We start from the raw sequence: 111,979 nt of genomic DNA, 5'->3' as shown, positions 1-111,979 counted from the left end.
TCATCAGAGCAATTGTTTGCGCTGAAAAACTTTTTAATGCCTCCTCAGCATCAATGGCGACAACCACACTCTATCTACCAAGAAACCACTTTTAATTTCTTTATTATTCCTTTTTCTGCAAAGAACATGCATCATAAAGTGCTTTTCTCGTGACCGAATAACCGTTATATTTATCGGTAGGTAATAACTCAAGATATGGTGGGTTAATAGAGAGAAAATGGCTCTCCGAATGACGTCCAATCCAGTTTTTTATGCAGCTCTTTTTTTCTCTGGTGAACCAAATTGCTAAGGACAAAGTGGATTCAAATTGGCTTTTAAGAAAAGAACAGAGAAAATAAGGGGACTTGAATTGCAATAAACACGGGGAGGTCAGATGTTCTTGTTCGTCACGAAACAAGTGGAGTGGAAAAGGGAAGTTTTACAAGGGCAAATTTGTTTTGTTTTGTTTCATTTCACTTTTGGTTGGAAATTGAGAAAACGGGAATATGGATACCTGGTATTGAAACAAATGTGAAAGTTTGTTATTATTAGACCACAATAAAGAAAATTAAAAGTTTGGAAGAAGTAGAAACAGAAAAAAACAACCGAAAAAAAGAATCATTTGCACCCAAGAGAAAGCAATCCGAGAAAATAGGTTCATCAGTCATCAAATACCACAAAAAGAGAAGGAAAGAGGAAGAGTTGTTGGAATTGTGATAGGAAAGGAAATGGAACTTTAATTCCCAAAGTTCTTTGCAAGAGTTCAGTAATTGCCATTCGATTCAATCTTCTTCTCTGCAGCCACTTTTTTCATAGCTTTCTGCTCATCGGCCTCCTCTGTCTCTTCTTGGATTGTTTCCAACCGCGGCGTTCCACGACGATACTGGAAAAATGACAATTTTGGAGTGTGGAGGAGTGTGAAGGTATAGGTGAAAATGATTTAGAGGCATAAAGTCGTATTAATCATTTGTGAAATATATAATTCTGAAATATAACTTTTCTCACTTAGTTAAAAGGTTGCTGTAGTTTTAATGTAACGTTAGTTTTTGAAAGAAAATTCTTTTTGTATCTAATATAGCATCTTTTGTTTATAGTTTTAATCCAAAAATATCATTTTGCGTCCGCTAACAAAAATTACCCTACTTCGCAAATATTATGTGACAAAAACAAACCACAAAAAGTAAGAAAAATTCAGAAACACGTGGATCTGCTAGTTCATAACTCTTTGTTCGTTTGCCTTGGTAAACAACATTCATTCAAATAATTTTTTGTTCGTCTGATTTTAATCTATCTGCTCGACATTGATACATCAACCAGGAAATTGGATGATGTAATCTTAATTTGATGACTTACCAAGCACTTGACACGGTCACGTGTAGATCCTTTTTTCACCATTGTGTAATAGACTCCGTTAATGTAATATCCGTATTTCTTGAAAACCGGGTAGTTGAACGTGTGAACTGAAAATAATGAATGATTGTCGTTTCTCACATGTTGGCAAAGGAATGCTCTTCGACTTGTGGTTTCTTTCCGAAAATCAATTAAATCTATCTATTCTTCAATTTCGGATGGCTCTCAACTTTCAGCGGTGTTTCTCGTGTGTGTTTTCACGGTTTCAATTGAGATTGTCCTCATCAAGAAGAAATTGTTTCATCCTCTCACAGAAATCGTAAACATTCGTCATCCTTTACTTTTCCTTTTTTTCGAAAGAGAAAGGTATATGACATACTAAAAACGAATATGAAATTTAACGAATAAAAAAGTAACATTTGAAATATGCAAGCATGAAATCTCAAGAGCTGGCAGTACTTCAAGAACACCAAATTTACGACTTCATTTCATGTTTCGTTTTTTTCTCCGCTTTTTCTCCAAGAAATTCAACCACGCGAAAAACAAAAAAGCAAGAGGGGAACAAAAAAGAAAAGAAGGTGATCTTACAATTTTGTGAAGTTGCCATCAAAGCTGGGTCACCGCAATTTGGCTGATTGACAAAGATACTGCTGGAGAAGACTGGGTCGCAGAACGAAATGTAACTTGCACTATTGAACTCAGCAGAGCTCAGCTCTCCAAATTCGGAATCTTCTGGATCATTTTGAGAGCTTGATTCTGAAGTCTCGAGAATGACTGGAAGACGAGTTGGAGATGATTGAGATGACGATGATGATGATGAGGAGGATGAAGATGAAGATGTGGATGCTGTTGTATTGAAGTCGTGCATTCTGAAAGAAAAAAATGTAAAAAGATAAAACAAAAAAGATGAAGATAGAAAACGAAAGAATTTTCAAGTAAAAGTGACAGGTGAATTTAAAGCTAAATTTTATTAAGCAAACGTCTAAGATAAAACATTATGGAGTTTAATTCAGTAACACAGAGTGTTCGTTTACAGAATCAATTGTAGTTCTAAAAAAACTTGGTGAAACTCAAAATATAGATTATCAGGTTCTCGGCATAATGTCGTAAAACTAATAACCGAAAACCCACATCTTGATAAAATTCTCGCTCCGTCTCGCTGCTTCTGACTAGTCACATGGAAAACATTTCGAAGGCAAAATTCAAAAGTTTGAAATAGAAAAAGCAAACATAAATCACGTCGTCCTCTCTTCTCCCGTTCACACTTTTCTTATTAGACAAAACACAAATGTTCGGGGTTTCGGAAACATTATATGCCGTTAATGTAACTTTTGATGAAATCATTCGCAGCGTGCATAACAGAAATATAACGGAACAAGAGAGAAGAAGCAGAGATTGATTTTGAAGGACATTTGACAAGTATTGAATGCTGCCAAACGAACAAAGTATTCAAAAATATCGGCTACCTACTCGCATTCGCGAATAAGGAGGAAAGAAAACTAATTGCCTTCCGGCTAGCATCCTTTCAAATATCCTGTATTTGGTGATGTGGTTTTTGGCTTTTTCGAAATGAGAGAAAAATAAAACGAATATGTCATGTTCCCGATGTAGCCCTCATTGACACAAAGAAACAAACAAATAAATTTGCATTTTTTGAAGCAGAAACAGAAGCAGAAGCCTTCTCTAATTATTAAATTTCAAAGCCTAAAAAATGAAATGAAGAAGAAGAAACCGAAATCATATCCAGTGAGAGACGAGTTAGACATAGAGGGTTTTGAAAACTGAAACCAAACCTCAAGCGGCGAAGAGACATGGAAAAATGCAATTTTCGTTAAGTTCGCAAGCACTTTTTAAGCTCAAAAGGATTTCCTGTGAATGTTTAGCCGATTTGCGAATTTGTTGGGAACGAGAAAGCTTTATAGATAAATAGATGGATTTGAAAAGAGGAACAAAGCATGTAGAGAGGACAAAATGACTGCATAATGAATGCAAGTGATAAAGAATGGAAATGAATTGTGCGATTGGCTACAAATGAGACGGTCAATGAGTTTTTGTGTTTTGGCAAATTCAAAAATTTTGTTTGAATTTTGAAATAAACCTATCGAGTTTATCTTTGTTAGCCCCAATGCGTTTCTTAATATTTCTGAGAACGTGGTAATTTTATGAGCAAAAGTACATATCTCTTTTTATACGCACTCTCATGGAAAAAACTGAAATGTATTTCCCTTCGGTGAAAAATTCGTTTCCTTTTCTCGAGCTTAGATTTTTTATCAAGAAGCGTGAGCACTTGAAAGCAAAAGCGAAACGGTCCCAATGGACCAAAACAAAAAACTATTGATAAATGACCAATGCGTACGTTTCTGCAAACCGAACAAAAAGTGGGAAAATCAACCGAGCAGAGCTTTACAACTGATAAGATAGAAAATGGAGGGAACGGGGTTGAACACACAAAAACGTATGCATCAGAACGGCAATGTGTAAAGAAGAGTTTGAAGACAATAAAGGTTGCACTGTCTCCATGTGTGGTCATGTGTGGGTGACAATGTTTCGTGAAAAACAAACTTTTGTTTAAAAAAAAAGGTTCAGAAGAAAAACACTTTTTTGTGTGGAATACGTCAATGCTAGAAGGTGATGTAAGCAGAGAGTCAAAAAATCTTCTCGTTATCTAAACGTTATCTAACTAAATCAGAACTGGAATTTCAGTAGAATTCCACAACGCTGTTTTTCAGTTTTATCAAAGGTTTCATAATTGCTTCCGTCTCACATACATTCCAGGAAATTAGAATTTCCTTTCACATTTGGTAACCTGTTATTTTTAGTTGAAGTGAAAATGTTTTCCATCATTTCAAAAAAAAAACTTTTAAATCTCAGAAACCAAATAAAAATAATAATTATTATTTTGTTTTTGTTTTTGAAAATCAAGGTAAATCAAGTGCTCGTTGAACAAACGTACACTTATTGCTCACATTTTTCATTTGATGATTTACTTAGAGTTTGCCAGTTCAGGTTGTAGAAAAAGATATCCGAGAATTAGTCCTATGCAGAGAATAAGATTATTGCTCGAAAATTTTTTGCTGAAAGGTTTATCTATCAGATTCTGTGATATTTATAACAATATATTGAAACATGTGGAACTTTGGATGCATGCAACCCACATCAGCCTCCCAACTATTCCCTCTGGTTTTTGAAATTCAAAGCTGAATCGGGACCAATCAGTATAATGATTCTCAATTAATCATTTTTAGAATTTCAGAAAATTTCTTTCTTTTTCCTCCTTCCGTCCTTCTGATTTTAGTTCTTATCAATCACAAACGTTATCAACGTTGGCCATAAAAGAGATAGGTGAATGACCTTCCGTGTGAGTTTTTTCTCAACGCATTCGTGTATTCCGACGTTCAAAAAAGTGGTGATTAACTCAACTGTCAATTGATAGGTGGCGATAACCCGGTTTTGCTGAGAACAGAACACTCCTACAGTCGAATGGGTGGTTTAAAAAAGATCGCGTATTTTTGCTACCCTTCTCTTGTCCTTTTAGTTTGGAGGGTGGACTACTACGTCTTGCAGATTTTGTAAGAATATTTTCTTGCGTTGTGAGAAGTAATAAAGTATTGAATTTTCTATAAAATGGAGATACTAAATATGGATCAACTGAAAGCAGTACTTGTAAGTTTTTCTCTCGATTCAAAAACTGAAACAGTTTTATACGGCTATAACTAAACTGTTGATCCAGTATTAGTTTTGATTTGTGCACAACCAATTTCTAATGAATGACCAGGAAACAAAATGTCTATTTTTACAGGACCGTCTAGCGAAAATTGAGATAGATGCGATCGGCATACTAGCAGTCTTTCGCGGTCCCGACGTAATTTCGACGCCGTGTTTCATATAAATCATTTATTATTTCAGAAAACAGATGACATCTTCTGTCATTATTCCACTATTCTACTCAACATCCAGATCAGAATCAGAGACTTCCGCACGCTTCTCAGCAAAAACAACGGTGAATGGGATTTTGCAGTATGTTCTCGTTCTATATAACTGGAAATTTTAATTCTGGGTGTTTCAGGAATACGAAGAATTTCTACGGTTTTCCGCATCTGCAATGGACCACTGCAATCAAGCTGCAATGCAAATGTATCACAATTCGTACCGGCAATAGAATATCTTTAGAAAAAAATCAGGCTTTCATATTTGCAGCTGACCTGATTTTACCGCTGAAAAGTCTGTTTTAATCTGCTAATTTTTGAGTACTCATTGTTCTAATTAAAAAGCGATGTCTCACATCTGCCAAACTGATCCATATTGTATCATCTTTTTCATGATTGTTACCCTTAGAGGTCTGTGAAAAAATAGTATATGAAATTAGGCTCCATTTCTTCTGAAAATATCGATTGGAATTGAACAATTTTCAAAAATCATTTCAGAATACGTTTTTTGCATGTTTTCGGCATTTTTTCCGAGGACATCAACTTCTTTCATGCATCATACTGAAATTTCAATTGTTTTACTGGTTTTTTTTCTTAAAAATTCTCATTTTTGACACCCTTGAAAGTATGAACCATGTAAAAGAGCAAACAATACGGATCAGATTGGCTGATGTGTAACATAGCCTGTTAGCGAATGGTCAAACCGCTCAGATATTGTTTCTTAAACTTTTTAAATGAAGTAATTTATTTTTTCGCCGAAAAGTGGGATTGATACGCTTGCGAAAAAAATTGTGTTGTCCGAGTGGAGTACACGACTGTTGTTTTCTTAGTCCAGCGTCCGTGTACTACTCTCGAAAGACACACATTGATTTTTCACTGAGTTAATTAATGAATTTGTGTAGGAGTAAAGCTCTTAATTTAAAAAATATAATGCTGAAAAATACTTTAGAATACAACTTTTTATGGATAATACAAAATCTTTCGCTCTTGTGTTCGCATAATGTTACACTGGGATCGGTCAACTTCCTGTGTTAAAAACTCCTGAATTATTACTCCATACATTTGATTGTCTTTTTTGTAGTCATTCTGAAATTTGCATGAACTTATAATAACAACAATTTTAGGGAACGAGTTCATTTACATTCGCGTTTGTATTATGCCGCTATTATAGAATTTAGTTTAAAATATGAGACTTTCTCGAGCAACATTGTCGAGTTGACACAAAATAGATGAAGGTGTGTAAAGCATCGAAGAGGTTGTGTTTAACCTCACCGCTACCGGGAAGCGTTCACATCTCCGTACGGAGTTCGAAAACGTGTACAGAGCGACAAAGTGTGTGTTGGTGTTGTACATCGGAAGGTGTGGGGGAAAATAATAAAAAAACAAGAATTGGGGGAAAGAAAAATCACAGAAAGACCCTCTATACTACGGAAATTGGACAGATAAAGAAAACGGTTGGCTGGGGGGAGATTGGATAGACTTAAATTACAAATAAGTTTTTTGGGTGAGTGTACTGAATTAAGAGGGGTTGGGCAGACAACAAAATTTCAGAGATACCAACGGGGGCGCAAAATTTAGAAGTATTTGTATTTCTTTGGAAGAGTTATAAGGTACATTAGACAACCAATATGAGGATATACTGGTTATTAGAATAAATAAAAATATTATTCAAATAAGCAAGATACGCTGATTAGTTTGGCCGGAGAACAAGAGATTGCCTGGATGGACGATCGAGAGAGCTGAGAGAGTCGTATGATTCTTCACTGGCTCCACTGTCGGATCTCTGAAATCTAATATCTTTATCAATGAATTTCCAGGCAACAAAACACATACCTTTGAATCGACATCATTATTAGTGCCAAAGATCTTGTTCTTCAGTTTTGCATTTTCTCTCGTCAAACGTTCAATCTCACGAGCTTGGCTCTCAATCATCTTATCTCTGTATTCAAGCCAGTAGTCGCTTGAGCTGAAAAAATCAATTTTTTCTTCTGATAAAGTTTCAATTTTTTACCGATCCCAGTCGTCCGGAACGTTTACAACGCTTGGACGAAGAAGAGCCGAAGTTCTCGAAGCGCGTGGATTCGTTCTTGGAAGACTCAAGCGATTCTGAACGTTGGCTGCCCCAGGAAGAGATTGAGTGCGTGGAGAGACTTGGCAATCCGGTGGCACGGAGTACACCTGCATCTAAAATGTTTCATTGACTTGAAAGTATTTGGAAATAGTTTCCATACCGTCTGGTAGTGATAGTTGTGCGCATCCGGGTCGTATGGTGGTGGGCTGGAACGTTTTTGGTAGACAATCTCCTTTGGTTCAGCTGGAATTGTGTATCCGGATGATGGTCCTGGACCGAACACTGGGTTGGCTATAGAGAGTGCACCCATGCGCTCCACTGGAGATGAGCTTGACGAATTGGAATAGCTGGATCTGGAAACAAGTTATGCTTTTTGTTAATTTTGACTGAAAATCTCACCTGGATGGATTGTTGCTCATATATCCACTGGAAGCTTGTTGACTGCTTGATGGAGATGCATCTGTACGTGGAAGCCTTTTTCGATTTCTTCCGCCGCGACCAAGGTCATCACGCAACTCAAAATCCGAGTCCGTGTCCTCACGAATCTCAGCACTGCTGGTTGTCTTGTCACTGGTACGACTTGACGACGTTCCAGTCTCATCACTCAAACGAGTACCGCCCGGACGAAGACTTGGAGTTTGGAATGCTGAGGAAAGGACGTAGTCATCAGAAGTCATCAGATGGGTAGCCGCGCGATTCATTGAACGACCCATGACAGTGGCCTGTCCAGTTGGTGGAGTACTGCGGTAGGCAGGCACATTCTCATGTCGAGGACTATAAAACTACCAATTATTTATTGAAAAAACATAGCATGCTTGTAAAAGAAATTAAAGTATGCAGAAAACCGGTGTGGGGTTAGTTATGGCAAAGGTGGGTGGAGAGAAGCGGAAAAAAGAAGTTAACTCACACCACACTCGGCTGTGGACTATTCTCATAATCAGAAGATGGCTGTTGAACCATTGGAGAGTGGAAAATAGCATCCGGACGTCTCTTGATTTCAGCCAACTCCGAGAGAATCGGTTTGATGTTGCACAGCGGGTGCTTGTTTCCATTTTTCTCCTGGAGAAGTGGAGTCCATGCTTCCTCAAGATAGCTGGTGATGAGGCTGAGCTCTTTTCCAGTGTCGACAACAGCATCGACGTACTTCACATTCACCGATTGAGTTCTGAAATAGAAGTCAGTTGTTTATTTTTATTCGATTTCAAAAGACATGATCATTTTCTATTTGCGTACTAAAAGTGTCGCATTCAGTAATATGATACGATACACCATTCGAAATTTCTATTTTTGAATCAAAAGTCGTTAACTCACTCAGTTGAGATCTCCAACAGGAATCCTTTCATTTGGTGCCACTGAGCGTCGACAAACTCATTCATGAACTCCATGTGTGGTTCCTTCCCTCCAAACTTGCTGAAGTTTGCAAGATTCTGGAGTGTCTTAGCGATGAGAGTCAAGTTGCGAGCATTTGTTGGTGACGGGTACTCGGAAACCAAATTGAAAAGACTTGGACTAAGAATCGCTGGACACAAGAATCGAAGGAAGATCGAAGACGAAATAAGAGTGTCAGCCAGAGCCACACGGTTTTGAGCAGCCAGGCGAAGGCGAAGAGCCGCGAAGACGTCACGAAGGTTTTTCGGCATCTGCTCAATACTGAAAAAAGATGACTCCTTTGCAAAAACGGAAAGTTGTTGAAACATACGTATCCATTATACTCGTCCATGCAGCATTAACGTATTTGCTGAGCAGAGCTCTGTTCTTTTCGAGTGCCGAATTGGAGACGTTTCCCAACTTTGTTGGATCGACTTCGCAAGAATCCTCACATTGCAAAACCGACTTAATAAAACCAGAGAGTGTGGAGTCGAGATAATCCTCGGCGACCAACTTCATGAACGATTCCATCGCCTTTGTGGCAAGAGTATTTCCACGGAACATCAAATGATCATTGTCAAGCTTTTCGACTTCTTTCATGATTAGATCACACAAGAACTCCTTCGCCAGATTTCGTTTGTACATAACTCGTACCAGGGAAGTCGCTAAGTCTTCCTGAAACTGTGATAATGCGTTAGCTATTTCCGTTCTCATTGGATGTAAATTTATTGCATACCTTATCTCTGACGTTGAGCACTGGTTCCAATTGCTCACACAATGGCATGTAGTTGTAACTCAGAATTTCGTAGAGATGGTCATAGGAACGGAGTGGAAGGATATCGACCGATTGCCAGCGAGCCTTGATTCTGAGTGATGGAATATCCTGATGGCTACTCTTTCCACCGAGTGCTGAAGCAATACGGCTTGTTCCAGAGTCATGATGTGTGTTGTTGACGGTGTACCTGAAAATGAGAAAGAAGATTAGTACGCTGTCATATTTCTCGGGTTGTTGTCCTTGACTTCAGAATATTAAATAAATCGGATTTTGATAATCCTATTTAATACTGACCTACAATACTCTCCAAACAACGTCGATACCCTGACATAGTTTTTCTTCAATTTGAAAGACCAGAGAAATGTTTTCAACATATTTCGAATTTTTCCGGTTTCATTTGAAAATTCTTCTGGTAAATTTTCATAGGAAGTATAAACGGAAGCCAGTGAATACGGTATCATAGCAGAATTATGATACGCGGGATCCCATGGGTGGTATTCACCTTTCATGAGTGTCTGAATGCATAGAAATGGTTGATTGCAAGAAGGAAAAGATAAGAAACGAGTGGAAGAGCGCGAAAAAGTTGTTCTGAGATTGAGTCATCAGGTGAAACGGCACGAGATGGATGGATAGGACTTATCTAATTGGAATTTGAAATGTATGTACGTAGATAACATCTGTTCAGTTCTACAAGTGGCCTTTAGATTTCAAGGAGTGGCATCAGTGATTGATAGAGGGGAGAAACTTTCTTATAAACCAGAAAATGACTATATTTGAAGCAAGAAAACATAAAAGAAGAATAATAGACTACGTAATGCATATCATCGGGAACACTTTTCATGAGTCCAAACTAATATTTGATTAAGATTTTGGAGCGAAACGAACGGGAAAGGTCTGGCTGTCAAAATGTGTATGTAAGGACGGGTGGGTGGCCGGATACTGTCGTTTCACACGTCTCACGTTTCTTGATTCTCAAATTGATACAAGAAACGACAAAGGAAAATTGGCTGCGTTTTTGGAGGGTTGGATCGTAACCAAAATTGGGCAAAATTGTGTTTCTTTCCGTACGTCCAAAGTTCAGTTTCAAGAGAGGTGAGAGACTAGGAAAAAATACAATTGTTTTGTTAGAAAAGATGGATTAAAACTACTTTTCTCCTCTTCTATACAAAACACTTTGCTTTTCGGATGGACACGGATGTTTAAGGAGATGTGTGAAAGCGTAAAAGCATGGAAAGGCAAATTTGTTGGTGGGGGGCGCGAATAAGTCAAAAAGTGAGATGAAATCCATGTTTATTCAACACTTCTACCCATTTATGCAAAAGTAATGGGATTCCAATCCGCCGCAAAAGTCTCGACTCCCACTTCTCTACTCAGTGTTCATGCGTCCCAAATAAAAATCCTGATGGGGAGATATAGGTTATGAAAACGATTCACGCTTATGCGGCATTCATGAATTATCGAACACTGCGGGGAGGGTTAACAGAAAGAGAATGGGGCGACTTTTGAACCCACCCGCATACAAGGAGGTTAATGTCAAGTTATACAACAACATATCTTTGTATGTGTGTATGTATAAAACTATATGATGTTGATGATGTGAGATGACTAACCAACTAACAAACGGAATAAACCAAATCGCGTTTCGTAGCGAGAAATTTCACTAGGGGTGGCTAAAAGTGTTAATAGTCCGTCTTGCAATACAATCAACCAGTTAATTGTTTAACGCCAAAAGGTAGGCAATTAAAACAAGTACTATCGTTTTCTTTTCCTTCATTTCATTCTGACTTGGAAAAAATTCCGAGGGACGACGTTGAGAGATGAGTATCGGAAGTGATTTGTTTCAATCCTTTGTCTGATTACTTACCATTTCTCCACTGGACTTCTGCCGGCGAGTTGGTCGATTCCGATTTTGACGTATCCGACCAATGGTTCCTTCTTCTTCTTGTCACTGTCACGGAAGAGGCTCACGCAAATTTCCGAAATTTGTGGCAGCATGCTGAAATTTTCAGAGTTTTTTAGTTTTTTTTCACAAGGTTTCTAGTTTCTAAAACTCTCTAAACTTACACAAACTCGAAGTTCTCTCCCCAGAACACGTTGTCAGTTCTGGCCTTTGTTGAACTCTTTCCATACAGTGTCTTGTCGAGTGTCATCTCACAATAATACCTGGAAACAGTGAATGAATTATTCTGAATCATTTCATTACAATCAAACTCACTTTCTCTTGGCTGGCAAGCCTTTGGCTTCCAGAATCCAGATGAGTAAGCTGTTTTCAGTGCGTCTCTGGTAGTCCCTGCGTGGATTCATGGTTAGTCGCAGGCTGAAAAAAGAGAATTAGGTTTGGAATTGGAATTTATCTTTATCATGCAGAACGTGTGTTCAGATTGATAAAGTAATCAACCCAAAAACGTGACAAGTATGTATAGAATATCAATCAAACGCCTTTCCCTATCAACTTTCTACAGAAATAGATAAAGATAACATAATAGAAATTGAGAAGCAAATTTCTCTAGTTGGAAAGATAGTTGCGAGAAAGAAAAAACAAAATGAAATTCTAAGGATTTTGTGAGTGTGACTATGGCGATAAGTGGCCTACTGAAGAGTAGAGTCAAGAGGACGGGTGTGCACCAGATACACAACACCACCAACAACATCACATATTCTGCCGAAGGGTCGGGTCCGTAATTAGGTAATTTTATTTGCAAGAGAGCGTACGTAGTGCGAGCGGGAACAGAAAAGCCATTCTCTTTCCGACAGGGTGGACTCTGTTTATGGTAAGAGACCATATAAAGAGGGTATAAAAAGCAGGTGTGCCTTTTTGGAAGACAAGGGAGAAAGGGAGCTCGAGAGAAAAGAAAAATGAGCTACCGCGCTTAGATGAAAGGGACGTGCTTGTGCACACGCACATTGGTAGTATTGTAATGAACAATAAGAAGTGAATGGGACGAGATTCAAAACGACTACTGTGTGAGAGGGACGAGTCTTGAACTACCACCAGTCGCCAGTGGTCGCGTCAACAAAAATAACCTATTCTCTTCTTTCGAATTCCAGAATTTATAACGTGTTTTTCGATAAAATCTTTCGAGTGAATCCGGTGACGCCTGACCTCTAAAAGTAGGTGTGATGTTACTTTTAAAGATTGTTACTTTAGCTAAACTTGGGAACAAAATTGTCTAAAAATACAAAACGAACGTCATCTGGTGGATCAATGACCACAGAAAATACTACTACTAAAGATGTTCTAGAATTAAGACCAGTTGGAAAGAGTGCAATGCATTGAGGAGTTGACAATGACAGATGCCTATTTTTTCCATCTGTATTTGGGAATGAAAGAATTGAGGGAGGAAACGAGTGAGGGAAGAAGGCCGAGAACGGATGAGGATGGGAAATTACTAGAGTAAACCAAGTGGTTGGAAGAAGAAGAAGGGAATTGATGAGTGCAGAATGCAGAGTAAAACCAAAAAAGAGAAGAAGGACTAACTATCAAAATGGGGAATCACGAATGTCGGGGGTGGAGGGGTTGGAGGTCATTTTGTTGCAAAAAGTTTCAAACAAAAACTGTCTAAAACAAATAATAGCAACTTTGTACTTTTCAGCCAGGTAGACAGAACAGGTGGTGGAGGCAAGAATTTCCTCCTGTGTATTTGTGAGGAGATGCAATTGTGAGTGTGGTGTGTGTGCACAGGTTGATTGTGCTCGCGGGGGAGCAATACACTATTTTGTTCGGTCGTTTCTCACACCGTAATAGTTTTCTCCTTCTTCTTCACCACTAACACCACAGTAGCCTGAGAAATGGACTTCCGATTTTCCCACAGTGTTACTTGTGGCATGGATCAGGCAATTCAAATTCCGGATTTCGTTCAAATCGCCTTCTCCTTGTAACTGGAGGTGAGGAGGAAGTACAAATGGCAGATCCTGACAAATGAGGTGTCCGGAGAAACAAAGGAAATAAAAATGGGGTAGACCCTACGTGAAAATGAGATGTTCATTTATCTCATTGGAATTGAGATTTGAGGCATCTGGTAACGATAAAAAAGTTCAGAACTATTTCATCTCCTTTTTTAGTGACCTGTACTGTACATCTGTTGGTACGGCCAAAATGATGCGAGACCATCTGTCACATATTCAGATACTAATGAATACCGACAACAGTTGGGTTATGATCGCCAAAAAAGAAGAAATGCAAGTGACACATATCACAAGAAGGTTGCGGGGCATACGAATACTTCTCGAGTTGGCATAGAAGAGAAGAATATGCAGCACCAAAAAAAGCTAACAAAAGAAAATGTGATATAGCGAACGAATATGGTGGTCGAAAACGAAGAAAAGTGGGAGAAGAAAAGAGTTTTGCTTTTTATTGTCGTTGAAACACAGTCTCTTTGGCCCCGTCTTTATATTTTCTCTACACCTCTTACATTTCTCACCTTCATCGCCGCTCAAAATAAACAAATATCACAGCGATTCCTTATACAGGGGGGCGACGAAGCGATATCTTTTTTCGTCACTTACTTTTGATTGTTCCTTCGTTCCAAACACCTCGAAAGAACCTACTGGAAGTGGTCTAATGGTACGGTTTTGGCTTGGAAACGATAATCATAGTAATTCCAAAGGAGAATCAAAAGGGAAATTGGAAATTCCAATTCCGTATTCTCGCAAGACGGTAATTTACCTATTATTCCTCTACTCTTGAGAAGTAACAAGGTCAAACATGGAACTAGGCTAAGGATACGGAGGCAAAACTTGAAAACATAGTTTCCTGCTAATTAAGTTTTGTTTTCCTCTCTGCACTTGCTGGATTCAGTTACGTTTGCTCACCGGAAGAGCATTGGTCTGTTAGGTAAGTTTGTCTCAGGGAACGAAATTTGAGATGATGGGAACTAGCTTCATCTGACTGCCGTTGGGGTGGTGCACCCCCGCTTGTCTCCAATGTTACCGCTCATCCATCACAAACATTTGCATTTGACATGGTATACATTTCGCAGATGCAAAAAAAACCAAAGAAAAGAAGAAGAACAAGTTGTTCTTGTTGTTATTACCCACATATCTATTCTATTCCGACAAATGAGAAATACTAGATTTTCTTCAATGTTCTGAATTTCAAATTTTGAGAGAATAAGAAAAAAGGGGTGGCGTAACCAAAGATTAAGTGGAACTTGCGGAAAAGATCCTTACATAGATGTCTCTTCTAATTTAGAATAATTGGTGCAAAATTAGAAATATTCTTGTTGGTCATGGTCGATGGTGAGCAAACAATTGTAGACAATCCGCGGTGATTGCAAAGTGGGTGGAGAGTTTGCGAGAAATAAGAGAATAACCATCTAAACATAAACATCCAACTATTTTTAGTTACAAAATTAGTTTATGTTTTTTTTCCGGTCAGAACAGGTATACATCAGGTGGCTTCAAGGTAACAACATGAGGTTCATCGGAAACTTAATCAGACTAATGGAAAACTATCGCATGACAAAAAAAGGTGGCATCTTATGATAATGCTTTCTTAATCCAGACGCTACCAAAATCAATACCGTTTTCTTGGCAATTCAAACTTGTTCATCTTGAAAGATGCAAGCCAATCCAAAATGCAAATTTTGCGATGCGCAGAAATTGAAAAACAAACAAGACAAAGATGAGCGAGAATTGTCAAGGATCGTTTTTCTGTGGGGCGCATCATCATCATCATCATCCCTCAATAAAAGAGGAAGAATAGCGGGGTTTGAGGAAGGAAACGAAAACTAAGGCATTGAGAAAAAGGGCCAAGGAAGAAGGGGGGAAAGGGTGAAGCGAGTAGAGCGGGTAGTAGGAGTAGCGCAATCAGATTAAATTTCGCGCGGCGCGTTTCTGTGTGTGGTCACGTCAGTGCACACGGGAAACAACCCCCGAAAACCATAAACTCATCAAGCTGGAATTGGGATTCGAGTTAGCATAGGGAAATTGAGATGGATCTAAATTTAAGCAGACTGGCCGGAAACTTAGAAAGAGGGTGGCGATAAAGAGAACACTTGTGGATCTGACAGATGGAAGAGGAGCGTTTTTGATAATTGTATGGAATTCAATGACGTCCGAACAATGTAATGGCCTTCTTTTCCTCGCGTTGGATTCATAATTGCAGATTCCATTCGCACGGTGAACAGTACACGACGGACACCTACTGGCTAATCGGTGAGGGGGTGGTGGATATAGGAATTATGATGTGTTACGTGGGCGCGGCCATGAGTAAAGATGAACTAAACTGATTTCACTGTTTTGGGGGAAGGTCAACTATGTAGGAAAAGCTTTTTGCTGTTTTCAATTTTACTATTCATGAGGAAAATCGCTAGAAGGAAAAATCGGAAATAGTAGGGTTCCTATGTCAAACACTTTTCAAGTCAAACCATGTGAAAACTGAATTGAGAAAAAAGAAAAAGGCAAAAGCGATGAGGTGTGAATGGGACGAACACATCAAGTGTTTGTTGTACATTTGACCCCTTCTTCCGCTCCCCGAGGGAGGTCTATTGCACCTGCGCATACGAAAATTAGAGTTGAAATTTGAATTTTGTGAGGGAAGTCAGAAAGAAAAAAGAAAGAGCGATACATTTAGGTGGACTAAACCGAGAAAAAAACGATTCCTCGTGTTTTACAAGATTCTTATCTAGAAAAGGTGTTGCGCATCTTGCTAATTCGTCTTTGGGATCTGGTCGGTTTTTATTTTAGGTTAGGAAATGAAATGGATACAATTGGGAGCTTGTGTTTTTTTTATATTATTGTTTTTATGATAACCCTTCCAATAACTCACTTTTCCTCTTCCTCCGTGGTGTTTCTCCTTGAGAAAAATTGACGGGTGCGTTGGCGGTACGAGGAGACGGTCGAGAGAAAGTTATTGAGGATAGCCATGGTGTGAGAAATGAGCTAATGAGGGTGGTCTACCGGTTAGGATATCATCAAAACAATATTCAAAAAAATTGGCGGCAAAACGGTTTGCCAACATAACAAAACAAATCGATGAGTCGATTGGTGGTGTAGAGAGATAACCTGTAGGGAGGGAAGATGCGCAGACACAACAAGACAGGTGAAGGTCCGTGCGCACCGGTCGCCCACAGGTGGCAGGTGAGACTGTACACAGAGAGGAGAGACGCAGAGAGGAGTAGGGTGAGAGGGCCTCCTCATTTTTGACATGGTCCGGAAGAAGAGATGAGGGTGTTGTTTACGAACAGTAGCGCGCGATATGAGGAGAATTAATTTGAGAACTCCATACATTTTGGAATGAAAATTTCGAAATCCTAGAAAAGAAAGAGACGTAGTTTTTGACTAAACCTATGGCGCGACACCATGGCGCCTCCAAAAGATTGATATTTTTCTTTTTGACTCGTATAGCAGACAGGTGTCCGGAATTAAGGTCAAAATAATTCAACCGCCAGGTGAGTTGCCGCATTTCACAATTATCATACTGAATTCGGAGAACACTGAATGCACGTCTTGAGGCTTCATTAATTTGCCATTAGGGAGCAATAATTTTCATGGAACAGATGTAAATTCATACAACTCAATCAGATATGATCACGCGAGTCGCATGACGTTTGTCACTTGTCACGAAAACAATGCTAATTATACATGCGCGCACTTTCCAACAAAAGAATGAATCGAGAAAAAGAAGAAGAAGGCTATATAATCTCATGCGGATCTCATTAATGGTCTCTTGAGAACGGCACACACCGTGGCCTATGAAAAAAAATAGTGGAAGAATGAAAAGGAGAACGAAGAGGCTATTAGTCAGTTGGGGGAATTGGTGAAACGGAGGAATAATAGAAATCTCCTTTTTTGCTTGATGACTTTCTGGGAATCTGAGTGTGAGAAGAACATTCACTTACTTTTCCATCCACTTTGCTCTTTCCAGTGGAGTTCTGCAAGCGTAGAAGGTGGAAGAGAATCGGAAGCAGTGTGGAATTTGGAAGATGGATGGGTGAACTGGATGCACGCGATGGTGGCCGTCTGAAATCAGCGGATTGGTGTTTGGAAGAGTAATAACAAGGATATTCTTTCTTCTAATTACAAAATCGAAAAAAAAGCCAGAAGAGATATATAACCTCTTGACCGTGCTTATATCCAATATTATTAATAATCAAGCGGTGCACTAATACGTCAAATGAGCACCCAACTGAAGGTATCGTATTACCAAATGTTGCATAGGTTTATACGTCACTAGAAAGGTAGAGGAAATGAGAGAAATTGAGCCAACAGCTAGGCAGAGCAACAAGTGTTCTCGATTTCTGTGGGGGTGGATGGATGAAGGTTTGGCAAAAAAGTTGAGGACAACAAATACTTTTTTTTTCTTGTCTTGCCGTTGTGATTCTCTTGGTAAAAAAACAGAAAATGTAGGTATATAACTGATTGTTTGTATTTAGTGTCGGTATAAAGGTAAGTATTGTAGGAACAGTGAAAACAGAAAGACGGCGTTTGTTTTTTGTTCACTTGGTGATGATTATTCAAAATAATAGTTTTTTTTATTTCTAGGGTTCTGCTGGTTTCAGATGATAGGAATGAAATAAGATGTGATCGATATTCAGATTCCCAAATTTTAAAATGAGATTCTAGAAATTTCAAGATAAGAATGGTATTAAATAGTTTACTACCCGAAGGTATCCGGACCTTCCCCCTACTTCTGAAACCATCGATAATCAAAATATTGACTCACTCAATTCAATCATATGCGTCGAATGTGCCGAACTGAGCAATGATTCGTGTGAACGGCAAGACCTAAGACTTCCTTCTCGAGCCGGTTGGCTTAAATGTCGTCGAGCCGGAGGTTGTGCATACAAACTGCTATCTCTGCTTGGCGTATTGGCATCCACTCTATGAAGAGAGCTGAAATAAGAAGTTATGGATTGAGTTGAAGGTCAATTAGAGAATTCGGGGGAGAGGTTCCGAAACCACTTCAGACATTTTATCTGTGTCAAGTGGCTGTTGCATGAGTTTTGTTTGACAACATTAGGTTTTTGGTGTTTTTGTGTTTTGTGTCTGGAAATGGACATGGAAACCTTGAGAACAATGAACCAACTTCTGATTATTTTTATCCCAACCTAACCCATTGAACTTACGATTCTTTCGGAATATTCACAGTATAAGAACTGGAGCGTATTGAGAACATATGTTTCATAGGGCGTGTTTTGAAACAGTCAATTACTATCACCAGTTCTTATCTGTGTTTTTTTTTCAATATTAAATCAGGAATGTGAATAGTAAGTCGACAAGTCAATAGTCATGGTGATCAGCTACCTATATGTATGACTTTGGAATAAGAGAACTGTTGAAGCGGAATTGAATATGTACACAAAATGGGGAAAAGCGAAAAGTGTACTTCTTCTTCTTCTTCTTCTTGTTTCTTATGAAACTGTAGCAATTGGGAGGAAAAGAATTTCGGGAGAAATTCGAAGAAAATGGTAGAGAAAATGAGGATGCTTTGCGACTTCTAAATCCGCTCCCGGCCCCTGTCCGCCCCAGGGGTTTAGCACAGTGGGTGGTGTTTTGAGGATAATACTGCCCAATTCAAGGAGGATTCTAACCCTTTCGTTCATTTTACAGGGTATTAGAGAAGTAGCCGGTGAGAGAAGAAAGAGAAATTCTCCCAGTTACAACTCTTGACATTTATGGGTCTAGTTGTCTACTGGACTACTTGAAAACTTACCGCTTTGATTTGTATACGATTCTTCCGCGTACGAGACGGGGATTGGCGTTGTGCTTCTCACGATTTGGTGATAGACACTGCATATCGGAGTAATCAGAAATAAATGCAGTGGTGATACGTGGTAAGCATCGTTCGGATCGTGTACTTGGTAACCGTTCTGAACCAAACATCGGTATTGACACCGCATCTAGACGTTTAGGCATACGAAACGAGCGATTGTACATGTTGCATTCAAATAGTAGAAAATATGTAGATTCTAATTTCTAGATTCATAGGAGAAGAACAGAAGAAAGTTTCGTTTCAAATTGTTGGCTGGAGAAAATGAAATTGGATTGGAATGATGATGAAGACGAATACGAGAGAAGATGCTGTTGCGGCGGGATTTTGATTGCTTCCTTCGATGGAAAGCGCTAGAAAGATTGAATATTCAAATCATTGACGCGCTTCGAAGTGACAAGATGAACGCCCACCGCCAGGTTATTGTTTCATATAAAGATGGATGTCGGAAAGCGAAATTATCATTTTATCGCAAGAGGCAGATTATTAGGAAAATGCAATTTGAGATTTAAAAGGCAATCCGTTTTATAGTTTCTGAGGATGTATGCTAACTTTCAGACAAATCAAAATGAATTTGATGTGACACAATGAAAGAGCATGTGTTTTTGAAATTTTAAAACATAGTTAGGTCCAGTTAAACAATTTAGTAAAAACCATCGGCAGGTCATCAGATTATTTTTTTCAAAAATTTCATTTCCAGATAAATTATCAAAAAAATTAACTAAAACCAAGCGACCGGAAATGCTGAATTGACATTATTCTAACAGAATCTTTGCCGTGTCAAATATACATTTGAAACATGACACCGGAACAAGAAAGTTTTGTTCAGATGACTCTGAGTTAATGAGTTATGTTTTTTTAGCTAGCATCATCTAATATATCTACAGATTTGGAATACTCAAAATCTCAAAACAATGATTATAAAATTTCTGTCAAAATAAAAAATGATGATGGCACAGGTGGTGTCAACTCGAAGTTCATCTGGATAAGAGGGCATCTGTGGAATGAGAAAAAAACGAGCACAATGTGGGTGCCCCGTGCTTTTTCGTGAGTTGCCGTGCTCCTCTCATCAACAGATGGGGGCAAAACTTCGAAGGAAAGGGGACCTGCCCGAGTCATTGTGTGCGGGCAAAATCAGAGAGAGTCCCCCGGAAAAAAATGAGTGGAACAAGAGAAGAAAGAGAGGTGTGCAGAAAAATGAAAAACTTGAGAGAGAAAAGAGGAAAACGGGGACAATTACATAAAAGTTGGTGGTGTAAAACACTAACTGGCACTAGACCCGTCGGAAATATTTTCTAATTAATATATGAGTACGAAATCAATCCATTTTTTAAAGAAAGGTTGATGAAAAGCAAATAATTGTCAAAGGTATTACTCATAAAGGTCTACTGATAAGACCTTCCAAAAAGTGGTGCAGACGAAAAAAGAACTTTTGTTTTTTGTTAGTTCGTAGCTGTTTGTTGAGCCCTTCGTTCTGATCGAAATAAATTTAAAATCTATTTTGTTCGCTTCGGAATGTCGCCCATGGGAATCGAGTAGTCTTGTTTATCAACGGCAACATGTCAGCTAAATGTGAAATCAAAAGAATACTGAAGTGACGGACATATGTGATGTGGGCCAGCGGCAAAAAAGTTTCTTTGACATGCTAGAGAAATTGGATTTTGGGTTATGAGAAATAGACTAATGTTTGATTCTGGGAGAAAGAAAGTTGAGCTGATGATGTGTCAAAGAAATTTGAAGGTGACTCATACTAATTTTTATCAACGAAAAATTAAAATGAAGTAACTGATGAGAAGAATATAATTTCGAAAAGTGTTCAAAGAACTAGATAACCAAGAAAACATATCAACCCATAAAATGCTGTCATCTGATCTCGACCGGGTTATGCAACCGCGTAAAAGTGAAAAGAGACGGGGTCAAACCAGTTGGATTTGCTGGTTAATACTTTTTCTGTTTCAACTTTTCCCTTTATCGTCTGACTGTTCAATATCGGTTTACCTATTCGGAACACGATTTCGAAAGGAAAAACTATTACATAACACGATGAACTGAGGTTACTTTTCTGATATTGTCTTACTGTATCATTAAGAATGTAAGTTTGTCACTCTTAAATCAAAATAACAGGAACAATATGTCAAAATAGTAGGTGATTTGATTTGACAGAAAGATTTGTCCACTTTGCACTTTGCCTCTTCTATGTTTTATCAACAGGCGCGTGTGTGTGGATTTGTGGATGAAGTGTGAATGACTCCACACGAATTTTGAGGGATGAAATGTGAGATGAAAAAAAGATTTTTGAAGGAAGTACTTTGAGAGAAGGACTATGAAAAATGTCTCCAATAATTGGACTTTACGATTACAATCGTTGTGAGGGAACAGCTGGGTGGGCGTACTTTAGGGTTAGTTATGATTGTTCTCAGGTTTCCATTTTTCTCTTCATCTTTCCGAAACACTTTATGACATGAATTTTAACATTTGGAATGCTAATATCTGCAATAAAAAAAAGAAGTACTCACTGTTGATTCGCTTCTGCTAATGATTTCTCCATTTTGCTCACACTTTTGGTTCGTTTCAATGGGTTTGTACGGAATGGACGGGCTAATATGCTCTGAAATATAAATATTGATAGTAACACGACCTGGTTATATCACTATGTAAAATTTTGAGAATACAAATTGATTTTAGCCCAAAGTTTCCTTTTACAAAGCAAATTTTCAAAGTATGTCAAATGCAAATAGATTTCAAAACTAACCGCAATACGTCCAGAAGCCGATGAATCCGATGGATTGTTAGCAGGTGGGACCATCGGGAACTGTAATTGCCACATGGAATTAACAATAACATAGACATCGTTCGGCGAGAATGCTGTTACATCGAACATTTTCATATTTTCTGACGAGCTGCACAGCTGTCAAGTGAGTTATCAGTTGTATTTTCCTTTTTTGGCACGTTAGTGATTGTATGAGTCACACACATACACTCCCACCATTCAAAAACGTGTGCGTTCTTTTACAAATAATAACTCTTTTTCTTTTTTTTCCGCCTTTGCTTCCCCTGTATGTATTTATGAATGTATGACTAATTTTTTGCATACTTTTGACACAATTATGAAAAGCGTAAATTAAAATAGTAGGATTGTTATCAGTAAAAACTGAAACGAAGTCTGTAAGTTATGCAAACGGAAAATGACAGAGACAGATTTAGCCGTTTCGGTTTTATAAATTAGTTACATAGTTTCGAAATAAAAGCTCAAAATAAAAATATATTGTTGAAGCGATAAATCTCATAACCTTCATATCATGAGCTTATCTGAAAGCTAACTCACGTTTTGTGATCTCTCAATTATTCGGAAAATTCTTAAGAAGTAATCGTTCTACAAAAACTTTACCGCATACTCTTCCAAAAAATCGAAAAGTCATTCGAACTAACCCCATATGCATTTGTTGGTGGCTGAAGTTGATGCAAGTTTTGTGAAGAGCCAGAAAGTCTAGTCGATAAGTTGTGACTAGACGATGACATCCGACCGTTCATCAAATTATTGTGCACTGATGCTGTCAGTGTTGTTCGATTACCACCAGTCGACGCCCCGGACCATCCCCTCCGATCCAAGGATTCTCCTCCGCCTCCAGATGTCGTTTCGTCATGGATAGCGTCTAAAAAATAAATAAATTTTTTCAATTTGATATCAGTGTTTCTCGATTAGTCAACAATACATTTTAGACCAACATGACCTTTCTTGCCCTAATAAAATGATCCACTCAATGTTTTCTGCTCGGTATGTTTCCTTTACCCAATGCACACAACCCCTCCGTTTTTGGTATTGTTCTTATTTGTTGTGATCATAGAAGTGCAAGTAAAACAATGGGAATTGTTGTGGAAAGGGAAGACGGAATGAATGGTGCGCGAGAAACGCTTGAATTAACGCGTCTAACCCTATCGCATTATTTGAAACCTGAAGCCATGATTGGCAATGAATCCAGAATTATGAAAGTGGTCTGAGGGAAGAATGAGAATAATGTGTGTAATTATATTCATAATCAGCGTGAAGGTTTATGATGATTGAGAAATCCAAAAAATTGTTGACTAGGCCACTAAGTGTCTAGACATGGCGGCTTCCCGAGAACTGTTTCTTAATGTTTTCACTTTGAGATTTAGATAGAAGATTTGCCATCAGACAGGATAAGCTTCTCCATCAATCAATCTGCCACTTTGTTGTTATACATCACACCATCTGCGTGACCGTATCTGTTTTGTTATCCTTATATATAAGAGACACGAACAAAAAATAGTGCAAGACAACGCAAAAATCTTGTTTTTCCCTCTCCTCGAAACAGATACATCAAATAAATTTTCCGACTCACTGAAGATTCATTTCAAAGTGTTAGTGTTAGTGTTGGCTTAAGTAAACAGGGATGGTACATGGATAGGGAAAATTGGTTTCGAGAGAGAAAAAATTACCACAGAAATCAATGTCATAGTCCACTGGTGGCACATATTCCTCAGGAATAATATTCAGAGAATAAGTGCTTTGAGAATACCAAGGCGAATTTCCATACCGTCGCATGTTTGGTATCTTGGGACGAGGAATGAAAGTAGGTAGTGATAATCAGTGGGAGGTCCGTTCGCAACACATTCGGCCTTGTAACACGTTACGCCACTTACTGATAATAATAGAGTGGTAGAAAGAATCACAGAAAGAGATGGAAAGAAAGGAAAAAGTGACAGAAAGATTATTAATGAACGAGGGAAAGAAGGGAGGGACTGATGGAAGAATTGGAGGATGGCACTGAAAAGATCTTTTTCCTTCTCTTTCTCTCTTTGGGTATTTCTATCTCTCTTTCTAAGCTTCAGCTTCTTCTTCTTGCCGTCGCGCAACCGAGTGACAATCGTGTACGATTTGATTGAAATCAAAGAGGGAGGAAGACGAGTGAGGGAAAAATGCGCCGTTGTTCTTGATGGTCACTCGTCACTCCGCCCATTCACTCTTCTGCGTACAGTTCCTCAATGAAGGGCTTACGCTCGTCTCTAGGTACCCTCCGCGTCTTTCGCGTTCTTTCCGCGAGGTACTAAGCCCCGCAATTGTTGTTTTGAGGTCTGCGTCACTATATGCATAAGTTTGATAGCATCAAATAATCGCGCATTTTTCTAACAATCTGCGTCTAATTTCACCACCACTTAATTTGCATGCTGAAGAATTTTCTCGGAAGATAGTTGTCCTTTGATGGCGGTACTTCAGGTTAAAGGTAGAGGTGATAATAATCGTTACGATAACAGTAATCCGCCCGCAGAGTGTGAAAATTCCGAGGGAAAAATGTTTAGTAAAGTAACACCCACTTCCTAGACTTCACTTTCTAACACTTCTCTAACACAGCAGTAACATTTTCTTAACATCAAAAACCGATGAATAGGAATGAAACGCTCACTTAACATAACTTTTCACTTTTTTCTTTCTCTGGCGATAGAATTCGGAAAGATCGGCCAAATTAAAAACGCTTGGGAATACAAACTAAACTCTTGGGTTTTGATTCTCATTCAATTAAAATCCAAGGACAAGAAACGAATAACGAAATCTAGCACAGGGACTTTTGGAAAAAAGTTTCAACCTATTCGTGATCAAAGTTCCAAATATTTTTGAAAATGAACAAACAATGCTTCCCGCTAGTCTATTGATTGATCTTTTGTCCGTGATTTTATGTTTTCGAGGTCATTTGTAATGTTTGAGCATCACAACAGAGCACAAAGATAAGGAGTCGTTCTACTTTTTCTCGATAAGTTGCCACCAAATTGAAGCGTTATGGAACATCAAGTCGTACTATGATATTATCAGATCTCGTTTTTGATCGTGTCGCCTGCTCATCACCCACCTCCACAAAACTCGTACCACTTATGTGACCACTTGAATCGGGACAGGCGCACCTACTACTCCATCATTCAAAGGGAACAAGACATGTCATCTTCACCGCCCTACCGTATCATTGCCGAAAAATGAGAGAAAAATTATTTCAAGAAAATGAATGAAAAAACGAAAGGGTACCGTAAATTCCATTCTTAATTTGTATGATAGTTACACGTTAAAGCTAACGAGGTGTGGACAAAGCACGATTCTGTAGTAATTGAGTAGAAAAGAACAGTTTTAAATTCTTTTGACACGTGGAATGCGAAAAAATATATAATGCGGTAATTGTCAAGTCCGGAGAACTGAAACATACAAACTGATAGCTCGTTCAAAGTGGAAAACTAATCAATTGAATAAAGTACGTTCAACTGATAAGGGTATTCTCGGATAAATTTGTTTTTTATACAGAACTTGTACAGAAGACTACAGTTACAAAGTTTGTTCAAAAAGAGTGATCTGTAATTATACGTGTTCTAGTTGTTATCCTTATTAAGAAAAAATCCGTATGGTTCATTGATCTCCAATAAAAACTTTCCGATAGAGTTGTGAGTTTTGACCAATTCCCGAATACAACAAAAAAGTAGTATCTCACTTTGTCTAAAGATATCGTCATTTTTATAATGATGGTCATTGCGTATTACCAGGCTCTTGAAAATTTTGTTAACAGTCATTTAAGTGAGCTCTATTCTTTTCTACGTTTCCCTTGTACTTTTCCCAATTTTTTTGGTGAGTTGGCTTTCCTTTATGAGCCATATAAGTCCGTATAAAGAACATTAAATACAAAAGCAAAACAAGAAAAAACCTAGAATGGTCATAAATTTCCGAGAGCTATACAAATTATTACTAAAACGTCATTTTCAAGTATTAAAAATTCGTAAAACTTATGATTTATGTTAGCAAAGTTGTATTCGAGAGCTCGAAAAAACTCGAGTGAGCCCTCGAAACTAAATGAAAATAAATGAGTAATTTGAAGGAAGGAGCACACAGAGGGACATGTACCAATTTCTTCCAGTTGAATATCTCAGAATAGAATTAGGAAAGAGGGTCATAAGGGACAGAGCAAACAACTTCTTTTGACTCGTTTATACTAAAACTGAAGCTTCAATGGCGAACTATCTCATCATATACCCCCCCCCCCCATCTTGCACCAATTCAATTCGGACACCCTATCTCATTCAGCTTCTCTTTTTCTCATTTCGCCAAGAACTGCCCGGAGTAAAGACGATTGATGGGGAAAAAAGACGGAATACTCTCGGTTTGTCTTCTTCAACTTCATTATCTCGTGAGCCATTTTTTCTCAATCTCCGGATTTTAGTGCCAACGATTTTTCTTCTTTTGGAAAAATTTATTAAGCAGTCGAGGTCAGCAGTCTTAGATTTTAAAATAGATAACGAATTCCAAACCAGAAAAACTGATGAAGTACTCTATATTTGTTACAGCTAGTGCTACAGTATTCGAGTTGGGATTTCACATCGTTTTCCTATTATTAATAGGCTACTGTGAAAGCCATGCTTACTTTTCCACCCTTTTTCAGTCCTTACAAACGGAAAGCATTTTAGCCATAACTAAGCAAACAAATATCCGTCAGTGACTTTTAGTAAGTTAATGATTTTCGCAGTGTCCTCCTGCAAAAGTCTGTATCCGGTCAGTTACAAAGTCTATTGATGACGTTCGTGACATCCGATGTCAAAACGGTGCTGTTGATGATGATGATAGGTTGAATGTGTCACTCGAACCAGTTTGCAGGCGCGGCCAATCGCATTGATAGCAAAGGAAAGTTCACACCGAGAGAAAAAGAAAAAAAACGGAAAAACATTGCAACATCTCCTTTATCATATCACATTGGTTATGCAAGCTGCTTGATTTTTCAGCCAGGTAAAACTAATCAATCGAAAGGATATAATATCAGAGGAAGAACAAAATTTGAAGAAAGTTCAAAATTAGGTTCACATCCAAAACAGTCGATAGAGTCAGGCAAGAGAAAAAGCAGTGAAATATGAAAAAAGAAATTTTTGAATGGGACTTTCAGAACTGGGATTTAGAGATTCAGGAATCAACAGGGCAAGTAGACGGGAACGGTGACAGAGACGGGGGGAAGATAGGAATAGTTAATACATGTTAGGAAAAAAAAGAGAAATGTTCCATTGATGATTGTTAGGGGTTAACATAATAGGTTAGATGATAAAAATTGGAGACAGCTTTTAGCTTATTAGTATTAAATCTCGGACTCACAACAGGTTCCGTGATCTTCGACTTGATCTTGTGCGGCAAGGAACGGCTGCAACTCTCCCTCCGACGCGTCCGCTCTATCCGTCTTGGAGGCTCCCGATGAAGCCATTGGAGCCAAAGCGACGCCAGCCTCCAAAATCTCATCCGGTTGTTGGTTGTTGCAGCAGCAGCAGTTCTTACGGAAGAAGAGACTGACCTTCTCCCATCCCGAGAAGTAGAGAATACAAAGATAGCTCCAGATTTCTCCGATAACTACCAATGGACAGTACAAATAGTTGATCCAAGCCATTTCGAAAACGCACGACAGATTGTTGAATTAAGTAAATTTGGAAATGGAGCTCCGAGCTCCTTTGATGGAATATGGGAGGATCGAAATGGGCGGGACCCAAAAATGGGTGGTGAAAGCGAGATGGCGAATACAATGAAGGGAAGAAGGCCAGTTGCAGAAACGTTAGGAAGAAACAGAGGAGAGAATGGAGAGAAAGAGTATGCGTGAGGCGGGAGCGTTTGACTGACTGCCAAAAATTCGGCACTTGGCTCCGCCCCCCTCACTTTGTAATCGGGGGAAGAGAAGACGTGAAGGTGGTGCAGCAGTTTTTTATTCCCGGGGCTACTCGAGTGAAAAGAAGAGGAAACAGAGAAAGGGATGAGTGGGAGCGATTGAGAGATATATTGAACAAAAGGTTATCAGCTGTCGAAAGAAGTAAGAGGGATGATGAATGATAATGATTTCGATGGCGAAGGAGGCTCTGGCATATCATTCCGATGTTCTCCGATTTCGCATGTTCTCTCCTTTTTTCCTTTCGATGTTCCCATGGACGATAGAAAAGAAAATACCTAAAACTTTTTGGAACATATCATCCATATATCATTGTGTTTGATGATTCTCGAATTACAATCTTTTTTGTTGTTTCTCTTTTTTACCATTGATATGAGAAAGATAAAATTAACATGATGATGATGATAATGATGATAAGCAGGATTCCTTTGAAACGTCAGAGCGAAGCACTGGGCTCCAGGCGCTAGGAGCCAGGCGCCTGGCACTAGATGCCATGTGCCAACCTCAACAATACTTCCGTTTGATCCATGAGGTGACATGGAAATAGGTTTCATTTAGATCTTCGGGTAGATAAGGCTAGATGTAGGTTTGTTGATATTATCCGAACGGTCTAGTTTCCCGATTATAAAGAAGCCAAATGAGATTGTCGCGTTTCATCTCTCAAATCCTTCTTTGAATCTTCATACTGATTTTCAACTGATTTTCCTGTCCGCCCCTTGTCGTTTTCCCCGAGGGAAAGTTTTGCGGGAAAGGTGTGAAATCGACACAACACACGTTTACACTCATGATGAGCGAGAATTGAAAAATGTATGTTCCGTTTGTATGATGATAAACGTTAGGTTCATCCCTTTCTCTTTTTTCTCTCAATTCCAATTTCTCTCCCACCCGGTATCAACCATCAACAGCAATCAGCACCCCAAATTTATGAGGGTTTATTCCCGATCTCTTCTACTTTTTTGCGTTTGGTCTCGTGGCAACTGATGCAAGATGCTGAAAGCAATGTAGGCGTATGCCGTGGTATGATTTCTTGGACGGTGAAGATGGTCAATACATCCATCATGTCCATTAATGATGTTCTTGAGAGATATATATATTGCATCTTTTCTGTTTCAAATCGTCGAACTTGATTTGGGTTTTGAACTGCAGAATACAAAATAATGGTGGAAGAAATAAAAATACATTAAAATGCCAAAAATTGCAACGAAGACTTTGACCGAGATTGGGGTTGGGTGACATATGAGATTTGAGAGTTTACAGATTTAAGTAAGGACTGAGGATGAAGATAATAATATGTATTTTCTTCTCCGGAACCCTAGCATCAGCAAGTTAGAAATCACCAATTTTTGTTTCACGTCCTGCGATTTTTCAAACTTGTTGCTGCTTTGTTGTTGTGTTTTCGAACAAAATAACACATTACAAAAAGTTGCTGGGGACCCTTTTCCACAAACATTTCGTGCAAAACTTGACTAAACCAACAGTTTTTTTCTTCGTAACTTCGTTTCCACTTTTAACCCATCCTTTAAGATAATGGAATGCATCGAATAAACGGACTGAAGCAGAAAAAAAAAGAAAGGAAATGAGATTGAAGAAGAAAGATGGTAATAAAAAGTCTCAGGAGTTTTTTTAGGAACAAATCCTTCTGAGTCTCCGGAAATTGAATATTTTTTCACAGTTTCTTCTTTTATTTTAAATGATAAATCATTGAAAAGAATGAGAAATGAGTGGGTAAAATGAATAGTATTTGGTAGATTGGATTTTTCTTACAGGAAAAAAGAGCTGTATGACAGAAAAGTAAATTATGGGTTGTGATATCATGTGGAGACATGAAAGTAGTACTAAAAAAATATAATAAGAAAAATGGAATTCATAACAAATATTGGGGTTTTGAAATCATTTCGTTATGTAGCTTTCTGGAGAAATTGATGAGTCTCAGAAAATAGTTTATATTGTTGAAAACCTTGAAAGAGAGTAACTACCTTATAATTTTCAAGCTTTTGACAAGTCCCTGAGAAAAAGCTACTTGAAAATAAGATGTCATAATTATCAGGACGATTTAGAAAAAAACTGTGCAGAACTGAATCCTAATACCGTTTCAAGTACGCAAATCAGTGATTCAAGTTGCCTCAAAACAAAAAAAAATAATTGGAAAAGTGAATCCTTTTCCTAAAAAATCTCAGACAAATTCAAAAAACTCACCTCGAACACTTCCATATTTTGACGGCCGTATGTCAAATGTTTCCATTGATCTACCCCAATGTTTTCTAAAACATGCTTTATTTTAGGATTGATCAAGCGGAATGCAAAGGTTTTCAAATTGACAGTGTGTATGAGAAGAATAAGAATATGTGGAACAGATTTAGAAATGAAACTGTGAAGACAATTGACAATAACTGTGAAACAATTGTGTGGTTTTACGAGGTCGGATAACTAGAAAACATTGGAATATCGGGTGGGCTGGGAACAACTAAAGAATCCAATTGGTTGGATCTTGGTGACGGTCGAAAGTGTGAGGAAACCAATGAAATCGGAGGATTTCATAGGAGAGAAGAACGAAAAAAAGTGAACCGAAAGAGGATCGGTGAAGGTTGATGGTATTGTTCTTTCTATTTCTTCTCGCCTCATTCTTCATTTCAATCTTATTCATTTTTCTTCAAAATATCAATGGCAAGACCCTCATAGCCTGACCGGTGATCTGTTGGCAGCCGTCAATGACAGCAATGATTGGCCGAAATTAAGAAAAAAGGTGAGAGAAATGAAGACTCGTTTCGTTTTCTCACAATGACCGTTTTCCGCTCATTTGCTCAATTGCGGCCAAATATTGTCTGCGTATCTGATGATCTACTAGTGTATCGGCCTGTTAACTGTGATCGGAGGGAGCTGATCATAGATAGCCGACTCAAAATAGGAAGCGATCTAAAAATACGAAGAAATGTCCAGATTTTCAGATTTTCCGATTCTATTATTGACTATCAAAAAATGAACAGGTGTTGAAAATTTAAAATTTAACGGTGATTCGATTAGATATGTTTCGACACTTTTTGAATTATGAACCTGCTTGAACATCTGTTAGTTTTCTATTAAAATTTTCTAAAATTTTGTTTTTGCCTATGGTACTATTATTATCTGTTTTACTGATTAATGAGAATAAAATAACATCCAAAACTAATTTTGATAGGTACAATCTCATCCAGCCGAATACTGACAAAATGGAAAATAAGGTAAACAGAAAATTGAGACGAACATTTATGCTGGGTGTGTTTTCTTAAATTTCCAGAGATGGGTGTGACTGTTTTTTCCACGGTTTTCTTATTCAGAATATTTTTTTCAGATTTCAAAAAGATAAAAAGACTTGAACTGGGTGAAAAATAAAATACAATTTCCTAGTTGACATTGACTCATTCATCGCCACCTGCCAATCTGAATCCTGCAGTTCAGTTCCTACCCCACCCATCTACTTATTTACACAAAACTTGGGTGTCTTCTTTGATTGACAAGTAAGGGATGATGAAGAACACAAGTAGGCAAAAGGGTAGAAAATCTCATTAGAATGAAAGAAGAACTGGTACCAAAACTGTTTGTTGGCAGAAGGGGCAAAAAATGTGAAACGAAGGAAAAGCTTAACGTTTTTTGCCAAGAAAAGGAAAATGAAACGAAAAATGTAGGTTATGGGGATGAAGGAAACAAGAGGAGAAGATAACACGGGACAAAAGTGAGGTAACAATAACGAAACCGTGTATAAAGACGGTATGGAGGGCAAAAAAGGGTTTGATTTATTATGGGTATTCTTCTCCTTTTCCTTTTTCTTTTATTCTGTTCTTGGTATTCCGCAAAAAAGGACACCTTGTGAAATTGGAAATTGATGTATTGAAGTATAGAAGGACAAATGTAAAGGTAATAATTAGGTGTGAAAGTCAAGATGGTGTTCACTTATTGAACATGTACAGTAAGATGTAATTGAAACGCGGAAACTAAATCTAGAGTGAACCCAAAGTGCAAGTCAAGGTTTCACCGTTAGTAAATGTGTAATTAAAAATTGCATTTCACACATTTCTCGAAACAGAAAATGAATCACTTGTTCCACCGAACCGGACTGTTCTGCATGTCAAGTGTTCAAGTACAAGTAACAAACAATTGTAGAAAGACAGCTGGCAGGAGGTCATAATTGTCTATTTTCTGTAGTAATGAGTCCTGGAGGATGCGTCGAGGCAGCTGCCAAAAACTATCGCTTTATCTGAGTGGATCAAGATTGAAACGCCTTTTGAAAAGGGCTTGACTGCGTTTGGTTTGGTTAACAAGTTTCCAAATAAACCCCCTCCCCTCTCTTTCTTTCTTATATTAGCCTTGACTTGTTGCGATCCGTACGTTATACCATTCTAGTTCAAATTATGCAAAACTTCTTTTTTTCCATTTCTTTCATTCCAAAATCTTTCTTCTAAAGCCATTCGTTTCACTTTCCTCCATAAAATGGCTTAAAAGCCTAGTAAAACCCAGACACCATATGCTCTATTATTCTTTTTTTCTTAGTTTTCTTAGTCAGTGACAAGTGTTGAAACACTAATGAATTGATGAGAAATTCAACATTTTTGGAACGGTTGCGTGCGATGTTCGAAAATGTCAAAGGGCAAAAAATTACAAATTGAGAAAAAACATGGTGGTCATTGACTTAAAAATGACTGAAATTTGATGGATGAGGGTTCCAAAATAAGTGAAAAGGTTAGTAGTATCATAAGATGTCATCGAGACTTTTTTGCTCAGAGGTGTCAAGTGGTTTCAAGAGACTAACTGGTTGAAATGAGAGCACATAGAAAATGAAGGAGGGGGAAGTTACGCGGAGTTCTGTTTTCTCTCACATGCTCTGTCTGCCACACACCTTTCTTCACTATTACAAACAAACTGATCCTACTGTTGAAAACGAAAAAAAAACAGGGAGAGAAAAGTGCAGAGAAAGCAAAAGAATTTGAACACCTGTTTGTTTCACTGCTTACGTTAACTTAACAGAACTGAACCTGCGGGTAAGCGGGTTAAGGAGACATTAAAAATTTGAGAAAGGTAAAACTATTAAGTGAGACGTACAACAGAATGAACCCCCATTTGGAGGGTCTTGTTATGTAGCACAGGAGTAGGAGACCATCTGTTCCATCTCAAGATGAAGGATCAAGGACGAGAAATGGAGAGGAAATAAAATAAAATTGAATGACATCGAAAGGCGCAAAATTTGAAAACCAAAAATTACGGTCTCGGTTTTTGGGTGTTTTCATTTTGAATTTTTATTTTGAAATTTTTGTTCAGGTAACTGGATGATTGAAACTAAAATGAAACGGAAATGAATAGACACAAAAGTTAGAATTAGCATTACGCTTCACTCAAAAATCACTGTTCCATGCCGTTCTTTTCTCCGATTTTTCGGGTTTCCATTTCTTGTTTCGGTTTCAGTCTCAGTGGTGTGTGACTAATTGTGAACTACAAAGAAAAAAGAAGAGAAGAAGTGAAAATTTGGTAAGCAAGTAGCAACGGAAAAAAGAGTGAAAGGCGAAAGGTTTCCTGAGAAAACGACGCCAAGACTGGTGACAAATGAATGATGGCAGATTGCATATGTTGGCAGAAGGAGATGGAATCGAGAAAAGGAGCTCGAGTTACAACTGTGCGCAAGATGTCGAGTTTTCTATTCAATTCTCTCGGGTTAATGACATTTCTTTCTTGTTGCCAGAGAAACATAAAAGCTTAGAATCGGAAAGAAAGGGAATGTAAAGAGATGAGCACTACTAAATCGGATTTTCGATTTCATAAGTCGGATGGAAGTATTTCTGGGTGGTTCAGTAAGCAACGACTTGATGACTTCACAGAAAAAAATATGGTTGGGCAATTGTGTCCGCCAAGTACTTCGATTCTATTCTATTCAAATATGAGAAAAATTCTGAATCATTCTCACGATAACCGGCACTAGCTCAAACACACAACAAGCACTTCCTCTCCACACCTCAATTTCGTCACTGATATGTTCGTCGTTTGTTCTTATTCTAAAGTAAATATTCAGAAAATGAAAGAAATATACAAAAGAAAATTACTCGAACCGTGACTTGCGATTGGGTTGAATGACATGGAATGAGGTGACTTTTCTTCTGCTGACCCAAGAAAAACGTCCACACTTTTAACTCCCCCATTTAAAAAAGATAAAAAGATCAGTCGTCTTTTTCTTGATTATCCGATAGTCGTTAAAAACTACGAAAAAAGGTACAAATAGTTGTTGCGTGGGGGGTCTTAATTACCCTTTGAAGTTTTGTCGGCAGCGGAACATTTGAAAAGAGGATAATAGAAATAATGGAATTAAGAAACTGGGTTGGGATAATTGATAAAATATGGGTTTTTCTAAATATAGACAATTGGAAGAAAATTTATTATTATTGCTATTATCTTTCTGAATGAATAAAGGATATACTACAATTCATTATTACCAGAATTCAGTTAGTTCATAACAAGTTAAATTGCAAATTTCACTAATTTGAAGTGAATAAGGAAGTGAAAGTAAACGAAGAAGAATTTTGAATGTTTCTACCATTTTTTCAACCAAGTTTGAGGTGTCAAGTTTCATACTTTTGGTTGTCTTGGAAATTAGTTAATCTAGTTAAAAATCATAACATTTTCAATACCGATTGTTTCTATGACTTTTAAAAACAATTTAAAGTTACGAACTAAAATCTTTACAAAAACCTAGAGAGGATAACTATACTACCGTAATGACACGTTTTCGGAGTTTCCAACTTTATCTAGTATAACCATGCAACTTAACAAAATACCAAGCACCATATTCTCCCTTTCTTCACTTTACCACGCTCCTACCCATTTATCTTCAGATTTTCTCTTCCACACTTTCAAATGTTCATAGCCGTGTTAGCTAATTAGATGTTCAGATGACCATCAACGCCTGTGTTGTACAAATGTTTCCATTTTTGTTTAATCTCATGTTTGCAAATACCTCTCCTCTTTTGGTCGCGACCCCACCTACGTTACAAAAAACACCCGATTTCTTTTAAAAAAAAGAACACAAAGTGTTTCTAATCCATCGGCGGCGCGGTATACATATTGCGGACTTTGCCTTCCTTTGAGCGTTGGCGGCGCCCCACTTCACATAATGTTCTAGCTTATCAGGCATTAGCAATATCGAAACAAAGCACTCTAAAAAACCAAATACATGGTAAACAACATGAATCAAAATATCCAACATCTAGCATACCGTGGATGACCAGTGATAAAGTCGACGGTACATGTTTCGTTGGTTTTCTCCTGATTGGCGGCAATCTCGGACTGAAATTGTGATCACTCAGATGATCACAACTTCTGCTCAGTCGTTTTCGAATACTCGCAGTTTCGTCTCGTTGATCGCGTTGGAAAGGACGTCGAGATTGGGCAAAATGCACGTGCCGTGGAGAATAGGAATGTTGGTGTGATTGTTGATACTCCTGAGGAATGGGTGACGGAGTATGCATGTTTTCACGAGATAAGTACCTGAATTTTACAAGCTTATTGACATACAGATGATATTAGTAGGAGGGAAAAATCAAGATTATACTACAGTTTTAATTAGAGAGGAATATTTGAATTTACGATTGATAATTTTTGATAGTAACTCAGTTTCCTTCGATTTTCCAGAGAAACTAACACAATACTTTACTACTTTGAAAACGAAACTATTAAAATTTTCTTATCAATAATTTCAGTTTCATAAAAGTTTACTATCGAAAGAACAAAAAATGAAGATAAAATACAAAAACTTCAACTCTTTTGTCTAGACGCCTAGTACGAATGAAAGGTATAAGCAGATTGTTGAAGTGCTGGTAATACTCTCTGCTGCTAATATGTTGACAAAGTTCTCGAAAAAATCTCTTGAACAGACTAGGGAACGAAACGATTGATAGAGGAGAAAAACATATTTCACAGATACAGAGAAAAAAGAAACCTAAAATTAGATACCCGTGAGAAATTTCAAAATTTGTACTTAGAAAAAGACAAAAAAGTTAACCAAACATGATTCCCATTTGAATTCTAATAGTTTGTGTTCTTTTCATTCAATCTATCTACATTTTGACTTTTCTTTCTGCCAGAAAAAAACACACAACAATACCCTCGATAGAAAAATACTGGTTCTAAACAAGATAAAAAACCAATTCGAAAATGAAATGGGCAGGTGAACCAAGAGAGTTTTCAAATGGCAATAAGTCAAACAGATTCCAGTATGAGATAAAAGGAAAAGTCTATTCCGGGTCAGTCGAGTGTGAAATGACGACTAATTTGAGTTAGTTGAACGCCTCCAGCACTTTCACTAACTATTTTTAGAATGAAGAATTAGGAAAAAAGTTTGGAACAAAAACAAAAAATTGACCTACCTCTCTAACAGGCTCATGTCTCCAGTGTCACAACGATGCAACTTGCGTGCATGCAGTCCACCGCCGGTCCTCAGTTGAAAAGAAGAGGAAAATGGTTGTTGGACAGTGGCCGGTAGGCGGGCGCTCATGTCGAGATCCTTGAACGACACTCGTTTCTCGGCTTTCGGTAATTGCTGCTCAGCCAGAGCCAAAGCTTGCGTGTTCACGTATAACGGTATTGATGACGTGGCACTTCCACTACTGTAAGTGTTGGAGGATCTAGACGTGGACGCTGTGCTATGAGCACAAGTAGTCGTACTGCTTCGTTTCTTGTTGGCTAGCAACAAGTGATGCAAAGCATTTGGATGGACACCTTGGCGGTTCATGGAGCCCGTCGATGAGTGCGACGATGCCGACACTCGACGTTCGATCGGGCTCCGCGGCTTCAGTGTGGACGACGTGTTTAGTTGGTGAGGCTGGTGGCAGAAGTTAAGAAAAGGACTGAGTGAATGATTCGGAGGAAATGGCTTTAGGTAAGATCGACGTGTGTCCGTGTCGTAGTCCTACAACACACTTTTTGCCCGATAACTTTTGGTTTCTCCCACTTTTCGTCGTCTTCTTCTTCTTTTTAGTCTCTTCTTCAGCCGCCTGCCTGCCAACCGTCGTCCCTTTTTCTCTATTGCTTATCGTTTTGCGAATGGCGTTAATAACCCGTCCTATCACAATTCGACCAGCTTCTCTTTTCTCCTCTTTAGCCCCGAACGTTCGCTTGCGCAATTGAATAGAACAAAACAGCGTTCTTCTAGGATTTGATGGATATGTATAAAATCAGATTTAGATTTACAATCGTTTGCAGATTGGTTGTTGAATTTGAACAATAGTTTTGTATATGAATTCCTGCAAAAAAAGTTGATCGGCTAGCCAAGAGAAGGACGACGATAGAAAAAACGTGAGTATTGAATTGTCAAAAAAGGGGATGAAAGAAGGGTCACAAAATAGATGGCAGACATTGAAATAGTTTACCAACAACAGGTTATATCAACTTGATGGCATTTTGTTTGAACTGGTCTTTAAGGTTATGCAATATTCTGATCCACTAACTAGTACATGTTTATTACTACCTGTTTTGTATACTATTTTTATTTAACTTGGGAAATATATTATGAGTCAGCCATGAAACATGAGTAAAAATGATTGTTCCAGGTACAACGAAATTCAAGAACTGTGGAAGGGATCCAGATATGGAAATGAAACACTCTTAAAGTATAGTGATAAATAACGTTGGCAAAATGGCAGCCTTCTTTAATACAACCTTCCATTGTTCGAAAAGTGAAGGTCTGGATTAAAACTTTTTATGGCCACTACGGACGAAATTGTAGATGAGTATAGATCTCCTTCTTTCTTCTAATAAAAAAAGTCTGGTCTCGTCCGCTCATAGCAGCAAAAAAAGTGAGAGACTTACAAAAGGAACAAAATCTCGGTGGGGGTCTCGGAGTCAAGGGTTGTGGGAGAGAGACATACAACACCTTGAGAACCTCATGTATGCTTAACAAGCAGGCCTACCGGAGAACAACACATTTGGGTAGACAAAAAAAGAGAACAAAATAGAGCAATAAGGCGTTGTCTGTACTCTTCCTTTTGTGGGATAATCCGTGAACCACGAGCTATTGGGTAGCGTTGAAATAAAAAACATGTGTGGTAGTGTAGGGGTACACATAAATTGAGACAAAAGAGACAAGTGAAACGGCGGCGGTAACTGCGAGACGTTTGCTCTTGAGATTAAAACCGTGCCGACGAAACCACTAATTTTATATTTAATTTTTTTTCAAAATCACTATCTTCGATTCGTAACTTTCACTTCCTCAACAACTCTTGCTCATCAAATCAACATCATTCTTTTCCTCTTTCCGTTTTGTTTGCGGATTCCGCTTATTCCGTCATTAGAGGACAGAAGAGGAAACTTGTTATAGAAGACTAATAAGCAAGTGTAATGAAAGATCAAAATATCAAATTTACTGAAAAGTGTTAAAACGAAAAAAATCAAGAAAAAGGTGAATGAGGTCACAGGTTAGCAAAAGTGACAAAATGACGAGTTGTAGCCTTTCGAAAAGAGCACGAGCATTGTTTACAGGGCGACACAACTAACAGTTGTACCGAAAGGTCATGTACTCAAAGAAATGCTTATGTGTGAAACTAACCAAAGAATTCAACGGGCACTCTGCGGACAGTTGAGAACTTGGTCAGACGGCTTGGTATTCTGGAGATGCTAAAGAATCTCTCTTTTGTAGAAATTCTTTCTTTCGGAAGACGTGTGTAAGATCTTGCAATTGTATGTGGTCCAGTAATTGGCGAGGCATATTGTTCAGGTAACAATCCTAAAATTTCAATAAATTTCTCTATTTTTTTTCCATTTTCTTCATAATTCAATACTATGTTTCTATTCTTGAATTCTCATGAAAAAAGAAACTCCGACACTTTTTGTAGCTATACATTTCATATTATGTTTGTCGTTAGGTACTCTCATGTTTCTATACAAACGGTGCGGTGTTATTTATTGCATGAAAAAAGTGTGTTAACTTACCCCAGTGTTTAGCAAATGCCGACCGATCACCATCCATACGAACTGTCCGGTTTCTTTGAAGCATGCGATTCTTAAATTATTTTAAATGAATATAAATCCAAAATTTTAGTTTAAACATTAAAAAAATAAAGGTTGTGAACTAATGAGAAATGAGAAATTAACATCATGGATCTGTAGTAGTGCCCCTATTTTCCTTGATGTTGTTGCGTAATCTTGAAATTGTCGCGTTTTCGAGAATTGGGTCATTTTTTTGAATTCTAAAAAAGTTGTCTAGAGTTTTGTACAAACGGGTCAAATTCGTCAGGACGACAATTTGGTTTTACATGGTAAGAAAACTACTTTTATATTCCAAAGTTTTCATTAAAACATTTCATCGATTTCCTTTTGTATTGATGCCCGTAGAAGCACAATAGAAATTGTACAGTCAATTCACTTCATTCAGTTTTTCAGAAGCAAGTTTATACTGAAAAAATCTATACAACATTTGTATAGTCTCGAACCCTATTTTCTCAGTCTACACATTAGAAGTAAGTCATTATGGAAATACGATTCATGAAATTGAAATACGAAAATTTTATAAACAAATATACAAAAAAAAACTTGGGCTCTAAAATTATAGTTCAGGCAGATTTTCTGTTTCTATCTACAATATTACTGCTGCATGAACATTCCCATCATTACAGCTTTATGCTACACACTTCCGTAATATTTTGATAAGCTGTTGACTACACAGAGAACGTACAAAAAATCATACGGCAAACTTACTGTGATGAATGGATATTCTTGCTTGTAACAACTCATTGTACTCTGTCTTGGATCGAAAACACAGTATCCAGCGTGCCATGGCAACTTCACTTCTTTATTCATCATCTTGGCTGGTTTACCCTCTGAAATTGAAAAAGAAGTTTATTTTTTCTGTTTATACATATGAATTGAAAAGAAAGAGATAGTGGAAAAAAGTGTGGATCATCAACTCATGATCTGTCTCGGAGGCGCACAAAAATGATCGTTTCAAGTGGAATTGGCAATTAGACGGAGGGGCAGTAGATACAATGAGGGACGAGAGTCATCGTTTCAAGGTTGGCACCATTTTCCCGAAAAGACCCACTTTTAGGGCAATTAGTGGATTTTTTGTGTTATGGAGAAAGTTGAGTGTTGTTTTCTTTTTTCAAGAAAAAGAAATAGAAATTGAAAGAAAACGAATCGAATGGTTGTATATAGTCGGAGGTCTACTAGACTTGACCGCCAAAAGATATCGAATTGACTCTTGGATATATTTATAATAATTATTAATGCGAAAGGTGCTAGATCAAACAACGGAGCGGTGAGATTTGTCGACAGGAGGAAATGGGAGAAGAAATATGCAAAACGAGAGTATTGTCTAAGGAATCTTATACAAAAAGCATTTCGAGGAAGATTATTGGAATCAAAACTAAACTTTAAATATAAGACTTGTCTTACTGGACAAAATGATCGAGGAAATTGAATGTTATGTGACTAAAACTGGGTGATGGAAAATTTAGCACTAGCTACGAATGAATTTGAAACAAGAAAACTTCGAGTCGTCCTCGTTTTGTTTATTCATACGGATTTAGAATTGCAAAACGAATATGTTTGTATTAAGAAATTTCTTGCTTATGCAGAAAGAGGGGTCGGCACAAGGTTTCGATTCCCTCCAACTTGTCAAAATTTTTGTTGGTTCTAAGAGTATAAGGTGGAGGTGTCAAAAGGCAAAAGTAAACAGAAATGAAGCTAAACGGGAGAAAGAATATATCGTTTTTCGTTTTCTTCCGTCAGATTTTATTCATCTTCCCTTTTCTTCTACTTCCGAGGACTTCTTTCGTTTTTTGTTCACATCTCCTGTCATTCCTCGTCTAATTTCTTTCCGCACTTCGTAAAATTTTAGGATGAGGTCATAAACAATAAGGGCCGCCGCTCGGCCCTCTCTGTTTTATGTTTTATGAGTCAAAACTAGAGCCGTCAGGTAAGAAGAAAAAGAGAAAATGAATCATGATGTAAAACTTTGACTCAAAAAAAGTGAAACTCATTGAAAAATTAGAGGATGTCACTGAAACACGTTTTTTGAGACTGTGAAGAAGTTGCAAATTAACAAATTAAGCAAAGTGTCGAATTGAGAAATTTATAGAGATCATCGGTAGAGATATAATTGATAGATAGGACGTTTCACTGTAAAAAATTCAATTGAATAGTGTCTTTCAAGAACATGACAATTTCCTAATAGTTACAGTCCAAACTTATACTCAGCATCATTCTTTTAGAGACAATTGATGACGTTGGTATGTTCTAATCTTAACTTTATCAATACAACGACTGTTGAATTTCTAAAAGACCAATACCGAAGAACGCAGCCAAAGTAAATGAGAAGAATTATGGTTAGCATGAAGTGAAAGTGTCACAGTAATATAGTATATACCAGAGGAATGGACTTGCCCGGTTGGCCACTACTACCGTCAGTATAATGATCATTTCAGTAGCGAAAAGAAGAAGGATGAGTGTATCTACACTAGCTTTTTGTACTATACGAGGTATGAGATAATAAAACAAGAACTATTTTAGAATACTATCATATAGTAGTTACAATATGAAGTTGATCAAATTCATGTATAGAATCAGAACTATTGCTGGGAAAATCAGGAAAGTCGAGAGATCACTGGAAGAAAGAAAAGGAAGTACACTTACCACAAACAATAAGCCAACCATGACAAATGGGTCGAAAGTCTTCTTCGACACTTTTTTTGGTGCATCTTGTTGGTGTTTTACTCTCTGATTCACTCTCCATTTCGTCTTCCGGTTTCTCCTCTATAACTTTCATTCTGAAAACGTTCTTTTTAGAAATGGGTTAACAGAAACACCATATGGAGTCTATGAAGCGAGAAAAGGAAAACTGAAATGGTTTTTTGCAGGATTGGACAAAAGAACTTTCCAGGAAAGAAGGAAAAGAGCTAATTATCGAAAAACAATAAAACAGTGAAGACGTTGAAAATTGCTTGAGAAAATATGAGAGAATTTTGCAAAATGATAAATCTAGAAGAACTTAAAATTGTTATTTTCATTTATTCAGATAGTAAGATTATTATTCAGAAATGTTCTAAAATAGTTCGACTGATTTGTTTTAAAAATATATGAACGAATGGGTTGTCACGTTTTTATACACCTAAAATTAATTGAATAATGATCAAGATTACAGTAAGATAATTGTTGAAGGTCACATAAAAAAGGATTACATTGGTCAAAACGGCATAGGAAAAACAAGATTATGTGGCTGAATCTCATTGTACTCGTCATTCGGAAACAAGGAATAAAAGAAATGGATACGGAAAAAAGCGAGATGGAATAAGAAATATCGCGCCTTTATTCCCTAATTGAGTTACCGCCCCACCATGACTGACGAAGAGGAACAATTAGCTTAGGCGGTGTTGGTGGTTCCCGAAATGGTTTTGTTTTTTCCTGTTGTTTTTTTCTTTTTCTCTCTTTTACCACGAAATGACCTCTTATTTTCCTTTCTCGGACGTTTTTTTTTGCATATGGACGGAATTTCCCGAGATCGTTATCTTTCAACCTACCAGACACGAGCGTAATGTTTTTACTGTAATATGGACACATAAATTCAGCATTTTTGAGTCATTCTACAGCTAAGAAATACGGAGGGTACCTAAACGATGAGAAATGAACAAAGGAGTCGGCAACTTCAAATATTATTATGAGGGTACCCTCTGATGAGTCGCCGTGTCTCATATTTAGGCAAAAGCGTTGGTCTCTTTCGCTTTCTCTTTTTCTGTACGGCATGAAAAGGCAACCAAACGTTTCAAGTACACAACACCTCTCGTTCATGGTATTTTGAGATTTGTTTACTTTACGGTTCCGAATTTCGAGCATAGACAGACAATAGAAATAAAAATGAGATGAGGGTGTTTTTTAATAGAAAAACGATTGAATTTGACACAGATGAAACTAAAGACGAATTAGTCAAAAATGGTTGGCGGATTAATATTATAAAATAAGATTGAAGAACATGTGCCGCGTTCAACCGCACCCAACATTTATTTGCGTTCAACCTATTTGATGACAGGTAGAGATAGAGCACTGTTCTCATGATATGTAAAGATGAATGTCAATGGTCAATAACATAGCAGGTGGTACTGTTCTGTTGATAATGTTTAGTTGTGGAAGGCATCCGGATGATGGATTCAAAAATAAGAACAAACGTTGGGATTGGCTTCGGGATGATACAATGATAATTGTAGCTCCAAGTCAGAAACCAAGCTATGACTAAGAAATTGATGAGGTAGGTGCCGTCAGGTAAACGGTGCACCGGTGTACACATTTAATCAAAAAAAGTTGTAACATGAAGTATGATTGTCTCTAGGAAGCCGACGGTCACCATATAGAAGGATCCCAAACATGCACTTGAATACAAAGGAAGAGAGTCCCGACTGAAAGTGATTTTTATCATGCTACTCGGGAGAAATACACAGCTTGAAATGGACAAAGCAAAAATTGAAATTAATACTCGTTTTGGATATGTTTACAGGATCCCTTTGATAAAATTGCAAAATATGTTCATTTTCTATTTGATATTTCGATAAAACGTGGTAGAAGTATCGGCAGGCTTAGAGGTTCTGAGGTGTTGGAATTATCTTGTCAATAACAGGAAAAATATTGGAAAGGAGAGGAATGTATCGATCGCGAAAAATGGTATGCACAGCCAAGCCCCTTGTAGTGATGATTTGTGAGATAATAAAATTGATGGTGTGGACGGTCAGAGTGAACTGGAGAACCTCGTTGTACCAGTCACAATGAGTTTTAAGATTTGAGAGTAAGGTGAGCCAAGAAACAAATAAAGAAGATGTAGTAGAAGATATATCAAAATTTAGGGAGACTTAATCAGAGTTGCACAGCGTTGTTTCAAAAAGAAAAATTGGTTGAATTTATATTTGGAAACTCTAAAAGATAACATGCTCTTGAAAATTAAAAACCAAAAGAATTGCAACAAAATTCTCTCATAAATCTCGTTCAGAAAGGAAGAAGACGTGGATATTCTTCGCGTGCCACAGGATGGCCCTTGGAAAAGAAGGAAAATGACAAATCTGCGGACGAACGCATATTACTTCCCCCTACCGATCCATCGTCACCTAAATTGTCACCTCAGCGTTGAATTATTAGTCAAATTTCGCGCCCCTCCAATTACTCGTTACCATGAAATGCGTTCATTTTCTACTGTATATGAAAGTAGTAGAATGATCATCTAAATAAACTACTTTACTGTGTTTACTGAAAAGGAAATGGGTGAAGACGTGGTGTTCTTCTTTTCTAAGATATCATTTGAGAATTGGGAGAAAACAGGAAACTGATAATAATAGACAAGTGATGAAAATGGCCGGTCTAGACAAAAAGATGAGCAGAGCAAAACGAGGGAAAATTGAAATCGAGCCTTTGCCACCTTGAATTGAAAAGCTCTTACTCAAACACGTTTCCCACCTTTTTCTCACCCTATCATCTTAATACAATCGAAAGAGCCTGTTCACACGCGCAAATTCGCGGCGATCACTTTGGATTTTTCATGATTTATTTCGCTTTTTGTCCATTCCGCAAACACATGCGAGGCGTAGGGCAAAAAGTGACCGCGCCATGACAAAGAGGCCGCCGCATATGTTAGACGGCTAGAGTCAGGTCGGAAGAAAACGAATGGGCGGCCGACATGTCTATTTCACAGGAAGATGGAGAGAATGTGGCCGAATGGTCTAGTGGTATGATTCTCGCTTTGGGTGCGAGAGGTCCCGGGTTCAATCCCCGGTTCGGCCCATTCTTTTTTGTTTTTTTTTTCTATTCATAACAGATAGTCACTTCAACTTGAAATCTGTTTTTCAATTTGAAATAAGGCTTGGCTATATAGCTCTGTTTAGAGACACAAACTTACTATCCAAAAAAGCGAGAATTTACAAAAAATATGTTCTCTACAATTTTCAAGTCGTAAAATTAAAACACAAAAATGCGGTGGTCACATTTTACATACATTAGAAGAAAAAAGTTTTGAAGACAAATATTTTTCTTTTTTTATTCCCACGGTTGCTCTTCAGGCTATTTTTCAGCATTTTTCCAAAATTTTCTCAGAGGTCGACTCAAACAGACACATACCTCAAAAACAAAAAATCTGTACCAAGTTTGAGTTTCCCCTGTTTTTGTATTCAAGAAACATGAAAATAAGAATAATTAATATTGTAAAATAATTTTATACATAAAATTGTAAGAGAAGACAACAGCAATATGCGACATTCCATATTCAAATCAAAAATGTTGCACGAATTCCAACAGTCGCTGTTTTGATAGTTTCAATAGTTTTGTTATTCGATATTTAAAAATTGAGTTATTCTTGGGTTACCATAAATCAAATTGTACAGTAATGGCGTCTTTCAATTTATTTTTTCCTCCTGTAGCAAGATTGATGTTGATGGCAGCTGTACCTACAAGTAAAATCTTTTCTGATAGAAGTGGATGAACAAGTATCTGACCGATGAGATACTATAATGATCATAGTTTTGAAAACTTTGACCGTTTCAGTTAGGAATCTCCAGATTTGAAAATGTGGCAACAATATCACTGATTTTTCCACCAAGAAAAATTTTAATGAATCTTTCAGATCAAAAGTAGAGCTATATTTGCGTAATGGACAATTTTTTGTAAGAATACTTTCTAGAGAGTTATGGTCATTTTGAGAAAACAGCTCAAAAATTGAACTATTTTGCACTGAAATGGGTCGATTTGTGGGAGAAATTGTTTTTTTCGAGATGTAACTTGCTAGGCCAGTACAAAAAAGGTGTTAACTACAAAATAAAATTCTAATTTTAATCTGTATGATTCATTAAAAACCAACTAGGTGTGACAATCGAAACTACCATGACACACTCTCAAAGTTGGACGATTTTAACTGAAAACGGCCAAGTTTTATATCTAATTGCTCAGTACTGTAAATTCGTATCTCCTTTCTGATTTCTTGAAGAAATTTCTTTCCTTCTCCGGCGTTTTTAATACATACGAGGTGCATCAGATAAACAAATTATACAGATTCCAGATAAACCTATAACGTTTCAGTACAAAACTTTAGTCTTTTTCTAAAAGAAATTTTGCAAAGCGTTTTATTTTATTATTCAGAGTAATATACTTTTTACTACAAGAACAGATACGCATTTGACATCGAATTGCCTCGACCACAACATTAGCAGAGGTCTAGGGCCCTTGACTCTTGATGGACGCTGTTCAGATAATTTTCTGAGCAACTTGGATGTAGTCTGTAAAGTATTTTGGCCCGGTAGCAAAGAATATTTTCCAAACCAGACTTGACATATTACCTCCAAACCAGGCGAGACGAAATATCCGAGTGCGAAGAAATCTAAGATCTGTTGATCGCCATTGTGGGTACGAGTTTGGTGTGTTAAACTCTTGTTGTTTCGTGAAGTCTCAAACCCCACTACCCATTTTTCTGCTATTTTTCATTCGTTCTCATTCCCTAAACAGTTTTTGATCATGCTTGCATTTCTGATTTTCAACTGCTCACGCTTTTAAATTCCCATCGAATGTTTGAATAATCAATATTTTTCGTACCCCTGGATGCAAGTTCCAAAACTGCACTCTTTTTTTCTCTGCACTCTCCGTTGAATATGAACGTGTACTCCCCGCGTCGTTGTATCGATTTCTAATCTTCTCTCGTTCGCTTGGGTTGTTCTCGAGCATTTTTCGTTGTTACATTTGCGTCGTACTACTCTCTACTTTGCATTTTTTCAGGTTATGAACTTATACTCAAACATTATTTACAAACCGGATACAATCAGGGTTCTTTTCCAATTGAAGTTCAAAGTCGATGATGCATTAAATTTATTGAGAGCGACAATGCCGACCATCTCTTTGGAAGAAGTTTCGTTTTGGTACGAGAGATTCAACAAAGGGAATTTCGATATTTCTCAAGATTTATAGTGAGTTTTTTCTTCAATTCAGCCTTCTTTCGGAAACTTTTTTGTTTGAAAAAACGACTTTCGAATAAGTGTTTCATAAAAATTTTCAGTGAAAAAAGGAGATGCCCTCATTGAACATGCTACCAGTAGTGTTAAAAAGGAAGATTACCGATCAAGTCAACATTGAAGACCAGTGAGAAAAAGTTCAAATGAAACACTACTAACTATTTGATTTCAGAGATGCTCTCGTTCGTGTTAACAAAGGGTTCCGGACGTATTTACGTGCCGATCGGAGAGTGTTCAATTTAGTTAGAATTTGTCTGGACGAGAACGAGGCTGTTTTATGTAAAGTTTACAAAGACACTAAAGAAGAGAAAATCATCATAACCACACGTGATGGAGGATGTATTGTTGATAAAAACGGAGAAACGACTACCTATGAGAACTCAATGATTGACCAAGTTCTGATCGAATTCCGAGAAACTATCAAAAAACGCGGCACAAAAATAGCCGACGTGACAGTGAAGTTCAACAGCGAAATGCAAGGTGGCGACAAAATGTTTTTCAAAGGAGTGTGTGACGTCTTCTCGGAACTGAAAGAACCTTTGCATGTGGAAAAGCTTGATTTACGTACCATTGAAACAAATAAAATGAATTCAATCCTGCGAAACATCAAAATTGGGGCTCTGAACAGTTTAACGTACGAAGCAATTGATGTTCACACGATTGACATGCGAGATCTTAACAATTTAGACGACCATGTGCCGTTTCTAAGAACGTTGGCGATTCTGTCACTCTCTTTCAAAAACGTTCCTCTCTCGAACTTTGCGCATATTTCTTGTATTTATCTCAAAGCTGTGATTTCTCAACAGGAACTCTCCGATTACAAAAATGTAAGTTGAAAAACGTGAGTTACTTTGGAATGATAATTTTGTTTTTATTTCAGAAATTGATCAACTCTTCTATTGGGCCCTATCATACTCTTGAGACAACTCTGACTACAGAAGAAATCAAAGAAGCTTTTCGTCCCTATGAAACAATCAGTCCTGGTATCAATCAGTTTGAGGGTAGCTTCCGTCATTCCCTTCTAGATAAAAAAATCAACTTCACCACAACTGATGGTTTAGTATTACTGCGTTTTTTCTGACTTTTTTTGTTTTGCATCCACTTTCGAATGAGTTATTATTTTTATGTGGTTTTAGTTTTAATTTGAATATCTCACTCGTTATGCTTTTCATTTGTAAGTTTTCAATGATTATTTCACAAAAAGACATCATGAATAATTGTTTACATGGTTTTCTTTTGTATGTTTAAGATTATTTATTGTTTGAACACAACTATTTTCTGATTTTCATTCTTTTGTTTTATTTCAGATTTCATACGATGCCTTTGAGAGACTATTTCTCAAACGACTAAGCAATGTTTCAATAGATGGAAACACTTTTATAAAAATAGCTTTATTTATGAAACTACGTTTTTCTGACTTCTCTGACACAAATAATTTTTTGTTTTTTTCAGTTACTAGTTGTATTTAATTCTTCACACTCGGACAACGAAGTTCTGTTACATAAGCTAAATTCCTTATTATGAGTTTGACTAAATGAATAAAAACATTTCACTATTGTACAAAACATGTGCATTTTTAGGGGAAATTCCGACAATAATACTCAACTATAACCATATCGTTCGTGGAGGTTAACAGCAACCACTTGGAGTTTACTCAAAACAAGCCAATCACTTATTTAATCAAAGTAAAAGCTCCAGGAGTTGACGATCCCGCCGTTTAATTGAAGCACAATCTTTCTCCGTGTTTTTATGTTTTTTCTTTATCTCGTCAGTTTTTTTAATGTGTAAAGTAAAATATGACTACGTTGTTAGCTGTAACATTCACAACGCCAAAAAAGTATATGTTTGTTATAACCCTAATTCATTTTCTGTTGTAATGCTAACATAACAAGAAAGATGGAAACGAAACAATTAAAACAGTTCATGTTTCCGTTTTCATAATTTTCTGCTTCCTTTCAAAGGCAAAGTGAGGCAGTGGGATTGAGCGAGCACGGATAAATGTTCTGGGAAAGTGAAACAGAAATTTGTTTTTCGGCAGTCTATAGACTAGTCTACACGCATTTGAAATAGGAGCGCATTGAACACATCTTGGTTGTGCGGTGGGATTTGATCCAACCGAGTTTGACTAAATTTATCCTGATGAAAACAAAACTTGAGTTTTCAGTTACCAATCACAAAACTAATGTGCTCTTATCACAAAACTTTGATTGAATCAAGAACGCAGAAACTTAGTTACAGTAAATAAGAGTTTACAATACACAGAGACATAATATATCACAATAAATCACAGAAAAAAAATCGTTTTCAAATTGAGTTGGTTTACATTTCGCATTTGTTCAGAAACATTTGCGATGGACAATTGCTGAACCAAATTCTTCATATTCGTTTCGCGAAATCCAAATCTCCGAGAACGTTGTCAAGGACGCAAGAATAGAGCCACCAATCCAGACAGAGTACTTGCGCTCCGGTGGTGCCAATGCTTTCACCGTTACCGATCTGAAAATTGATTTCGGTTAGAGACTTCTGTCACAATCAAATAAATTTTAACTTACGGAGGAGCAAGAGCGGTGATCTCGTTTTGAAATCTTTCCTTGAAAAATGGAAACATCGTAGTACCACCAGCGAATACAATGCTGTTCATGAGTTCTTTACGTAAGTCGATATCACAATTCATAATCGATGAGAAGAAAGTTTCGTGGATTCCAGGAGATTCCATTCCGAGAAGATCTGGCTGAAAAACAAGAAATTCGAAATTCGCGTAAACTGGCTGAATGATGTACCTGAAATAATGCTTCCGGGCAGCGAAATCTTTCGCTGCCAATGGTAATCATCTGGCCATCGGGTAGCTGGTACGTCTTATCCAATGCACTTGAATTAATGGCGGTGTCCATAGACTTATCCAAGTCAACGGCGACAAAGCAGAGTTTCTCCTTGATATCTCGAACAATTTCTTTCTCAGCCGAAGTGGTGAAAGAGTATCCTTTCTCGATGAGAATTTTCTGAAGGTGTTCCGTGAGATCTCGTCCAGCCAGATTAAGGCGCTGGATGGCGTGTGGCACAGCGTATCCGTCGTAGACTGGAACCGTATGGGTGACACCATCTCCCGAATCGAGAACCATTCCGGTCGAGCGTCCAGATGCGTAAAGAGAGAGCACTGCTTGAAGTCCAACGTACAGTGATGGGACGTTGAAGACTTCAAACATAGTTTCCGTCATCAACTCACGGTTACTCTTTGGATTGAGTGGAGCTTCAGTGATGACGACCGGGTGATTTTCAGGATTGACACGGAGCTCGTTATAAAATGTGTGATGCCAGATCTTCTCCATATCGCTCCAGTTAGTGACAACTCCATTTTCAATTGGGTATCTCACACTTAGAATTCCTCTCTTTTCTTGGGCTTCATGGCCGATGTACGAGTCTTTCTCGCCCATTCCGATCATCACATTTCTGGTTTTCGGATTGCCAACAATTGCCGGGAAAACAGCACATGGAGCGTCGTCATTGGCAAATCCAGCCTAAAATGCATAACTTTTATTTATGTTTGATCGAGTCACTACATCTATAACTCCAATTTCTTTCTACTGTTTTCTACTGCTTCAATGGGAAACTGACCTTACATACTCCGGATCCATTGTCGATCACCACAGGCACAGCTAAATCCATGATGTAGTGGAATTGCTGTTGTGAGAAGAGAGAGAGCAAGTCGAGAAACGGAAGGCTCGGTGAGATGTGAAGTGAGAAAGACTGACTAATGGCGAGATTCGAGCGATGTTTCTAGATGCAAATCAAGCTCCTCCCATTTTTCAGTCCAATAGAGCGAGCTTTCCGCAAAAATGTTGTGGATCGAACGACAATTTCGAAACAGTCGAGTTGAGTCATAGGAATATTCAAATTGTTTACCAGATTTTCGAGAATAACAATCAAAATGGCACGTTTTAGCAAGCAAGTGATCGATGATCATTGAGAATTTTTCCACAGAAGAGGAAAAAGTCCGATTTTAGATCTCACTGATGAAGAAGGGTTCACTACCCGTTTTAGCATACGAAACCTGTCAATTCGAATCAGTTGCTTGAATTTTGTGATTGTATCGTTTGCTTCAAGCTCTTCAAGCTTTTCCTCAAGTTTTTGGATAAAAGTGAACATCATCAAAAGCTGTGTTTCTCCACTTTGAATAATATCCGCGTGGCTGGCGATGACGGATTCTGAAACAACTCAAAAGTTTCATTTTTTCATTCAACTTTGTCAATCAATTTCAAAAACCTAAACTGATTTCCTCAGGTCTACAATAATTATACATAAGATTCACCATTTGTGATTATGTGATCCGGCTGTTAATTGTTTAATGTTATCGTGGCACGATTCCTTCAAAGCGAATAACTTCCTACAGACTTCAGTGCTATTTTGAATGGTTGAAATTCTTTTGATTCAAGTGGTTGACTGCGTTCAGATGATGAAAATATCTGAAACAAGAGTAATTTGGGTGAGGAGCATGATTGGCTAACTCACCCTTTTGAAAGCTCAATGAAAATTCGTTCAATGAAACAGTATCGCTTGCTGTTGCTCATTTAGGGCTACCATTCAGAATTTAGGTGCCTTTTCGACACTGGACGTTCGTTTCAAAGATTTCATCCTAGCTGACTGAGTCAAGCAGAGTTTTTTAAAACGATTTTCTTCTTTCTGTTGGCAGAGATGAATTACTTGAAGTCGAGCGCGATTGAGAGGACGAAATTAGAATCCGTCGGTGACAATCTCAATCCGGCAGTTTCGAATAACTCTGCATTGTCTAAAGCAGACTAAACCTTAATCTGAACATGTAGCTGAATGAGCGTTCTTACTTACAAAACAAAGCAAAATGTGTCCTGGAGTCAGCACAGGACACATATCGTACAGGTAAGTTTCAATCCTTTGAAAGATATTGGGAACTGTCTCGTCTTACTTCAGCGTTCTTATGTTAATTGTTCTGCTTTAATTCGTGTTGAATTCGTCAATACATACAACTTTCCATCCCGGATTGCACGATTTTCGATTAATTAGTTGTGAACATTTCTGAAAAACGGATTGTAAAATTAGATATATATCATCAATGAAACTAAAGAATTAAAAGAATTAACAGGTTTTAGGAGACACTCAAAAAGCGCAAAGGCTCTTTCTCTGCGTCTCTTGCTACCGCGCAGTCTTTTGGTTACAAGAAAGCGTCAGTAACTGTTTTTCGAATACTCCGTCTTATTAATTCATACGAATTGCTAACGACGTGTTTCTTAAAATTGTTTTGTTTGTCACAACAAGGCTAGAAAGTCCAAAATTGAGTTATTTCAACATCTAAATTTAATTTGGTTGTTTCTCTTATAATTCACAATAATTGAAAAATATGAAATAGTGAACAAAGTACACGCATGGAAAAAAACAAAATGGAATGGGCCGAACCGAACCCGGGACCTCTTGCACCCAAAGCGAGAATCATACCACTAGACTATTCGGCCGAACATTTGTTAGTTTTCTGCTTCCGATTATTTGCTTCATTATGTTAGTTCAGTTCATTCATTCGTTAGTGCCCATTTTCCTTTCCGAGGAAGAGAAAGCAGATCCCGTTTCCGTATATGTCTCACGCAGAGAAAAAGAGATAGAAGATTTCCGAGTAATTCCTTTTTCGTGTAGATATATCTTCACGCAAACTGGGAGTAAAACAAATTTTGCAATGGAGTTTCGTACAAGGCATTCAAAAATGTTGGTGTTTGGTGTCTAGTTTTGTAGTGAGGAATTTTCTTTCTTATATGTGGCTGCTGTAAAATTTCTGAATTTCGACTAGATATTGTGTTTGGCTCCATTTTTGCAAGCGAGTGATAATGTTGAAGCAAGTCTATTCACTTTTCACAAACAGCAAAAGGGGGTCATTCTAAAGAAAATCTAGTGAATTTGATCCACAATTGCATAGTTGATCGAGTTGAAGATTAAGCAATTTCTACTTTAAAAACTCTCGAACAGTTACGAACTGTTTTGAAGCCACTCGGAGGAAAATTCAAGGGAACTCTAAGAAATATCTAATCGAACTATACGGCAACCAAACTAGCCTGGAATTTCTGAAACATGATAGGATTCATGAATTTTAAGGGAAAACTATTCATCAGAAAATGAAAAAATATAATGAAATCTAATACGTAGTTTAAAAAACTACATCAGATAGAGATTGAAGGAAGGCAACATTTTTACTGTCTCACTGACAACAAGCGAGTCAGTGTTGTTTATTATTCAAGAAACATTTTTCAATTATTGAACGAAAGTGTATGATTCATTCATATACCAATGAATTATGTATTTTAAGATGACCCATATCAGGCAGATAAAAAGTTCAAAAAGAGGGAGTTTAAGGGATAAAAAGGAGCAAGCAAATAGGGAAGGTCTTGAAACAGTTGCATAGATCAAACGAGGAAAAAAAAACAAAAAAAGAAAAGGAATATTAAGAACTTGAGAGAACTGCAAATCAATAATATAGATCTCCATAAAGTTCGTATTGTTTTTATCACAGGCATGACGTAGCATTGTTTGGAACACTGAGTGGTGGAAAAGTCGATGAGACTGGTATTGTGAAATCCATGAAAATAAGTTGTCCCGAAAAACATTCAGTTAAATATCATAAAGTGGTGGGAAACAGAAATCGAAGTTAAGGCGTTATAACTACTCGGTGTTTACAAAATTAATACAATTTGTAAAATAAGAAAATAACTAATTAATTTTAAAAATAGTTCTTATCCATTTGACTGGTTATTAGTCGGATTGGTTCGGTGTTTTGGTTCAGTGGGAGTTTTAAACAGAAATGTGTCTTTTTTCAGTTAAATTTCATACGGTTGACAAACATCGGAAATCTGAAAAATCATATTTTTGAGTGTACTATGTGTTTAGCTAGTGCTTATATAAATTAGAATCCCCGGATCAAAACTTAAGGTGTAATACGGCTCACGAAACGAATTTTTAAACATTACAACTACTAGTAGCTTAGCAAACCAAGGATTTTTTCCGCGCTCATCACTATATTTGTCAAAGCAAGGTATTTAATATTTTGCAATTTGTCTCCTTTTTTCTAAACCGTATCCAATTATATTTTCCATTATTTCAAAAACTGAGTAAGAATAGTGATTTATAGCAGATATGCTAAAACTCCATATGTTCAATTCGAGATTCTGCCGTCGGTATGAAACTTTTTCTAGTTGTCGGCTCAACCCGTGTTTTTCCTTTTCAAAATTAATATTCCTTCGCTTAACCAATAAAAAAAAACAAAAGTTATTGTATCTTCATTTATTTCAGTATCGACGTTCTATCATTCTTTCATATTTGGATAAAGTTGAATGATATTGAGACCATTTAGACTATTAGCTGTGCGGACAAGACGAGAGATTTTCATACTTGATCGGAATCGTCAACTGGTTCGGGCGTGCTGACTGGGGCAATGGATCCGGTGAACGGTTCGATATCTTCTGGCAGCATGTTGACGGGATGTCTGAAACAGTCTGATAAGAAAAACTTACAATAATTGCAGTCTCTAAATTTACCTTAAGGTTTTCGGCTTGTGGTATCAAATGCTTGTGTCAATTACAAAAATGAATTAAAGGCTGCAATATAAAAGGATTGAGTTATGAATCAGCTGTGGGATGAAAACCAATGTAACTCGGAAAAAAGTGTACGTTATGAAGAAAACAGAGAAGGGATACGCTTTTAGTCTCTTGCCACCTAGATACATAGTTGCTAAGCAAACCCTATTCTTTATTATTCAAGAGAACCGATAAACAAGAAATATGCGAGAGAGAAGTAGGAGGCCAATTCTCAATAAAAGACTACTGTACATATAAAATCGAAAACAAAAATAAGGAGAAAAGATTTAGGACATTCAAAATATAACTCTCATCTACTGGTAGACTTAACGATTTTCGACTCTCTGGATGGTTTTTAGTTTGGATAAACATGGATTTTTGTCGCAAATAAAAAACATGAATGTATTTTAACTAATGCAGATGAGAACATCTCATGTACTGAAATGGCATCAAAAGTATCTTTAAAACTCTGAAAAAGAAAAGGACTGACACAAAAAATATCACGAAAGTTGTATTTATACGGATTCTGGTAGTGTCCTGCAGACTGCCAACCGGCCGGCAAGTGTTCTTCTTTGCCCGATAAATCCAGCCGACAAGCTTTATCTAACGAAAAGCTTGCTTGAAGTGAACTTTCCCCTCTATAGTGCATTTGTACCCTTCTTTTTTCTAAATCCGTTCTTAGATTCGTCGAGAAATTCTCTTTAATCTAAAGTTTCGACCTCAATTCTTGACGGCTGTGGCATTTTAGATAGCCATCAATCTTGAAAATGCGCCGAAAAACGTTTGCGGTATACTAAGAAGAAGAAAAGATAAAAATCGTTCCGTATTTTGACATAACCCGGGAAATTGTTGGTTATCTATTTTGAAAATCAGAAAAACGACCTCCCAATTCATTTGGATTGTTGAAAACTCTTTCGTGTTGGTTTTGAGTAAAAAATGCCTTCGGATGGTGTAAGTCGTTACTCTAATTATATTTCAATACTTAAACTATCATCATTCAGAGAGAATGTGTCTCGATTCATATTGGCCAAGCGGGTTCCCAAATTGGAAACGCTTGTTGGGAGCTCTACTGCATGGAGCATGGTCTCGATGAAGCAGGATTTTTGAAGGAAGAAGAGGAAAATAAGCAGCAATCTCTTCAAGCCTTTTTTTCGGAGTCTATGAATGGAAAACATGTTCCACGTGCTATCTATGTAGATTTGGAACCGACGGTTTTGGATGAGATTCGAAATGGTGTATACTGTAATTTGTTCCATCCGGACCAAATTATTAATGGAAAGGAAGATGCGGCAAATAACTATGCTCGTGGGCACTACACTATTGGAAAGGAGCTCATTGACGTCGTTTTGGATAGAATTCGTAAGCAGGTAAAGATGGGATAAACTGGGGACTTTGAAAAGAGGTTTAATGTTAACACGTAAGCTGCATAAGTTTTTTATAATCTAGAATAGCGTCATATCACATTTTTCAATGAATATTAGTAATAAACGCTCTTCAAAACAAAAGTTGTTGAATACATAAAAGTTGGAAACTAATTTTGGAATAAAGTAGGTAGATAATGGGGAAACTTTATTATGGATTGACAATGATTGCATGTAATTTAAAGACCGAAAACTGTGAAGGACTCCAAGGATTTCTTGTATTCCATTCTTTTGGTGGAGGAACTGGTTCTGGATTCAGCTCATTGCTTATGGAGAGACTCTCTGTGGAATTCGGAAAGAAAAGTAAACTGGAATTCAGGTTTGCCTCTATTTTCACTAGTCCACGAACATCGTAAAATCCCTGTTTATAGCGTGTACCCCGCACCACAAGTCTCTACGTCAGTCGTTGAGCCATACAACTCCATTTTAACCACTCACACTACATTAGAGCTGTCCGACTGCTCTTTTATGGTTGACAATGAAGCGATTTACGACCTCTGCCGTCAGAAACTACACGTGGAGGTATTTCGAAATGTAGATAAGTTTGACATTGAAGATTTATATCTCAGAGACCTTCATACTCCAACCTCAATCGTCTTATCGCGCAAGTGGTATCTTCTATTACCGCCTCGTTGAGATTTGATGGAGCTTTGAATGTTGATTTGAATGAATTCCAGGTAATTTTAAGACTAGGAACTACGACTTAAATAACAACTTTCCAGACTAATCTGGTCCCTTATCCGCGTATTCATTTCCCACTCGCTACTTATGCGCCAGTCATTTCTGCAGATAGGGTAACTCGTTCAAAACCAGATTCAAAACCACCAATATCGTTTTAGGCTCACCATGAGCCCCTATCAGTTCAAGACATAACCCATATGTGCTTCGAAAAAGCAAATCAAATGGTGAAATGTGACCCGAGCGCTGGAAAGTACATGGTATCCTCAGAAACTGAATACTAAATCACACGCTTGAAAATTGTAGGCTGTCTGCTTACTCTATCGCGGTGATGTTGTTCCAAAAGATGTAAACGCTGCTATATCGTCAGTCAAAGCTAAACGAGGAATAAACTTTGTTGATTGGTATGTTGTTGGTTACTGTACCATGTACCAAACGTGAAATTTTCCTTTCTAGGTGCCCAACTGGTTTCAAAGTCGGAATCAACTATCAAGCACCGGTGACAGTGGAAGAAGGAGATCTTGCAAAAGTAATACAATTGCAGATTTCGTATTCTGAAAATATTATCTGCAGGTCCATCGTGCCGTTTGCATGCTCTCAAATACCACAGCTATTGCCGAAGCGTGGGCTCGTCTCGACCACAAATTCGATCTAATGTACTCAAAGCGCGCTTTTGTTCACTGGTTTGTAGGAGAAGGTATGTGAGGAGATACGGTAGGAATGGAGAACTACTGAATATTGGAGATCAAACCTTCAATGTAGAAAAAAAAGAGAAATGGATAATTTTTAGGAATGGAGGAAGGAGAATTTGTGGAGGCTCGTGACGACTTGGCTGCTCTCGAGAAAGACTATGCGGAGGTTGGAATTCAAGAAAATCTTAAAGATTGATATTTGTTTTGTTACAGGTTAGCAGAGACACCGCAGACTTGGAGGAGGACAATGACGAATTTTGATAAAGTTCATTTACTTAATATCTACAGCTGTCTATTCTTATATAACAGAGTATATCATCAATCTACTATTAGATTTAATAAAAGCTGACTTATGAGTTCTTTAAAAGCATCATTATCCTTCACAGAGAAGCATTTCTGAAAATGGATTTGGTTGGGTTTGGCCAGATAAACTAGAAAGTCTTTATTTTTAAAAGGGAATGTGGAAAACTTCAGATTGGGTGAGAAAAAGCGATGAAAACGAACTAAAATAGGATTTCTGCCATTGCCGGGAACAGACAAAGAAAAGGTGAAATGAGGGTTCAAAATGGGGTATTTATGCAATGTAGACGTCCTTCAAGTGTCAACTAAAGTACGGCAGGGTTGTCTCAAAAGGTCATCTGCTCAATTCTTCTTTTCTTTTTCGATTCCCCGCTTCTCATCAACGGCATCTTGTCTTTTCCTCATCTTCCTCTTCTTATTTCGTTCACGTTCCTGATAGGCATCTAATCCGTCGGCTGTAACAAAGAAAGTGCATTTTCCCTTTTATCGTCATTTTTATCGTAGGAAGTGAAATTTAAATTCGAAATAGTCGAATTTGAAGGTCAACTTACAAGTGCTGTCATATTGAAATACCAAGTCCGAAGAGGCGGAAAGGTCGCCTAAAATCTCATTTTTCTTGATGGGAACACGTGAGTAACGTGATCTTGGCAATCGTTTTGTCAAACGTTTTTGACGAGATTCCATGTCAACATTCCAAACAATTCTGAAATTGACTATTTTGAACAGAAACAATAACATTCTCAAATACCTTGTTCCAATAGCTGTATGAACTTGAGTACCAGAAGTCAGAAGTTCAACAGTAAGTGGAACATCTTCAGAAGAACTTGAATTGGTTGTTCCTTGGGAAGCAGTAAAAAATTCATCTTCACTCTTCTCCTCGTCTTGGGAATCGGCGTTATCTTGACAGGGAGGTGGAATTTGATTGAAATTGAACGCAGATGTATGACCAGTGGCAATCAATGGCTCTGGTGTCATCACAGCATCATCTTCGTGAAGTTTAATGGAAGCCAGAAGTTTCTCTAAGTTGGTAGCCGGGCGAGAAGACATTGGTCGAGGAAACAGTTTCAGAGAAATAAAAGACAACTGATAAATATGCTGTGAAATGTGTTTTGTTTTATTTTTTTGTGAGAAGATTTTATATCTTCTATCTCCACTGAAACTACAATAACTGTGAGCAAAGAAGAGGATGGAGTTGGAAGAGCCTTCGTCAGTAGAGTACATTTGATAGATATCCCACAGAGACGGAAAGTGCATGAAGTTCAAAGTGATAATAAGATAAACTTCAGGAAGAATATCGACGTTTGAGTACGCATCCTTTTTCTGGACATGAGAAAAAGCCGAAATAGTAATTATTATTACATAACGTTTACCAAATCCCCCGTAGTTCAAAGTTCCGAATTACAACGAAATTCATGAAAAGTGTGGCCTCTTTCCAGTTGTTTCATTTCTGTGCTTCCACGTTGATAACTATTTTGTTTGTCGGCGGTGTCTAGTCTTGCATTATCAACCAAACAGTTTTTCATTTCATCCAATCACATATAATTTATACTGATAAACATTTGGTGAATTCCAAGAAACCAATATTTGGACTTTGTCCTTCCACTGTAACTTCAAACGGAAAAAAAACAAAGATGAAACACCTTTTGAAATAAATTTGTAATTTTCTTTTGTTTGTTTCAAAGAAACATAAATGAATATATTCTCTCAAATAAATGTTAAAGGTCCTAAATCCAACCTGCCTGCCTTACAAAGCGCCAAAGATGTTTGCTTACTATGGGCCATTCTTGTCGTGGTCCGCAAGAAGAGCGGAACGGTCTTCTCTTTCTCCTTCTACTAACAAATATTTACCTCCTAACCTCAACATCGTTCGTTTCTGCATTCGCCCTCCTACGTGGCCTCGTTTTTCTCCTTTCTCTCGCTTCACATAGTTATCAAAATGTGTCTCCTGTAAAGTTGTGTTATCGGTATACCAAATGATAAAAAGGTTTGCTTCTTGGAAAATATCATTTTAGTCTTGGCAGGTCAGTGGTGGCAGGTACGCAAGTTCCTCAACTGCCTTTCATCAGAAATTTGTATTCTTTATATAATTTTTTGAGATTTCACAAGACTTTTGTTGTTTTTCACAACTCTACTTCCCTTCTGTGCACATTTAGAAGCCTATTTAGGTAAAATACCCATAATTCTAGTTCAGATAGTTTTGCGACACAGAGAAACATAGGAAAGTGTAGAACACACCAACCGAAAAGTCGTTTGCCTCGCCGACCGTTCTCTTTTTACTTTTCGCTGGCCCATGTACTTGTTATATTTACTTTAGTGGCCATGGCTTGCATATCGATTGAGGTCAACCCGATGGCCGCACTATCACAACCGTGCACACATTGGCGTATACATACACTTTTCTGCCCACAGAAATGACTCATTCATCTGACCTTCCAACGGAAATCAAAGCTTCGACATCTCAGTTCTTCTTCTCCGTATACTTATACATCAATTCGAATCTTAACATTTCATTAAATGTGTTATTTTCTATTTTAAGTCTTCTTGAAAATTTCCATGTCTTTTTTATGTTTACCGAGTCATACTTTACCCTTTCTTTTCTCATCTTCCTTCTTTTTTTTCGCCTTTCGTTTGTTTAGAATGCTATTGTTTTTCAAATCTGAAGCAAGATTAAAATTTAGAAATGGACTACCTTATGGACCGATACGTTTTCGACAACTTGCCGTTTGATGTGGGACCGGAAGCTCGCAAAGAATGGGGTCAACGAGCTCTTCACGCTATTCAGGTAATTGTTTCTGGTAGTTTCATGAATTACCAACATCTTTCAATTTCAGTGGTTCGATTGGATCTGCAAATACCAGGACGTCTCCCAAATTTACGAGAATCACACATCATTTCTTTTTGGTGAAATCTTGTTCTTCATTCTTGCCGGACTCACTTTTGCCCACGCCTGGAGATCGGGAACCAGATTCGTGCTTGTCTGGTTTGGAATCCTCATCCATGCACTCAATGTGGAGAATCTGTGTTATTGGATTCCGGATATGGACAACTTCTGGCAAGCTCAAGGAATTCTCACATTCTTCGGAGCACGTGCACCACTATACATCTTGATTGGAATCTACCACATGTTTGACTACACCTCGTTTGTTCTCATGAGCAGGTAAATCTAATGATTTCATTCTTTCTGTTATTTACGTGAACTTTTCCAGACTTCACTTGCCATGGTGGGCTTATGGACCAGCCGTGGGACTCGGAGCGGTCATGCTTGATATGCCTTACGATATCATGGGAATCAAACTGGTTTGGTGGACATGGCACGATACGGACCCAAACATTTTCGACAGAATGAACTGGGTACCATGGAATTCTTACTATTTCCATGCATCGTTTGCCTGCTCATTCACTTGGATTCTGATGTATGCCAGAAGCAAATTGGTCGAGACAGAATACGACTGGAGAAAACTTCCAAGAGAGATCCTTTGCGTTGTGTTTGCCGGTATGGGAGCTTTCTGGCTAGGAACCATTCAATTCGCTCTCCTCTATCACCCACTGCATGATATTTTCAAGGTAACATCTTACAATTGTTTTTAATTACTCAAATGTTGTAGTTGTAGGTTCACTCCGAGTACACCACAATTGCTTTCCTCTCCATCTACGCTTTGATTGTGATTTTCGCGGATCGTCAGAACAAAAAAGCAGCTGCCCGCAGTGGAAACAAGTATTGGTTTGATGAACTTGCTGCTGCTATTGCAATCGAGTATCTATTCTTCATGATTGCTGTTGTTATCTCCGATCCAGTGAATATTGTTAGTGATGGGCTCCATCAACCAATCGGACCATGCAATGAGACCCAAAAAGTTCAAACTCCAACTGGAATGGTACTCCATAAGAAGAAATACTTTTGTGTTGACAACTATGATGAGAAGTACATTGATTTCCATTGTGTACCAGGAGGAGCTCCACAACAGGTAGCGGATTTATATTCAATGTTTCATTCCTTAATTGACTATAATTACAGACGGAACCAGACATGCCTCTCGAATGGTACGCCGTCTGTGGAACTGACTACGAGAACAGAGCCGAGTACATCTTCATCATCTGGTTCATTTGCATTCTCTACGGAACAATTTGGTACCAAATTGCTGCTCGTTCTGGAGTCACACCAAAAGACCCAGTCAAAGTCTACAAAAAACGTGTCGCTGTCAAGAAAGATACGGAATCGAAGAAGACTAAGTAATCCTCATATTGTATTGCCCCAGTTGCTCATATTTTCTATTTTTGTCAAATAAATCTGGTTGTGTCTCAGTGTGCAGGAGTTGTATGTCTACATGTGGGCGAGACTGACACGAAAAGAACAGGGCAGAGAATTATTATCGAGAAGCAAAAAAATGGGCGGACCAGATTTCAGAAGAAAAAACAAAGAAGGAGATTTTGTAGGTGTCTGGCTCCTCAGAGTACTTGAGCTGACGAGCGGTTGCGTGACGTAAGAAGGTAACGATTACGTAGCTTTTTGCGTGTACATTTAGTTCAAGATTATTTTCTTTTCGAAGCAGTGGCAATTTTTTTCCACTTCTCCCCGTTTCCTGTTACTGTTCCAACAGGTGTTTGTCAACAGAAGGCAGCGAATACGTCTCACTCCACGATAATTCAATCGTAACCTATGCAAACGCGCTTTGTTGAGACTACATTTTGGTAATATTATTTGACGCCTAAATTGCAATTTTTTGATATTTTTTGTTTTTTCAAAAAAAAAAGGCCTTTCTCGGTTATATTTCTCCTTAAAACTATTTCTTGACAAAGTTTTTCAGTTTAAACAAAAAAATTTAGGTAAGCGATTTTTCTCAAAAGAGCGCGTTTGCATAGGTTCACTTTGAATTACCGTGTCACTCCTATTTCTGTCCTTCGTTCATTTTTTTCATATCTCGTGGTTGTTTTCTCTTTCTCTCGTCAAACCCCGGGCACCACATGATGTGGAACAAACCAATTATCCAAGCATTGTGCATTTATTCGCTTTTACTCCTTTTAGACAGAGGCTTTCTCGTTGGGAAATCGTGAGAATCTTGTGAGCTTTGCTCTTTTGGCTCTTGTCTTGATGGCAATATATCTGAGTCGTTTTTCTTCCACGATTCGTATGTAGTGTTCCGAGACAAGAGCGTGCTTGTGATTCTGAAAATCGATGAAAGCGTGCTGGTGATGTTAGGTAGTGTGGGAGAATGAGATGGCAAGATGGAGAGAAGAAGGTGTGCCCCCCACCGGAGCAGTCGTTTTTTCTTGTCTCATCTTAGTTGGAAAGCAGACTGCTATCTATTTCTTTGCTTTTGGTTTGACTTCAAGAACTAACTTCAATGTTTTTGTTTACTGGTGCTTGATATGGTATAAGATAACCTTCTGAAAATGAGATGAAGCGGTACACACCAACAACTTTGTACTAGTTGGTGGTAATCAACAACTTTTGTTGTCCAAAAATTCTTCATTATTAGTATTTGAGGTCAGTTATTGAAAGTAATTTAGTGGTGTACACTTAACAAGAGTTTCATATACCAAGGTAGAGCCTCATCGATATTTTGTTATCATCAGATAAGCCTAAACAATATTCTGAAATTTGTTCATTGCTCCTTGCACTCTTGAACATTATTTTTCCACGACGATCACATGCCTAAGACTTCAGCGCCAACCACGAGGATATGTTTATTTCTTTCTCTGCGGTCGCCGGTCCATAAATGCGCACGTCTTCCATTCCCCCTCTTCTTCCGAATTTTTAATTTTTGATTCGCTTCAAATGTTTTATTTTCTACGTTTTCTGACATTTATAAATAATACTGAGTATTTTCAGTCATGGAATCAAACGAAATGCCGAGTAACCCACCACCGAACGACATGCCAGTGACAAAATTACTAATTTTGACCGAAAAGATTGAGGTTATTTATTTTTTGTAAATGGATCGTGAGCACTCATCACAAAAACATGTCCGATAAGAGTTTTCTTTTTTCTTTACTAACAATTATATCATTTGTAAATTGTAGTTGTATGTTCACAAATTTTCTTCATCTTTCTTGCTCTCTCTCTCATCCTGTAATCCAATTCCAGAACTTTGGCAATGCCGTACTCATCTCGGTCTGCCTCATGTGCGCTATCACCTATATCAGCAACCACATTGAAGCTTACCTTCGTCGCTTCAACCAAATAAAACAAGAAATCGCGGTATGATGAAAACTATCTCCAAGAAACCTAAGTTCATTTTTTTAGGAGTTTACTCGTGAATACCGCGAGGAAAAAGAACAAAAGATGCGCGAGGCCGAAAGAGAGGAGAAGATTATGCGTATGTTGGTGGATGACATGACTGACGTATCCTCCGATGAGGCTATTGCCGAGGATCACCAATCTGTCGGAGACTGGGATTTCGGCTCTTCGGATGATACGGATGAGTACGCAACGGATATTGAGCACGACTCAGAATCGGAAGTGGCAGCTTATTGTGCACAATTCGAAAAAGCTATGCGTGACATCAACAGTCACTATGTCCCAATTGAACGGTTCGTGTACGAAAATAAGGTCGCAAATTTTAATTAAAAATTTCAGTCTTCGTGCCAAAGCCCGCATCGAAAACGCTATTGAATTCGACGAATATCTATTGGACGAAGGATTGATTGATAACTCGGAATTTGGAAAAACTCTCATGGTTGAAATCTGAACTGGCTGCACCTCACTGAACGGATACACGTACCACTAATTGATCATTGCAAATTATTTGAATCTCCTCTCTTCTCTCAAAAACGTTCTCATTATTTTCAATAAATGCAAGACACCGACAAATTGGAGAATTTATATAACAAAGACATAGCTATCGCAGCTATATATCACAATAGTATCGAGAAATATTTGACAAAATTGTCATTGACTGTGGTCTGGATGGCACCGGAAGAGTGGTTGACGAGAAGTTAACACTGGCTGGTCGATTCAGTTGATGAGCAACTAAAATGATAGGGAGTTTAATTAAAGGACTAGAACAAAGCACTAATTGCAATCACAACATGCGGGAGGATAATTGAAAAATGTTAGAAAAGGGATGATGAGCGTATAGAAATTCACTAGATCATGCGGTGAGCAGACGAATAGCATGGCATTCACGAAGAAATCATAACCGTGTCATCTCGAGCACTTGCTCGGCATCACTCGAGTCTTCAGAATCCGATCGGAGAACGTGATTGATGGTAGCTGGCATGTAAGGGGATCTGTGGTCCTCCAAATCAGGCTCCATCAGGACGGTGCGGGGATCTCGAGCAACTGGGACAAGTGGAGCGGGTTTCTGAAAATTCAGAAACTTAGATAACTGTGACAAGTTGAACGTTTCTTTTTGTCATCTCTCAGACAATATTATAGTAGATGACATATTTCATTATGCTTTCAGTGTAGTTATTTGAACTAAAATCGAATTTTCTTTTCGATTGTGAACTCTTTTCTCCCCTATTCAAATCTACAGAGTTCTGAATTCTCTTTCCCCATTTATTTTATTTTGACAATCAATTCTTGAGAAACGTACTGGTTGATCAATCTTGTCCGGCAGCCGACATGCAGGCCAAATCACATATTTCGCAGTGTCCTTGTACCTCATCTTTATATATGCTGCTTGTTCCCGATCCACGATGTTTTCTGTGTTTTTCACAAGAAACTGCAATAAAAAATGTTGAAGGGCACTCATAAGACGGGAAATACTTACTTGAAGACTAATGGCCCGTTTGAACAGAGATGTTGATGACTTGGATCGTTCCAAATTGGTTACACTGGCATGTTTCGTGTTGGTAGATGTGCGAGCGGAAGCACTTGAAGTGCTCGGCTTTTCCTCATCTGAACGCCACATATCACAGGTTTGATACCCTGAAAATATAGAATTTTGAAAGTTCAATTGTTTTTTTGTGAAGAAAGCATGTAAAGAGACGGAGAGGAAAAAAGCAGTCGGCAAAAGATATTATCGATAAACGACAAGAAAATATAGAAATGCAGTATTATATAGGAGAAAAAGAGAAGTGGTCTTATCACAAAATGAAAGCGCGCTGTTGAAAAAATATCACATTTTCGAAAAGGCTGCGGCGCATACAGAAGGCAATAACAACATTCGTTTCGAGAGTGGAAATTGAAATGAATTGGAAGTAAAAGAAACAAAGTAAGAAAAGGAGAAGACAAAAAGATGCTAGGTTCCGATAGCCGCCGGTTGACAGTAAAAGAGAACAGTAGTAACAATAGAAAGACTGAGGGAGAAGGAGAGTAATAGAGATGATGAGTCATAATTGTGGACGAGAAAAGAGACAAGAAATGAAGGGCAAACGACCAATAAATGTAGGTGTTGAAACATCATCACAAAAGATGGATGGGCAAGAATATGGCAGGATTGGGCGGATGAATGGCAGTTGTCAAAACAAAAACAAAGAATATGTATAGTGTTGATATTTATTGTTGTATGAGATCTTGGCGTTCCTCAATGCAAAATTCATGTTAATGTTTTAGAAGGTTTTTCGTTTTCATAAAAATAAACATTAATCATAATACAAAATTTTCAAAATCGTCTAGAGAAGTTATTAGAATCATAAAAGTATGTGTTTTGTCAACAAAACATGATCCATAAAGAGTAAGCATCATAAAATTGCAATGGAACCGAAGGTACACCAAAATCTAGTAAAGGAATTCAGGATAATGGGCTGTTCCGAAAAAAAACATGCACTATATTTTATGAAAGTACATAACGTGTACATAATGAAAGAGAGCCGCAGGAGACGCCACCACCATATAAGCGGAGATTTGATGGTGGAGGGCTCTGTGAAGCAAAATAATTGGCTGGTCAGAGAGAAACGCCGCACGTAAACGACTCACGTCCGTCGGCCCATTCGTTTCTTCTCTTTTCTCTTTTCCTTTCCTTTTCCTGGTTGGAATAAATCAAATGATGGTCCTAAGCGGTTGTCACAAAAAGACAGAATTGAAATTCTTTCTCTCTGCGGTGACGACGAGTCAGTCGCCAATGTGAATGCAGTGAAATTTGATTCTCCGGACCTCGTTTCGCTTTGCTCGTCATCAGTAGCATCATGGGAAGAGCAGTGAAATGGAATAGGGTTGGATGGAAGTTGGAGCAACACAAAAAAGCAGAAAAAATAGAAAAAGATGGCGGAAAAGTTGGCGATGTAGTGGTGAAAGAAGTGAAATGGGGTGGAGGAAAAAGGGGGAACAGATGAAAACTCAGTTGGCGTAGTGAATTATTTATCAGGAATACGGAATAGAGGGATTAGTGTCCTGAAATGGAGATGGAGAACATTGAAGTGATGCAAGGTGAAAAGTGTATAGGAGTTGCATTAAAACGCTACAGCAGTTAGTGTTTTATTTTCACAATCTTTTAACATTAGACGAATTTTACACTAAAGTTCAGTGACACTTGCACATTTAATTTTTTGTTTTCTCATCCTTGTCCTTATATCCATCTTCAGAAACATCTTGCATTTTCATCATTACAAATTCAAGTGTGGTGAAAAGAGGGGCGAAAATGGCCATTTGGGAAGGCTATGCAAATTAGTTTGAGCAAAAATAGGATGGGCTAAGTGAAACAAAATGAGGAGAAGCAACGAAAGACCTGACATTTCAAAACACATATCAGCGGTTGAGAAGAGATAGACAAGCGCCAGCTGTTTGTGGGCCCACCGACAGCTATGAAATCGCATTCGAAATGATCAAAGAGGAACAACTATTGTGATTTCAGAACGATTTGTTCGCGTTTTATTGTCCCGATTGGATCAAAGAGAACGTGGAATGTATGATTCGAGTTCAATGTGCTTTTGAAATCAAAAGTTTAGCAAAAGTTAAATAAATATACTGCTTCAAAAACTTATTGTGCATAGTTTTCAGTACAAAATCTAACAAGATTTCAGCAGAAAAACACAAACAAGTTTTTTGGAACATCCACTAAAAAACAAAACGCATTGTTGTTTTCTTATATGTTCTTACGCAGCCTTATCTTTCTCAAAAAATGCAAAAAGAGAAAAAAGTGACAACTAAAAAAAACAAAAAACAGAAAAACAAAACTTGTGGAGTGTCGTTAAAATAGATGAGAATTTGGAATTGAGTTGGAAATGGAGTCGGTTTCAACTTTGTGTCACTCTTTTTTTTTTGAAGAAGAATAATAGGATTATAGAGGAATAACAACTTTAAAACTACTGACCAGAAACATAACTTCTATGGAATTGATTCAAAAGGTTTCTCGAAAAGTGAAACTAATCGCTCCATTCTATTTGCAAGTACGCTTCTCTCATTGCACCGAAAGAATTCATTCCAGTGTTTACTGTTTGGGTAAAGCAATGCTGAGCAAATAGGCAGCTGTCACAAAGATGATAAAGGGTTCGGTTAAGGTTTCTGGTATGACGTGGCGGAAGATTGGGAAACGTTAAATTGTTTTCGTAACATTTAGACCGACAACAGATTTGTTGTTATTATTTTGATGATTTCCTAATTGCTTCGATGACGATTACATATTTTGACATCTTGAGAAACATCAACTGAAATTTAAAAAAACAGAAAAAATTTCATTCCCAAATTTATCGGTAACTTTGAGACACACTCCAAAAATAAAATTATCATTTCAGAAAGCAAAATTATCCACTTCTATTTTTTGTTGCCATTCCAATCCATATCATCTTTTTATTTTCTCCAACTGTTTCGTCGTTCCTTTGCCAGTTTTATGCTGTTTCGCCATTCCGTCCATGTTCTCCCACTCGCCCCTTTTCTTTTATTCGATGTCGCCTCAACTGCTGACGTCACTTAAGGCTGTGCAGTTGTGCGTCGTGGTGTTTGCGGACGACGACTCACCGTTTTATTTTTTGAGGGTTTTTAATATACTTTCCTGGTTTTTTCTATTGTGTCATTGTCAAAACTAATAAAAACTTAATTTTCAGCTATGGAAGCACTCTACCAAAGCACAAACTTTCTTCTACAAAAGGTCCAACACGATCTTGGTCGCTTGGAAGGGACACAGAACGAACAAGACGCACAAATCGTTGTACAGAGCATTTATAGTGATATTGGGTAAGATTTCATTGCTTTCCAGTTGATATTTGTAAAGAACAACCTTCAGAACACTGAAAGACAACTGTCAAACGCTGGACACCTATGTTTCTCGGGAACAACCTGCCAGAAAGCAAGCGGTACGTATTTCTTCAGAAAATCAACTCGAAAAAATCAATACTATCGCTTACAGGCTCGAATGCGGGTGGAACAGTTGCGGATGGATGTTCAGAGAGTGGATATGGCTGTTTCAGCAGTACATACAAGAATGACACAAAGGTGGAGGAGTGCGAGTGAGAGAGAAGAGTTATTGAGTACAAGGTGAGCATTTTTGTTATGGGAAAGTACCAGAGAGATATAAAAAGTATTCGATGACGTCAATGAGTTAGAAGTCATGATTGTCAAGCTCAGTGCAGATGTTTTGATTCATTTGTGTTTGGCCATACTCTATCAAGCTGCACCATGTTCTTTTAAGCGGCAGAATGTTCACATTTCCAACAGCGGTTGACTGAAAAATGATAAAACCATGATGTCGTCCGAAAAAACTGTTTATGACAAGTTCACAATTTGACATTAGCTTAGCGGGGACTGAAATGGTATCAGCGAGCTATTTTTTCCGCTAAATGCTTCAGGGACACAAAACCAGCCACTGAGATGACTTTGACTAGTCACTTTCAACAAAGGAACACCGCTTGTTCAGAATTCGGAAAAGCAACGTGCTGCACACAGATAAATGTCATTTGGAATCCAAAATATGTTTTCAAATTTGATAATACGGCAATATATTCGTATTTTAAGTGAAATGTGAGAAGTAAAGTTGAGTCTACAGCACAAACTCTATTTTTGTGGCTCGGTGAACACGTTGATCAAGTTCTCTTGTAACAATTTCATTTTAAAAGCCTTCAGAGATTCAAAATACATCTATGTTCGAACTATCACTACTAACTTTTGGCAACCATTAGTGAAAGGGTGATTTGCGACCAAAATGCATCCGAATGGCATTGATCTCTTTTACGAAGAATTTTTTACAGATACCGACCAAACGACACGGCTCTTTCAATTGGAGATCACGAGCTGCTTCTAAACGACCGACTCCACTCGTCACACAATCATGTATGTTTATGTTCATAGACAAAAAACCTCCATTTCGTTTCGAAAACAGTTTTAAAAAAGTAATATCACGACTGATTTTGCGATAAATTACTCATTTCTAGTCGAGCAAGATAATAACCCAGGAAGGAAATCGAGTAAACAACGTTGATATCCTTGCTTCAATAAGCTTGAAGATTACAAATGAGATGTTTATTGACTCACGAATACGATTCCTGCATTTCAAGTATCTCATTTCAGCTTGACGATCTCATCAGTCAAGGATCAGCCGTTCTGGACAGTCTAAAATCCCAGCATTTCAATCTTCGGGGAGTCAGTCGGAAGATGCATGATATTGGAAGAGCGGTGAGTAGCAGTTTACGTTATTAATACAAAGCTCACTGGATGCCTGTTTGCCGATTGTAAAAGAAGTATGCGGGAACGAAAACTGAAGCGCTTAATTGGTTTCTAAAACACGAATATACAATATGAACGTGAATGGAATAGTATCAAAAGCTAATATAGCTGCGTGCCCCTTGTAAAAACTGTTTTCTACTCGCATTGCCACTGATTTCGAACAGTGAAAGTTATTTCGCAACATTATCAAGCATCCATCACATAATTATTTGAAATTTTCAGCTCGGACTCTCCAATTCTACCCTCCAAGTAATCGATCGTCGTGTGCGAGAAGATTGGATCCTTTTCGTGATTGGTTGCATCGTCTGTTGCATATTCATGTATGCATTCTATCGCTTCTGGAGAGGATAACAATATAAAGAAACAGTAGATGACACTTTTTCAACCCAAAGTCAAATTTCTGAATGCCATTGCTAATTTCTGTCATTATATTCATATCTTATGTGATTTCGTTGGCCAGTACCAGTTTTAATTTATTTTCCAAAACTTTCATATCTACTTTTTATATTGCTATTTTTGCCACATTCGAGCTGCTGATTTTCTGATTTGTGTATAATTTATTTGATTTTGATTTTGAAAAACATAACTTTTGAAGAACGGGTCAATTTTGAACCTGAAAATTGTAGTTTTAGGAACTGGAATGAGGGAATTGGTTTGATGGGAATGGATGATCTCCGATGTGCTGTGTTGACTAGATGTGATGAAGAAAAAGAGCTGAAGACTATGGAAGTCTATTTCGATTCGTTACAATGGGTGCTCATAAGAAGGACGATTGGCTTTTCGAAAAAGATTTGCCCTAATTTCGGCTATTCGAGTTGTGCTGTAATTGTGGAAACCACTTGGCTGAACGAGAGTGCGGAACAAGCCTAACGCTACTATACAGAAGCTAAAATCAAATCTATTTTTCCCAATTTGGACCTCAAGACCTTCAACGCACCTTTCCTCAAATGTCGTAATCTACAACCCGATCCCATAAAGAAAATGGCAAAATAATGTGCAATGAGATCTCATAAATTGCGTTTTTTTGGAATGTGGTTACCATGGTTCGCATTGAATGCAATTGAAACATCCAGTCCGACATTTCTCCGATTTTCTCTAAGACAGCTTTTTTTTTCTTTTCGATGCAGTTTTCTGGTTTCGATCAATAATTTCGTTTATCAATTGACATCGATACCCGCGGAATTGAAATGAGAATGAATTGCGACAATTTCTTTTGAAACACGTCGGTTTTTTGGCAATATCTATTATCCACTGATTCGAGTAGGTTCTTTTTTAGTTGATTTTTGATTTGTTCTTTTCTGTCTACCTACTGGTAAAACATAACTTTAATGTCGCTCAAAAAGCTTGTTTCTGTCATTTTAAAGGACAAAATATACAGATCGGTCAGCGAAATAAATGACAAAAATTAACATTTAGAGGTACAGCCATCTTATTCTTTGTTTTATGCCAATCTTTTGCTCCTTTTTTTGATTAGCTATAGTTTTTTGGCTCGAAAAACCAAAAGACCCTATATAATAGTTTTTTTTAAGGAGATCATTCCATTCTTGGTCGTAAAATAGCATTCCCCGATTCTTGCATAATTTTGCCATTTATATGGCCATAGACATTTTTCATTTTCGTCAGTAGATCGAGAGTTCTTATTGCGTCTTTTTTTCGTTTTCCGGAGTTAATAGAATTATTTTACTGTGACTTTTGGTTTTTGGAGTTTAAAATAGATTAATAAGACTTTGAATTTTCTCTTTCAGCGTTTCTGACTTTGAAAAAAATATCTGATATTAGTTTTAACGTACAGTTTTGATTGTTTACAGAGACAAAAAAAAAGAAAAATGGAGAAAGAAATATTGCGAAGACCAGCTACATATATGCTGCCAAGAGGTAAATTTTTAGATATTTTACTAAAACACAATCTATTCTCTCAGAAACTATTGTGTACAAAATAGTAACGGATCTCTTCCCACCAAGAAACCCACAAAGTAACATTGAAATTTAAGATTTTTTATACTTTCATGCATTTTTCCAGATTCTTATTGCTTCTTCTGTAATATCAATCCGGTTCAAGTACCTCATCGTCACACACATATTATGTGTATGGGTTCCTTGATTATTGAGATTGAAATAATTTTCTTTTTTCTCAGATATCACTCCAGTTTGTCTCAATCAAAAACCAAACGACTGTTACTTGTTGAACAATGAGTTCTTGGCAGGATCCCGACTAGTTCTCATTGTACGTTTATTTTAAATTGAAACCTTCAGCAAATAAATTTATGAAGATTGATACTCGATACACCGAAGAAAATTTTTCATTCGTCGTGTTGGAATCTGACACTGAGTTTGCAACGATTCCTCTTCAACCAAGATCAACGAACTATTTGGAGTTGGTGAAGATGCCTACTGTTGCTACACACTTTGCCAGTGAATTTGAGCCCAGTGGATTGGATTGTGAGTTTTTTGTTGGGCACTATTCAAAAAAAATTTTCACAAACTAAAATAATGAAAAAGCAACATTATTGTAACAGAGGAAACTTCAGAAGAGAATATTTTTTTTAAACAAAAAAGGTGAATACGAATTCCACCAATGAGTTACCATAGTTTGATTTTCACAGTCCTGCAAGAATTCTCATAGCTTCTTAATTTATCAGTTTTACAAGTTTCGGAAAAAAAAATTCTTAAAAGACCGAAGCTATGATTGATTTGTCTAAAACAGAAATGTTCAGTTGAAATCGCTGTCGAACTGAATGGTGAACGGCCGAGAATGGTGAATTTGTCCGGAGATGCCAGAGAAACCCGACGGTTGCAGACGAATCGATCGATGCTGGTTATGACCTACTGGAAGAAAGCACCACCTTATTAAGTCTCGTTTTGAATTTATTACCAAGAAGATATTATAGGTCTCAAAACTCTATTTGTTCTTAATTTGAAGCCGATACAGTTTGATAAATCATTTTTGAACTAACAACACTTTGACGAGTTACATGTTCAAAACTGTATATACTTCAAATTTATAACACGTTAAACGTAACTATTTTCACAAATCCTTTATTTTGGCTGGAGTAGATTCGAATTAATATTGGGTTGAGTAGATTATTTGGAAAACTTGATTCAGTGAGATTCTAAAACTCAGTCTGTATATCGGAAATCACAGATAAAAAAACTAGGAATAAAAGGCGCACCATCTATTTCAAAAGGAAACGTCTTTGATGTGCACGTGTAATAGTTTTACCAACACACTTTTCTAATTTTTCATAATCATCTTTCTTTGCATGAACAATTTTGATTTCGATATCAAATGAAAACACTTTTTTTTCACAAACAATTCATTCGAACTCCTAGTCTACCCCTAAAAGAATTTTCAATAATTTCTAAAATCCTGCGGTAACCTATATCAAAATATCATGTTTTGCGAATAGTTCGATCCCTTTTCCCAAATAAGTTTCTTTGTTTGAACCGTTGAATTATATTATGTAATGCCCTATGCTGCTTGAGAACTACTGCAAATGGCTCTTTTTTATCACATCATTCTCAATTTATTTATAGTTTTTTTTTTACATTTCAATAAAATAAATTTATTCCAAAATGATCAAACTGAATTCCTGACCAAAAAAAGGCGATTCTTGTTCTCAGATTTTCAATCTTTCTCTCCAAAACTCCAAATAGCACCTTTCCCAATTCTTCCAACAACTCCAATCTCAACACCTCTTCTAACGGAAATAGAGCAACACTGCTGTGTGAGCAATTCGGGAAATTTGTATAGCGCGCTTCAACCAGCCCGACATAAACACCGCCTCCGAGTAATGGCTGTCGTTTTGTTGGACGACGTTGTCATGGCAGCTGTGAGCCGGTTCATCGATTGCGAGCAGAAGCCGTGCGCGCACACACACGCTTCAGTAGCCAGGCACCTGCAAGCCAACAAGCCTTAATCGGCCCTACCTTCGCGCTCAGAGGACACACCCACTCCATTTCGTTTTTTTCTTGGCTTCACTGCTCATTTGTAGTTATTTGCTTTTTTCTCAAGTATTTCGTCTTGTTTTTGCCCCATAGCAATAATTTTGGGTGGTCTCTAAAACATTATATGTTTCAGAAATGCGTGAGATCGTTCATATTCAAGCCGGACAATGTGGTAACCAAATTGGAGCAAAGTTCTGGGAAGTCATTTCTGATGAACATGGAATCGATCCAACCGGAGCATACAACGGAGATTCCGATTTGCAGTTGGAGAGAATCAACGTTTACTACAATGAAGCAAGCGGTAAGTACAAAATTAATGAATTCAAGCTGTACGTGATTCAAGCTGTACGTGGATAAGGCCCTCGTGTCATCTTAATATTGCTGCCTCTTTCTCCATCTGTTGTTCACATAATATTCTCCATTTTTAGGCGGAAAATACGTCCCACGTGCTTGTCTGGTTGACTTGGAGCCGGGAACCATGGACTCCGTGAGAGCCGGTCCATTCGGTCAACTCTTCCGTCCAGACAACTTTGTCTTTGGACAAAGCGGAGCCGGAAACAACTGGGCAAAAGGACATTACACCGAGGGAGCTGAGCTCGTCGACAACGTTCTTGATGTTGTCCGTAAGGAGGCTGAAAGCTGTGACTGTCTTCAGGTACGGCTCTGGGTTTTAGCAGTGTACGAAATGTTGTCTAAGAAAGAGGAGGTTATGGTTCAACGCCTTCAGTGTGCCTAATTTGTTGCTTCCTGTTTAGTGGTGGGCACCTGTTTCTAGAGGTTTTTCGACGGAAATAAGAAAAGGGGAAGCGTGACAGAAGCTGTGTTGCACAATCAGGCATATGTTGCATTGGTAATTAAAAAGCGGGTTTTCCTTAACCATGGCATGTGATGTTATCGAAAAAATGAAGGATTTCCTTAAATTGAACACATTATATTCAGGGTTTCCAAATGACTCACTCGTTGGGAGGAGGTACTGGTTCTGGAATGGGAACACTTTTGATCTCCAAAATCCGTGAGGAATATCCGGATCGTATCATGAACACCTTCTCTGTGGTCCCGAGTCCAAAAGTGTCGGACACTGTCGTTGAGCCATACAACGCCACACTCTCCGTCCATCAACTTGTTGAAAATACGGATGAGACATTCTGCATCGACAACGAAGCCTTGTATGACATCTGCTTCCGTACCCTCAAGCTTACTACACCGACATACGGAGATTTGAATCATCTTGTCTCGATGACGATGAGTGGGGTCACCACCTGCCTTCGTTTCCCTGGACAGGTACATTAGACGAACGAGAATGTAACTAATTATGATGCAATCTTTTAGCTGAATGCCGACTTACGTAAATTAGCGGTGAACATGGTTCCATTCCCACGTCTTCATTTCTTCATGCCCGGATTTGCTCCGCTTACATCTCGAGGAAGCCAACAATACAGGTGCAGCTTCACTAATCCACAAGAATTCCCATTGCAAATCAATACTTTTCAGATCCCTAACTGTCCCAGAGCTTACCCAGCAAATGTTCGACGCCAAGAACATGATGGCAGCTTGTGATCCACGTCACGGACGTTATCTCACTGTCGCAGCAATGTTCCGTGGAAGAATGAGTATGAAGGAGGTCGACGAGCAAATGCTCAACGTTCAGAACAAGAACTCTTCGTATTTCGTTGAATGGATTCCAAACAACGTAAAGACCGCAGTTTGTGATATTCCACCAAGAGGAGTCAAGATGGCTGCCACCTTTGTTGGAAACTCAACAGCTATCCAGGAGCTTTTCAAGCGAATCAGCGAACAATTCACAGGTTTGTGAGGAGTTCGTGAATTTTTCAGCATTAGCAGATCCGTCTTACACAGATTTCAAAGTAAAAATTTACTCAAACATGATTTCAGCTATGTTCCGCCGTAAAGCTTTCCTCCATTGGTACACTGGAGAAGGTATGGACGAGATGGAGTTCACGGAAGCTGAGAGCAACATGAACGACTTGGTCTCGGAGTATCAACAATACCAAGAAGCCACCGCCGACGATGAGGGAGAATTCGACGAGCACGACCAGGATGTGGAATAAAAATCTACAATTTTTGCTTTCTTTTGGTGTAACACTTGATGTCATTTTGATTTAAAACAATATCTACGCTTTACTGATCGCATAATAGCCAAATATATTGTCGACTTTTTTTGTGTAATGTCTACCATATTTCTATTGTCGAAAATAAATTCTAATAAAGTATACTTCTTTTCAGGAGAGATTTACAAAAAATCTAGAAGCAATCGATATATTCATATTCGAATTCCCCTCCAAGAGGAGAGTTCCGGGTCAGCTGTTTGCTGGCGCCATTCGAGCAGCAGAATGAAACGATGTATTGTTTCTGCAGATGTTTTTGTTTTTTCTCAGAAATTTTTTTTTGGTTTCTCTAGAGAAATTCAACTGATAATTGTAATAAAACATTCTATAATTTTTCCATTTTTAGAAATTATAAATCAGTTTCTGCCCATTTTACACGTTTTATTGGTTATATGGAACCCATATAGATTCAAAGTCAAAAACTAGACATAAATAATTTTGGCATTTTTACAAAAAGATCATCAGCATTGACGGGACATCACGAATCTACTTGTACTTGTAGAATCCCTCGCCGGATTTGCGTCCGGTCTTTCCAGCATCAACAAGCGAGTCGAGAAGTGGACTTGGCTTGAAAGCGACCTCATCTGGATACTGCTTGTGCCATCCGTCCATGATGAACTTGCAAGTGTCGAGTCCGACGTAGTCGCTGAGCTCGAATGGTCCCATTGGATACCCAGCTCCGAGTTTCATGGCCACATCGATATCTGGCATAGAGGCATCTCCGCGCTCGTAGAGACGAAGAGCTTCGAACATGTATGGGACCAGAAGACGGTTGACAATGAATCCGGGAGTGTCCTGAAAGTATGGATCATTGTACTAAACGCTCACTTCCACTAAAACCCTACCTTGCAAGCTACAGTTGTCTTTCCGACAGTCTTTCCGTACTCAATAAGTTGCTCGAATGTGGCGTCGGAGGTGTCATTGTGACGGACGACTTCGAGAAGTTTCATCATTGGTACTGGATTGAAGAAATGGAGACCTCCAAAGCGAGTCTTATCCTTCAAGTTAAGTCCGATGTCGGCAAGACGAAGCGACGAGGTGTTGGTGGTGATGAGAGTAGTTCTGAAAGACAAATATGATTATTGATAGCCGTTGAAAGCATCAGATCCCACTATGGGAATTTTGGATCAAGCTCCTAGAAACTTTATTCTTCAAAAACTAATGGAGTTATTTATTCGCAAGTGTTTATGATATCAAACAGTGACAGAACTTTTGTATTTATTCACTCTCTCATATCTGATAATAAGATAGGCAATCTCACTATTCTTCCCACTTACGGCTTAGCGGCGGCCTCAACCTCGGCGAAAAGTTTTCTCTTGATATCAATATTTTCGACGATAGCCTCAATAACCAAATCGGCATCCTTAACGGAGTCGGAGACATTGGTCGACATCTTGATACGATCGAGAACAGAGCTGACAAGAGCGGTTTGAGCCTGTAATAGCTACGTCTCATTTTGATTTAACTTTTACTCAAAAAAAAACTCACGGCAGCATCATCAGCATGCTTCTTTTTGGCGACACGCTGCAGACTGCTCGTGATTCCTTTTTGAGCCTTGTCAAGGGCTGACTGATTGCTGTCGACAACGGTCACGTTGAGTTTGGCATTGGCAGACACTTGAGCGATTCCAGATCCCATAAGTCCAGCGCCGATGACGGTGACATTATTGATTTTTGAGAGTTGAGCAGTGGTGGAGAGTCCACGAACGGCGGCAGTGCAAGTTGAGCTGAGCATTCTGTAAATTACAAAACTTATTGAAATATCAACAAAAAAATCAGTGAGAAAAGCAGCTCTTACGAAGCAATTTGAAGCAAAATAAGTAAATAATTCAAAAAAGGTAGTAACGGACTGACGAGGACTGTTTGCGGAGTAAGAGACGGGCTGAATGCGTTGTGGAAGAGTCGTCCGTGTTGTGTCTACCCCGTATACACAGACTACTCACAAAAAATGCGCCGTTAGTGTCTGCGTCTCTTCGATTGCACAGTGTTTATGAACGGGTAGGTTGTCTCTTTGGACTTTGTTTGCTACACTGTACCTAATGAGTTGGACAGGGGGCAAAGAAGACAACATGAGATCGATAACAACTGTGAGAGAGAAAGAGAGAAAGAAGAGAGAGAATAACATTGGAGAGAAGAACCAAGGAGTTGGTTCTCTTCAACGTGTCTCTTGAATGTTGTCTTGATAGTGGAAATCTATTGGAATAAAAGGAAACAGAAAGAACAGATAGAAGAAGTTCGAAGTGGTGGAGATTCATATTGAAAGACAATGATACATCGTTCAGTCATCGTGTTTTCGAACAATTTACAAGAAATAACACAAACCCTACTAGCTCAATATCACGTTGATCAAATTCAGAATCAACAACTGACATGAAGATATAACGCGTAGACAGAAGTTGCTGCACAAACCAAATCTCTTTTGTAAAATGATGAATTTTTGATTCATTAACATTTTTGTTTTTCCATCATTTTGAGGAACTCCAAAAAGAGAGAAATTCTGAAAATTGTCTGCAAGTGAGTTTATTGTGAACATATTAAATTAATAAAATCCTTTTTCGTGAAAAGTCATGATAAAAAAGTGAGACCATTGAAAATAGCATGGCAAATATTGTGGTGAATCTTTACATGAAAATGCCAAAGATTCAAGAGATTCATGGTTACACATCTAGAATTTGGAGCTGTTTAAAATAAAATTCTTCCCATTCTAATCAACAAATGCTCGAGCTCAGTTCTTTAACTGTGTTTAATATACTCTTTCATAATTAAATGAGTTCATAAAGCTCAGAAACGTAAAAACAACCTGCTAACTTATTACTGATCAATCAACTGTGTTACCAAATTGAAATCATTCAGTTGTTTTTAAAATTTCAACAAAACTCGGGCGGAATCAAAATTTCTTTTGCTTTTTCTACATTTTTCTATAATTGAACACACAGCTGCTATTCTTCTTTTTCTGACCCGTTTTGTCCACACAAGCTCAAATATATTAGTGTCTCATGTATACACCGACATCCCTCTCTTCTTTTCTTTTATTGAAATCAAACGTTGTTCTTCTCTCCAGCAGAAAAGAGTTACTCTTGAGTTGCTATGATACCAATGCAACTCGCACTCGTCCAGCTTTTTTTCTGTTCTTCTTCATTTATATTTTCCTACTATTCTTCTGCTTCCTCCTACTCTTATTTGACATCTGAGTTTTACCCGGTTATTCTTTTTCTCTGGAAAAACCAGTGGATTGCCAAAACACGCACATTCAATTTCTTCTTATTAAAGTCAATTTATCTCAATAACAACTACACTTTCTCTGACAACCGCAACAAGAATATTTTTCAGGCTAAAGTCGCCAAAGCAATTTTCAAGTTTCTGATCCACACTAAAGATCCGGAGTAAGCACATTATGGATGATTTATGGGATAATCACGGAGTAAGTCATTTCTCATTTCAATTTTGAAATTTTTATTATATTTCGAAAAAAAAACAACTGTTTTATAATGCATCCGATAAAATTGTTATTAAGATACACCAACAGGAACAGTACGAACCAAAGAAATCTGTTGATCAAGCTCATTCATCATGTGCAGAAGATGTGTTCAAGTATTGCAATGGTGAGTTAGCTGTCATATTTTTTTTAAATCTATGCAGACCTTATGAATGCAGTTATCTGCCTGCAAATAGTATCAAATGCCTGAGAAACCTAAAATGCCTAAAAATAGTTTTTATATGAATTGAACTAGAGTGAGCTCACTTAGAGCTAATGTTTTTGTTAAAAATAACCGGTAGTGGTGTTTTCTTAAAAAAAACTTAAAGTAACCATGAAAAGAATAATTACTACCAATATGCAATTTTCAGAGGTACAACAAAGTATGCTTGCCATGCATTACACACATCAAGATCAGTTATCCAAATACTCCCAAACGTGGGGTGGACTGCGACCGATGGAATTGAATGAAATAGATGAAACAGGATCATTGTCAGCGGCTACTAAGACAATTATTTCTAGTCCAGCAGAAATAGCCCTGTCTGAAAAGCATGATATTTTGGAATTACCGAAACACATGCTGGGTATGGTTGGTTGCAATAAAAAAGGAGAACGACATAATACAGATAAAAAGGTAAAAGATTATTCAAAAAATCATGAATGACCAGAGATTTTTAGGAAGGCAATGCCGATAACTCCAAAATTTTGTTGACTACTTCTTTTCAAATCGGTGCTCCTCCAAGTGCTTTCAATCCGTCCTCTCCAGCAGCTCATTTTTCTTCTAATGTAATGGAAGAAAAATTTAATGAGCTTGATGATAATGGTTCTGTAAACTCGAATAAGTTGCAATTATTGCCTCAGATCAAGAAAAAACAAAAAACCAGAGACACGGTAAATTAATTGAAAAATAATACTTGTCAACATGTTTTGAAGTTTAGATTTGTAAGATTCCGAAGATTGATGCTCATCAGATTTCCGATAAAGAACCATGCGTTCTGAGAATGGCAAACAATAAGAATAACTTGAGTATTAATGATGATGGAAAGCACGTGACCGTAACTGGGCTTGGTGTCCAAAACGACAGTATACTCGATTCAAAAAATGTCACAGATGGTCCATGGGTTTCTGTTTATGAAGACCTATGGATGGCTACAACACCAAAAGATGGATATATGGAAGAGAACAAGCAACATCCTTTGGATATAACCAATGAGCTAGAGTTTCTAAGCTCAAAAAACAATCTCAGCGTGTTAGTTTGCAACCTGGATTCCTCTGTGCCTAATGACTTGGAGCGACACGAGTACATAGATAAAATGGTAAGGAGCTGTACAAAACCAATCTGAATCTATACTTATAATTTCAGGAGCCTTATATTCAACCGAACTTGTTCCCAATTCAGGACAACCAACAACCAAATGCTCAAAACTTGCCGTTTGCACGTTTGGAATTGGAAAGCTATTTCGAACAAAATCGGAAGTCAACTGATTCTAAAAAATCTGAAAAAGTTGCTGATTCCTGTAAAGATGATGTAGACGACATCAAAACCCATGATTCAAATGCTGCTGCAGCAATCTCTCCTTCATCAATCAGTGCTAGATTTGAGTTAGACAGCACATCCCTCTTGGACAGTTCAGAACTGGACACACAATTTTCTGATTATGTCTCAGAAATTGCCGACGAAAAAGAAGATTCATTCGATGGACAGAAAAATCCAATGGATTTTGATAGATGTTTTGAAGAAATTGATAGAGTGAACAAAGTTGGAGGGATAAAAGACGATGAGAAATACTTGGAGCTTTCGGATCACAACTGTAAAACTGGTTCCACTGCGGAGACTGGGGAAACTTTCAATTCTACAGCAACTACTGTAAGTTTAAATCAGGTGAGTGCTTTTTGTGATATACAAGGCTGAACTGAATGAACTTCTAAAAACATAGATTTATTAATAGTATCTTGTTCAAAACTTCCAATTTTGGCATATGGACTTGATAAAATTTTGGTTTGAACAAAAAGCTAATAGTGCGTTCTGAAGAGAAACAAAGTATTAAAAAGCATGTTCTCCGAATTCTAACTATATTCTTTTTCAGGCAGAGCAGATGACGCCTCTGCTTCACTGCAACACAGATAGTCTTTGTTTCTCAGGTCCTTTGATAGTTGAAGATTTTGCTCAAACATCAGTCAAAGATAATACAGATGATCTTCATTTCTCAGGCCCTTTGATAATGGAACACGCCCAAACAGAAGTCAAAAATAATACAAATTATCTTTGTTTCTCAGGCCCTTTGATACGGGAACATTTTGAGCAAGCAGAAGTCAAAGAATTCGTGCAAACAGATGCTGAAGATTTTGAGCGCATGGAAGAAGAAGATGCTGGCCAAATAGAAGATGAAAACAAAATTGATCTGGATTCGCTATTCAAATTAATCAAAGATGATATTTCCAAATTCGCTGCAAATATAATCAGGAAAAAACTTGAGAATCCAAAGTTAAGGACAATTGAGGAACCCAAATTGTTGCGTGAAAACACGTCTTTGACGTTCTTATTCGGAGATACCATAGAAGGGTTAGCAAAAGAGTACTGTGCTCCCGTGGTAGAGTTTAAAAAATGTTAGTTTACAGTTCCGTTTCTGATGTTTTGAAACAAATTTGATATTGCAGTGTATTTCGGGGAAGAAGAGTTTGCTGTGACAAAACTGGTCAAAACGGCATGGAAAAAAAAGAAATCGGCTACTACCATGTACTATCGACAATTTCTCAATTATTTTTGGGCTGTGACGACGTTCAGCGATATGCGAGATGTGAAGTCAATTGAGGTATGCATTTTATTTTACAGTAGTAACTTGAAAATTTTTATTCCAGGCGTTGACGGAAAAAGAAGCGGCTTTCTTTTATATGGCGGTGTTTTTGTACTATTCACCCGGGCAGTTAAATAACGACTTGTCACTGATTATTTTCGAGCTCACTCTACATTTGGCAACATCTGAAGTCTTTGGAAAACTTAGCGGAATGCGTGCGCAGAAGTTCATAATAAAGCACACCAAATCTAACTGTCCCGAAACCAAAAGCCCGTATTCGAGTGTGAAACAAAAATCATACCATGCTGTCAAATCGTGGAGAAGGTTCACAGACATGAGTGGTTTCTCACCAGGACTCAAATGTTTCAAATGGCTTTGTCGAATCGTTACCGATGAAAAAATTGGACCAATAAACAATGCTCGTGATCGTCTCATAGAATATCATATAAAACTACGAGAAGAAGAGTTCGATACGGAAAAGAAATGTATTGTGAATGATATTCGGAGAGGATATTTTCACCAACCAACCACGTGCGCTTTTCCTGCTCCCGACAATGTGGATCGTCCAACAAATTCGTTTTCTTCGAGAAATATCAAACGACGCTCAAATAATGGAGATCTGATCGGTTCAACACAAAAGAAAACAAAACGTTCATCAAACGTGGACGGATCAGAAGCTACTCGTCCTTCAATATCTTCCGAACAACCACAAAATATGGATCCGGTGAAAATTAAAGTCAGTGTGAAGACAGACACAGGAGTCATTTTTATCCGAAATTGTCACATCGCGATGTCACAGAAACCCAAAAAAGATCCGCCGTGAGTTAAATTTTTTAGACTGAAATAAATAAACATTATTTCCAGTAAAACTCCAACTTTCGCTAAACTGAATGCCGAGATCGAAAAGTTCAACCTGGAACACTAGCTTTCAATTTAAACTTTGAATCGTTTGATATGTTTATACGAGATGATTATGTATATATTGAATTATTTTCAATTGATTGTTCTTTTGTACAAGAAGCTCTTATAATTCTCAGTCACGTCATGTTTTCAGATTCTCAAGACTTGAATAAAGTCATCTCTTGGTTTTACTACATGTCTTTTTTATATTTCTTTTTTTATTGTGTTTATCACTTTCATGTCTATTTTCCTTCATTCTTACAGTTTTAACAAAAATCAATAAAATCATTGGATGGTTTATTGTAATCAAATTTTGGACGGCTTTACAAACTTGGCAGTGAGTCTGGCAATAGTGTCCTCACGTGAAAACATTCCATTCAGTTCCACTTCCTCCTTGCGATTAACTGTCAATAGTGCATCTTGGATATCAGTGGTTCTCATCAGCTTTTTTCCAACTTGCATAGTCTTTAAAAGTTTTTTTTTCATAAAACAATTCAGATTATTGGGGAACTCACAAATGGAGAAAGTGTTGCGTAACGGGCAATAACTTTCTTGGAATCTTCTTCAAATGTTGCTGCCGGAAGTATCTAAATCAAAGATTTTTAGGTTATATGTATAGCTAAGCCAGTATAAACCTTGGTAACCAACCCAGCGGTGTAAGCCTCTTGTGCGGTAAACTTCTCACTGAACATCATCAACGCCGCAGCTTTCTGATGTCCCATAATTCTTGGAAGTGTGTAACTAGAGCATGCTTCAGGGCATACTCCGATATCAGCAAACGGGGTTTGGAAGGTAGCCTTAATTCTCAATATTAGTTTCCAAGTAGATTTTAAAAATATTTACCGTATCAATAGCAATTACAGCGTCCATAACTCCCAGCATAGTAACTGAAACTCCAACAGCGTGTCCGTTCACAAGAGCAATTACTGGTTTGGGAAAATCAATTAAAACGTCGACAAATAGTTTATAACCGTGATGTTCGATTTCACTAAAAATAATGCCATAAGAGTGGATGTTGTATAGTAAAAGACTCACTGCAAAGTTGCCAATTCAGCTGGTGAGAAATCGCTCCCAGCGCAATAGTATTTTCCTTTGCCTAAAATAGTTAACCAATGGAAATCGGTTTATTTTATTTTGGCATACCTCCAGTAAAAACTACAAACGCAATCTCATCATCATCTGCAGCTTCTTTGAAAATTCTACAGAGTTCGAGGAACATCTGGAAACTGATACAGTGGAAATATTTATATTTAAATTCAAAACTCACCACTCGCGTAAGTGCGTTGAACTTTTTTGGGCGATTCAATGTTACCCATAACACATTTTCCTTCCGTTCAGATAAAATGAGGTTGTCTTCCATAGCTTATTCTGAAAGTGCAATGTTACTAATTTTCAATTAAGTGATAAGAGTTAAAGTGAGCGAAGAGACTAAAAAAGCTTGTAACCTTAATAAACGCAGGAAAGTCACAATCGTTGGTCGACCGATTGTACATAAATACTAACCACAATGTAGTCTTGATTGCGGCGGTGACTGATAAGAATCGCATTTTCTTGTTTTGTTTTCTTCTTTCTCCACAGTGAATGTCTTATATGTAGTGTTGAATGTATCTTGAAAACAGAAATATAGAAAATCTAATTTATTGAAGAGAAATGTGGATAAAGAATCTACACAAAAGAAGGGACGGAGCACTGGATGTTGTTCACTTTATTAATGAGCATTTTAAATTGAAAGGGAAGAGGGTGCTAGGTAAGAATAAACGGAAAACGTTTTGGCAGGAGTATGTTTTTCTTTCAAAAAGTAAGTAAAAATCAAATGAGCGGTTTGAATGGAAATAATAGAGTAATAAAAATGAGGAAAGTATTTTTGTGTCATCATCAGAGAAAGTATCACATTGTATGGGGTGGATTATTTAGAAAAGACAAGGAGAAGCGGGAGGCATTTCAGCAGTTATATAGTTTCTAACAAGAAGCAAATCATAATTTTTTGAAAAAAGATACACCAATAAGCTAAAAGAGCAACTGTTGCTTTTAATCTTTGATTCCATTATAAAAAAAACATGAACACAAAATATTATACGTGGTTGAAGTATGACTATTTCAAAATAATATCAAATTAATGGTTACGTCCTTTATGTTTGTTTGGTGGTGGGACGGAACCGTAAGGGCTTGGAACACCCATAGGGCCAAAATGGCCTGGAGGCAGGAATCGTTGTTGTCCTGGTTGCATTTGGAACATTGGTGGTGGTGGGGCAACCCATCCTGGTGGAATGAATGGGGTAGCTGGAGTTGGGGAGGGAGCTTCACCGCGGAGGAATCGAGATAGTTCTTTCTCGGTGTCGACGATCATGACAAGGAATGGACTTCCTGGAACGTGCTCGCCGTGCCATTTCACCTCGACCTACAAATTACAGAGTATTGAATGCGTATCAAAACATGTATCTTACTTGATAATCTCCTGGTTCCTTTGGCTCATATTTGCAATGAATTGTTCTTTCATTCTTCTTCTCACGCTGCATTTCAACATTGAATGCTCCCTTTGGTCCTCGAACACGGACGGTCAACTGACCAGCTCCGGCTCCGCGTGTCTCCACAACGAAGTTAGACTTGAACAGAGAAAGAATTCCATGTTCAACTCCTGGTCCATAAACACGGACCTTTGAAGGATCTGGTGGAAGAGAGACATGAACGACGAATGGACTTCCTTTGACGTGTTCATCATCGTACTTGATAACCAAAGTGTGTTTCCCGATCTCAGCTGGTCTGACACACAGAGCATATGTTCCATCTCTATGGTCATACAGTTCACAGTAAGCTGGCTTGGTTGGTCCCATGCAAAGAGCAGAGAGTTGTCCGGATCCAGCACGACGGGTGTCGATAACTGTCTTGATATTCTCATTGATGATTCCAATTTTCAAAGTAGAAGCGTCAACATCAATAAGATCAGCAAGGTGAGCAGAAGTATCAGCAGAAACAGCGAATGGAGATCCTTTCACGTGTTTTCCATTCCAAAGAATATGCAATTCATAGGTTCCTCCAGTCAATGGGGTGTAAGTCGCCTTGTAGACATTGTGTCCGAGTTGTTGTATTCTAACAGGAATATCTGCTTTGGATCCAAGAAGAGTTGCGGTGATACGTCCTTCTTTGTTGATATCACTTCCATCAATGATGAATTCATTGTGCTCTTTGAGTACAGCTCTGTGAAGACCATCTCCTCTGACCATTATTCTATTGATCTCGTCATCGACACTCGAACCGGAAGACTTTTCACTGAAAGTTATTCATTAGTGAATAAATATTGCAGAATTATTCGTACCGTGTGTGATAGGTGGTTGTGACTGGTGGTGGTACTGGCTCTCTGACAGCACGTGATGTTGTTGGCAAGTCTTCGGCAGACGATCGGGCTCTAACTGGGAATGCGCTCTCGACTGGCAACTCGTTCCAGTACAAATAAATCTCGTACCTAAAATAAAATATTTTTTTATTTTTGTTAAATGGGAAAGCCCAATTGATTTGCAAATCACTTACCTTCCGTGTTGATCTGGGTTGAATCGAACGCGGTATTTTCCCTGTCCCATGTCCTCGACAACCGGTCCATTACCGAGTAGAGCACCCTCGGAATCTCGAACTTCCGCGCGAAGTTTGCCTATAAACGGTGATTTTAATATAGAAATTAGTTTATCTATCAGTTACCGGGTCCGGCTGCCGTCGCGTCGACGTCAAAAGAGTTCGAGTGACCGAGTCTAAGAAGAAGAGTTCCATCACGATCCATATCCAAGTCATTGACAATAACCTTGGTTGGATCAACAACATTCACCAAGAATGGGCTACCAGAGATTGGTCGGTTATTGAAGTCAATGCTCACAGTGTAAGGTCCGGTCTCTTCTGGATAGAATACAACTTCAGATGTTCCATTTGGACGACGCATCACATTGTGATGAATCTTTTGTCTATCTGGACCAGAAACATGAATTTTAAGTCCTCCGTTAGTCTTCTTCGGATCGAAAATAAGAGAAGCTGGCTCGCCAATTTTGATCGATTGATCGACGGCGGCACCATAAACCGCTGGTTTTTCTTGCTCGCTAACCAAAATGGTTTGAGGATATCCTGAAAGTGATTCTGATGAAAATAGTTATTTTCCGAAAGACATACCAGGGAGCTGGAATCCGGCCACCTTGACATTCACTTTGTGTTCTCCAGTTTGATTTGGCAAGAAAGTAATACGGTCTTCGCCTCCTGGCGACTTGAGAGTTTCAGTGCGAAGTGGAGCACCAGATGGGTCAGTGACCTCAACACTAAGTTCTCCGTTTCCAGCATTGCGGCGGTCAACTGAAAAATATTTGGTGAGATACAATTAAATTGTGGTTAGTTACCATTGATAGTGGTGGCATGACGGAGAAGGATTGGGTCAGATAGTCCTCGGACTTGAACATTCTTCACATCAATGACCTCAGTCTTGAATGGAGATCCTGGAACTGGAACGTCACCGAAAGTGACCTCAATAGTGTGAGTTCCGAGGTGTTCTGGAGTGAACTCAACCCAGTAGCTGTCATCTTGTTGCTTGTAACAACGGACTGGAAGTGGTCCTCCTTTTGGATCTGAAAATCGAAATTTGACTATTAGATATTGTAGAAAAAGAGTATTGATGTGAATCTGAAAACTGAAAATTAGCTTAAAACCGACTGACAGAGAAAGATATAACAAAACATGCACATTCAGACAAGCACAGACAAAACATGCAAAACAGAAAATCATTCTGAAATTTCTGAAATAAGATTTTGATTAGAGTTGAAGTATATTAATGTTTTTGCACAGTTTTTGTAGAAGGAAGCTTGGGTATTTGGGATTCGAGGTAGGTTTTGTTCACATTCTCGTTTGGTGTTTACCTGACACCATTACATCAAGTTCACCACGATTTTGTTCAACATTGATCACTTCAAAACGAGCGGTTCTTGCTCGTTGCGCTTTTCTCAAAGCGTCACCAGAAGCTCGTACAGTTCCAAGATGACTGATGAAGACTTCGTATGGTCCTTCTGAAAATGAAAAGTTTGAAAAGGAAATGATGAAGTTGATATCTTACCAGTCAATGGAACACCATCAATTATAACATCAACTTGATGAGGTCCGTCATTTGTTGGGGTGAATGTGCAGAGAAGTTGTCCGGGTTTCATTTTCTTCACAGTGGTTGGAATTGGTTTGTCTCCGTGTCTCACTTCTATTGTTGCAATGGAAGCACCGCTATTAGTGTAGTCAACACTGAACTGTTGTTCTACTCCGACTGGTGCATTTTTCAATCCAATGACTCGCACCGCGGATGGATCCAGAACGTGAATTGGGAATGGTGATCCAGGAATTTGTTCTCCTGCCACCAATATCGACAGCTCATGTTCTCCTTCGACTTTAGGAATCCAGACGGCGGACCACAATGTTTCAGATATTTTCTTCATGTGGACCTCATTATCCTCTCTATCCGGTCCTTCGATGATAACCTCAACTTGAGATTCAACACCGGAGTCAATAAGGATCTTTAGCTCGGTCTGCTCTCCAACAATTTCACGTTTTGGCTCGGAAACCAACTGTGCTCCATTAAGTGGGTCAATCACTGTTTGCATTCTGCGCTCTCCAATCGGTTGATCATCAACAAAAACGTCGATTGAATGAATTCCAACTTCTTTGAAACGAGATGATACTCGGACACCACCATCTGGCAAATCTTCCATTTGAACTGGTAACATTCTACCGGAAGGTTCACGAATCGTGACACGGACTTGGTTTTTGTCATCAGAATTAACTGAAAATTAGATTATTTCTTAAAAGAAATATTCCATAAATTGTTTTACCATCGAATGAGTATTTCTGTCCGGCAAGACATACTGGTGGAAGGGTATGTCTCTCATCCTTGATATTCATTACAAATTCTTCAATGATTTCATGATCCAGATATATTTCCACGAGGTGTTCTCCTAAAAGTTATATAACTCAAAACCTCTGAAACGGAAATCGGTCAGTAATACCAATTTGTGTTGGGATAAACTCGGCATATGCAGATGTCGACGTCTTTTGAATTGTCACAGGAACCATTGATCCGTCAGGAGCTTTAGAACACATAACACACATACATTCAAGACAAAAAAAGACAGGACGACAAAAACCCAATTAGCCAATATTAACCCAAGAATAAGCACTAAGCGTTAAAACCCAGGAGTGTTTTGTTCCCGATTATGCTTGCTCATGAATAGCTGTTAATCTATGATTCAATACTAACCTGTAATAACGACGTTGCAATCCGAAGATTTGTTGATGTTATCAATAGTGAATCCTTTCTTTTGTCCGACTTGAGCAGAGTTCAACTCTCTAGCCAATCCAGTTTTTTCAACTCTTTCCTTGATTTCTGGTGTTTTCTGAAGAACTGTTGTCGTGGTCTGTTTGACTGGAACTGCTTCAAAAGAGTGTTGTGGAGTATGCTTGGCATGTTGAGTAGAAGCCACCGCAGCACCGGTTCCAATTGCAGCTGCTGCTGGAAGTACGACAGCAGCTGGGACGGTGCCGGCTGGGCTGACCGAGCAGATGAGTGGAGAGCCAGGGACACTGATTCCGTTGAATTTCACACTGATTGTATGGTCTTTGGCGTCTTGTGGTGTGAAAGAGACCTTGAATCGGGCTTGACCTTCAGCTTGAACAAAGTTTGGCACATTTCTGTTGTCAACGGAGACAATGATTTCCATATTTCCTGCTCCACTTCTGGCGGCATCTAGAAACAATAATTTTGAGCGAATTAGTCAAAAAATACTACTATGACAAAACGTACCAATGACAAAAGTAGCAGGCTTTCCTACAACAGCATTGGTTGGTGGACTCAAAACGGTCTTTCTGGCATCATAAGCCTTTGCAGTAAATGGAGATCCAGCAATTGGTTCTCCGCCAAGAGTGATGTCAACCAAGTGGTTTCCTACACATTTTGGAACATAGGTGGCAATGTGGAGGGTTTCGTTGTCTTTGCTACGGGTCACATTGACTGGGAGATCATTTCCTTGCGGGTCACGGACTCTCGCTTCTGGTGAGGCTTCGGTATCTGGAAAACGATTATTGTAAAATTAATTTTAGCTTAAAAAATTTCACCATCGGTCAAAATTTGGATTTCGGTCTCCTCATCGACTGGAATTCTCTCAATGCCAGCACCAGTTGCAGTTGCTTGAGTAGTAGCAACGAGTTGGCATATGAATGGTGACCCTAAAAAGTGTCAGTTAGAAACAATTGCTGGCGCACATTTGGATATACCTGGAACTGGCTCATTATTGAAGCGGACAGTGATGGTATGGTCGATATCTTCTTTTGGAACAAAGGAAATGTCGTATTTATGGTGTCCGAGAGCATGGGCCATAGATGGAACACGTCCTTCACACACGGCTACCTCGAGGTTACCGACTCCAGCTTCAGATGCATCAACTGAAAGAAAATGAATTGCTAGACAATTCAAACTCAAATAACTAACCAGTGAAATATACATGTTTGTCCAAAAGTCCCTTTGGAATAGCTCCGACCTTGATCTTAGCTGGATCATAAGCACGGCAAGTGAACGGAGATCCGGTAACTGGCACTCCGCCATATCTCACATCAATCTCGTGATCTCCAACTTGGACTGGAGTGAAGTTGATTTGCATGTGTCCTGGCTCGATTTCGACAATATCAGTTCCAATCTCATTTTTCTTGCTATCTGAAATGAGGCCCAACTAGTTGTGTTGTTTCCTTCTAGTTAGATAGGGCAAACAGTTAAGTAGTTTTTCATGCAAAAGGGAAAGTGGTTCGAGGGAAGGAGCTATTTTTAATTCTAAATTTATTATAAAAAATCTGAAAAAATCTGAAAGTTCTATTGATAATAGTTTAGATGTAAACATACCAAGGACGCGAATCTCAAGTTGATCGTGTCCTGATACCTCAACCACGAGGGAGGACGGTTGTCCAACCCGTGAAAGTGACGGAATCTTGGAAACAGTCGTTTTGGCGGGGAAACGGTAAGATTTGCTCTGAAATTTAGAATAATATTAAGGATGTTTCTTTTTGGGATATTAGGAGAAATATGGGCATGCTTACAATACAAATATAAATATCAAATAGGGGAATTTTAGTACTTACATTTTGGTGTACTGTGTATATAGTTTTGATTGGTTTGAGTACTACTGTTTTAGAGAACTTGAATTGAAGTTAAACACAGTTTGGAATATTCATATCCAACTTTTTAGTCCTGAGACCATTATAAGAAAAAATATTAAATACCTATGAGAAAGACAAGTTTGAAAACCAAAGAACTATTATGTTCTGGGAATAGGACTCCGACTAAATAAGGCAAAAACCAATGAGGGGTACGCAAACCAAAAAAAAACAGTCAACCGGACTATTTAGTGTGATTGAGAATATAATAAAACAACAATACTGTGGAAAGATGCAGTAGAAAGAGACTAATACTATGGAAGAAGTAGAGGATAGGGAGTTATTTTATTGTGTTTGAAAGGGTTCGAAGTTTAAGGTGACCTCAGGACCGATATAAATATTCATAATTGTGCCTAACTTCAATTATTCAACGTCTTTGAGGTAGTACTCTAACTAATCAAAATTTTTCTAAAACAATAGCTAATCTAAAAAAAACAAAAAATGAAGCGGGACAATGTTCCACTATTCAAAGCTCAAACCAAACGTTTTCAGATGTCAAAACAATTTTGGATGTTATATCAATTTTCTTCAGAAGGATAGAAAAGAACACTAAACTACCGGAAGAAACAACAAAAAATGATTTGGAGTTGATGTGACACGTACAAGGTCGTTTTCTTATTTCCGATCTCTACCCCCGTTTTGTCTCCAATCCTTTTATGGGATTATGTTTGCGGACTGATCGCAGGTATGCCTATGCTGAGGGCAAAGAGAGCGCTTTCTAACCGTATAACGACCCTCAAAAAACTGGTGACACCGTAAACAATCACAGGATAAGCATTCCTTGAGAAGAGGAAAATTGGTGCTGTTCACTTCAACTTTCGTGAGTTTATTTCTAACCTGATACATATGATACTGACTCTGATTCTGACGGAATAATTGATAATTGGTATTTGTGGGGATTAATGTATGAAAATACACAAGCAGCCTTTTGCAGAACTATGGATTTTCTGACTCTTCTCCAACTTCTTACAAAAAAAAACCAATGCAGATGGAGTCAAACCGAAATGGGAAATTCGCTCACCTTTTTCTCTTTTTTGAGAGTAGCTCTTTCTTCTTTTTCCCGTTTAGCACGTTCCTTCTCTTCTCTCTTCTTTTCTTTTTCTTGTTCCTTCAATTCTTTTTTGCTCAATGATGGTGATGCAACGGCAGCTACTCCAGCTGGAGCTTCAAGAACAACTGGTGGTGGAAGGGGAGCGTCGACAATGTTCACTTCGAATGGGGAATCTGGAAAAATATTTTTTATTGAAAATAAACTCAATGAAGTTGACTCACGTTTAAGAACTTCCTTGTTGAATGTGATATTGACAGTGTGTGGTCCTTTGGTAGCTGGTGTGAAAGTAACCAAGAATTTGGCAGATCCACTCTCCAACTGGGCAACGTGAGAAGGAATGATGACGCCGTCAGCGTCCTTAATAGCCATTTCCAAATTTCCGAAACCGGCGCGTCCGGCGTCAACTATAAAATACATATTACAATAGTTAGTGTCTCGCATTCACATGTCTGTTTCTCATGACACCATTCCAATTTCTTACCTGTGAACTCAACAGTGTCATTGAGATTTGATTGGTGTGGAATTTCGCCGACAATTATTTCCGCTGCATCATAAGCACGGACAGCGAATGGTGACAGTGGATGTTGAATCTCATTCACATATGCGAACACTTTGTGAGTTCCCACTTCAGTTGGTTTGAATGTGATCTCGTATTTGCTGCTGCTCTTCTTCACTTTAGCGTCAACTTCTAGTTGTGGTCCACCATTAGCTCCAGCTATTGACTTGTTTGCTGGTGCTGAAAAATTACAAACTTAAATTCAAAATATTTTATAATTTTCACTTACGCAAAACGACAATACGTAGAGCGTCTTCCTTTCCTAATTTGAGTCCTTCCAGTTTCACCTCAACCTCCTTTCCTCTTTTAATAACATCATGTTTGCAGACGAATTTGCTTTTACCGAAGTCAAAAGGCTTTCCTTCTTTTCCATCTTTTCTGAATTTGAGAGACATTTTTGGAGTGGTTGCTGGAGTCGACTTTGATGAAGGAACCGGAGAGTGTGGAAGCTCATCAATTGGTCTCAATGGGACTTCTGGAGCCATCGCTGCTTCAACAACGTCATCACGAATTTGTTCGGTGACTGGCTCTTGAATTTCAATTGATGGTTCTGGTTTTCTGGTGAATCCATGTTTGGCGAGAATCTTCTCATCCTCAGATTTGACTCTAAGATACTCTTCAGTTCGGCGCGCTTGTTCGGCTTTGCTGATTTCAATGACTGGTGGAGTTGGATGAGATTGTTCAGCATGTTGATCGGCATTCTTGGCACGGATGTATTCATTCTTGGTCTCTTTCAAATCATCAGATCTCAATGCAATTTCTGGAGCTGGTGGGCATTCTTCGATAGTTCCATATGGGTCTTCTTTAGCACGAGCGTATTGATCACGGACAACAGCTTCTTTACTATCGGAATAAGCAATCTTTGGTGCTGTTGGATACTCTCCAACGACTCCATAATGATCTTCTTTGCCGCGGTTGTAGTTGCTCAACTCATCCTTTCTGTCCGAATAGTCAATTTTTGGAGCTGGTGGGTAAGAGACATTACGTGAAGCATCATAAATGTCATCCTCACGTCCCTTGGCATAAGCTGCACGGGCCGATGATTGATCTTTTTCAGATAGCGCAATAGTTGGCTCCTCTGGATACTTGTGAAGTTTCTCTTGTGGTGGAAGATCATAGATAGACTCCTTTTCGTCAGACCGATGGAGATTTGTCTCCACTGGCTCGAACACTTTCTCCGATTGGGTTCTCAAGAATGTTTGTTTCTGTTCATTGTCATTCACTGGCTCGACATGTCCTTCTGGAGTAGTGGCTCTCTTCTTTGGCACACTTGGTTTCTTGTCGATGTTCTCATATTCGGTGGTTGTCGTGGTTCTAGTTGTCGTGACTTCAGAATATACTGGCTCATATCCTTTGTAGCTGGCGGAAACATGTCCTTCAACTCTTGGCGGTGGCAGATCTGGTTTCTCTGGTTTTCTCTCGTATCGCTCGTACACAGTTGAGTATTCTGGAGAGGTGGATCTCTGCTGTTGTGCAGATGAATAGTATCCGGCTGATGGTGGACGATCTTTCTTATCAAGAGTGTCTCCGAAGTACCGTCTTTCTGGAGTTGATCGGCTATCTCCATACTGTGCAACAGTGTATCCAAGAGTGTTTTTGTGGTCTCTTTCTAGTTGTGCTCTTCGCTGCTCACGTTCTTCCTCATCAGCTAACGGATCCATTCTCTCCACTTTTTTCAGTCGTTCGTTTGTATCAAATGGAGTATCCATTCCTTGAATTGGAGAAAGTGGAGTCTCGCTGATATGGGAATGAGCCACACTGGATGTTCTTGCTGGAGATGGTGATCTGTATGTTGTTCGTTTCTCAACAAATTCTCTTTCGTATCCAGGTGGAGATGGAGAACGGGCAATACGTTCGGCAAACTGTTGGGTTCTGAAATTTTCAACATTTCAATTGATTTACATAAAACTTATTTCTGGATCAGGAGCTAGAACAAGCAACAGATATACATATAGTAAAATACAAGCACTGTACCTGACACTGCCGTATGAGGTGTTGGATGCTCCTCTCGGTGGCGATGGTGACCGGTGAGTAGTGCGAGTGATAGTTTCAGTGATTTGAGTAGATCTGTAAAGAAAAGTTGATAAGAAACGTGAGGAAAAAACTATTGTTTTTTTGGAATGGTTACTACAAGAAGTGACAACGCAAATCAAATTGATTGTTGACACCAGTTAGCAAAAGAGAGGAAAAATAAATGATGATTTGAAAGACACATGCATAGACAGACAAGGGTTGGAAAAACGCCTAATTTGTTGTGTGTCACTAGAAGAGGACAATCGTGTTTCGAATTTACCTTAAACCAGTTGGCGACGGAGTTCTATGAATGACTGTTGTTGTCTCGCGAATATTGCGATTTCTTGAAGGATCACTTGGTGATAGTGTGCGTTCTACATCACTGTTGGAGCCATACACTCTGTCATAGACGGTCGAAGCGCTCCAGTCACGGTGTGGAGACTGGGAGAAAGCATTTCGAGATGGCGATGGGGCATAGGACTGAAATTTCTGTAATGAGGACTAAATGAATTTAGGGATTAGTACCGATTGCCATGGTTTGTCAGCTTTTCTGGATTCTCTGAGCAACTGTGGACTTCTGAGCATTGTCTCTTCACTACGTTGACGAGCATGTTGCAGGAGTGTTGGAGAAGTTGGACTTCTGGCAGATAATGGAGATCGAGCTGTTTCACGGAATGCTCCTGAGATTGATGATGTTCCTCCTGAATTTTATACATTCATTTTCACAATTAGTCGTTTGGAAATCTGCGTTTCTTTTACCCTATCATTCCATCATTTTGAAAATTGTTTCTCTTTCAACGATTTTCATCGAATTATGATAAATAATTCAGTCCAAACCATGCCAAAATTTTTGCGCAAGAGATTAAACCAAGTGTAAGTATTGCTAAACAAGAAAGGATGTAGTATCCGGTTTACACTTTTTACTGTTTCATTTCCTCCCGCTCAATCACGTACAATTGACCTTTGTTTGTGTCTTCCCTAATGTTTCATAGCGGAAAGAAAAAAGTTCATACGGCATGTCAATCTATGGCCAATGCGTCCGTTCGCTACTGAGAATCTTAGAGAACAAACCTGCTGAAATGGCGGTCGAAACAGCGGTCGGCGTCAAATTGGCGTGAATTTGCTGACCTACTTGTTTTGGCAAAATCTCCACTTTGATCGGACAGCCTGCAATTAATAAACAATGAAGTGAAAAAGAGGTCGTCTTTACTCTCGCAACACTGTCAGTTTTATGCCTCATCGTTAACTTGGACTTTTTCTATTCAAAGAATCAACAACCACTGAAAAATGTTTCGATGGCAGCGTGATAATCTGACAGGATTAGTAGCGTATACAAAATGAATGCTTGTTTATTGCATTGCTGACAGTACAAAATAAAATGGAATACAAAACTGGAAAAGGTTTCTCACCATGAACTTGCTCTCCATTGAATGTAACATCAATGACATATGTACCAGCGTGCTGAGGGATGAATGTTACTAAGCATCTGCAAAAATTGAAAAATTATTTTCATTAAGAATAATGAAAAAAACTACCTTCCAGCCCCTTGCATTTGCACATTATTCGGTACTCTTCCTTGATTCACCGAAATCTCGAGTTGTCCTTTTCCAGCTTCCACAGCATCAACTGCAGGAATCACATACAATTGAGAATAGTAACTAGGCTTGTCTGGTCTATTAGCCACTGTATCCTCTTGGACATGAACATCTTCATGATGGCCGTCACTCATCACCCCTCACCACACACCGCTCTACTAATTAGTGAGCGGTATATGCCTATATTTTCCTCTGTAGAATATAGTAGCTGACTAGTTAGTTGGGAGAAATAGTTTTCAGGAACTGAACTTTGAAGACGGAATGAAAGAAAGTAGTGAAAGGAGGTAAACGGGAAATAGGGGGAAGTTGAATGTAATTCGTTTTTAACCAGACCGACTGACAGGCTATCAGAATTGGAATACGAACTGAACTGCGTAGTTGTGTTGTATACGCGCTACTGCTTCGGAAAATTTTTCGCGCTTTTCTCCTTACCACAACGCCTACTCTTTTACAATTCTCTCTCACTTCTTTCATGCCTCTATTTCCCTCGTTTTTCAACTTACCATAGAACTGTACTGGCTGATTTGGCGATCCACCACCCAACGGTTCCAGGCGAACTTTCTCGGTTGCGTAACCTGCAAAAGGTTTTGTTTAGTTCACATGATAACGATTAAGTTTATCAACATTAGAAGAGAGATAGAAAAGAAAACACATATCAAATTACGAGTTGGTTTTAAAGAACTGAAAGGTATAATAGTAAACGATGATGTGATGATGTTGAGAAAGGTTTTCGCTTTTCAGATATCTAGCTTACCGGCAACTGAAAGTGGTGATCCGTCAACTTTTCTTCCTGCAATCCAGACAGTCAAATGATGTTCTCCAACTTGTTCAATCTGATATTCTGCAGTATACTTTCCAGCGGTTCTTGGAATTATTCGAATTGGAAATTCTCTGTTATCGGGACCAACAATTTTTGCTTGGATATCACTCAATTCCAGTCCTTCTCCAGTTATATCAAAATGTGCAATACGGCTGACCGGTGCTCTAACAAGTCCTGGTCCGGAGAGCTCTGAGTAGTAGGACATGGTTCTGAAATAAGCGGGTTTCTGTTTCACATATGTTATTTTATTGTTTTCTTTGCTTCGATTTTTCTGAATTACTCAACACGCAACACTGGAGGAAAAATGCGGCAAATGAGTAATAAAAACACAGAAAACAAAGCAAAACGCATATGTGTCTATCTTCTTCTCAATTTTTTGTCTTGTGTGTACGCGTTTCGTGTTTGATGGCAAATGTTTCGAGTAGTTTGTACATACCTTTCCATTTCCTGTCGTCTTTCACCGCGATCCTCAACTGGCAATTTCCATGGACTTCCCGAAACGTGTTCCCCATTGAACCTCATTTCGATAGTGTGGGTGATAGACTAAAATAAAAAAGGATATACGGAATTTTTTCCATAGACTAGTTGTGGCAGCTCAATATTATAGTCTCGTCCCACTGTTTATTATCTGACATGAGTTTTAAAAAATGAATTTACCTGTGTTGGTGTGAAAATAGCCATATACTGTCGGCTGCCAAGTTCTCGAACTCGACATGGCACTCGGCCGCCATTGATCATAATTTCAAGATTGCCGGATCCGGCTGCAGATGCGTCAACTGAAAAAAAAGTTGGTTGAATTCCAAAAGTTTTGAAAATGTATCGGTTTGCCAAATCAAATATATGAAGTCTATAAAACTCGCGCAAACTACCAACAATACCAACAAATAGTGAAAAAGTCGGGAATCGAAAATCGGGTAGAGGAACAAAATTGTTTGGAAGAAAAGAAGACAATTTTCGATGAGACACGGCGCAATCCACACAAACAACAACTATTCTTGTCTTACTATTATTACCATCGGAGTTTGGAGTAACTATGAACTGTGGAAAATATAAAAGAGGAACCATATGACATTGTGCACTTTTTTCTAGTGTCTGTATACCTCACATTCCGACTTTGAAGTTGGTTGCATTCGCAAACATGTGCTGTGGCGCGGGACGTTTTTTTGAGAAAGGGTGAGTTACTTGGCAGAAAGGTTATCATCATTGGTAAACAGAAGATTTGAATTCGCGCATTTCTTTGTTTATTTGTTTTAAAATTGAAATTTTTTCAAAGAAAAACTTTTATCGGGAGTAGAAAAAAGTAGATATTTACTTTACGTATGGTTTTTCAAAAAATGATTGTCTGAGCCATGCTACCGTTGACTACCTCACATGGCAGATAACCAAGGCAGAAAAAAAATAACTGGTATATATGAAGTTGTTTTTAAAAGAACTGACGGACGAACGGGGAAAATATTCTTGTAGGAATTTTCGTTTTTCTGAAATGTACAATAACCAAAACTAACAATGCCATCAACAGAAACGAGGAACAATGTAAAAACTGATTTCGCTCTGAATTCAACAAGAGAAAAGCATACAGTGTTCCAGGGGAGTGCCGCTCAAATTGAAAAGTAAGAGAATGCCGTCGGGGCACAAATCAACCTCTGCCACTCAAACGAGCAAGTTAGTAAGGATACAAAAAACGACTTCGTCTCTCGTTCTCTCTATTCCTCACATTTTGCCTCCTCTCAACTTCAAAGGTAAACAAATATTGTATAACTGAATGAGCATCTCTTGACTTCCCGCAAACTCTAGTCCCATCGTCACTTTTTTATTCTCAACCCCGTGGAACGTGTAACCAACCGGTCGTATAAGTGAAGTTCGGCATTCTGATCTATTTTCAAGTGTACCAGTGATCTTTTAGAATCAATACACTCCAAATTTGAGCATGAGTATAGAATTGAATATGATGTAGAGTGTAGGTAAAAAATGAATAAAAACCAGAGTCGTTTGTATGCTGTTGGACTGCGGGATATGTATTCCCCTGTGTCGATTATGATGGAAAAGAGGTAAAGAGTGAGTTTTACGTTCTCCGCAGAGGGCACAATTATAGTGGGAAATAGAAAAGTCGAACTGGTATGTTTATTATGTACTAGTTGTTTTCCTCTCCGTTTCCAAACTGTTATCTCTTTTTCCCTCATGATTTTTACAACTTTCAAATAAACCATGAGAAAGTCAGAGAGTGTTCGACTTTTAGCTGACAATGCTTTCCCTTGTTTTCCTCTCGTTCAACCTCTTGTTCTACCTCCGAAGTTACGCAAATCGAAAATGTGGGTCAGCGAATTGACATGTCGTCATAAATGTTTGTCTCTGACCGTTTGTTAGTTGTCTACTGTCTCTTCAACCCGCCAAAATGACCAAAGGAATGACTAATATTCGCGGAGAAGCAAGGAAATTTGTCAAATTGTTGGGTTTTTTAAAGATCCTATCTAATCTCAGAATGCTGGCAGGAGATTGGATGGATAGAAGGAACTCGTGATTTAGTGCTGAATTCAAAAAGAATCTGAGAAGAAGGAAAAGAAGACAGAAGTGACTAACGAAAAGGAGAGATTTTAGAATCTAAACAAAATGCGATTTTCAAATAACTGGATTACAGTAACTATTTCATTTTCATATTTTCTTCCCAACATCTGTTACATTCTACAAGTTTTTAATAGCCTACAAGTTTTAGATTGGTGACATGAACTCACTTTCAAACGAGTGGTCTGTGTTCAATTTTGTCGGAGAAATCCTGCGCGGCATGTTCCTGACGTGCACAAGATCTGGAGCTCCGACATTGCACGCAAACGGAGCGTCTGGTACTCGCTGGTCCGCCAGCATCACATCCACACTATGTTCGCCTGGAATTAACAAGTTAAGGTACAAATGTCTAGACAAGTCATCTGGTTACATTATGATGGTACTACAAAAAAATTATACAAAAACACTTCAGATAGACAAAAAATGAAACAGTGGACGAGTAGGGTGGTCTAATCAAAATCGGTAAATCGGCGTATTGTCATCAACAAATAATCGATGATCGGCAAGGAACGACAACAATTCGACGACGTCGTCGGAAGAAGGAGGAGGAAAAAGATGGAAAGAGACAAACGGGGGAAAACGAAGAGTTTTCGGGGCCATCTTCTTCTGTCGAGACGATGGCGAGAAGAAGGACACCATAGGGAGAGATATTGACCGATAACATTAGGCGTAATGTCGATTACCCCCCACCACATACACACCGGTGTGCGGTTTCCTTCTTCTTCTTGTTGTTCATTCCTTTAAACCTACTCCACTCACTGATTGTACATTTATATGATAGAAGAAAATGTGGGTGCAAACTAACTATCAGTAAAGTGACTAACGTGGCTTTCCTAAGGGTTTAGATAGGACGCAGGAATGGTGGAATAGTGGGCGACCCCCCATGTCACTTTCAATAAAGCTTGTTCTTATCAATTTTAAAAAGTGGTCTGCCAAAAAAAGTTAACGACAGGAAGTTTGTTCTGTTCAAAACTTAAAGACTTTATAAGAATGGTTATTAGGCGTGAAAAAGATGGAATGATACAGATTAAAATTGGCGAATGACAAATAATGAAACCTTCGAAAACAAAAACATACACACAATCAAGTGAACAGGTTTACAACAATGCAGGAATGCGGTCACCCGCCCTCAATCCTTACCAATGCTGAAAATTGATTGTGTGTAAGTACTTTATTTTTGTTTGAATTCACATTCAGAAAGGAAATCAATTGAATGAAGAAAGAAGATATCGAGGGGTTGATTTGGCTTTCAGGCTAATTGACTAAATGTAAACCACACCCAATCGAAGGAAAAGATGGACAAGTTGGCCAAAGGAAATAAGTGGTCGGGTATTGAAACGCCAGATAGGTTATGTAGATAACAATAGGTGTTAGTTTCTTTGTATGATAAGGGTAGAGAGTAATAGTAAAAAGGTTTGAAATGGAGTACGTCTAAAGCGAAAAGAGCAATAAAAATATTTGTTACTAATGTTTAAAATTGTTTATCAAAATTATTGCACTGTTTGTTGAGGTAAAATGAAATCAAGTTTTATTTTTTAGTGGTAATAGAGAAAAAAGGTCAGGAAACTACTGGGAGAGTCAGATGAAAATCAGATGAGAGGAAAGAAGATATGTTTCTTATTGTGAATAAACGAAGGAGACAAGCAGAACAAATCAAATTTAGGTTTTTTCCCTTCTATGCATATACACATATCTTGAGACAAACCTGGTTCTTTCGGCGTCCATTCGATTTGAAACGTGACATCATCTAACGTGACAACCTTGGCAGGGAAGGTTTCTCCAGATGGTGCTAAAACTTAAAAATCATAGAACATTCAACAAATGGATAGACTTAAAATTAACGTACCCACATAACAAAAACATTGATACATTGAAGAACAGAAAAGACGAAGACCAGTTGACGAAGACGAACACAGACATTGAGTTTGGTTTTCTTTCCGTTATCGTTTTGGTTTCAGATTATTTTCAATGATTTTTCTCTCTTTTTAAAGTTTTGGGAAAGAATCATGCATAATTTTGTTTTAATAGTGAAAGGAAAATGATATTTGGAAAAGTGTGATAACGCCAGTTGTTAGTATTGTCACATGTAACATATAATTAGTGAGGGGAACACTAAAATACCTGTAACATGAGCAGTGATATCTTTAGCATCTGCTCCAACAGCATGAACCATGAATGAGGCAGTTTTTCCAACAGAAGCTGATCTCAAGTTTTCTCCGTATGTGGACACGGAAGACGCATCAGCAATATCCAAAATGAATGGGGATCCTGAACAGGTGGACTGAATATGAGTTAGAAAAACGTTTTGTTGGGATACCTTTGATTTCCATTCTGTTGAGCAACACGTGAATTTTATACTGTCCTGCTCCGTCAGGAATAAACGACACTTGATAGGTTTTCGAGTTTCCTTGTTCTTCTATTGTTAATGGAATCTCTCTTCCGTGACGTAATACAGTAACCTGAAATGTAAAAACATCAAAACACAATATCAGATCAGTAAACTTGTTTTGAAATAGGAAATCTCCCTTTGGGTACAAATCATTAAGAGAAAGAACTGATCGGCAGAGGAATGCATGTTTCTCATTCTTCACCCAATTCGTTTCCGTAATTTCCTCTCATTTCATCAGAAATGCAATACGGTCTCTTGAGTGACAAGATATGATATGATTGAATAAAAGCGACGTATGTAAAGTGAAGTTTGGGAAAGTGTGGATGCAGTTGGAAGATATCGGTATGGTGTCTTTATTTCCAGTCGTTTAATGTTCTCACTCACACTGAGATTCCCGTGTCCAGCTTGTGAAGTGTTGACAGAAAACTTGAGCTCCTGACCTACTAATCCGACATCCAGTCCGTAGACATTTACAAGACCAGAATCAAACACCTGAAAATTTTCAATAATTTCTCAACTTATCCATATGTCTAAACCTGGCAGGCAAATGGACTTCCTCTGATATGTTCACCGTCGTACAAGATACCAATTCTCCATAGTCCTGAAAACAAAACATCTCATGTCATTCAGATTTCATCCTTCTTCTCCCGTATTCAATCTATTTTGTTGAAATGAATAGTTGAAAGGTTCTTCGATCATTATCTCTCTTTCTTTCTTGGACTCCGTTTATTATACGGATTGAGAGAGAGAGAGAAAAAGGAAGGTTAGTTACGTTCATATGGCCCTCTATTGGTACCGGTGTGTCATCAAAGATACGACCCGTCGATTTGGCGACTCTACCACCGCAAGATGTTACAAACAGATAAAGAGGTCCCTCCAGAAGAAAGAATGTATTAATACTCACCAACTTCTTGAGGGGTAAATGTGGCCATGTATGAGTTATTTTGATGGCGTACTGTACATGGATGCACTGTTCCCGTTGGTGAAACTGCTTCCACGTAGACCGAACCAGAGACCGCATCTCCGTGAGCATTAATCTAGAATAAGCCAATTCAGGGAATGGAAAACAACTTTTTTGGCCTACCACAACTTCTACAATTGACCCCACTGAACAAGGCTCAGACAATCCGGAGAAAGAGACAAGTCCCACATCAGGTGACCTTGTGAGTGGCATTTCTCTGTATGCAGACGCTTCCAGAACAGCTGGAATTGGTGGTGGAGGTGGAATATGTGAGCTACTTTGAGCTGGTGTTGGCGGTGGTGGTGGTGTAGGCTGAAAGTAGAAGAATGGGAGGAGTAATGAAGTGGTTGATAAGGAGTACAAATACAACAAACAACATTCGTAATTTGAGACAGAAGCGAGAAAAAGAGGAAAGCACAAAAATAAACAAATCAGTTCTTTACTGATAGCGAGCAGAACAACAATTTTTTTATAGATAAAAACAGATTAAGCTACCTTTCATAGTAGCGTTTTTAAGGTTAAAATAGTAATAAGTCTGTAACAATTAGAATCAAAATTGTACGAATTTTCTATTTTTAACTGAATATAAGTAAAAATACTAATTAGATATCCATAAAAGTCACTCAGATTTTCTTTGAGACAGTCTATTTGTTTTTACATATTTCCGTTTCTGACATTTCAACTCAAATCAAGTTAAACTAACAATATCTTAGTTAACAAAATAATTGCAACAAGAGAACAGTTCAGCGTGTTGTGACAAGACGAGTAGAATAATCGAAAGTAACTAACAGTGTCACGCGCAAGGTTTCCGTTTTTATTACCATCACACCCTTCTACATTCTCTGCCACTGTTCTTCAAACTAACCTGCACAACTTGAACTATCGACGGAGACGTATGATGTTGTTGTTGTTGTTGTAGGTGAGGTTGATGATGTGATTTTGTCTGGAAATGAAACACTTAATTAACGAAACGAAAACATACAGGAAGAATTAAAATCATTGAAATGTTGATTATCTACCAAATGATAGGAAAATGATACGCAACTGCTGAAGATCAAACTGATCTTCTTAAGATAGAGAGTGATTCGAAGAAAAAAGTAGACACATCAACATTCCACTATCCAAACTGTTCCTATCTTCTATTCCTATTTTCATCAAGTCACTTGGCCAGATGCCAACTTTAAAATAAAACAAACTTGATGGATTACACGGATACACCCAGTGTTGATTTGATGGGTGAGAGAAATGGCTAATATATTTCACATTCAAGGTTAAACTGTTCTATCAATGGCGTGTCTTACCTGCGCTAAATGACTGACGTGTTGCGCTTCGAGCTGCTTGATTATATGAAGACGTCTCTGGGCGAAAGACTTATGTGATATGTCCACTTCAGTTTCAGACGAGAATTGAGCAATACCTCCCTGCTCTTTTTGAGTCCCAACCGGAGATACTGTAGTTCGGACTACAGAAGTCGTAGCGGAAGACGATTCAGGATGTCTGTTTTCCGGATGAGCACGAGAAGTGGCTCGAGAAGTGCTCCGAGTCTCTTCTTGTGTGTGCACTTGGAGGGAAATAGGGCTCGCTGGTAGCTCTGAGCCCTGGCAGTAGATTCGAACCTGGAATAATCAACCATTCATTATTTTTGGAAAATAGGCAGTGGTATACAATTCTCATACTATTTTCACGTAATTTCCACAAACAAAGTTTTGAAACCGTTGTCCTAATTAGATCAATCACTTTCCGAGAAGAGTGTGATATCATCGCGTACGGAATTGCAACATCATTCAGAGTGCGATAATCAGTTTATCTGCTAAACGATTCGACCTTTTGACTTGGTTCATAAGGTTGAGTTCACTCAGCAGAAATAGATATCAAATTATTTTGACCATGATATCGAATAAACCATAAAAATCTATCTCATGCTTTGTTCCTAAAATTACTCTTATGTTGAAAGTGATCACCAAATGGTTAACACTACCGCTTTCTTAAAAGAAACATCGCAACATTATCAACTGTTTTTTTTTCATTTTTGATAGACTCAACGCGCGAAAGTTGAGAGAAAAGAAGTAGTTGAGTAGAAAAGAAGGAAACAACACGAATGCCATAGTTGAAGGTCAAGCATACCATTCACCGGAAAACAAGAAGAAGAACACAATCTAGCAAGAGACAAATCAACAACAAAATTAGATTCGAATAGCGGTTAATATACTTACTGTATGATAGAATGTCGATTGAATTTTTTGACGGATACTTTCATATCCATTATTATCAGACATAGCTATCTCAAATATGCTAACTACAAGAAGACGGCGGTAACCGATTCTAAGAAGCGCGTAAAAAGTTGGCTACAAAAAACGATTGGCAATTATCGCCGAAATTCATGCATCCATTTCATGTCCAAGAAAAGGTAATTGCGTATGGCTAGAGGCTAAAACTATCCGGATCACGTGTACACAATAACATTATTGGACTGTGCGGTAGCGCATAATGTTGCGGTAAGCAGACGGAGAATCGAACGCCATGCGTCGGAGGTCAAGGAGAGAAGAGTAGAAGATATGAAAAGGAGTGCGTGTTGAATGCGACAACTGTCAGCGGAAGCGTTTTCAAAAGTGAAATTAATTCGTTTTGGGCTTGTAATAGAGAAAATAACTTACTTCTACAGACAATATAGCGGTAGGCAGTAAACTAACAGGTATTCGTGGCAGCATCAAAGTAAAAAATGGCTGTAGAAAGAAAAAAAAACGATTGAAAGGAACGCTAGAAGCAGAGTGCGAGCGGATTTGTACCGGAACAGGTAATAGTTAACTAGAGATTTGCAGTTGTTTGTTTGTGGTGATGTTTTTTTTTAGTAATTTGAGATAAATGATACAACCCAAATGTAAAGATCGGAAAAAAATGTCTGCTATTCAGCAATACCAAAACAGATTTGAAAATTACTGTCACTACTAAAAAAAATAACCAAAGTAAACTTTTGGTACTATGCTTACTACAACTTTTTTAATATCAGAAAAAAGTCATTGTGAGTCAACTTTTTTTTTTCATTTCTTCCCTTTCCCTTCGGCCTTCGCTATCTTTTGTATGGATCTAATGAGGCCAGCCCTCACAAACATAGTAATAGTGGAAAAGAACAATACGTGGTTTGGTGTTGCATCTGATTTCAAATACTAATACTCAATAGTACCAACATACCTCTACTCGGGTTTTGACTTTCAGACGCATTTTCAAAGTCTAAGATTCGATTATAGTGAATATTTTCCAGTAGAACGAAAAATCAGGAAAAATGATATACGGTGACACGTTTGGAAAATACAGAACGAGAGTGACTGTGGTTTCGTTTCGTTCTTTTTTTCCGGAAAAAAAGTGTCATCAGTTTTATACTGTGTATTTTCTCACATATTGTATTGGGTGCTAGAATGGTTTCAAAATGGAAGAGATAGCGTCGATTGTGTGGAGGTAGCGATAGAAAAGTTGGACAATAAAACGATGAATATTGTCGTTCTTGTGTTCAATTTTTCATTCTGGTTGGAGGAAATAAAGAAAAGAGAAGAGAAGGAGGAAATCGGGAAAACGGAGAATGCTACTGTTATGAAACCCATTTTTACAAGTTTCGTACCTGAAGAAAACCTGGTTCCACAGGAATCAGGGATAAGTTGGCTCCTTGGACAGTGCGACTTTTTCTCAGTTTTATCGCTTCGTTTGAGTATACTTCACCACTAGAACCAGTGACTTGCACATCCAACTCTTCAATTCGCACCTCATTTCCAGAAGTGAACGCTAAATCCAGATTGACCTGAAATGTTAAGAAATTAATTATCCACAATATTTTTCATCAATTGCATACCTGCTGATTAACATAACAATCGGTATACTTGACTTGTTGTTCCAAAGGAATTGAACATAGTGCAGCCACTAGTGCCATCGTACCTAAAAAAATTGTAGTGTGAAGAGGCGTTTTCAATTTGTAAATAGTACTATTCCTCACCCAGATGTTCTCCTTGAGGATCAGCAATGTCATCAGCACCAACAAGAGAGCCGACACCGATGTCAGCTGCAGCGTCGAGTACTGAAAGTACACACTAGGGTTAAACAGCTGGCGAATTTATAAAAACTGACCTATTGCAACGTTCTCAACAAAGTCGTTCAGATTTTCGAATCTCATTTGATCCAGTTCGGGTACAGTACCACCACAAGCTTCCACAAGATGAGCGAGTAGAAAGCCATCACTCCATGAGTGTTCGAGATCTTCCACATTGCAATCCGGAAGTAACTAAAACTTGAAAATTTATATTAAAACAGACTGTAAACTTCATGACTCACCAATGTAACTTTTTTGAGTGTTGCTCTGTATCCAGGGGCTCCTTTTGTAATAAAATACGAGAGATATGTAAGACAAGATAACTCATCAAGATGTGGCGAGGATAAATGATCAGATGAGATGATTCCAGGAACTTCTAGATATCTTTCTGCTAACAGGAGAGCCCTGTGACAGTTCTCCCTAGCCGCCGATGGGTCCAAATTTCTCCATTCCGGGCATAAACCTGGTTGGCAGTATTCCAACAGCGCACTGAGAGCAATACCATCATTCCAATTCGTTCGGAAGTTTGTGAGCTTCAATTCTGGGAGAGCACTTTGTATCCACGCCATCACCAACTTCTTTGGTGGAATTTTTGTTTTACAGGCGATTTGGTACCGTTGAACAAGACACCAAATGAGGCCTAGTATCAGTTTCTCATTTCCATCCACTATATCATGACTTCCAATATTTACTGTTTTTACACCATCTTCCCGTAGCGCATCCAGTGCCATTTGTACATTCATTAACTTTTGTATTTCCGTCGGCTCTTGATCGTATACTTTTCCATAATACCTCCTGCCCTGCAGAATTTCTACAAGTCTGATTAAATTCACCCCATCGGATAGATCTTGTGTCAAATCTTGTATCGCATTTCCTTGCAGCTGAAATAAATTGAAATCACGATCTATTTATTCATCTATTTGCATGTTGCAAAAGAAAAAGAAACGTCAACATGTATTACTAATAATTTGTCTAACCGATTATGTATTGTGACTGTTGAGGAACAAGAGATCCGGTCAGCGGAATAAAATTTCATTCAAACAAGTCGTGTTATCACTGAACATCACAGATGTCTCCCATTGGGTTGGCCCCTGAACTAAGGTGTGCGCGGCGGCGGCGAAATTTTCTTGGACGTGTACAAATACGGGTGACAGTTACCTGGGAAAGAGAAATGAACGGAAACTCTCTTTCCAAGTGGATTGGCAAATATGGGTAAACACTTTGGCAGGTATGGTACACAACCTTACTTGAATTTGTATAGTCAGACGGGGATAAGCGAGAATTATCTTTTCAATTGTACTCAATTGACTACCTTTTCAAGTATTTATTCTGCCAGATGTTACAAACATTTTTAGTGGTTTTTTTATGTCATAGAAAATGAGTGAAAAAGAAACACAGCATTTACCTGTTCATTGATCCAATTTGTAAAAGTATGAAGTTGAATATCAATCCATTTCTGACGAGCTTCTTCCCCTTGCTTGCCCATCGCTGGTCAACACCCGAGAAAGATGTCTCTTTCAAAACTTAGATGGAATTGCTGGAAATGGAACAATGAGAATATGAGAGTGGGTGCCTGCTGAGAACACATGAATGCCCCCTGACTGGACATTCATGGGTACAAAAGAAAGGCAATAAAAGTTGAGGACTTTGTCACGGATTAGATGATTTGAATAATAATGAGTAGGATGTTGACGACATGGAACGGATACATAATGGTGTTTGTGTGGAGAAAATGCAATATTTATTACAAAAGAGACTGTAAAAAAGTTAAGATTGTTTATGAAAAAGTATTAACATTTTTCGCAGTGGTGAAATGAGTGTGAAAAACGTGCGTTTCAAGTATGTTATTAGAAAAAGTTACACTTGGTTAACACGATAATGGTAACACGAGATTTTAGAATCTCAAAATCATGTGTGCATAGCGGTAGAAACTAATTTATAACTTTTTAGAGCAATTCGTAAAATAGGGAAGTGTAACATCGGATGACTTGCACTTTTGTTGCTTGCAAAAAATTGAGTACAAAAGGATTTTTTGTGTTCACTAACTTTTTTGAGAGTCTCCGTGGACAAGAGTTCTAAAGAGCTGCGAAAACATGAACGGCACAGGTTAACAAAAAAACACAAGAAAAATGTGAAGAAAAATATAGCAACTATATTTGTGTGCCTCTAGATAAAGTATTTAGGAGAGAGAGACAAGTAAATAAAAAGTCGGTACCGAAGTGAACGAGAGAGAGTTGAGAGAGACGGCGCGAGTCCAAGATCGGGATTAGAGAAACGGACGGTCGGAGTCTCGAAATGGCTGAGAAGCTCAGAAGCGGCGAGACGCAGATAATCAAAGCGATGGGGAGATAGGCAAATACGTCGAACGGCCGAGCCCATAGGCCTGCGGTAAAACGAGGGGAGGAAACGAGAAAAGACTGTTCGTCTACTGTGATCAGGCTCACGAAACGAGCTCAAACATGCGCGGCGCCGAGCATCCACAATGGGTCCAGCTTGATGTGTTTGTATGTGTGTGTGTTCATGCTGGTGGGATTGGATGAATTTGCTTTTGTGTTGACATTCTCTCGGAATGTTGCTTTTTTTTTTATTTATGAATATTGGCGCCTCTTGTTCGTAACAGATGCGAATAGTGGTGTTGGCTTCCCCGTAAAAGTGTCAAATCTGACGCGGCTCATGGTGTGGCTACTCGTGTGCATGGCAAGCTTTCTTATTTTCTATTATTTTTTCAAGTGTCAACTTGACGCATGAGCTTCCTTACGGCCACCTATCCGGATATTAATACGCGATCAAGTGATCAGAACACACTGATTTATCAGCTGATAGGGACTGCACATTTTTCTTGAAACTTCTGAAAATATGTACTACTGTCAGGATTTCCATCACTTCAGTTTATTGTAAATCATTTACATATTTCAACCAATTGTATCAAAATATGGTCACACAAACAACAGGTACCTATTAACAGTGCGTGATTTGAAATGGACTTGGTTATTAAATTCACAAGAAAGAGACGAGTGTTAATATGCAAGATGGAGATTACAGCCAAGAGATAGTTAGAGACAAATTGAATACTGTGGAGACAAAATCGGCATGGTTTCAAATGGGATGAGAGAAAAAACGGGGGAATGCAATGACTGGTGGTTTTACAAAGATAGAAAAGATCGGAAACGGGGCAAAGTAGAACACAAGTTTTGAAACCGAGAAAAAGAAAACTATCATGGAAAACAGAAAAAAGAAAAATCGAGTTTAAGGAATCCGATGAACATTTAATACTCTAAAAATGCTAATTATGGAGGCTGGTGGTAGATGAAATAGCTATGATACAGATTATGTCTCTCTAAACCAAAAAGTTACACAAATTTTGTTATGAAAGGGGAAAAATGGATAGTCACTCATCATAAGGTCATCAGTAAGGAGTGAAAGTTCTAACAATTGAAACGTTAGCTGTGAAAAGATGTATAAGAAAGAAAGAATTGAAGATTAAATTTCTGAGAAAGAATAAATACTGCAAAGAAATACACAACGTAGATAAAAAAGCAAGGATAATGGGAAATGCAACATTAAAACCGAAATTCATATTCTAAAAAATAGGAAAGATTCCTTTGTGTAGTCATAACTCGAAACAAATGGTTAAGTGAAATCATAGAACTCCTTTGAGGGTATAAATAATAGAAATGTCTTTAAGACACTATTCAAAAAATTGAAAATATCGTATCTGTCTATTCAGACTCTTCGGGAAAATCAGGCAAGTCCACCACTACCTCCTCTTCCACTACATTCTTTTCCTTCTTCGCATTTTTTGGATCTTCCGGCACTGGTTCATTTTTCGATCCATTCATATCAACTCTGCCGCAACTAGATGATACTGGCAGACCTAGAATCATAACCGTGGACAAATATTTTCAACTATTTTATCAAAGAATTTTATAAAAACTTTTTCAAATAACTAGGTTGAAATATGAAATGACTCACTTGGCTTATAAAACGAGTCGCCTCTACGGTGTTCAGTTCGAGATTCGGAAGTTGAAGGAGCTTGACTAGCCATCTCCATTTCTTTCCTCTTCTTCTCAGCTTCCTTTTCAACTTTCTTTCTGAACATTAATGCCACTTCTTCTTCTTTTCTTGGTTTTGGAAGCGGAGGTATATACTTATCGTTAAATGTTTTTGACGCTTCCATCCAATTTCTTGTTTCCTCTTCTTCCTTTGCCTTCTGAGCTGCCTTTCTAGCATTTTTTAATTCTTTTGCTTCAATCCTCTGTTGTCGTTTCCTTTCTTTTTCCTCCGCCATTTCTTTCTCCATTTGTTTTGCCTTCTCCTTATATTCTTGTGCTTCTTTTTCTCTTTGAGCACGCTCTTCTGCCAACTTCGCAGCCTTTTCTGCTTTTCTCTTCTCATTTTCAGCTTCTTTTTCTAATCTACGTTTCTCTTCTTCCGCTTTTTTCTTCTCCTTCAACAGCTTGG

General features: G+C 38.2%; 20 protein-coding genes across 20 annotated transcripts; 9 read left to right on the top strand and 11 right to left on the bottom strand.

Annotated features, from left to right (window-relative positions):
• Positions 1 to 6,945: 6,945 nt before the first annotated feature.
• Positions 6,946 to 19,348, bottom strand: GCK72_023308 (uncharacterized protein; the record flags this gene model as incomplete). The annotated part of the gene is made up of 15 exons (XM_053735334.1): positions 6,946 to 7,038; positions 7,089 to 7,221; positions 7,267 to 7,439; positions 7,487 to 7,679; positions 7,726 to 8,100; positions 8,234 to 8,491; positions 8,638 to 8,976; positions 9,026 to 9,369; positions 9,431 to 9,656; positions 11,334 to 11,465; positions 11,534 to 11,632; positions 11,685 to 11,786; positions 17,311 to 17,431; positions 18,135 to 18,304; positions 19,125 to 19,348. 15 exons carry the CDS (start codon positions 19,346 to 19,348, stop codon positions 6,946 to 6,948), a joined length of 2,982 nt encoding a protein of 993 aa, XP_053578900.1.
• Positions 19,349 to 19,380: 32 nt separating this feature from the next.
• On the bottom strand, positions 19,381 to 23,745 carry GCK72_023307 (uncharacterized protein; the record flags this gene model as incomplete). The annotated part of the gene is made up of 5 exons (XM_053735333.1): positions 19,381 to 19,534; positions 21,698 to 21,789; positions 21,934 to 21,993; positions 22,611 to 22,834; positions 23,640 to 23,745. 5 exons carry the CDS (start codon positions 23,743 to 23,745, stop codon positions 19,381 to 19,383), a joined length of 636 nt encoding a protein of 211 aa, XP_053578899.1.
• A 3,547-nt stretch (positions 23,746 to 27,292) lies between these two features.
• GCK72_023306 (uncharacterized protein) lies at positions 27,293 to 27,595 on the bottom strand (the record flags this gene model as incomplete). Its single annotated transcript, XM_053735332.1, has 1 exon — positions 27,293 to 27,595. One exon carries the CDS (start codon positions 27,593 to 27,595, stop codon positions 27,293 to 27,295), a length of 303 nt encoding a protein of 100 aa, XP_053578898.1.
• A 7,412-nt stretch (positions 27,596 to 35,007) lies between these two features.
• Positions 35,008 to 36,611, bottom strand: GCK72_023305 (uncharacterized protein; the record flags this gene model as incomplete). The annotated part of the gene is made up of 2 exons (XM_053735331.1): positions 35,008 to 35,368; positions 36,247 to 36,611. 2 exons carry the CDS (start codon positions 36,609 to 36,611, stop codon positions 35,008 to 35,010), a joined length of 726 nt encoding a protein of 241 aa, XP_053578897.1.
• A 1,807-nt stretch (positions 36,612 to 38,418) lies between these two features.
• On the bottom strand, positions 38,419 to 41,639 carry GCK72_023304 (uncharacterized protein; the record flags this gene model as incomplete). The annotated part of the gene is made up of 4 exons (XM_053735330.1): positions 38,419 to 38,600; positions 38,807 to 38,876; positions 39,572 to 39,693; positions 41,507 to 41,639. 4 exons carry the CDS (start codon positions 41,637 to 41,639, stop codon positions 38,419 to 38,421), a joined length of 507 nt encoding a protein of 168 aa, XP_053578896.1.
• A 5,256-nt stretch (positions 41,640 to 46,895) lies between these two features.
• On the top strand, positions 46,896 to 47,920 carry GCK72_023303 (uncharacterized protein; the record flags this gene model as incomplete). The annotated part of the gene is made up of 3 exons (XM_003106738.2): positions 46,896 to 46,966; positions 47,012 to 47,666; positions 47,720 to 47,920. 3 exons carry the CDS (start codon positions 46,896 to 46,898, stop codon positions 47,918 to 47,920), a joined length of 927 nt encoding a protein of 308 aa, XP_003106786.2.
• A 1,255-nt stretch (positions 47,921 to 49,175) lies between these two features.
• GCK72_023302 (uncharacterized protein) lies at positions 49,176 to 50,502 on the bottom strand (the record flags this gene model as incomplete). Its single annotated transcript, XM_003106596.2, has 4 exons — positions 49,176 to 49,335; positions 49,392 to 49,570; positions 49,620 to 50,354; positions 50,452 to 50,502. The coding sequence occupies 4 exons, from the start codon at positions 50,500 to 50,502 to the stop codon at positions 49,176 to 49,178; spliced, it is 1,125 nt and encodes a 374-aa protein (XP_003106644.2).
• Positions 50,503 to 55,358: 4,856 nt separating this feature from the next.
• Positions 55,359 to 57,474, top strand: GCK72_023301 (uncharacterized protein; the record flags this gene model as incomplete). Its single annotated transcript, XM_003106591.2, has 12 exons — positions 55,359 to 55,373; positions 55,424 to 55,789; positions 56,029 to 56,162; positions 56,215 to 56,365; positions 56,413 to 56,520; positions 56,566 to 56,637; positions 56,683 to 56,781; positions 56,828 to 56,925; positions 56,978 to 57,050; positions 57,095 to 57,218; positions 57,312 to 57,379; positions 57,427 to 57,474. 12 exons carry the CDS (start codon positions 55,359 to 55,361, stop codon positions 57,472 to 57,474), a joined length of 1,356 nt encoding a protein of 451 aa, XP_003106639.1.
• Positions 57,475 to 57,855: 381 nt separating this feature from the next.
• GCK72_023300 (uncharacterized protein) lies at positions 57,856 to 58,560 on the bottom strand (the record flags this gene model as incomplete). The annotated part of the gene is made up of 3 exons (XM_053735329.1): positions 57,856 to 57,968; positions 58,065 to 58,216; positions 58,262 to 58,560. 3 exons carry the CDS (start codon positions 58,558 to 58,560, stop codon positions 57,856 to 57,858), a joined length of 564 nt encoding a protein of 187 aa, XP_053578895.1.
• A 1,633-nt stretch (positions 58,561 to 60,193) lies between these two features.
• Positions 60,194 to 61,747, top strand: GCK72_023299 (uncharacterized protein; the record flags this gene model as incomplete). The annotated part of the gene is made up of 5 exons (XM_003106774.2): positions 60,194 to 60,295; positions 60,345 to 60,670; positions 60,720 to 61,077; positions 61,125 to 61,478; positions 61,529 to 61,747. 5 exons carry the CDS (start codon positions 60,194 to 60,196, stop codon positions 61,745 to 61,747), a joined length of 1,359 nt encoding a protein of 452 aa, XP_003106822.2.
• Positions 61,748 to 63,345: 1,598 nt separating this feature from the next.
• Positions 63,346 to 64,202, top strand: GCK72_023298 (uncharacterized protein; the record flags this gene model as incomplete). The annotated part of the gene is made up of 4 exons (XM_003106702.2): positions 63,346 to 63,429; positions 63,599 to 63,712; positions 63,758 to 64,044; positions 64,091 to 64,202. The coding sequence occupies 4 exons, from the start codon at positions 63,346 to 63,348 to the stop codon at positions 64,200 to 64,202; spliced, it is 597 nt and encodes a 198-aa protein (XP_003106750.2).
• A 444-nt stretch (positions 64,203 to 64,646) lies between these two features.
• Positions 64,647 to 65,369, bottom strand: GCK72_023297 (uncharacterized protein; the record flags this gene model as incomplete). The annotated part of the gene is made up of 3 exons (XM_003106626.2): positions 64,647 to 64,817; positions 65,052 to 65,180; positions 65,229 to 65,369. 3 exons carry the CDS (start codon positions 65,367 to 65,369, stop codon positions 64,647 to 64,649), a joined length of 441 nt encoding a protein of 146 aa, XP_003106674.2.
• Positions 65,370 to 68,441: 3,072 nt separating this feature from the next.
• GCK72_023296 (uncharacterized protein) lies at positions 68,442 to 70,405 on the top strand (the record flags this gene model as incomplete). The annotated part of the gene is made up of 6 exons (XM_003106764.2): positions 68,442 to 68,569; positions 68,619 to 68,688; positions 68,742 to 68,869; positions 69,580 to 69,661; positions 69,899 to 70,003; positions 70,277 to 70,405. The coding sequence occupies 6 exons, from the start codon at positions 68,442 to 68,444 to the stop codon at positions 70,403 to 70,405; spliced, it is 642 nt and encodes a 213-aa protein (XP_003106812.2).
• A 1,475-nt stretch (positions 70,406 to 71,880) lies between these two features.
• Positions 71,881 to 72,905, top strand: GCK72_023295 (uncharacterized protein; the record flags this gene model as incomplete). The annotated part of the gene is made up of 6 exons (XM_053735328.1): positions 71,881 to 71,929; positions 71,974 to 72,027; positions 72,075 to 72,140; positions 72,190 to 72,278; positions 72,325 to 72,493; positions 72,769 to 72,905. The coding sequence occupies 6 exons, from the start codon at positions 71,881 to 71,883 to the stop codon at positions 72,903 to 72,905; spliced, it is 564 nt and encodes a 187-aa protein (XP_053578894.1).
• Positions 72,906 to 74,134: 1,229 nt separating this feature from the next.
• On the top strand, positions 74,135 to 76,068 carry GCK72_023293 (uncharacterized protein; the record flags this gene model as incomplete). The annotated part of the gene is made up of 6 exons (XM_053735326.1): positions 74,135 to 74,300; positions 74,428 to 74,654; positions 74,939 to 75,280; positions 75,329 to 75,438; positions 75,491 to 75,804; positions 75,893 to 76,068. The coding sequence occupies 6 exons, from the start codon at positions 74,135 to 74,137 to the stop codon at positions 76,066 to 76,068; spliced, it is 1,335 nt and encodes a 444-aa protein (XP_053578892.1).
• GCK72_023294 (uncharacterized protein) lies at positions 74,872 to 75,286 on the bottom strand (the record flags this gene model as incomplete). Its single annotated transcript, XM_053735327.1, has 2 exons — positions 74,872 to 74,913; positions 74,957 to 75,286. The coding sequence occupies 2 exons, from the start codon at positions 75,284 to 75,286 to the stop codon at positions 74,872 to 74,874; spliced, it is 372 nt and encodes a 123-aa protein (XP_053578893.1).
• Positions 76,069 to 76,611: 543 nt separating the features above from the next.
• GCK72_023292 (uncharacterized protein) lies at positions 76,612 to 77,859 on the bottom strand (the record flags this gene model as incomplete). The annotated part of the gene is made up of 4 exons (XM_003106748.2): positions 76,612 to 76,920; positions 76,971 to 77,187; positions 77,403 to 77,560; positions 77,614 to 77,859. 4 exons carry the CDS (start codon positions 77,857 to 77,859, stop codon positions 76,612 to 76,614), a joined length of 930 nt encoding a protein of 309 aa, XP_003106796.1.
• Positions 77,860 to 79,518: 1,659 nt separating this feature from the next.
• GCK72_023291 (uncharacterized protein) lies at positions 79,519 to 83,319 on the top strand (the record flags this gene model as incomplete). Its single annotated transcript, XM_053735325.1, has 10 exons — positions 79,519 to 79,545; positions 79,639 to 79,726; positions 79,971 to 80,233; positions 80,278 to 80,490; positions 80,538 to 80,915; positions 80,963 to 81,481; positions 81,687 to 82,206; positions 82,258 to 82,412; positions 82,459 to 83,213; positions 83,259 to 83,319. 10 exons carry the CDS (start codon positions 79,519 to 79,521, stop codon positions 83,317 to 83,319), a joined length of 2,979 nt encoding a protein of 992 aa, XP_053578891.1.
• Positions 83,320 to 83,600: 281 nt separating this feature from the next.
• Positions 83,601 to 84,654, bottom strand: GCK72_023290 (uncharacterized protein; the record flags this gene model as incomplete). Its single annotated transcript, XM_003106682.2, has 7 exons — positions 83,601 to 83,759; positions 83,810 to 83,881; positions 83,930 to 84,091; positions 84,138 to 84,282; positions 84,330 to 84,390; positions 84,438 to 84,513; positions 84,562 to 84,654. 7 exons carry the CDS (start codon positions 84,652 to 84,654, stop codon positions 83,601 to 83,603), a joined length of 768 nt encoding a protein of 255 aa, XP_003106730.1.
• A 1,321-nt stretch (positions 84,655 to 85,975) lies between these two features.
• GCK72_023289 (uncharacterized protein) lies at positions 85,976 to 86,629 on the top strand (the record flags this gene model as incomplete). Its single annotated transcript, XM_053735324.1, has 1 exon — positions 85,976 to 86,629. One exon carries the CDS (start codon positions 85,976 to 85,978, stop codon positions 86,627 to 86,629), a length of 654 nt encoding a protein of 217 aa, XP_053578890.1.
• Positions 86,630 to 111,979: the final 25,350 nt, after the last annotated feature.

Source organism: Caenorhabditis remanei, chromosome X (assembly GCF_010183535.1).
Source record: "Caenorhabditis remanei strain PX506 chromosome X, whole genome shotgun sequence".
Classification (NCBI taxonomy): Eukaryota; Metazoa; Nematoda; class Chromadorea; order Rhabditida; family Rhabditidae; genus Caenorhabditis; species Caenorhabditis remanei.
The sequence above is the reverse complement of the archived record's forward strand: the minus strand, read 5'-3'. Positions and strand labels throughout refer to the sequence as shown.